Source organism: Necator americanus, chromosome II (genome assembly GCF_031761385.1).
Source record: "Necator americanus strain Aroian chromosome II, whole genome shotgun sequence".
NCBI lineage: Eukaryota > Metazoa > Nematoda > Chromadorea > Rhabditida > Ancylostomatidae > Necator > Necator americanus.
The window spans coordinates 18,679,106-18,782,686 of record NC_087372.1 but is presented as its reverse complement, the minus strand read 5'-3'; the positions used below and the strand labels follow the sequence as shown (position 1 = coordinate 18,782,686).

At 42.2% G+C, this 103,581-nt stretch overlaps 13 protein-coding genes across 26 annotated transcripts; 4 read left to right on the top strand and 9 right to left on the bottom strand.

Annotated features, from left to right (window-relative positions):
- Nucleotides 1-230: 230 nt before the first annotated feature.
- On the bottom strand, nucleotides 231-8,746 carry RB195_018380 (uncharacterized protein; the record flags this gene model as incomplete). 3 transcript variants are annotated; one of them, XM_064185809.1, is made up of 7 exons in its annotated part: nucleotides 5,806-6,033; nucleotides 6,282-6,486; nucleotides 6,922-7,048; nucleotides 7,110-7,175; nucleotides 7,250-7,379; nucleotides 8,529-8,621; nucleotides 8,699-8,746. In XM_064185809.1, the coding sequence occupies 7 exons, from the start codon at nucleotides 8,744-8,746 to the stop codon at nucleotides 5,806-5,808; spliced, it is 897 nt and encodes a 298-aa protein (XP_064041690.1). The 3 variants fall into 3 exon arrangements, with proteins under 3 accessions (XP_064041691.1, XP_064041694.1, XP_064041690.1); XM_064185811.1 differs by lacking the exons at nucleotides 5,806-6,033; nucleotides 6,282-6,486; nucleotides 6,922-7,048; nucleotides 7,110-7,175; nucleotides 7,250-7,379 and adding exons at nucleotides 231-414; nucleotides 1,772-1,920 and having other exon boundaries at nucleotides 8,699-8,722; XM_064185810.1 differs by lacking the exons at nucleotides 5,806-6,033; nucleotides 6,282-6,486; nucleotides 6,922-7,048; ... (2 more) ...; nucleotides 8,529-8,621; nucleotides 8,699-8,746 and adding exons at nucleotides 231-414; nucleotides 1,772-1,920; nucleotides 3,114-3,195; nucleotides 4,294-4,460.
- Nucleotides 4,568-5,265, bottom strand: RB195_018382 (uncharacterized protein; the record flags this gene model as incomplete). The annotated part of the gene is made up of 3 exons (XM_064185813.1): nucleotides 4,568-4,940; nucleotides 4,995-5,081; nucleotides 5,135-5,265. 3 exons carry the CDS (start codon nucleotides 5,263-5,265, stop codon nucleotides 4,568-4,570), a joined length of 591 nt encoding a protein of 196 aa, XP_064041693.1.
- Nucleotides 5,307-5,591, bottom strand: RB195_018381 (uncharacterized protein; the record flags this gene model as incomplete). Its single annotated transcript, XM_064185812.1, has 1 exon — nucleotides 5,307-5,591. The coding sequence occupies one exon, from the start codon at nucleotides 5,589-5,591 to the stop codon at nucleotides 5,307-5,309; it is 285 nt and encodes a 94-aa protein (XP_064041692.1).
- A 352-nt stretch (nucleotides 8,747-9,098) lies between the features above and the next one.
- Nucleotides 9,099-18,627, bottom strand: RB195_018379 (uncharacterized protein; the record flags this gene model as incomplete). The annotated part of the gene is made up of 5 exons (XM_064185808.1): nucleotides 9,099-9,228; nucleotides 9,318-9,470; nucleotides 12,206-12,296; nucleotides 14,494-14,593; nucleotides 18,508-18,627. The coding sequence occupies 5 exons, from the start codon at nucleotides 18,625-18,627 to the stop codon at nucleotides 9,099-9,101; spliced, it is 594 nt and encodes a 197-aa protein (XP_064041689.1).
- A 5,278-nt stretch (nucleotides 18,628-23,905) lies between these two features.
- RB195_018375 (uncharacterized protein) lies at nucleotides 23,906-46,811 on the top strand (the record flags this gene model as incomplete). 5 transcript variants are annotated; one of them, XM_064185801.1, is made up of 12 exons in its annotated part: nucleotides 23,906-24,015; nucleotides 25,212-25,332; nucleotides 25,417-25,552; nucleotides 32,830-33,136; nucleotides 34,109-34,286; nucleotides 34,368-34,457; nucleotides 40,267-40,389; nucleotides 40,447-40,556; nucleotides 40,632-40,758; nucleotides 40,837-40,969; nucleotides 43,906-43,992; nucleotides 44,057-44,532. In XM_064185801.1, the coding sequence occupies 12 exons, from the start codon at nucleotides 23,906-23,908 to the stop codon at nucleotides 44,530-44,532; spliced, it is 1,998 nt and encodes a 665-aa protein (XP_064041683.1). The 5 variants fall into 5 exon arrangements, with proteins under 5 accessions (XP_064041683.1, XP_064041687.1, XP_064041684.1 ...); XM_064185804.1 differs by lacking the exons at nucleotides 40,267-40,389; nucleotides 40,447-40,556; nucleotides 40,632-40,758; ... (1 more) ...; nucleotides 43,906-43,992; nucleotides 44,057-44,532 and adding an exon at nucleotides 36,129-36,242; XM_064185803.1 differs by lacking the exons at nucleotides 23,906-24,015; nucleotides 25,212-25,332; nucleotides 25,417-25,552; ... (4 more) ...; nucleotides 43,906-43,992; nucleotides 44,057-44,532 and having other exon boundaries at nucleotides 40,201-40,389; nucleotides 40,653-40,776.
- On the bottom strand, nucleotides 29,701-30,385 carry RB195_018378 (uncharacterized protein; the record flags this gene model as incomplete). Its single annotated transcript, XM_064185807.1, has 2 exons — nucleotides 29,701-29,978; nucleotides 30,046-30,385. 2 exons carry the CDS (start codon nucleotides 30,383-30,385, stop codon nucleotides 29,701-29,703), a joined length of 618 nt encoding a protein of 205 aa, XP_064041688.1.
- On the bottom strand, nucleotides 37,817-38,263 carry RB195_018377 (uncharacterized protein; the record flags this gene model as incomplete). Its single annotated transcript, XM_064185806.1, has 1 exon — nucleotides 37,817-38,263. One exon carries the CDS (start codon nucleotides 38,261-38,263, stop codon nucleotides 37,817-37,819), a length of 447 nt encoding a protein of 148 aa, XP_064041686.1.
- Nucleotides 38,867-39,750, bottom strand: RB195_018376 (uncharacterized protein; the record flags this gene model as incomplete). Its single annotated transcript, XM_064185805.1, has 2 exons — nucleotides 38,867-39,489; nucleotides 39,558-39,750. 2 exons carry the CDS (start codon nucleotides 39,748-39,750, stop codon nucleotides 38,867-38,869), a joined length of 816 nt encoding a protein of 271 aa, XP_064041685.1.
- Nucleotides 46,812-46,960: 149 nt separating the features above from the next.
- Nucleotides 46,961-49,820, top strand: RB195_018374 (uncharacterized protein; the record flags this gene model as incomplete). Of its 3 annotated transcripts, XM_064185799.1 has the most annotated exons (4): nucleotides 46,961-47,451; nucleotides 47,497-48,039; nucleotides 49,461-49,674; nucleotides 49,725-49,820. In XM_064185799.1, the coding sequence occupies 4 exons, from the start codon at nucleotides 46,961-46,963 to the stop codon at nucleotides 49,818-49,820; spliced, it is 1,344 nt and encodes a 447-aa protein (XP_064041678.1). The 3 variants fall into 3 exon arrangements, with proteins under 3 accessions (XP_064041678.1, XP_064041680.1, XP_064041679.1); XM_064185797.1 differs by lacking the exons at nucleotides 46,961-47,451; nucleotides 47,497-48,039 and adding an exon at nucleotides 48,179-48,228; XM_064185798.1 differs by lacking the exons at nucleotides 49,461-49,674; nucleotides 49,725-49,820 and having other exon boundaries at nucleotides 47,497-48,061.
- Nucleotides 49,821-50,363: 543 nt separating this feature from the next.
- On the bottom strand, nucleotides 50,364-80,097 carry RB195_018372 (uncharacterized protein; the record flags this gene model as incomplete). Of its 4 annotated transcripts, XM_064185793.1 has the most annotated exons (18): nucleotides 50,364-50,567; nucleotides 50,626-50,761; nucleotides 53,590-53,723; nucleotides 54,619-54,702; nucleotides 54,880-54,969; nucleotides 55,545-55,664; nucleotides 55,717-55,854; nucleotides 55,907-55,980; nucleotides 57,344-57,443; nucleotides 59,111-59,227; nucleotides 61,352-61,523; nucleotides 72,657-72,850; nucleotides 74,260-74,349; nucleotides 74,403-74,540; nucleotides 74,627-74,716; nucleotides 74,767-74,844; nucleotides 78,468-78,583; nucleotides 79,809-80,097. In XM_064185793.1, the coding sequence occupies 18 exons, from the start codon at nucleotides 80,095-80,097 to the stop codon at nucleotides 50,364-50,366; spliced, it is 2,364 nt and encodes a 787-aa protein (XP_064041672.1). The 4 variants fall into 4 exon arrangements, with proteins under 4 accessions (XP_064041672.1, XP_064041673.1, XP_064041677.1 ...); XM_064185794.1 differs by lacking the exon at nucleotides 54,880-54,969; XM_064185792.1 differs by lacking the exons at nucleotides 72,657-72,850; nucleotides 74,260-74,349; nucleotides 74,403-74,540; ... (2 more) ...; nucleotides 78,468-78,583; nucleotides 79,809-80,097 and adding an exon at nucleotides 63,669-63,742.
- Nucleotides 63,005-68,443, top strand: RB195_018373 (uncharacterized protein; the record flags this gene model as incomplete). Of its 2 annotated transcripts, XM_064185796.1 has the most annotated exons (7): nucleotides 63,005-63,068; nucleotides 63,136-63,246; nucleotides 63,701-63,792; nucleotides 63,864-64,028; nucleotides 64,085-64,200; nucleotides 68,154-68,268; nucleotides 68,324-68,443. In XM_064185796.1, 7 exons carry the CDS (start codon nucleotides 63,005-63,007, stop codon nucleotides 68,441-68,443), a joined length of 783 nt encoding a protein of 260 aa, XP_064041675.1. The 2 variants fall into 2 exon arrangements, with proteins under 2 accessions (XP_064041675.1, XP_064041676.1); XM_064185795.1 differs by lacking the exons at nucleotides 63,005-63,068; nucleotides 63,136-63,246; nucleotides 63,701-63,792 and having other exon boundaries at nucleotides 63,870-64,028.
- A 4,605-nt stretch (nucleotides 80,098-84,702) lies between the features above and the next one.
- On the top strand, nucleotides 84,703-85,077 carry RB195_018371 (uncharacterized protein; the record flags this gene model as incomplete). 2 transcript variants are annotated; one of them, XM_064185789.1, is made up of 1 exon in its annotated part: nucleotides 84,703-85,077. In XM_064185789.1, one exon carries the CDS (start codon nucleotides 84,703-84,705, stop codon nucleotides 85,075-85,077), a length of 375 nt encoding a protein of 124 aa, XP_064041670.1. The 2 variants fall into 2 exon arrangements, with proteins under 2 accessions (XP_064041670.1, XP_064041671.1); XM_064185790.1 differs by having other exon boundaries at nucleotides 84,709-85,077.
- Nucleotides 85,078-97,605: 12,528 nt separating this feature from the next.
- On the bottom strand, nucleotides 97,606-99,629 carry RB195_018370 (uncharacterized protein; the record flags this gene model as incomplete). Its single annotated transcript, XM_064185788.1, has 4 exons — nucleotides 97,606-97,705; nucleotides 97,788-97,864; nucleotides 99,404-99,511; nucleotides 99,567-99,629. 4 exons carry the CDS (start codon nucleotides 99,627-99,629, stop codon nucleotides 97,606-97,608), a joined length of 348 nt encoding a protein of 115 aa, XP_064041669.1.
- Between the last annotated feature and the right edge of the window lie 3,952 nt (nucleotides 99,630-103,581).

Sequence of the window (103,581 nt, the reverse complement as noted above, 5' to 3'; positions counted from 1 at the left end):
ACTACTAAATTCAGATTATGTTGTACAAGAAGGTCTGCTCGTCACATGGAGCGAACAGACAGCTGGCAACTGATCTAATTTCTAAGAAAAAAAAGAACTGCCATCTTCTTCCGTCTCGATAAAGAAGGTAACAGCTGATATAACTGCGTACATTTTGATAAGCTCACGTCTACGGGAAGTATGCAAACGCTGTTAGGAAACATTAGCGAGTTATTGTGGAGCTTTCCTAATCAATGTTTGTGCAGCATTGCCGTTGGTGAAGGGACGTTTTCCCTCGCTTTGACATCTTCATCTTCGTAGGTGGCTCCGAAGAAGGTAACTCCGGCAACTAGAGCGGTCACAGTAAAGAATTGCGCCATGATTCGATATTGCATGTACTTCTGCGCTCCGAGTTTGTCACCAACAAAAGAGGACCTGAAAAGAAGATCGAAAGTTCAGTATCTTAAACAAATACTGTCAAGCACACTAAAAAAAGAATCAGAAGTGGACAGATCTAAAAAGCACCAAACTTCAAAACTCCATCTATTTCGCAAGCAAGTAACCTGTTTCTTAGAACAGTGGCATTGGCGATTCAGCCTTGATGTTTTCATTGTAGACGAATCTTCAATAATTACTTACATATTGCAGGAGAACCATTATCAATCGAAAGAAATGAGCAAGAGAGCGCAATAGTGTACCAAATTATTAGAAACGAAACTATTTAGTGAGGCACCCAAAGTTATTCACTGCCCAGGACTACAAAAGTACCAGCACTTTGAACAGCAAAGAAGAATAATATTAATAAGAAGAATAAAGGTCATCTTTATACTTGTTAGCCGAGCCTCTTGGAAAGGTATTGGTAGAGGACAAAGTAACTATTCATCATTCATATTATTCATCTGCGGTGAGTAAATACAAACTTTACATAGGCAGTCATCAGCATAGAACCTTTTTCCTGTAATTTTACTGGTCTATTCAATTCCTAGCAATTACTTCGAAATAAACAATATAAAAAATATAAAAGGTGAATCAGTCTCATGCAAGTACTTTCGTCGACGCAATCTTTACATTCAAATAGTTCGCAATTTATTGCTTAGCCAAGAATTTCTTAACTAAAGAGCGAAACTAAACTACATAACTATGAAGTAAAACACACTCTCAGACAAAAACATAACAATATAATCTATGTAGTTCAGACGACCGCTCAGAACAATGATCGCTCTGCCCGAAATTATCGATTCTATCGGTATCTTTCAAAGATACCTTTATTGATTTTTCATTCACATCTTTTAAAGCTTAATGAAATCCAGTGGTCGTGGACAAAGTACTTCATATGTAGTGAGCGGTGTTTGAAGAAAATAATGTGGTAAAGACTAGTAGCCGGCTAGTTGTTAAAACATGAACCTTCTCAAAAACGGCTGAAGTTTTTGCTTCGATACTGCGAGGTCGTTCGTGGAGCATACAAAAACAAGCTAAGATTTTGCTGTATCCACCGGACACAGCATCGAATACGTAACGTCTCCGAACTGTTCAGGGAAAAGTCGACGAAAGCCTCTTCACCGCTGCCCCATCAAAGCGAAAGCTAATAGTTTCGCTGCTGACCTTGTTACCGCCACATTTGAATATGCGCTTTATGTTTCTCCATGGCTGTGACTTAGAATGAGTTTAGTTCTTCGAGAAAAAAATACAAAAGAAAAAAGATTGAGATAGATGGATATAAAACAAGCAAATGATATTATTACTTAGCGAATAGTATAGAAAAAAGGTACCATTCTACATAACAAAATCCAACCTGAACATTCCAAGCAGAGCCAGAGTAGTAAGACCCATGCCTATAATAACAACTGGATTGCTTGTTGCCTGTGACACTACTCCACTCTTCTTTTTGCCACCAGTGTCTTTTCCGCTACTGAATCCGATATCGGTAGGAATAGCTGGTATCTGAAATTAGAAAAGCAAAAAGAATACTGAATCTGCACAAAGAAAGTAGTCGACGTAAGAGCAGTTTTTCCGAATTGTTCCTGTAAAGATTACAGTCGATCAAGATTAGAAAGCAAGAGAAATTACAACAGAAATTTTTAAGCTGTGAGCTCCTTATGCAATGTGACGAATCAGGTGTAATTTTCCCCCAGCATTAAAGCAACGTAAAAAAATATGCAGATTGTTATGCTATTTCTTGCTTCTGAATTAATGATGGAAATGATATATCCATCATGAATTAGAAGCATCAGATATATCAGGTAGTATCAATAAGCGAATTTTTAAGCCAGAAATTGCTAACCCTCTCCGAATCTTATGAACTTCCATTATATAAAGCGTAAAATTCTCCGTCCGATGCGAATTGCCACCGGGGAACGGTAAAGAGGGTTCCGGCGGATTCTCCGCGAATGCCTCCGAGACATAATGTGCCCAGTGGATATGCCGGCGGATACGCGAACATATCTCGACGAGGTCACGCTCCAGTCGTTCATGAAGACGCAGACAACCGCCATAGATGTCCTTCCTACCACAGAGACGCAGAAAACTGCGCAGTTACAAGGAAATATGTAAAGAAGAGTGATGCAAGCTGTCGAAATGACCGAATAAGTCAAAGAATAATAGCGTTAGATAGAAGTACATGGGATTTTGCATGGTGTTCAAATAAAGAAAGGAAATAAAGAAATAAAGAAAGTGAGTTTGTCTTTATATCACCTTCAGAAAGTCTAGAAATCTTACCAAATTTGAACTCTTTTTCTTCCTGTAAGTTCCCGGAAGTCAGAGATACAGAAGGTCCCTCTGTCCAGAAATAAGTTAGGCTACAAAAAAGCTTGGGAGTTACAGGATAACGTTAATTCTCTTCTTTTGAGTTACTTTTGAGAGCTGGAATTAACGAAAATTTTTATGCACGTAATTTGAAGCTATTAGCTATACATCCTTATCTCAAAATTCACGTGAGGATTTCTCTTGCTTCTGGTACGATTACTAAATTGAGATCACCTCACGTTATAAAATTGCAGTGAATGTGTCTGATTCTCCAGAACAATTCAACACATAGTGAATTATATCCTAGCCGGTGACGCAGCGGTGATTAGCGGTAAGTAAGCAGAGTCAATTATTTAGGTGCCAACGAAAGTGAATCTCTTTAGGACACGCACCATCGCTAATTGCCCTGACGAGACATGACCGGGGCATGCTGGAAATTCCGCCGGGACCCTCTTTACACGCACCCATTGCCACCTACACTCAGAGATCAGAAATCGAACAGTTGCAGAAGTCTATTAAAGGCCTATTAACGTCCATAGGATTGCTCAATGTATCGCACTGGGGAAATCTCGAGCTTGAGTGATAAATGATCTCGAGTTTGCATGATAAAATTTGAGGCTACATTTGACTGAGGGGAGAGAGCCACACATTCACCTCTGTAGTGAACGGTGATGAGGAGTGAAACAGGACGAGGAAGTCGTGGTACATTTGTATCACAAAGAATTGGAAATGAAAGGAAGAATTATAAGGACGGTAAAAACAGGACAAGAACAGCTGTTTTTTTTATACACCCATTACATTCTTTACATATGCCGATTAAGTGACGTATTTTCTAAGGTAATTTATAAAGTTCTACGATAATCTCCAACTTAAGAACACTCTTTCTTGACTAGATATTTTACCACTTTTTTACCATATTTACTTTTCCTATTAGAATCTGTGTTTAAAACAACAGTGTTACCGAGTTAAGAACAGCAAAGCCGGCAGCTCGCCCTGGTATAGTATGAATGGGAAAGGTAGCAACACCACTACCATTTATCCCAAGAAGACAATGTTTGTGGCAGAACTCACAACCGTAATACCGACCCCCCCCCCCCCCCCCCCCCCCCCCCCAATAAATCTAATAAGAATTCTTGCACTAGTTAAAGCTCTTCAGAGTAGAGGAAAAGCAAAAAGGAATTGTAGTGTTACCTGCAAATAGCGTAGATTGATATAACGGCCAAATACATGCAGATATCCTTTCTTTTAACAAGTGGCTCCCATTTTGGAAAAGGAAGAAACAATTCGAGTTTATGACCTACTGATCTAAAACCCACGGTTAAACCGATAGGTCGGCTCTTCAAAGCGATTAAGGTTATACAAAGGCGAAGAATTCCTCATCATGTCTGCTGCATCCGCAGTACAAGCAATGAAGTTAACTTATTGGACCGCAAAACAAGACAACTAAACCAAATTCAAAACAAGTCACCAAACAGTGCTACGTACATTTCGCGGCTGAACAAGATGAAGAAGAACCTCTCAACACAGTAAAATTACACACAATGGTAATAGCGCAATATATACACGACTAACATGGTTAACATGTCTACGGCTCTAATACCTTCCCTTGAGATGAACAAATCGCGTATGTCTTCATCTTCGGATCGACTTGCAATCGACGGAATTGTCGAGCCGTTCGAGTCGTTGTAGGCGGGTGGTTGGTGCTCGATCCTATCGTCCTTGTCATAGCATGGTGCCATCCTCCGAGAAAGTTGCCCTAGCGTTGACGCACGTGGTGTTCGTCGATAGCGCTGCAAAAATTCTGCAAATTTCTCCTTGATCCTTCCTCCTTGATTTCTTGAATGGTTCATTTCAAGACGTTCACAAAGCGTTCTACTCGATCATTTGACTGAGGATGGAAAGGTGGCGAACGAATGTGCTCGATTCCCTGCCTGTCGTAGAATTCCAGGAACTTCTTCGCTGTAAACTGCATCCCGTTGTCTGACACGATTACCCTGGGAATGGTGCGAACAACAATTTGAGTTCTCTCAACGTTACAGTTGTAGACGACGACGACATCTCGAAGACTTCTGGGCACTTCTAACACGCATCGACAACCAGGGTATATTCTACCATTCAGTAGTTTCGCATAGTCGATATGAATTTTATCCCAAGGTTTCTTCTCAGTGATCCAAAAATTGACAACTGTATACTTTGGCGCCTTCGCAGCTTCCTGACAGCTGTAGCAGCTTCTTCGATGTCTGTTAATGTTCGTCCAGTACACATATCCTCACGCGAGCATATTCATTCTCGCCATTCCTGGATGTCCTTCATGCAGTTGTTTCAATACTACTTCTTGAAGTGAGGTTGGCACGACGATTCTGTGGCCAAAATACAGGCATTCGTTCTGCACTCACAGTGCGTGAGTCAGAACCTTCCAGTTGTTGATTTGATAGGCTTACTTGGCCATGTTTCTGTATGCAGCATCCATATGACCTGCAATACATTTTCATCCTTCCTGGACTCTTCTTCAATAGCTTTCCTGGTAACGGGCAGTGCTTTCATAGCAGCACTCTGAGCGGTAAGAATGTCCCGTTCAATTCTGACTAAACTCCGTCGCCTTCGAGATCAAAGTCATATCCGAGAAGTATCAACTTCCATCGTTGTAGTCGATTCGCCGAGAATACGGGGACCATTTTCTTTGGTCCAAATATGTGTAGCAAAGGCTTGTGATCCATGCGGAGCTTGAATCGACGCATAATGTAACGGTGCAACTTCCGAACAGCGAATATCAGAGCGAGTCCTTCTTTCTCGATTTGACCGCAGTTCTTTGCTGCAGCGGTGAGGCTTCCGCTTGCGTGACACATTGCCTTCTCGGTCCCATTCAGCATCCTGTGCAGAATCACTGCTCCAATTCTATGGCCTGATGCATCGGCCGCGACAATTATATTCAGACTGGGATCAGAAGCGGGACTGAAGTGAGCTTTTCCTTGGCGTGATAGAAGGCTGCTTCACACCACTTGAACGGAACGTTCCTCTTCAACAAAGCATCCAGCGGTGGGCACAACTGTCCCATTTCCGCGACAAACGTTCCTTAGTAGTTGATCATATCAAGGAATGAGCAACCCTCTGCCACAATCTTACTGGCATCTTGACCTCATCTTCTCTGGTCATCAAAAAGTTGCACTTCTCCAATCGGACACAGAATCCGTATTCAGGGATTCTTCCGAATAGCGCTTCCAAGTTACGGCGATGTTCCTTTTGTGTGCGGCCTATCACGTCATCCAGATACGCAGCAGCTTCCAGTGCACAGATCATCGAATCCGTAATCTGCTGGAATGTGCCAGGTGCTGACTTCACGCCAAAAGGTAGACGGTTGCGTCATCAAGTCTAGCTATTGAGGTAAGCAGTAGTCAATGTGTTGCAGTTTGTGCTTGCCTACCGTTTGGATGCTTTTTCCAGGCTTTTTGATTTTTCCATGCTCTGAGGAAGGCGAAAACGCCGAAACGTTAGCTGTTAATAAATATCAATACCAATCTTGGCCAGAGCTCAAGCAAATCAATAAAAAAGGGTAGACGAACCTCTGCCACGTTCTTCGGTACTGGTATCTGGCGGATGACCTCGATCTTCTCTGGGTCAGGATGGCGTCCGTCCTTATCTATGATGTATCCGAGATAACGGATCTGAGCCATCAAAAAGTTACACTTTTCCAATCGGACGCGGAAGCCGTATTCGTGGATCCTTCCGAATAGCGCTTCCAAGTTATGGCGATGCTCCTGTTGTGGCCTGGGACTATCACGTCATCCAGATAGGCAGCTACGCCTTCCAGTCCACTTATCATTGAATCCATGATCTGCTAGAATATGCCAGGTGCTGACTTCACGCCGAAGGATAGACGATTGTAGCGATACAGTCCTCTGTGCGTATTAATTGTCGGCATTTCCTTCGATTATTCTACAACTTCCACCTGCAGATATGAAGCTGAATGGAGCACAACTTCATATCTGCAGGTGGAAAGGATAGCTGTTCACGAAGCTGAACAGATGATTGCTTCCCGAACACGTCCTCCGCAGTTGGAAATGGGTGCTGGTGCAACTGCAGCGCATCGCTTAATCTTGTCGAGAAGACAAACGGAATTCTCAACTTTTCTTCTTGACTACAACGATAGACTTGGCCAACTCTGAATGCTCCACTGTGGAGATCACTCCTTCAGCTACCAACCGGTCAATTTCAGCATCCAAATCTGGCGCGGAGACACAGGGTACTGGTGGCTTCTTCATGAAAACAGGTACTGCGTTGTCCTTCAACAACAACTTGAAATATCTGCCAAGTCCGCACTTGAATACTTCTGTGTATTGCTACTTCAAGTCTGCGATAATTTCCGCTCGGCTTGCTTCTTCTTTAATTACCATTCGGCTGCACTTCAAAATCTTTTTCTGCACAACATGACTTCCTTCCATGTCTGTGTTGTCCATCTTCAATGAGGTGAAAATCTCACATTCAGCAACGAGGTCTTCTATCATCAACGGCGCATTTTCTGCATGCGTACCTAGTCGACGGAGCATTCTGAGACGTACTTCACGGAGCAATGGATCTTGAAGTTCTGTTACGAACTGTAGCGTCTTCGTTGCCGTGTACTTCAGTCGACATAACAGGTCCTCAACGGCGGGCAGTTTCTTCTGAGACACTCGTGCCGTCGTCAAATCAATGTCTTCTTGGACGCAAACAGCATTTCCAGATCCCGACTGTTATCTCGAAGTCGACCTCGTGCGGTTGTTTCGATAGGTGTCATTACCATACCTGCGATATGCACCCTCGTCCAGCTTCATGAGGATCAAATTGCGCTTCTGGCTGTTCGACAAGGCTCAATCTCTGATGGGAGGACCGTATCTTTTGTACCAATTGGCGCATTTATGACCTGTCTCTTCATCAGACACAAACATTTGCACGTTCTTACTCAGATGATCGTATTGATCCTTGCTGACTTCCTGTTCTCTGAGCGGGTGCAAGGGCGGTGAACAGCGTCTTCTTCATGTTGAATCTGTATCTGCTCTTTCTTAACCTCCTTAAGACTTCTTCTGAGTCCTCTTTCTTCTTGATCCTGATCACCAGTTGTACTGTTCGCAGTACGAGCAGTGAAGTTGGTTTATTGGAGCCCAAAACTCAACAACTAAATTAAAACCAAAACAAGTCAAACCAAACAGTGCTACGTACATCTGAAGGGTGAACAAGATGAACAAGAACTTCCTAACACAGTTTACAAGTTGATTAATTAGTTTAGTTTAATTACATACAATGGGAATAGCGCAATATATACACGACCAACATGGCTAACATGTCTACGGCTCCAACATTGTTAGTAGCTAATAATCAGTAATACTACTAGTAACAGTAATATTAATTTTAGTAGTTACTGTGTAAAATCGCGGAAAACTTAAGCGGAGAGGTTTAATTTGAAGCCAGAACAGTTCGATCGTCATTTACTCCACTGATGGTGGACCAAGAAGAATAGACGAGGTGCCCCAAGGATCAAACTCCTGCTGAGCACCCAAACATTGTTCCCTTTTACAGGGGAAGAAGATTTATCGTATTATCAAACTCTAACACTTTGTAGTAATGATGGACGACGGAGTCCGAAAATCAGTTGAGACGATACCAATTAGCGTTCTTCTTGTTGATCATCCACCCATAAGAAGTCCTAGTGGTAACCAAAGAGTATCGCTACCAAGACAAGCAATAAAACTACAAACTACACAATCTTTGCTAAACACCATGTATTTGCCGGAATTCCAGAACATCAGCAGAAGAGTAGCGAAAATCAAACTAACTCCACTGTATCTCCCTTCGTTATTCATAGTTCGGCTCAATTGTTCAGGTGTTAGATGTTCTTTCTTCCATTCGTAAGAACCTTTTCGGGGCTCCTAAAACACAAATAATCGCTACTGGACTACCCGGAAGATTTGCTACATAGAACATATTGAGGGACGAATCATATTACCTCACGAACTCCAGCAGCGTTCATGAATACCTTGCGGAAAATGCCCATATTCGAGCGAAAGAAAGTGATCGACTTTAAAATATAATCCTAATTGGAAGCAACAATATTTTCCCCAGGCACAGTCAAATAAGAGGCGATATACGGTAAATGAACCGTGAAAAAAGGAGAAATATTACATAGAAACTTTATTCGCAGGTCGGTTGCGAAAACAAGACAAACGAAAGTAAAAAGGAGCAATACTCGTTTCAAAGAAGAACTATGAAAAATCTCAGGCTCAGAACTTTTTCTGTGCCTAATCGTTTTTATTTATGTGGGGGATGTAAGATTAATCGGATTTTTACATGTATGGAAGAACAAAGAAGAGAATAAAACAAGATAGTAAGAAAAGAAACACAAGATTCTAGAATTTTTCGAAATAACTCATACTGTAACAACCGAATGTTGTATTGAACTGTTCGATCTGACCGAAAAATGAGCTTGAATCATCATCACCTCCACCACCATCGAAACTAGGAAACAGTGGCGAATTCCTAAGTAGAAATGATAACATTTTCAATAGTTATTCATTAGCTCTACAACAATTTGGAATCGACGAAAATAACATGAAGAAGAAGTTCACTTATGTGTCAAGGAGACACCCGCATCACGATCTCGCGCAATTTTACTGGCCGTTTGAGATTCAGCATAAAAAAAGAGTACGAAGAAACAGCAAACTCCAACAGTGATGAAAACTACTCGCATCCTGTCGTGCATACGATTCATTGTTCCACTTCTGCAAACACAACATAAAAAAGATAAAGGATAAAGTCTGGCGTATCAATCCATTTAAGAGGCTCCAACGTTTTACTGCAATTCGTAATCGTTGAGGATTTGGAATTTAGCCTATACATTGACTAGCGCGGGCCAGCCGATGATCAAGTCAGTGTTTTTATCCTTCAAGACAAGTTTAGCACCAATTTATCGACTCTGGAATAATAAAAGGCTTCGTTTGCACTAAGGTGATTTCGAACCATCGACCGTGTGGATACAACAGACCTCTAACCGATTGCGCCAAACCCGCCTCAATGTAATATATAATGATGTAATATTGTGATAAGTAGTAATATGTAATGCATAATAATCATGTTATATAATGACGAGCTTATTCTGTCACGTGTGTGTGTGTGTGTATGTGTGTGTGTCTGTAAAAATCTGTAAAATAGGATTGGATGGGTCAAACAGCGTCGTAGAGCGGTAAACTGGGTCGCGAAGGGTCCCGCGGCGTCGGATTGGTGCGCAATAACTTCATGTGCACGTAGCAAGAGGTGAACGTGAAGTTGCAACCGTTTCATAGAAGTGGCTACTATCAGTGTTGCGTTTCACCTCTACGACTGCTCCGCTCGTCTATTTCTTTGCACGCTTCCCTCAAGTTCCCTTCCTCAGAAAGTGGAAACACGCATGCATTCAGCTGCTTAAATAGTAGCGAAGAGTTTACATGACCTGACGCAGAACGTTATCTTTATCAGTAGGATAATGTCCTTCACGTCATTTTAGGCTAAAACATCATTCTTTGATAACTCTTGGGGGGGGGGGGGGGGAAGCAGGAGGAAAGCCCATATTTCGAGTAATGTTTTCAAATTGTGTCTACATTATATTGTGTATTATTGTGTACATTATATTGTGAAAGAGCGTTTGAAGCTGAAGTTTGAATATTCTCCAAAAGTAGAAATAACGCGCTTAGAAAGAGAACTATGAAATATTTCGCCTTTGTTTATAAATAATAAAAAAAAGATGAGGAAAGATTGTTAGAGGTACGCAAGTCTAATTTCACAGAAAAGGGCACTAATATTGAATTTCGTTGATCAGTGAAGGGGAGCGAAGAGAACACCACAGAAAGTCTGAAGTCCGGCTTTAGCCGAACATTCAGACTGGTATAATATAATGTATAACATAGTTACATGATTCCAAGGCGCTAGGAGCTAGGTTAGATGATGAGATAGTCGGAGGCTGTGCTCCGACCCCCCTCATTTTTGGACTGTCGCCGAAAGGACCTCATTCATTTTTGGACGGTTGGCGAAAGGGACCTCTTCTCTTCTGCGCCGTTTGCGAAGGGATCCTCATTACTTGAGATGCACCCCACGAGCTAGAGCCCCTTTAGTTGAGGTATGTCCGGCTCCTCACTATCGCACTTATGTTCACAGCTGTTTGGCATAAAATGCAGTTGCAGAGCATGCCAGAATTGGTTTACCTGATTAGGGCCAACCAAATAGAGTTTACAGGAACAAAAAATGTAACCTTGCGCTGCTGAAAAGTTTTCCGGAACAATGTTTCGAAGATTCATAATGCTTAGACCGCAATAATCTTGTTAAGGTAACGGAAAAGGCCGATAAATGTATGTTGCAGGACTTGCAGGATTTTTAGAGAAAAAAAAATCATCAACGTCAAAAATGTCAAGACTCCTTCCTGCTAACACATGGGACTTAAGGCATCAACAAGATTGAGTGCGACATCATTACTTACTTGACTTAAACGCTTTGGATGTAACGGCATAATGTGGCTTATTTTCATCCTCGAAGTAAATCATCTTTGAACATATCTGAACCCTCTTCGATCTTCCACTAGAACTCGCATTAAATCTGTCCATCCGCCGCCGTCCCATTTTCTACGAAACATTGCAGGTCGCCTGACCAATCTGTCGAGGCCATGGTTCTTCAAATATTCTTTCACCTCTTACGTCCAAAACTTTCAGTTCAGGTGGTCTTTTCCATTTTTGATCGGGAAGCAACTTCGAGCCAGCTTGGGCAAGGCATGATTAGAGGTATGCTCAGTCTACGTGAGCGTTTACCTGCAACCTGTCGTAATGATGTGACTGGTTTGAAAATCCAAGCTGCCTTCGCATGAAACAGTTTTGATTAGGAAGGAGAATAGCTCGGCATGCTACTTCCGGTGACAAACTTTTGCTACTCCGAAGGAAAAAAGTATAGCAGTGCCAAAACGACCAGAAAAACTACTGACTACAATAATATGTAATCATAAGGAAAAAGAAAACAAAATACAGAAGCACCCCTCATATGCTGTAGCAATACATTTTTATTTGGTGCGCCGTTTGAGTTGCGATTTGTTTAATTTACCACATGAAGCCAGAGTCGTGCGCCACGTTATTTTACCTGCAAAACTGCTCGGAAGAACGGTTTCCGAAAGGCAACAAGTAACAGGGTGAGAGCCCACTATATGATGAGGCTACTATATGGGTTAAAACGGTTCGGTCAGTTTTATTGGTACTCTCGCCGTTTTAGGAACGCTTTCAGACTTCATGCATGTTCAAAACGTGACGCTTTCACAGTGGAAAACACTCTAAGACACTACGCCACGATCAACAAGAGCAATCAGCTATGACGGTGGGGATTCCACATTAGATATCTATAGATGGTGAATCATAATCGAAGCGACTGTCCCACCCACAGCTTTATAATCGTCGCCCATTCCCTAATCGATTGTCATGTACAAGTAGACGGAAGAAATACATACGCGACATATTCCGGTATATCACTCTTACGTTGATACAACCTTGTTAAGACGAGACAGAACCTCTGCCACTTTGTCGGGATTTCGCCATGATCTGAAAAGAAGAACTATAAAACTGACTCAGGAAAGAAGCTAACATTTTTGTGCTTAACTAGACAAATACCCAAGAAAATACCAAGAAACCAAAAAATGAGGGCCTAGTTCAAAATGCCGTTAGCTACAATGGCAAAGATTATCGCACCGTTTGTACATTAATTTAGCACAATACGGGAATATTTCCAATACTAACAGTCTTCAAGTGTTCGTGTCGTGGAATTAGTCAGTAAAAGAGACAATCTTGCCTTAGCCACAAGAGTAGTTTTCAAAAGGATATCTTTCATAGCTGTTTCTCTGGTGTATCATTACATAGCATCAATTTCATAAATTCTTTGGAATCGAGAAACTGCCTGATTGCACTGTTTCTGACTTGCGACTTTGTATTTGCGAAGAACTCAGTGAACTGGCCACCTCTCTTTTTCCCTGTAGTTGAATTTGTTCCAAGAATAATTAGAATTGTAACTGATGTTAACACCACCTAACAAGTACAAGGTCATCCACTAATGTCATATCTTTCCAGTTTCGAAAAATCGCCATAAAAGCGAAAAGCATATTAGAAAAAGCAAATTTCTTCCTTCTTAGTGAATTTTGCTGATAACGATAGTAACTAAATCCTAACATTCTCTGCCACAGAATGTTTCACTGTAGTATCGATAAAAATGCCTAACAGAAATGTAAGAGCAAACTGCGTGGAAGTACTTATTCTGTTCATTTTTAATACTATGTTGCAAAAGGATCTAAAGAATCTGCTGTGTCATCTCTGCATTAAGGAGCTGCTCAACCGCTACCCAAGAAAATACAAATAAAGCAATAAAGCCGAAACTGGAAAGCGCTGTGCTCATCACGCATCGCTTCCAGCGCAGCCGGTTGCGCATCAGAGCAAACAAGAACAGCGGTGAAAATTTGTAGAGTTGGGCAGTTAGGAAAACTGATGCTCCTCATGCACCAATAATGCGATAAAATCAGCATGCTATGGAAAATGACTAGTATATTCGTAATAGGCATACGCGTCAAAATCATCGTTTGTAATTTTTATTGGTCATGGAAGGAAATAAAAGAAGAATAAAAAATAGGAAAGCCGACAAAAGATAAGAGATGAAATCGATATATCGACAAAATGCTCATCATTCTTCGATTATGCTTTCGCGAACAGTGCTTTGAATGGTAGCTTTGTCCGAGAAACGAGCAAATTCTGAGAGATACAACAAACAAAAATATTTAAGTCATGCGAAAAAATGAATTGATGATGCAAGATGGATACCGTCAGCATCAAAAAACAGCCTTATCTGGAAAGTCTGGAGAAATCCTAGGAAAAAGGCGATTGAGGTTGATATGATCCATTACTATTTCCCCACCAGAAACAAAAAAAAAGTGTTTCTCTTACACACCGAAAAATTAGAAACCGTTGACGAGAAACGTCATATATTTTCCGTGCAAATTAACACATCGTTTCTTAATATCTTGCTAATTGAAGCTATGTTAGCGTGGAATACAAACGAGATTGATGTCGATCAAGAGATTATGGCCGATATGGACTTGGAACGTATATTTGCCCGTACAGGAGTCGTTCGAGCAAATGAACTGCATCAATGTTATTGTTTTTTTTAATCCATCACGCACGTTTGTAAGCACAAATTGCGTCTTTCAAACCTGTCTCCTAAAAACTTCAGCGCGTTTGCCGACTCCTTGATTCTCATTTTCTAATCAGTGTTCAAAGGATCATATGACAATTCGTGGCTATGCGTATTGCACGTTTATGGTAAAAAAAAATGTAAAGGACCTCAGAGAAATGATATCATAAAGGAACATGTTGGATCATATCTCACTGCAATCGCAAATTACAAAAAAAAATACACATTTATTGCAGCAAAATTCCATTGGAAATGCAGCTGCGAGTTAACAGGTTAAAATTCCCATTCTTAACGTTAGGAAAATTAGGAAAATTACGTAAAAATTACGTAATTACGGAAAAAAATAGAGGGAGTTTTAGACGTAAACGATATATTTTTTTCGAAGACCTGTACAATTACTCCAATGTAAGCCGCCGAAGTGTTTCTCTTTTCAACAGCAACCTCAGGGTGCCTTCTTCTGGACTTTGCAAATTTTCATCAGCCAATGTTTGTAATGGCAACGACGTTCACTTTCCAAAAAAGAGATCAAGAAGCAACAGAAATAAAATCATAACAAATCTTCACCAGCGTCTGAGCTCTGGACTCTCTGTGATTTCATTTGCGCTTCAAATTTTGCCTTCGTCATGTATCCGGTAGGTGCTTCCTTTACCGCTTGCCCTTTTGTCTACAAGTGAAGAAGTTACGAAAATGCGATGCTACACAAACAGTGTTCTACAAAAATGATAGTTAAAGAATAATGTATGTAATGAAATCATAGCAAGGTATATAATACGAACAGTCGCGCTATATAACAAATTTGGCTCATTAAATCAAGAATGTATGAGTAGTCGCCACCGAGCGTGTCCAACCCTCGTAATCTCGTGTGCCGCGATGCAAGCCTTTCATCTGCTTGACACGTACTTCCTCTTATCTGTCATGTATCAATGCAAAGTAAATCATATGTATTTGTCTAAACACATTTCGCACCGACTACAGTCAGTGTCGAACACGTTGTGTTTGCATCATACGCTACGTCTTCGGGCGAAAAAAGCCTGTTTTCTAGTCCATGGGACGACTCACCGTCAAGACAACGGCGCCGAAAAACTCTTCGGAGCACTAAATCTTTCGTGAATGACCACTTTCAGTTTTTTTCCTCTCAGTAATGCACGAATAGGACTGCACTGTCTTGGCAGAATCTCCTTCCACTAGTTTCGTAGCTCGTTCTATGATAGGGTATCTATATAATTTTAGTCGGTAAAAGCTATACTTTTTCCCACTAGCGAAAAAAAGATTAAACCAAAGAAAACAAAATTCCACTGGAATTACAAATACGAAGAATGTCAACCATGTAGAACTACAAGAAAAAAAGGTAACCATCTGATTTCTGTAATCGACAATGCTGATCACGGATATACGTGATCCGCAGACGATATCTCCCAACAACAACGACCGATTTGATAATTTTCCTGCCCATTCCTTACAAAACTACCACTTTTACTTAGTGTTTGCGAAAACTGCGAGATTTTTTGTAGTATATGGATCTGCTAGAAAATGTCTTCAAGGAATCATCGATATTACTGATATTGACTTGTTTTCGTCATATTAACAATGGAAATGTCACAACTGAAGTCTTTTTTTATACACCAATCACAATTTTCACATCTGCCAAGGAACATTCGCTCTTTCGGAGGTAACTTCTAGGACTTCTAAGATAATAGGTAGGAAGATTCCTTCCCAATCGAACCGGGGCAACCGCCTTGCAAGCATTCTATCGCTGGACCACCGTTAAAAGCAGCATACCACGAAATTAGGATGAGATTAGGATCTCTCACAGGCAATATAGGGTTTGGGGTGTAGATTACCAGTACGAACGTGTTGACGCTCAATTCCAACTAATTGTTCTGAAAAACGGCGTGGAAAACTACCTTACTATACGAATTCCCTTCAGTACGAGACACCTTATAACGTCGCTTTTGTACAAGCGTCAGTTTCCGCAGAAGGGTATCCATTGATTTTACTTGAATATATGCTACTGGAAAAACCTCATTGATAATCGTGAGCTGGTTCGCGAATGAGACGAATCTACAAGGGTGCGCTTCAGAAGGGGTTTCATGGGAAAAAAGTGCCATCTAAATCCACTTAAACGGCTGCGCGAGCGGTCGCGCCGCGACGGCCTGCCAGTTCTGCCAAATCAGCGGCCCTTCACAAGCGTGACGGTCTTTAGCGTTAAAAGGCACTCTTAGCTATTCGATAGGAGGTAAACAGGTGAAAGTGATAACTTCAACCTTCGCTACATCTGCTATATCGCCTATTCTAGCTTTGTCTGTTAGCTAAGGTAAGCTATTCCCGGATATGTATTCTATGTTGTGACTTCTTTCACACTTGAGTAGTCTTTATTTCTTGACATGTGCTAGCATGGAGTTGTTTTTGGCAAGAATATTAATGATTCGTGACTTCTTCAACTCACGGTTGGCACAATCCTTTATTAACGCATTCCTTATGTAGCTAAAAATTGGGTTTCTTTTACGAGTTGTTGCCATGTGTCCACACATTTCCACTGATGTTTATCTTTCCCCTTTAGAGATTGCATTCCACTTTACTCTCCTTCGTTGCTGAAATCATTTCACTTCTTCTCTGAACTGCCCTGCATTGACATCCATATAATCGCTTTTAATTATTCAATTGCCGAAGATATGACTTTTAATTGTACGACTCCGAAATAAAGAGACACTCAATAACAATAACAATGCATTTGACAAGTTGACACCCTTATAATACCTATAATAAATTATAAGGCAAAGTAGATGGAGTGAAAAGAATTAAGGACGTAGATGGACGTTGACGAATCGTTGTAATACACAAAAATCACTGTGAATTCCACGAAATTCTTACTTCAAACGATTGCAGATCATTATCCCAGTAAAATATTGTGCTCTCCGAAAAACTTACCTTCGGCAATTCAATAATTGGAAGCGATTATATGGAAACTAGGGCTAGGATGACGACCTGTACTTATAACGCAGGTGCGCTTGCATCGGAAGCGGCGATCGAAGATCTGATGATGCATGAAGATTAAGTACGACGTCATCGGACTGACCGAGACGAGACGACGCATCTCTCTCAACGCCGTATATGAAACTGGAGAAGAACTGTTCTTAGGAACATGCGACAGTAGAAGTGTTGGTGGAGTTGGCGTCCTCGAGTATGGCAAAGAACATGGACTCTTAGGAACAACTTACGACTCGAATCGGACGTCTGCGGATGAGAAGATATGGTCAAGGAAGAAGAAGTCGAAGCTTTCTATATGGACCTGGAGAAGTTCTATCGAGAAGATCATGCCTTCTACAAGGTCATAATTGGCTACTTGAACGCCAAAGTTGGCCCAAGAAGAGCACCTGAGGAACTTTACATCGGGACCCACGGCCTACAATGGAATGAACAGGAGGATAGGCTCTCCGAGTTTATCATGACGACTAAGACCATCCATGAGAACTCGCAATTCCAGAAGCCCTCCTCTCTACGCTGGACGTGGGAATCACCCGGTGGAGGGTATCATAATGAAATTAACCACATCATCGTCAGCAAAATGTTTTGCCTGACGGATGTCGCTGCTTTACCAAAGTTTTATACGGGATCGGACCATCGTCTTCTTCGAGGAAGATTTTCGTTCACAAGGAGAGGAAAAAAAGCCGCGAAGTTCACTAAGCGAACTCCCAGAATCATCATCGACTAGGAACTCTTCGCTTCGCTTGTCGGCTTTTTGGAAGATACCGTCATGGACAACGTCGACGACGAATATGAACGGCTTGTAGAACATCTTCACGACTGTACAAGGAAAGCGAGGAGTTTCAAAACCACAAAGAGACGAAAACTTTAGAGCTGATACGTCAGCGCGGAGCTGCACGAGCTGCAGGCAACCAATAACTCACGTCCGAGCTCGCAATGGTTTGCAGAGAGGCGATAAAGGAAGACCTCAGAGAGAAAAGCAGAAGTGTTGGCTGAAGAGATGCAGATGCGGGCAGAGTATTCGCTACGCCCGTCGGAACTTCGCCAATCGTAAAACAACAATGACTGCTTTCCGGACCCTATATGGAACAACTACAGCATCGAAAAGGGCGATGGAAAAGGTCACTCACGACTTGTACTCAGACTATATCTGCGACGCAACTGTGAGCGAGAGGAAAACCAGTGGGACCTCATTTGCTGACACCTGCGGTGCTTATATCTGGGCTTGAGGAATTGAGCTTGATTGCACCCATACGCTTCATTTACATCCCCTAACTCCATTTTTTCGTGGAGAAATAACATCGCCGATTTCGTGGTTTACCGCCTTTAATATATTCAAATACGCTGCATTTGCACGCGCTGAAACCTACCACTTGTAGGGCAATGCAGAAACGAGTTAAAGTTGAAAGAAAGAAGACCAATTATGTCATGTCATGGAAGACTCTTGAATTAGACGCGGTGACTGGCAAATGTCAATGAAGTATACACTTTCGGATCTAGATGATCAAGACCGTACACTTTCATGGATATGCGAAATTAGCCAAAGTAAATCAACTGACAATGACTCGATGTCGAAACTTTCCAAAGCAAAACCTGTACAGATCGATTGTATGCGTCTGAAATCTTGTCCGCAAATGTTCTTGCCGATGCAAAAGAAGGCACGCGTCGACACAAGACTGCCCGAAGAGGTACAAATTTGAGATACAACAACATTCTGAAAATAATTGCAACATTCAAGACCAGCTCCGACTCTTACAATTACAGTATAGTTACAAGTTACAAGTATAATTAAAAAAAACAAGGAAAAAAAGCGCACTGAAAGTTAGTTTTAAATGGGGAATTTTTTAAAAGTGACAACACAGGACTGTTATCATGCGGTAGATGAAGAGTACAGTCAGCGTATTATGTAGTCGGGTCAAGACGACATGAAGCTGTGCATGAGCGGTGGAGCCTAGCGGTTAGGGTCCCACTCGATCCACCGCTTAATATCGTCTTGGACCCAACTATAACATGACGACGCAACGCGTCCTCGATGAAGTCGTTGACAGAGTTTCCTCTACGGTGTGCGAAACTCCTTTCTGTTGGCTCCTCATAGTAGGACTCTATTTTTTTTTCGTACAATAATGTATAAATAGGCTTATTTACCTCTAACAAATTCCTTTTCCATCAGTAAATCTTTTGTTTTAGTTCTCGGATGCCTCTAAGACCTTAGTTGGTGGGGATTCAATTTCTGTTCTTTCTTTTTGTTCATCTGTGCATGACCAGCGTTTCTTGTAATAAAAAAAATCATAGTAAAATTTCAAAGACAGTCCTAAAAGAAGGCTAACTATATAGTTTGGAGGAATTAGATCTTATATAAGTAATAGTCTGAACATCCGGCTAAAGCCAGACTTCAGACCTTCCATGATGTTTGCTTCGCTTCCCTTCACTGACCAATGAAAATTAATAGTAGCGTGATTTTCTGTGAAATTAGATTTGTGTTATTCAAACAACGCTTCCTTACTTTTTTTTGATGATAAATAAGGGCGAAAGATTCCATAGTTTTCCTTCTAGATGCATTTTATTTCCACATTTTGAGAATATTCAAACTCCATCGTCAGAGACTACTTTGATAAAAATACAATATAGACACAATTCGAAAGCATTACTCGAAGGATGTTCCTCCTGATTTCTCCCAACAGTTATCACAGAATGATTTTTAACATAAAATGACGTGAACAACATCAACTGATAAAGAACTGATAAAGATAAGTGTCACATCAGATACTGTAAACTGTTGGGTACTATTTAATTAATTAATTAATTTAAGCAGCCGTTTGGGGGATGTTTCCACTTTCTGAAGAAGGAGTAACACCAATTTGAAGCAAACGTGCAAGGAAACAGATACGCGGAGGGGTCATAGAGCTACAATACAATGCAAGAAATGCAGTGGCCATGGACGTGAAACGGGTGCAACGTCTAATTTACCTTCCGCGACATCCGCTCGAAGTTATTGCGCAAGAATTCGACGCGCCGATGCGGACGGACGGACACGTGCGCGCACACGCACGCACACACACACACACACACACACACACACACACACACACACACACACACACACACACACACACACACACACACACACACACACACACACACACACACACACACAATATACATATATAAGCATATATATGTATATATCCCAGGGTCTCCTTGAATCAAGAGAAACTTCTGAATCTGGTGAAAAGTGGTTTTCCTCATACTAAGAATGCGAAGGATGGAAATCGTGTGCAGTTAAAAAATGAGGTAGAGTTCAAACCTTCCTGAACAAAGATCTTAGCTGCGCCCCAGAACCAAAACAAACGATAAAACTAAAGGAAGAAGGCCGTGCAATGCTATTCATATGCTATGCACTATCATAAAAGAAAGAAAGAAAAATGAAAAGCAGAAAGGAGGCGCGACAGTTTTTTTGCCTACTGTAGAGAGAGTTGAGTGTAAACCTACTTTAGAGCACCCTTCTCTTCTGTAGAAAATGACGGTGGCTGACATTGCAGTAACTGGCGACTATCTAGTGATGTCTGCCTCGCACAACCTATCAGAAACTTGTGCGTTCCTGGTGTACGTTTGATATGTATTGATTGGTATACTGAACTACAATGGAGTCAAGAAACAGCAGCCACTATGTTGAAAATGGGATGTATTGCCATAGTTATTATCCGAACAGGATAAACTATGATCATACAATACTGCCATGATGGAGTACGTGCGACACGTGAGAGGAAAAGATGATGGAAAACGAGAGGAAAACCGCTGTAACAAGGCAATTCTCAGTAGTGTAACCTACTCGAAAATGAAAGAAAACAACAAAGAACAACACGAAGTGAACCACAGAGATGTATCGAGTCTAGACGGCTGCGATTCGCATTGATCACTCAAATAACATGGATTTGACTCCAGCCTACTGCAAAGGAATTGTGTAGATGGTCATAGGTGCGATAAAGAGCCGGGCCCTCTTCAGGTGAAGGGGATGGGGTGGAGTTCAAGGATCTCATTAGGAAGGTGAAGGGAGTCCTTTTAGCCAACTGTCTGAAAGGAGTCTCACCGCCAACCGTCCCGAAGTGAAAGGGGTCCCTTCGCCAAGCGTCTAAAAGTGAAGGGAGTCGGAGCACTACTATCCGACTATCGCATCTATGTAGATGGTAACCCCCGTATCACTTTTCGATATATGTACCATTTTGTGGCGATGCCTCACGCGGTCGTGGTGCCACTTGCTCGACCATGTAAAGTGCGAGAGCGCGCTATTGCTACACATATGGATGAGAACTATACTTCGACTCTTCAAATGGTTCTAGCACACGGATAATGAGTAAGGATTTCTATCATTACTGTTATTATTTACCAGTCTGAATGTCCGGCTAAAGCCGAACTTCAGACTTTCTGTGGTTTTAGCTTCGCTCCCCTTCACAGATCAATGAAAGTTAATAGTAATGGAATTTTCTATAAAAGTGGATGTGTTTTTTCTAAACAAAGCTTTCCTTCTCTTTTTTATTATAATTTAAGGCTAAAGATTACAAAGTTTTCCTTCTAAACGCGTCAATTCTGCATTTGGAGAAGATTCAACCGTCAGCTTCAAACACTCCTTCGATACCAAAATAATATAGATACATTGCCCATGTTCGACTGTCTTTGAATCGGCATGTTGAAACGTAGTTTTCAAAAATTCTTTGATTTTCTAGGCTCTGACGGATGCAATAACGCCGGAACGTTAGCTGTTGTTTAATAAAGACGATCAATACCAATCTTGGCTACAGCTCAAGGAAAATCAATTAAAAATATAGATACAAATTGAAAGCATTACTCGAAGTATGGGTGTTCCTTCTGATTTCCTCCAACAGTTATCACAGGATGATATTTTAACATAAAATGACGTAAACAACATCATCATACTGATAAAGATAACGTTCCACATCAAATCATGTAAATTATGGGTACTGGTTAAGCAGCCATTTGTGTCGGTGTTTCCACTTTCTGAAACTTTCTGAAGAAGGCGTGCTACCAAGTTGAGGCATAAGTGCAAGGAAATAGATACACATGGAAGATCCATAAAGATGTAATGAAACACGTTCAGTGGCCATGGATATGAAACTGTTGCAAAGACTAATTTACCTTTCGCGACATCCATACGAAGTTATTGCGCACCGATCCGACGCCGGTGGACCCGTCGCACTCCATTTTATGAATGCCTGGCGTCGGCGCACAGATCCGACGCCGATAGATCCGTTTCACCTCATCTTATAGCTATCTGGGGTCAGCGCACCAACTCGACGCCGTGGGACCCGTCGCACCCCCTTCTATAGGTATCTGGCGCCGGCGCGCCAATCCAACGCCGGTGCATCCGTCGCACCCCCATTCATTTCCAGATGGTGTCACTAAATGCTGGGGACGTTTACAAACGTAAACGCGTAAGTAACGGCTGTAAATAGACAAGTGGTAGATAAGTAAGCTTAGCTGGCAAGCTTTCGACATGTAACGATTTTTATTAATGAGACGTACAGGGCAAATGGTAGTAGGAGGGATGTAGAGCAGCTAACTCTACTCTAATCGAATTGTACTTTGACGCGCAAAAACGTTCTAGAGCACAAAGGCCATTCTTAATTGTCAGATACGGATTACGGAGAACTCATATCTCTGATCAATTTCAGTCTCGTTAAAAATACTACATGATATGACTTCGAGTAAGTTTATTTGGATAATTTGGTGAAGTCAAACCATTAGCAGTTCCAACCTTATCTTCCTTCTCTCCCTTAGTAGCTTCAGCATCCAAATCATAGATGATCTAAGACTAATACCTAGGCTTTGGGCCTGACTGATTTAGCTATTCACTTCCAGTAACCCTGTTTGGCAAGTTTGGTGATATCAGAGCATTAATAGTTCCAGTTTTATCTTCTTTTTTCTCTTAGTACCTTTAGCTCACATGTCATGAATCCTCGAAGACTACAGCTTAGGTGATCCCAAGTGGCTCAGCTACTCACTTCCAGTGATGAGCTGTCGATTGCCGAACTATTGCCTCCCAAATACATGCCAAATCCATGCGACAGTTAAGAGCGGTCCTTGTGCTCTAGGGACGTTTTTTGGTTTTGGTGCCAAAGCACAATTCGATTGGAGCACTGTTGAGTGCTCCTCCACCCACTTACTTTTGCTCAAACCACTTGACATGTATTTAAAGATGTAACTGGTTTAGGTCAATCATATGGGTCAGCAAACTATTGATGAGCTTCTTAAAGTCAAAGTCAAAGTCACTGGTGTATCAATCCACTTGGGATGCGCCAACGCGTTTTATTGGAATTCGTAATCGTTGAGGTTGTGAAGCTTTGTAATTAAATTCATTGCTATGAATAACACTCGAAATACTGCTTAACATTTTAGTTCAATACAGAATGCAATACTTAGCTATATAAAGTCAAGTCAATACTTAGCTATATAAAGTCAAGATTCTGCTACTAATATGAAATAAAATAGTTGTAATGGCTACCTAAGCAGGTTTCTTTAGGACTGAGCCACTAAACAGGATTGGTTGATTTGAAATTTAATTAAAAACTGCAGACCGCGCGGCTGTGAACTCTGCGGGCGTTTTACTTGAATAGGCTGGTGAGGAGACCTCATTACTCTTCGACCGCTCGCACGTGGATGCCGCGCGTGCACAGGGGTGTCACGTTGCAGCTGGAATCGTCATAAAAAAAACAGCAAAAGTCTTCGAAGAAGTTTTTTTTTTATTACGACGATTAGCGAGGCATGAGAGGAACCAGGCTGGATCCTGCAACTTACAATTCCATCTCTAGATTTTCCTGTGGATTCCATCACCACGTCAGATTCGTGGTATTCTTCTTTTAACCTTCCTTCTTCCTTAGGTAGAGGACACCGTCGTTTGTGGCATTCGAACACCCAGCTCGCATCTCCACTGTTCGCCTGCTTCGTGATTTTTACGGGGATTTTTACAGCTGGGACAATGCAACTCCTTCCATACCAATCCACAATCAACAAGCTCTTCGTCAAATTCGTCCTCGGAATTCGATGCAAGCTCCAGTCAGATAGTAATCAGAGTGAAATCAAGAGCCAGTAAGTTAAAGTTAAGCGCAACCTTTTTTTCCGCTATGTTAATGAATAGTTGATTCGACCTTGCATACGGCGATTTTCAAAAATATTTTACAGTCATCCTCCAAGCAAGAGGAAACCACAATGATTTCCTTAACTCTTGGGTTACCAGACAAAGGCTTAGGAAGATATTACGACGAATTTCTACAAAGAAAAATTTGACTATTGATCAATTATGATAATTATGCTAACTGATGTAACTACTATATCAACTAAACCTGCTTAGTAGCGCAGACCTAAAGAAACCTGCTTAGGTAGCCACCACAACTTTTTTTTAGTGTTGTTCGGTTTTTCTTTCCCACACATCCACACGTCAAACTCTGCCGACAGTGATTATGAAGGTGAAATAGTCACCCCATGTCAAACCTTGATTTCGATAGGAACAAAGACAACATTTGACGAACTGAGTACATGCAGCACCTCAACAATGTTAGGTGATCTTTGACCAGAACCATGATTCGTAACTACACACTCACAAACATACCTAACTTGGAACACAAACTGCCGAGTGAATATAACAATGAAACAAAATACCAACCCAAAGGCACTTAAAAGCAGGTATTTGTGGATAGGCCCCGACCCTATCACTGCCTCGCCGAGCCGCGCCGCGACCGCCTGGCCTATCGCCATATGACGGTACATATGTCGCGACTTTCCTCTTACCATCAGGAATGAGTGCATGAGATTTATTGAAAGAGAGCGGATTATCAGGAGAGAAGTTGACATCGAGAGCTCTCTCGAGAGAGAGAAAGTGTGTTTAGAATAAAAAGGAAGGACATTGCTGGACCCTATAACATGTAAACCGTGCCGTATATAGTGTAGAAAACCCTGCAATCGAGTTCTCTCAGGAAGAATTCTCGTGCAGTATCACTGAGCCTGTACACACTAAGTGAGTGAGGAGCACAACCACAACTTTTGCGGTGCCTTGCTTTCCGTGCAGTAAATAGTTCAAAAAGCAGAAAGCGTGGTTGCAATTCCTCTCAATCGAGAAGTAAAATGGTCAGAAATTGATTCAGAAATTGATACAAAGTTTTGTTTTTTGGTATTGGTTCTTTGACGAATGCTCATATACAAATATTGGTCAAATGGTGGAAGTCCACACAAATACCTGCCCCTAGTTGCACTTACGACGTGTTTTCGCGAATAGCAACGATTTTTAGGACAGAGCACACAGATCGAAGACCTAATGATCGATATTACTACCTGCCGCCGTCCGAAAGAGGTTATTCTATCTTCATAACTGATAGTATTAATCACACTTCTGGTAGTCTACTCAGCAAAGTGAGTTGTTATCGTACTACAGAGGCCCTCAAAAGTCTTTTTTTTTTTTGTTAATTTCACCAAGTCACAGCAGTATATTTCCAGATGACCGCATTGGCGGTGATAACGAAGAAAGTCTCCAACATGTCTCAAAATCGTAGTATCGCAACGAAGATTCTAAACAGTACGCTAAAGTCCCTGGAAAAAACTAACGATGCAATAGAGATTATTATGCAGAGAGGTTAGAACATTTGTAGTAAGGTAAGTAGAGCGAGAAAAATGTAACTACCTTTCTGAAGAGTGTATTTTTCTCTGAATAAGCTTCTTTTTGTCGGTTTCTTCACTTTATTCCATTTCTCGCCTGCGGTAATACTAATTAAAAGGAATAATCGAGCACTGGATCATTCCAAAACTAGTAGTGGTGTCAGCGTGTTTTGACAGTAGGAGTAATTTGTAAGGGATGAAACTGGTGTTTACTCCTCCTCCCTCTATTTTGGACTCATTTTGGAATATTGTATAATCGTAATTGAGGAATAAAGGGAGTAGAGCCTAATAGAAGTCTGCATGCGAGTTAATCATACGTTGAACATTTGAAGATCCCTGCTGGAGAGAGCTTGAAATCCTGCATCATGGTTTCGCGGATATTTAACAACTTATGCGGGATATTTGGTAGAGAAAGATCGGAAGCAGCATGTAGAATCATGTAGAATCAAATACAAATGCGGCAGTCTGAAATGAAGCACCCTAGTCGCTTTTCTGCTGGTTAAAATCGAGAAAAATCGATAGACGGGAGGGTGCGCGATCCGCAGACAAGTGCATATGACGCCACGGAGAGTGCAACTTTTTGTCTTATTGGATGGAGAAGCAATAAAGGAAGTGTGTTACTGCTGTTCAAGGGACGACCGCTGAAGCAGTATTGCTGTTCGGAGATGACTGGAGGAAATGACCTCTGGTTTCTGAACTAAGTCGAACGTAACCACCAATTCGTGCCAATGAAAGACATTTTTTTCCAAGGTTGAAACGAAAAGACGTGTTCACCGATTTGATATGGTTGACACTGTTACATCTTCTTACAGTACACTTCCATAGATCGTAACATAGTAAAAAGGCGATATGGGGCAAATGCTCCTGTATCTTTCTTATCGAACACCTTTTGCGCCCTCCTTACCAATTATCAGTTCCATCAAAGGTACAAAAATGGTTCTGTACTTAGAGGATTCTTGGTTTCGAACAAGTACGTGAGGTTTGCTTCTATGAATCCGCTTTCAATCCCACAGAGCATCCGCTGCTGAATTTCTAACATCCATACATCGATTCCATAGGATATAATATGTTAGAGGGTGGTATGAAATGTGATGGTGAATGACATTGCATATTGTGCAATGTGGTATGAATGCAAGGGGACCGTGCCCGCAAAGTATACCACTTTTCACAGAAACTGATTTTGTTGTAGAGCCTAGGTAACTGTAGATTCAAGAAGCTTCGCAAAGCTATGACATTAAAGGCAATATATCGTAGATCTGACGTGGAGTGGAAATTTACCGGGAAAGCTCAAGATGGGATTACAGATAGCAGGATCCAGCCTAGTTCCCCGATCTTTCTCTAATCGTCGTAAAAACCGGGGTGGGAAGTGACTCAATTCCTACGAAGTTCTTTAGAACGCTCACCTTTCTACATCTTCCGGTCCCCATTAGACGTCAACGGGCCGCTCGTGGATGCGGCGCGTGCGCGAAGGTGGCGCCTTGCAGTTGAAATCGTCCTAAGAAACAGAGACTTTCTTTCCATTTTTACGACGAATGAGGAGATATGGGCGGAACCACCCCGAATCCGCAATCTACGACCCCATTTTCGACTCTACCCGCGGATTCCCTTACCACGTCAGATTCGTGGTATGCTGCCTTTACTTACCCTCCTGGGAAGTTACGCAGCCGTTGCGCAGTATCTAAGGAAATTCACATGGTGTGAACTTTTGCGGTTCTTCGGTGAGTATAGTCAGGCCAAAACGACACCAGGTGTGGTGCACTTGAAGAGGTGCGGTGGAGCGTAGCGGTTCGAATCTAAGAGGGCATCATCATGCTCGTGCTTCATGTCGTTTTGACCCTACTATAGCTAAAGCAATCGCGAGCAGGTAGCAATCACTCGTATGCTGGCCATAACAACAAATAATATAGCAACTCACTCCTTTGCTCGCCTTGCGCAACCTTTGTTTTTTTTTTTTCTGTAGCCTTCAATTATATTTTCCAAATCTGAACCACCAAATGTATGAATACTATTCTTCATATTTAAAATTATTTGTTTTGTCTAGAAAGGGGTACATATTTTGAGCCCTTCTCTTTGCAATGTTTTCAAGAAGTAATAAAAAGCTTGAGAATATTTTTCTCCTTAGGTACAAGAGGCATCAAGTTACACAAAAGTATGCCCACAACCATTCGCTCCATCGTTTCTCTTGATATTATCAGGTCCAACCAATGAGGTTCCGTTTCTGGAGAAATTTTTGTGCAGAGAAACTAGTAACTGTTGGACTAAAAAATGTCTAGCGGTAATCACCCGTCGCCTGTGCTCCGGTTGTTCATCGATTTCTCGAGCGAGCACCAGAAATATAGTTGGGTCAAAACGACATGAAAGCATGGACAGTTGCATATGCGGCTGCGATCGGAGCGGCGCGGTGGAGCATGGCGGTTGATGTCGTTTAAGGATCCTCCACCTACCACTGCAGTTCGCCATGGTCCCACCTCGAGCCGCTTACGCAATTGTCCGTGCTTCATATCGTTTTGACCCGACTATACTTCCATTTGTCCCGATCGGGCGCAGAAGAGTTGCCCATTGACTTCTCTTCTCGCGAGGGATTCGTAGAGCATCGCACTTTTCTTTGAAGGACTTCGTAAAGGCGTCTGACCATTGGGTCTTTTTGCGGTTCGTTTGGTGTCGCGTGGTATCCAGTCGCTCACGGCTCTGGTCCAACGATTCTCGTTAAGACGCATCACGCATCTGCCCACCTTATTTTACTCTCCTTGGCAAACGCGGCGTCTCTAATCTTTGATCGGTGACGTAGGAGAGAACTTCTAATCCCGTCTCTCACCTGTTTGAAGCGGGATACTCCTAGCATCACTCTCTCAATTGCGCGTTCAATGACGCTCACCGCGTTTTCTTCCTGCTTGCGATACGCCCAGCTTTGTGAAGCATAGGTCAAAGCAGGAAGAACGGTGGAGTTGAATAGGTGAGCACCGAGTCAGATGTTCTTAGTCCTCTTCACGACATCTTCGATGCTCTTGAATGCTCTCCAAGCCGCTCGTTTCCTTCTGCCCAGCTCGTAAGTCAGGTCGTTCTTCATGTTGATTTCCCGACCTAGATATACATAGTTGGAACATTAGGATATGTTCGTTCCGTCGAGTGTGAGTGAAGCGTCAGAAACCCATCCGTTCCTCATAAACATCGTCTTATCTAGATTCAGCCGAAGACCGATGTTTTTACACGTTTCATTAAATTCGGCCAGCAATCGTTACGCCTGATTGATGCTCTATGTTATTAGAACGATGTCATCAGCGAAACGAAGATAGTGTAAATGCTGGCAGTCAAATTTCACTCGCATGTTATCCCATTCTAATCCTCGCATCGCGTTCTCGAGAGTAGCAGTGAATTTTTTGGGTGAGATTGTGTCACCCTAACAAACTCCTCTCTTCACATCGATTGTGATAACTTTGTAGAATGGGGAAATATTGGTCGTGAAGTTGCTGTACAACTCACGAAGTATCTGAATGGATGGAGTAGGGAGACTTGTTTTCCAAAGCCTCCGTGACCGCTTCGGTCTCAACTTTATCGAAGGCCTTCTTCAAGTCCATGAAAGTGAAAAAATGAAACTCAGCGGCATCTTGTACTCTCGCGATACTTCTATGGATTTTGAAACGATGTGTATGTGTTCAATCGTATCAATCTGAACACTTTTCGGAACCCTGCCTGTCCTTCATTTAGTGCTCTTTCTTTCCTATTTAGGATTACTCTTGCGAAGAGCCTGTAAATGAAAAACAGTAAGTAGATTGGGCAGTAAAAACAGTAAGTAGATTAGTAGATTAATGAGGGTATCCCTTCTTATCCAACAACACGGTTTTGCTGGTTTTCCATTTGATAGAAACGTTGCCTTTCGACGGATAACGAGTGGAGAGCCTCGTCAGTGCGTTAATGAGGACTGGCAGTAGGTTCTTCTGATGTTCAGACTTGACTCTGTCGAGACAAGGTGAAACCGCCGACTATTACTTTGTAAAAGGTATGATCTTCTCTGTAGAACTTCTCTAAGTGCATATAGGAAGCGTCGACTTCTTCCTCTTCATAGCTTGATGTTAGAGCGGAAACGAAGATAGTCAAAGCTGGCATCGAACAAGATCTTCTCATCCGTTAACGTCCGATTCGGATACTGTGCTGTTCGAAAGATTTGATGCCCGTTGCCATACTCGTGTTGACGAGGACACCAACTCCACCAACTTCTTTACTGACGCGTGACTTGGTTGATTTAATCGGCGGGCTGCTGCCACCGGCTGACGCAGTTACACGCATCTTCCCCAAGGTGTGCTGTCCTTGAACATAGCTCTGCCCAACCTTCTCGATCTTCTGCGAGAGCTTGCACGGAATCAATGCATTCTTCGCTATTCCATATCCATATTCCTCAGGTCCTCCTTCACCACCTCAGTCGAGAACTTCGTTTTCGGCCAGGTGGCGTCTTTGAGCTGGAATCCGACAAACTTAGCAAAACTCGTTGAACAAGACGATCTGTTCTTCTCCTTAATATATGACCAAAAAAGCGAAGACGATTTTCTGTAGCCACTTCTTTCGATGGTGATCTTTTACTTGTCATCCGCCGGTACACCACATCGACTTCCGCGTAAAGCTCTTCATTGTGGCAGGATGGTGTTGAATTTTCTTGTACACCGTTATCAACTCTCTCATCAATTTCGCCATCCTCTTCATCATTCTCTCCGCTCTTGACGTCATCGTATTTTTGGAGGTTTAGGGATGTGTGTCCCAGTTTGGTTCCCATGTTCTCACGCATGCTTTTTGTTTTGTCAAGGCGTGCTGTTAACATGAATTTAGGTCGTTTGCTTCAGCTATCGCTGATTATAGGTGTGACTCTTCTTCTATTTGCTCAATTTTAGTCATCGAATCCCTCCTTTCGGACTTGCTTTTGCTGTTTTTATACTCATCTCTAAGTGCTTTGGCCGATCGGCATCTCTGATAAGATTCCTCATTGCTGTCTATACCTCTTTTACTGAGCGTTCACCCGATCCCTGTAGTGGGATACTAAAGTCTTCAGCGTCGTTGCGCTTGGTACTATTGGTGTTCTGTGGAAATGCAGTGCCATTTCTTTCTTTATGCAGGTGTAAAAGCGATAAAATTCGCTTGACCTACTGTAACTTTAACAGAGGTCTGATCAACTATTTCTTGACAGTGAGTGTTTGTAGGAGAACGACTTTGCTCAGTTACTGGGATGAATCTGATACGATTCTCAGTCTCTGGTTTGATCGTATAATTTGCTCAATGAGCTAGTCTCGTTCTCCAAGGACCAATAATATCACTCTTTGACGCGGGATATGTGGCTTTATTTTAGCCGATGCACCAAAATGTGTAGGGTGCGGAGACTCTCGGAATCTTGGCCCGTATTGTTCCGATGAATGAACAGGTGGTTCAGTGAATCTTTACTTCCACAACCAGATGACCACTCGTGAGCAGCGAAGGAGAAGTACATGTAGCACGTAACAAGCTAGAGCTACTACAAGCGAGCCACGTCTACTAACTACTTCAGTTGCAGTGAGATCACGATATGTGACTATCATCGGTATGACGATACATGGAAGCACTTGCAAAGCTCCATTCGATGAATCCAATTTTCCACCTTGGCAAATCAGTTACGGTTAATGTTCGAGAAGAGAGGAGAGGTGACCACTGAGTGCTTCAGAAACTCGCATTATTGCTGTCGAATTTTAGTAGTCGTGTAATTTCGAAGTACAATCAGCTCAGTTCGTGTTATTCACTACCGCCGAACCTTTTAGGATCGTTTACAATAAGGTCCTATTGCGAACTGTCAAAGCAGAGGAAATTTTCATGAGTTTTAGATCGTGTCATTGATGTCATTATGGCCGGAGAGTGTCGTATAGAATTTTATTCAATGGACGAGCTTCACCGAGTGCTTCTTTGGGTGACACTTGAACGATGTCTTGTTCCATAAATAATGGCATAGATTGTGTTTTAATCCGAAGCAAATATTACAGAAATACTGCAAGCCAACGTTGTTCTATCCGAAAAATAAACTAATCCGCCCCAGCCCAAAAAACCCTGGACAAGCTACAATGAACAATATGTATCTCGTGGTTGCAGCGCTCGAGCTTATAACAAGCTCAGATTCGAAATTTTTAAATTTCATTTGATGAGAGAAATAGGGTTTCTCAATAGACAGAGAGACAATTCTTGCGTTAAGTACTGTTTATAAATTACTATCACTACTGTTACTAATTCGTGTGATTTTCTTCTCTGAAAACAAAAAATACTTATTTCTATGACCTCACATCAGTGCAGAACTTGTGGAACGTAAGAACAGTCCAAGGCTCCTTGAACAAGTTGTAAAGCAAAAGAAGGTTCGGAAAAGTGTTGTTGATGTGTCATCGGGTGTATTGTTTATAGTTCAGTTGTTTAAAGTTTAAAAGTTTCTGGCGTTAATCAATCCGCTTCTGACTTCAATTCAGAATCGTTTGAGGTTTACGAACGTGTAACTGGCCTATACAATGGCTTGCGGTGGCTAGGCGATGTGTCAAGTCAGTGTTTTATCTTCCCAGATAAGTCTGGTACCAATTTATCGACCCCGGAGGGATGAAAGGCTTGGTGAGCACTAGTGCGGATTCGAACCTCCGATGAATCGTGCAGGAAGCGGAACCTCTGACCGCTATACTACACCCACCTCCTGGTGTGTTGTAGCAGACGAAATTAAGTAATTACGAAATTCAATTAAGATGGGAAAGATGTAGAACATACAACTTCATTTTCGTACTTTAGCATCTTCCGTAAGACTCGCTTTAAGTTTCTAGGCGAAATATCGCTTTTCGTTATCTGTTAAACGTATGGTGATGCACAAGAGGTGATGAGGGTCAACGGCCAGCGTAACTTATATCATTCTTCTTCAATGTCAAGAATCACCATCTTTTCTGTAGGAATGCTCAGCTTATCCTAATTAGTATGATAAAGGAGTTGTGGCGTCACTTGAGCATCAATTAACTGAACATAATGCGTAAATTCATTCTCTAAAAGAAGATATCAGCGAAAAGACCTGTCTTGACAGCAGCTGACGCAGCGTATTTCGCGTTGAGAGCTATGCGTTTTGAAATCGGCAAGATTATGATGAAAGGAAACACGATTGATGATCCCACACAACGACCAGTCAATTGTACTATGCATATAAGAAACTGTGTGTATGATCCTTAGAGCGGGATACAGACCGTAGAAATAGTTCCGCACATTTCCCAAAGTTAGCTCTTTCAGGCAACGACAGAAAACCACTGGTGATTCCGTTAGTATGGTTAAGGGATCATTGCCGTGATGCCAAAAGTTTCAACAAAGCAACAAATCAGCGGAAGTCAAATGCGGCGAACCTGTTCAGAGAAGCAATGCTGGAAGGAATTTATATCATCGATGGAATAAAACTAGCGGTTTGGTGGAAAGACGGATTGTGCTCGGAGTTTCTTGTTGATGACCTCACTAGTAGCTCTCAAGATCAACACCCAAAGCTTGATGAATACGTTAAACCGTGGAAACACTTGTGTAAGGAAGAGCTGCCTCGGATGCAAATGTATGTTCAACGGCAACGCAAGTAGCATGTAATGTTTGCGAACCATTTCCCCCAGCAGTACAAGTGCCCTGTGAAAATTAGTTTGTAAACTAACTGGAATCTGCATCAGTTCGCATTCGAACGAGTTTGCTTCTATGAAACTAAAATTTATGTATGAGATTGTAGGATCTGATTAAAGACTAGAATTAAAGTTTAGAATCTATCGAACTGAAAAATGCTTTCTTGGAAATTCTGAAGTCATGAATCAGGAGCACCAAGAATGGTTAACTTGCGTATCATTAGTACAGGCCTGAGGTACCCAGTCTGGTTGCTCCTGACAGGTGCGATGTCTAGTGTCATGTCTGTCTCTTGTAAGTGCTGGTATTTAGCGTTTTCTTTGTGATATCTAGAAAATATAAGGCCCCATATACTATCGGCAAGAATTCAACAGAAAATTCCGTTGAGTAATAACCCTTCACGAAATACTTGTTGACCTTACATTTTTACAATGAGATCAGCGGACAGATTTTCAGCCAAAATAGTGATTACCACGTAAGCTATATCTTTAGATGCCTGACTGTCACTTTTTATTCTTTTCAAAGATAGACCGTCAAAGACTTGGGCGGTAACTACGGAAGAGATTAGAGAGAATAAAAATCTGAACAACAGTCATGTGTCACACTAGAACTACATTCATAAATTAGTGCGGATAGTTCGCACAACTATTTACAAACATCAAGGGCACCGAGCAGGCTTGCTGATATGGTATTCAAGTTTAGGGTTGTTAGGGAATGAAATCAAGAAAAACTGATTGCGTTTACGACTGTGTCTTGTCGCTTCAAGGATGTAAGGACTCAAGCAGCTTGAATGTAGATGAATTCAGTTATAGCGAAAAAAATAATAAGCCCAACTGAAATTCGGATATTGGAACGTACCTCAACTTTGTGTTGTTTTGTGGACGAAGATCTCAAAATGTCAGTTTAATTTTTGCAGATCATCCTTCAGCATGAGAACTTTCGCTGAGTTTTTTGTCAAGTATGGAATGGTGATCGTGGACGGAGTAGAAGCGACTCCACAGGCGACTGAGACACTATGTAGGAGTGTCGCTCCTATACACGATACGTTCTTTGGTGCCTTTTGGGTGTTCAGCAATAAAACACAGGAGAAAGGAGTGTGTGTTTGCGCTGCATAACAACGTGTTCTGTATTGATTTATCCTATCGTTCTACTATTTTACACTGCGCATTTTTCAGGAGGAATATCACGAGGATTCCGCATATGGAAACGAAGAAATAGGCCCGCACACAGATGGTACGTATTTCAACCGAACGCCTGGTATTCAGGTACGCCTTAGAAACTGTTGTGTGGTTTTATAAAGTACTCTCTAAGATGAAGACTTCATCGTTAAATTTCTTATTTTCTTTAATGCGCTTCTGCTCTCTCTTTGTATGGAAGTAGTAGAAGCTATATTTGAAAACGGGAATCGATGCTTAATAATGTAATGAGTTAAAGAAATTCGGAAGATAGGCAATCCAGCGATTTCAACTGTAGAGACAAGTCGTATCGGCAGGCAAAAATATGCAAGTGAGGGTATGTCTAACAACAGCTGCCCTCGAATGTTGAATTAATCTTTGAAAGCAGCGTACAATCGAAGTCGTGAAAAAGTGTTGGCCGCAGAACTCCAGAGTGTATTTCTTTCATTTTCTTAGCTAGGGAAATGGAGAATACTCTGTTTGAAATGAACTTTTACCGGGAAGTATGAAAACCATTAGCTGCAATGAAGCAAAGCTTGAAACAAGGCATTCTCCTGCATGCCACTCGTTGTAAAGCTTGGAAGTGTCTCTGTCGAAATGGAAGAAGATTGGACATAGCATTCACAATTCGATTAATGCAGTCAAAGATTGTAGGATTTCAAGCAGGTCATAGAATAGAATTTCAAACCTTGTGGCTTGACTCGATTCTCATTACAGATGTTGGATGTTGCCCTTTGCAGATGATGTAGCGCAATGGTAAGGCATTCCGCTGCACTTCCACGGTCGTTGATTCGGAACCCCATTAGAGCAAAATCTTTCATCTCTCGGAATCGATAAGCTGGCAGCAACCGTGTTTGCGATGACAAACCCACTAAATTAGTTCATCGGCTGGCCCCTTCAGATCATTGTGTAGACTACATCCACGTTCATAATTCTCAAATAATTCTGAATTGAAGTTGAACGCGTTGACACCTCCCGGAGGGGTTGATCAATGCTGAACACCTTGTTCTTCAATCTTAATCTTGCTTCTTTATAATCTGCGACATTTGCTAGCATGGAAAGTCATATCTTACAAAAAGAAGCCCAACTGAACTGACTTGTGACGATCTGTCCAGCGCTGAAGGACCCAGTCGATAGCAGCTGCTAGCTCCACTTCGCCACTTCCACCGCAGCCCTCAACTGCTGCAAATGTGAGATCATTTTGACTCAACTACATCAATCATCAGTGTTGGGACGTATCGTGGCTTCTTTGGGGAGGAGCTTCCTTGTGCAAAGTCGGCTAGGAAGTTTCCAGAATTCCCTACCACTTTACGTGATTACCTCGAAAAATGGACACCTCTAGCTGGGAACAATGCATGCCTTTCAAATTGTGAAGGAAAAATTGCTCACTTTCGTAGAGTGGGTAAATCCGCCACTTGGGTAGTTTTAAGTGGATTTGCAGAAGTTATTGCTGAGAAATCCCCAGAAATACAGCGGTGCTTTTTTTCTTCGAATTTATGACATTGATAATTGAAACGCAGTAGACATTTTTGATGATATTTTGGTACACTTTTTATAATTCCGACTTCGAAATGTACTCTCGCTTTATTTCGAAGAGTTAGTAAAAGTTTCCAGAGTCCGCCTATAGTCCGAACTACACCGTTATGCTCAATTTCTCTCAGGGTTTCAGAGAGATTTGAGCTACGCAAATATCTGAGGAAAGGTGGGGTGGGAATTCGCTAGTAGGATGCAAATATGTAGAACTATTAAGTCGCGTATTAGGTCATGAAATCAGACCAAATTTTCGACTCATTCCCAGACTACGGGTTGAGTGTAACGCAGAGGGTGAAAGGATCCGCTGCGGTTGGAACGACGTATGGTTCGAAAGTGCCCTAGTGTCAGCTTGGCCCATTTTATTCCTCCAAAGTCTATTAATTGGTTCTCGTCTTAACACTGACTTGATACATTGGCGACCCCTGCAAGTTATTGTACTACTGTAATCAAATTGGATGTTGACTTCGTTTATAACTTTTACATCCTTTATTTATTCTCTCAAGTCTATATCATCCCCTTCAAAGTAATCCCCTCCGACAAAATGCACCTATGTCAACGTTTTTTCCATTTCTCGAAACAATTGTCAGACTCGATCTCTGAAATGGCCTTCAGATCACGCAGCAATCCACGCTGAATCTCGTTTATGGATTCGAAACGGTGTCCCGGAGTGGTCTTCTTACTGAATAGCCAGAAGTCACACAGAGCTAAACCAGGCGAATACAGTGGTTGTGGATTTATATGAATAGAGCTGCTCGTCAAATGGTCACGAACAATCTACGCACTGTGAGACGGTACATTATCGTGATACAAAGCCAGGGGTTGTATCGCCACAAATCCATGCCGCAAATATGCCAGCAATAGTCAATCGACGATTTTTGAGCACCAGATGCTTGATGTTCTTGATGTGTTATTCATCAGTTGATGTTTTGACCGATTGAAAGCCAAATTTTTTTCATCACTCTGTATGCCTTCTTGGAATTATCTGTACCATTTCTAAACATTTTTTTCGGCAAAGCTATGTCACTAAAGGCTCTCTAACGAAATTTAATGCAACGTTTTTGCTCAATTAAAGGCATCATCCCACGAATCTGAGGTGGTACGGATTTTAGGTGGAGTATTATTATAAGGGATAGTAGATTATGGAGAGGGGGTGATTCCGTCCATTTCTTCCTAATTGCAGTAAAAACGGTCTGGAAGATGCGGCGCGTGCACAAGGCTGGCGTGCCCCAATCGAACTCGTTGTAGAAAATAGCGCGCCGGATCGCTCGAAATGAAAAAGAAAAGAAATGGACGGAATCACTCTTCTCACAATAGTCTACAACTCCTTATACGAATACTCCACTTGAAATCCGTACCACCTCAGATTCGTGGGGTGATGCCTTTAAATCAGAAATTGTTAAAATAAAATCTCCAAATTCGGTTTTAGCTGTCTACAAAACACAAGCGTAACTGTAAAACCAATGCAGATCACCTTCACCACCTTGACTCTCGTTGTTCTTCGAACTGATCGAGCGGGCGCCAGTAATTCTTCCATGTGTCCCGATCGCTTGCCAGAGTTGCCCAGTGGTTCCTCCTTTCGCGTGGGACACGAAAAGCGTCATAATTTTCTTTGAAGGACTTCGTGAAGAGATCTGAACATCGGGTCGGCGGTCTTCCTATAGTGCGCTTAATATCGTGGGGAACCCAGTCACTCACGGCTTTGGTCCAACGGTTGTCATCAAAGCGCATCACGTGTCTGGCACACCTTATTTTACTTTCCTTGGCAAATGCGGCGGCGTCTCTAATCTTTGATCGCTGACGTAGGAGAAAACTTTGAATCCCGTCCCTCACTTGCGTGAAACGGGATATTCCTAGCATCACTCTCTCAATTGAGCGTTCAATGACGTTCATGCGTTTTCTTCCTGCTTGCGAAATGCTCAGGTTTCCGAAGCATAGGTCAAAACAGGGAGTAGGGTGGTGTTGAAGAGGTAAACACGGAGCCGGGTGTTCCTGGTCTTCTTCACTACATCCTCGATGCTCTTATACGCTCCCCAAGCCGCTCGCCTCCTCCTGCCCAGCTCGGGAGTAAGGTCGTTCATCATGTTCAACTCCCGACCCAGATAAACGTAGCTGATGCATTCGAATATGTTCGTTCCGTTGAACGTGAATGGGGCATCCGAGACCCATCCGTTGCACATGAACATCGTATTTTGCAGATTCAGCTGAAGAGCGATGTATCCACATGTTTCGTTGAATTCGGTCAGCATTCGTTCCGCTTGGCTGATGCTAGGTGTTGTCAGTACGATGTCATCAGCAAAGCGGAAATGGTGTAGCTGCCAACCATCAACCTTCACTCCCATGTCGACCCATTCCGACTTTCGCATTGTGCTCTCGAGGGTGGCTGTGAATATTTTGGGTGAGATTGTATCACCCAAAATAACCAAAATAATAATAATAATAAGAGTGGAACCCCCTCTTCACGTCAGTGATGATATTTTTGTAGAATGGCGAAATTCCGGTCATGAAGTTGCTGTACAACTCTCGAAGTACATTTATGTACTGAGTAGGGACGCCTTGGTTGTCCAAGGCTTCCACGACCGCTTCCGTCTCAACTGAGTCGAAGACCTTCTTCAAGTTGATGAAGGTGAGATAGAACGGCTTCTTGTGATACCTCGATGAGTTTCGAAACAGTGTGAATGTGGTCAATCGTGCTGAATCCTTTTCGAAACCCTGCTTGCTCGTATTTCCGTCCTTTATCCAATATTTTTTCAATCTATTAAGGATCACTCTTGTAAAGAGCTTGTAGATGACGGAAAGTAAGCGGATTGGGCGATAGTTGCGATGTCATGTGGATCTCCCTTTTTATACAGCAACACGGTCTTGCTGGTCTTCCACTGTTTAGGAACCTTGCATTCCGACAGGTAACATGTAAAGGGCTTCGCCAGGGTGTTGATGAGTACTAGCGAAAGGTTTCAGGTGTTCTAGTCTTAATCTGTCAGGACCGAGTGCCGTGCCTGTGGGTCATATTCCTCGTCGATGTTGTCCATTGCGGAATCTTCCCAAAAGCCGGCTAGCGTAGAAACGTAGCGTAAGAGATCCCAGTTAGTGATAGTTCTGGGAGTTTGCTTAGTTAACTTCGCGGTTTTTCTCCTCTCCGTGTGAAAGAAAATCTTCCGAAGAAGGCGATGGTCCGATCCCGTGTAGAACTTTGGCACAACAGCGACGTCCGTCAGACAGAACCTCTTATTGACAATAATTTGGTCTATTTCATTACGGTGCCCTCCACCGGGTGATTCCCACGTCCAGCGTAGAGAGGAGGGCTTCTGGAATTGCGAGTTCCCATGGATGGTCTTAGTCGTCATGATAAACTCGGAGAGCCTATCCCCCTGTTCATTCCATTGTAGGCCGTGAGTCCCGATGTAGAGTTCTTCAGGCGTTCTTCTTGGGCCAACTTTGGCGTTCAAATCGCTAATTATGACCTTGTAGAAGGCATGATCTTCTCGATAGAACTTCTCCAGGTCCATATAGAAAGCTTCGACTTCTTCTTCTTCGTAGCTTGATGTTGGAGCGTAAGCGACGAAGATAGTCAAAGCTGGTGTTGGACCCTCTTCTATTATAGTACTTTGACATGCAAAAAAAAATTTAAAATGGGCAGGTTGCAAGCCTCTAGTCCCATACGTTTTTGGGAGAACTTCCGTTTTTCCGGAGTCGACATGTAGAGTTTATTTCTTGGAGACGACTCCAAACCGCCTCCCTTGCACCTTCCTGTCACTTGATTGCAGGCTTTTTGCCGGACCGACGTGCGAGATACAAGGATGTCATGAGTCAGTCCTGGCTCAGCAGAAACAGGGAGTCCATGCCCTGAATCCATCTGCGTCTCTGGGCAAGCAAAAGGTCGTTTTTTCCCCGACTAGCCCCCATCCACCACCCGGGGACGCGCCGGCCACCACGTAGTCTCGCGACTAACCGGCTGTGATCCCTATAGTGAGGGAGATCCGTGGATTAATGGAGATAACGGGATTAAATTCAACACAGATGTCAACGATAGTAGTATCAACCTATAAAAAACGTTTTTCAGAATCGATACACTCAATACGAAGTTTAAATGGGAAAGTTTTTCAATTTGATCACAGTAGTACAAGCTAGTCACGCGTTCGCAAATCTCGGTCGATTCTATGTTGATGTGAACAGCGTATTCAACGAGGAATACCGGAAGCTTTGTTTTCTTAGTCTTATTCCAAACTAAAATGACTGATGGTATCTTCACAGATATCTTCGGTTATCCCTTAACTGTTGTAATAAGAAGCACAATTTATTAGGTATGGATGAAAGAAAAAGCAGGAACAGATTTTTTCCATATCCTCATCAGTTGCTATGGACATTACAGGTGTTTCATTGCCTTCATCCTGCAGCTAAAGGCGGTGATACAGTATTGGTTGATGGCTTTCATTGTGTACAGAAATTAAAAGATCAAAATCCTGAAGCGTTTAAAATACTTTCAGAAAAAAAGGTGAGTTTTGATGTACAACAAATGTTTTCTAGTCACCTAGAAAAGAGACCCTTTCAGATCGAACATCACTATGTCGAAACTGGAAGCAACAGCGGAGCTCTTTTTTCTACGGCGCGAGAGAAACCAGTGATTGAACTCGATTCCCATGGAAATGTTGTGCAAATAAGGTGAAACATTGTTTAGTCAAAAGGTACTGAATTCTAGCGTAGGCTTGTAGCTTTTAATATATTGTAATATGGAAGACGATTGATCACACATCACAGTAATCTCGCTAGTGAGGAAGAAGAGGATTCTACGGAAATCCACGAAGTGCCGGAATGGAGGGACATGCGCCTTGCAGTGAGCAAGAGCAATAATAGTGGAGAAGTCGTCAGTTTCCTGGGATAACAGTTCTTTATCCGCAGGATATGTGTATTCGCGTAACAGAGAAAAGAATCTTTCATGTAGTGTAAAGGTTGGAATGAAGTATGGATAACTACTGGTAAATCTGCTGGTATGATGAACGATTTGCAAATAGACTCAAGCTCAACAAATCGAATTATCCTGCGTTCTATAGCCTCATTAAGAGACATAAACTCAGGTCCGACGAAATAAATTCAGTGGCAACATTCATAATTCGGCCAATAGAAAGTTGTGTAGGAAGGCTAGTGGATCGAATTCCATGGTCCTTTAACCTCTTAATTGGCATGCGCCTGTACAAAAAGTGCACTCCATGATGCACATATACGCGATAAGCATAAGCGCTGAAGTGGCCATTAAAATAGTGGCCTGAATTTTGCCTACTGTCTTATTTGTCGAATACTGTCTAATTTATTGAACACGCTCCATTTCTTTGGACAATTACTCAATGCGAGAATTGAAGGCAACTGCACGAGTCTTTTGACGTCACGGCACTCTAACAAAAAGGACGGAACGCTACAAAAACACTACAAACTCAACTTGAGATGTCAGGTTTATATAGTAACAGCTTTGAATCATATCGACTCAGTAAAGCCGGCATAATTGGGCTTGTCAAGGATTGTCTGTTTTCCAACATCTTCAGCTGGTCTTTTCGCACAAACAAAAGGACTAGCAGTGGACATGAGCTGAACTTGTGCTGGCGCGTAAACCAGTCATGTATTGCAGACACATCGATGAGTGTTGTATCATAACACCAACACAGTCCGAAATAGGGATCGTTTCCAAATGCTCAACCAACAGCTGCAATACATAAGACTTATACGAGCGACCCCGAAATATTAACAGAATAAACGAAAGACACTGCATCTGTGAAATCATCTGCTCTTATGGAAAGCTGAAATTTGCGCAAAGCGAGGGTAATCCATGATGTTCACTACTTGGGATACACTCAACATATATAAAACAAACTGGCGAAGCTGTGTGGGTGAGCATTATTGAGCACATAGCAGGAAAATGACTGTGAAGGTGATAAACTCTGCCTGTTAAACACTGATATGAGGCTCACAACACAAACGAGTACGACCCGAAATGTACTGTACTCGCTTACGAAACAGAAATATCGGCAAAAAAAAACGTTAGAGAGGTTTGGAGTCTTGGATGAAATCATTCAATAAATAGAGAAACGAATGTATACAAGCAAAAGACTTCCCGCCAGTTGTAGCGTTCTGGGAGCTAAGACTACCTACAGGTGTAAAAGTACCGTTGCTAGTAATGCTATATACCAATATCCATCTGTTCGTACATTTGGCAGTCACCGGAGCGTGCTACCATCGACCGTACATTCGGTGGAACTGTAAGTTATACCGAGTAGAATTTACGTGGTTTTCGTTCTCATTACCTTGGACAAATATCGTAATGAAAGCTTGGGGCAGTATAGGATATGGCGAAATCACTACAAGATAGTTTGAGTAAGTCTCTATTTGATCCTTTGAGAACCGTGAGAAAGTCGAAAGTCAGACTATCAGGGATTCCACTTAAAAGCCTCGGAGGCACAGCGCTAGAAGTTCATTCTTCTTCAGATTTTCTTCTGGCTTCGAGTAGAAACCCTTGAAGCATAGAATATACATCTAGAATGCTGGAAACTCTATTTTAAGTTAATTTATGCTATCCAAGAAAACGACTGCTACAGGCATGTTAAAGGCATCACCCCACGAATCTGAGGTGGTGCAGATTTCAGGTGGAGTATTCGTATACGAGATGGGAGACTATGGAGAGGAGGGTGATTCCGTCCAATTCTTCCTAATTGCCGTATAAAACGGCCGGAAGATGCTGCGCTGCACAAGGCTGGCGCGCTCCAGTCGAACTCCCTGTGCAAAATAGTGCGCCAAAACGCCTGAAGCCGTATCTTCCGGGCCGTTTTTTACGGCAATTAGGAAGAAATGGACGGAATCACTCCCCTCTCCGTAGTCTCCCGTCCCGTATACGAATACTCCACCTGAAATCCGTACCACCTCAGATTCGTGGGGTGATGCCTTTAAGCAGAAGAATCTCTTCAAAACGGTGTACACTTTTTGCCAAATAGTAAGCAAATTGTTTCTGAACGAAACGAAAGGGGAAAAAAACTCTACGAATTTGTGTTACAATATAGTAGTTGTATATCATGCAGTTGAATCGTGCAGTGGTGTGAAAGATGCTCCTGGAAATCTGGACTTGTGCAGCCTAAAAGTCGCTGAATTAATTTTGATTTTGCCGAACGTTGGCGTACGTTCAAACTCATTCAGTTTTCTCGGGAAAAGGGTGGCAAATTGCTACTGTAGTGGATTCTATCGGTGTTTCTGTGCTATATCTGAACTAGCTATCGAAAAGTGCACAAATGCATGATTCATACACAATCATTTGCTCCTTCCTAGCTGGCTGAGGCAATCGGTTATCATCGAGTGTGTTCTACAAAGAAACATAAGGCTAGGCTGTTCTATTTTCTTCAACCCATGTATTAAGAAATTGAGATTCCCTTTCATGACCTGGATATTAATCTGTCATTTCAAACCTACTAGTGACTGGTTTACTAAAATAAAATCCGTCTGAAAAAGTAACATCATCCTTTTCAGAGAAACTCAAAATGAATGGAAATTACTTATAACGCTCGAAAGGTTACTTCAACAAAGTGAGAGGTGTTTGCTAGTAGACATTTAGTCAGAGATAGTATTTATTAGGGTGTTCGGAAAATATCCGCCGAAAATTTCGCAGTAGCGCAGATTTTTTTGAGATGTTCTGGAAGTTCCCTTTTGAAATATATTATATAAGGACACTACCTCTTGTATACACATAACATATCTGTCTCCCTCTTCCTTGCCTATTTCATCCTATAATGGCCGAACATTCCACCAATATTCGACACGTGCTCCTTTACGAGTTCAAATCTGGCCGCTGCTGAAGCCCGTCGAAACGTAAGTCAAGTATTCGGCACTGAAGCCCCTTTTGAGCGGTCTGTGCGCGCCTGGTTCCAGTGCTTCAAAGCCGGAAACAAGAAACTCGAAGATAAGCCTCGCTCCGGTCGACCGACTGCAATATCGTTCGACGAACTGAAGAATCTGGCGGAGTAGCATTTATATGAAGGTGTGCGGTATTTTGCTGCCAGTTTTGGCTGTTCGCTGTCCACCGTAAGCAATGGACTGCGGGCTCTCGGAATGGTGAAGAAGCTCGGTCAGTGCATTGAACGACGGTAACCGCCAAAGACGCCGGACATCTGCACTCAGCTGCTTTCCAGAAGCCGTAGATTCGAGTGGCTGGACACCATTTGTCGCTGGAGACGAAAAGTGGGTCCTCTACGTCAACCATACCCATAAACATGCGTGGTGCGCTGGCCATGAAATGCCGGATCCTTTCGTGAAAGGTGAAATCCATGAGAAGAAGGTCATACTGAGCGTCTGGTGGGGAGTTCATGGAATCTACCGTTTCGAACTGCTGCCGGACAACACGACCGTTACTGCGGAGGCCTACTGCGCTCAACTGCAAAGACTGGCCGACAAGATCCGCAAGGAGCACCCGAAGCTCGACAACGTTCGCCTGCTGCACGATAACGCGCGCCCTCACATCGCGAAGAAGACTTCCCAGGAAAATCTGGAGCTCAGATGGGAAGTTCTATCGCAACCACCGTACAGCCCAGACCTGGCGACTACCACCTCTTCCGATCGCTTCAGCATCACCTGGAAGAGAAGCGCTACGATGGTCGTGACCACCTAAAAAATGACCTCCGGGCTTTCTTCGCCTCCAAGTCGCCGGAGTTCTGCGCCAAAGGAATCCGTTATCTTGTGAGACGTTGGCAGGACGTTGTCGATGTTGATGGAGATTATTTGTGACATGATCTTGAAATGGAGTAGGCGGCTTCTGTTGAAGAAAGCTAACATTTTTATCTGAAAGTAGAGGTGAACACTTTGTATATACAATATTCAACAAAGCACTGGAACGATCTAGCAGGTTCCTCTGCTTGATCAGTGTTGGAGCCGTAGAGATGTTAACTATGTTAGTCATGTAGTTGTATATCTTGTGTTATTGCATTGTACTTTTCCTGTTGGGGTTTTATTAACACATGTTGGTACTGTTGCCCGATTTTGGTTTTTTTTTTGGTTAATTTCCGGTCCAAAAAAACCTTTTTCACACCCCAAAAAAAAAAAACAAGTGGCTTCGGCCCGGGCGCCCCCCCGGGGTACAACCCTCTTGCAGCAATGGTTGAACAAATGCAGATTCAACATGAAGAAGTGAAAACGCTGCTCACCGTCTAGGCACCCACGCCAAGAACCACCGTAAAGGACGTCAGCAAGGATCAACACGACCAGCTGAGTAAGCAAGTGCAAATATTCGAAGAGGTGGGCCACACTTTCGCCTACTGGTACAAGAGGTGCGGACCGGTCATCAGGGATTCGGTCTTGCTGGATAGCAAGAAGCGCGATTTGATCCTCATGAAGCTGGACGAAGATGCATATCGCAAATATGCTGATGACATACTACCGAAACAACCGCACGAAATCGATTTCGAGACGACGGTCGCGAATCTGGAGAAGAATTTCGCGTCAAGGAAGACGCTGATTCGAAGACGGTACGAGTGTCTCAGGATAAACTGCCCGCCGCTGACGGCCAGTTGTGTACCATTCCGAGACTACGCTAACATGATCAAGCGGTTGGACGAAGACGCTCGACTGAAGGAGCTGGACTACACAGCACTGAAGACGCTACAGTTCGTAGCAGGACTTCAGGATCCGTCGCTTCGTGAAGTTCGTCTGAGAATGCTCCGTCGACTGGATACGCACACAGAAGATGCGCCGTTGACGATAGAAGACCTCGTTGCTGATTGTGAGAACTTCACCGCATTGAAGATGGACAACACAGACATGGAAGGAAATCATGATATCCATGTCGTGCAGAAAAAGAATGTGAAGTGCTTCAATTGTGGAGGACCGAACTACAGAAGCACATGCCCGCTTCTCTCCTCCAACACTGGGCAGAAGATGCGACAGAAACCAAGAAGACGATTCAACCGTCGCAGGAAAAGCCAGTGTAAGAACGTTGTCACCTTCGCCGCTGAGAACGCTCGAACCTACCTCGATGTCAATATCAGGGGACGTTCTCTACGCTTCCAGCTCGACACAGGCGCAGATATCACGTTGGTATCACGTCGAACGTGGAAAAAGCTCGGATCTCCACCCTTGGAACCCTGTATCATGCCAGTCAAAACGGCAGATGGATCACCGATGAAGATTGATGGAAGATTCTCCACAGACTTCTTTGTCAGAGACCGGACAACAGGGAAGAACATCCTAGGTAATGGAACTTGTTACGTCACCGAAGGCACGAATCTGATAGGACTGGAGTGGTGTATTCAACTTCCAGCGTACAAGGAGTTGAAAGACAAATACCACTGCCGAATGGTGACTAAAGAAGAAGCAAACCGAGAGAAAATCATCGCAGACTTGAAGAAGCAATACGCAAAAGTGTTCAAGTGCGGACTTGGCAGATGCGTCAAGACTAAGGCGAAGTTGTTGTTGAAGGACAACGCAGTACCTGTTTTCAAGAAAAAGCGACCAGTGCTCTATGCCTCCGTGCCGGATTTGGATGCTGAAGTTGATCGGCTGGTGGCCGAACAAGTAATATCCCCAGTAGAGCATTCAGAGTGGGTCACGCCTATCGTTGTAGTCAAGAAGAAAAATGGGCAAATCCGCTTGTGCGGAGATTTCTCGACAGGACTGAACGATGCGCTGCAGTTGTACCAACACCCGTTGCCCACCGCGGAGGACGTGTTTACGAAGTTGAATGGAGGACAACTTTTCACGCAAATCGACTTCGCAGAAGCATATCTGCAGGTGGAAGTTAAAGAAGAATCGAAGGAAATGCTGATGATTAATACGCACAGGACTGTATCGCTACAATCGTCTATCCTTTGGCGCGAAGTCAGCACCTGGCATATTCCAGCAGATCATGGATTCAATGATATGTGGACTGGAAGGCGTTGCTGCCTATCTAGATGACGTGATAGTCACAGGCCGCACACAACAGGAGCATCGCCATAACTTGGAAGCGCTATTCGGAAGGATGCCTGTATTTTGGCCACAGATTCGTCGTGCCAACCTCACTTCAAGAAGCAGTTTTGAAGCAACTGCATGAAGGACATCCAGGAATGGCAAGAATGAAGATGCTCGCCCGAGGATATGTATACTGGACGAACATCAACAGGGACATCGAAGAAGCTGTACGCCACTGCCGTAACTGTCAAAAAGCTGCGAAGATGCCAAAAAAGACAGTTCTCAATTCTTGGACCACTGAGAAGAAACCGTGGGACAGAATTCATATCGACTATGCGGGACCACTGAATGGTAGGATGTACCTTGTGGTAGTGGATGCGTATTCGAAGTGGCCAGAAGTCTTTGAGATGTCGTCGTCGTCAACCACTGCAACGTTGAGAGAACTCAGAATGCTGTTTGCACGATTCGGAAATCCCAGGGTGATCGTGTCAGACAACGGTACGCAGTTTACAGCGAAGGAGTTCCAGGAATTCTGCGACATGCAAGGAATTGAGCACGTTCGCTCGCCGCCGTTCCATCCACAGTCAAACGGTCAAGTAGAACGCTTTGTGGATACCTTGAAAAGAACACTTCAGAAGATTAAGGAGTGAGGGACGTCGGAGAAACTTGCGGAATTTTTGCAGTGCTATAGAGGAACACCATGTGCATCAACGCCAGGACGTCTTTCTCCAGCGGAGGTGTTCCTAGGGCGCCAGTTGAGGACGTCATTGACGCTGCTGAAGGAATCAGTTAAAGAAGAAGGAACGCGCAATGTGGAAATTGAAGAACAGTTCAATCGTCATCATGGAGCACAGAAGAGATCGTACCACCAGGAAGAACTCGTGTTGGTGCGTGACTACCGCCCGGGACGTGAGAAATGGATCCCTGCTAGTGTGAAGAATCGCTATGGACGAGCCGTGTACGACGTGCTAACGGAAGAGGATGATTTGTGGAAAAGACACGCTAACCAGATGCGTGGAGAAAAACATCAGCGAGTTAGCTGCGAGAGGACTGAAGCTTCCAAGATGCCGTTCAACCAGGAAGACCGACGGTACCATGGTATGGCAAGGACGATCGCCAACATCAACGACAATGTCAAGGATCGAACACCAACTATCGTGCCGCCGACAACGACTAGACCAGCTCGACAACGCCGACCGCCTCGTCGATTGCAACCTGATCCGAAGATGAAGACGTACGCGATGCATTCATCTTAGGGGGGAGGTGTTGGAGCCGTAGAGATGTTAACTATGTTAGTCATGTAGTTGTACATCTTGTGTTATTGCCATTGTATGCTATTTCCATCTGTTGAGAGGTTCTTATTAACCAGCTCAATGTACGTAGCAATGTTTGGCACAGTTGCCCGATTTTGGTTTGCTTTTGGGTAAGTACCCGGTCCGGTAAACCATCTTCGCAACTCGAGCAAGGACACAACAATCAGGAACAACAGTAACGTACTTGAATCTAATGATATGGGAGGAAACTCGTCTTTTCCGATCCATTCTTTCAACAGCTTGCTCTAGAGATCCTTGAGTGGGTGCATTGTACTCACTTGTATTTCTGCTGGCAGGGATAGAACTCGGCTCCTTCACCCTACCACTTTTTCTTGCTCCATTTTTTCATATCTACAGATCGGCGATTGTTATAAGATATTCTTAAACAGGATGATTCATTTACTACGATTTGAAATTCTTTTGAAGTTTCTCAGGAAATGGTGTTGTTGCCATTGTCTGTTTGAATCGATTAGTGCTGTCCAGGTAAAGAGAGAAGGAGAGTATCACTAAGGAAACAGAGTCGGTGACATTCTTTACGAAGTTTTTTTTCTTCGAACACTTGAACACATGTCTTCTCTTCTACGAAGGTTTGTAGATTTTTTGTTGACTAGGATTTTTGTAAAATCGAGAAAATTTCTTTTTTTGACGTTTCGCCCAATATTTAGAACCGCCTCTTAATTTATCACATATAGCGTACTCTTAATGGTAACTAATGCGACCTTTTCTTATCCACTAATTTATGCCACGTGGCCGCGACGTCACCCCTGCATAGCCATTTTACGGTAGAACTGCGAACTAAATTCAGATTAAAATGGAAGAATAATGACTTCACATCCGTTAACTGCTCGTAATGTACATCAACCTAGCAGAGTATGGTATCAAGAAGTAATGAAAGAGACAACAGTGCATTGTTTTTACAATCAGCGCTCCATACTTTGGGTAAGAAAAGCTTCAATTGTGCCAACAATCATATTTATCTTGTAAGCATGGCTGAAACAAAAAACATCTCGATTTACAAAACCCTTACAAAACCTTTAATCTCACCAATTGACAAAAAGGTTCAATAGCAAAATTAACTTGGAACATTAGTTCTCAAGCATAATCAAAAGATTGAAGCTTCAGAAGAGTACTGTTGGTCATCCCATTTATTTTAGAAATCTCTTTCTGCTAGTTGTCACTTATCTCCCGAAATATGTTCACTTTTCATACTAATGAAGAATGTTGTATTACTCGCCTGTTGAGAAACGCAACTCCACGAAGCGAGTCATTTAGATGACTTCATTATTGCCTGCACAATTGAAACACACAATGAACCTAGTTTTCATTCTAATGCGACTTTAAGGTTTAACCCATACGATCGTGCCCCCTTCCGAGCACTTCGCGAAGGGAAAGACTCAGAACACTACGCTCTGAACACCATGGCATACTACCGGGCGTATGCTGCCTTTTCCTCCATTTGCCATGTTCCTGAAAACTCTACCACGATCGCGTTACGGCCCGGCACTGTGATCTTTCTTGACAACTTTAGAGTTCTGCATTCAAGAACAAGCTTTAAGGTGATCTGATGTATTAGGACTCCTTTAGCTACGCTTAGATTTTTGTTTAGGGATGGCGGCAAATGTGCGGATGTTACCTCTCGCGAGACAACTTCATGGCTAAAGCTCGCCCACTTCTTCCTTCCGAAATTGGACGCTTCGTATGAGGAGATGGCAGTAGCGAATGTGAACAGATCCAATTCTTAGTGTTTATTCTTTTTTTAATGAATGAACACATGAAATCACAGTGAAAGCATCGGAATAACACAATGTACAATATTCAGAAGGCCACAGAAAAGGCTCCCTAAGAAGTGCATCTGAGAAATGATACCTAGAACGACCTCTGCTAGGACTCCACGCATCCTAAGTGTCCCTGTGAAGAGGCACCAACTCCCTACTCCAAAGTAATCTTTATAGATACATCTGTGAAAATATTGAGACTAGCAACAAATATATGATATGCTCCCATTACTGGATGTTTGAAATAAATTGTAAATAGGCACAACTGACTAGCAGCAGGTGAGCAAATGATCTGATGGCTTCTCAAACAGACCCGTCGGATTTCGTACCTGACATACCTGATCAAAAGTCGAAAAATAAAACTGCAAAACGAAAGAAAGATCTTTTAAATACAACGACGTTGATATCTGCGCAGGCCAACGTCACTTTCTAGGAAGGTCGTGTTGGTATTTCTAGCGTTTAGTGAATTGCTAGTTATTGTCTGCGCTTTTTCGAGGCTCTTTGCGCACCGAATTTTGGCCTCGCAGCCAGCGGTCCTTGTCTCGAAGGGACTGCCGAACTGAAGAAGGCCGCGATCCGTCCTCTTCAACAGTATCCTCCTTGTCGTATATTCGATACTCAGGATTCGTCATGTACCAATGAAGCATCACGTCATACAGATATTTGTACTCGTCCTGAATCCAGCAGATTAAATTTTAGACCTGGATAATCACACTATGTAAAAAAGTCTACTTTCATGTCTATGAGCTGAGGCCGGTTTATTCGCATCATCTTTACCGCATGGAAGACGTCCACTTCATGATCTGTATCCATTTGATCTATACATATATTTGCTCCGATATATACTCCAACACGTGAGACACCATTGCTAAAATTATTGATGACAATTGCAGTTCCCAAGAAAATCCACTAGAATGAAAAATGAAATGACTGTGAAACAGCGAGTGTTTGTCATCTTAAAAATCAGGTGTGACGAAGTTACCATAATAGAGAGTTTTCGATTAGAGTCCTCAACAAAAAACCACGTAAGGTGACGAAAAATAATGGGGTATGAGATCAAATAATCGTCCATTTCCTCAGAAGTACACAAACACAGCAAACAAGTTGCATTTGATGTGGTAATGATTCGAAATTGCTGAAAACAATGCAGTAAAAGTGGTTTTGAAGTCGCAGAAGAAGGTTGGAGTTTCGCAGATACCATTAGAGCAAACTATGCTCGTTCAATTAGAACACAAAGCACTTCCACAGAGGACGCAAACAGGCACGCGAATGTACTCTTTGGAATCGAACTAGATTAATGACTTTCATTTCTTCCAATGTATTGCAGTGTTTCTAGCTACGAAGACAGAGAGCATATAATCTGATAGGCGGGATAATGACGAAAAAAGTGGAACATTTCGAAACAAAAATTGTCTCGTTACGTTGGAGCGCAGGTCATTGTCGAGCGAGCTCCAATGGATTGCTCGGAATACTGCAATCTCTTTATGCACCATTTGCTGCACTGAAAGTAATCAGTCAGCGTCATCAACAACGTCTGTGACACAGGCAGAAAGAGAGTAAGGACTGATAACAAGAATTTGATGGAGGAATTTCGTTGAAGGTTTAGGTGTCTTGCACAGCTGCAGAACCGCGGAAGACTAAATATACGAGTCGTGGCCGCTTGTGCAGCTGCAGAAATTATGAAAAAGCGGTCGAAAATGCAGTTGCTCAGGAGGTTGTAATCTGTTTCAATACCTAATATGTTTCAGTCTAATTTCTTCCTTGCTTCAAAACATTGCTACACAGAAAAGGATAAAAAGATTGAAGGCAGCATACCACGAATCTGGGGTGGTACGGATTTCAGGTGGAGTATCCGTATACGGGGTCGTAGATTATGGAGACCGGGGTGGTTCCGCTCATTTCTCCCTGAATCACTGCAAGCAGCCGGCCCCTGAATGCTGTTTTGTACGATGCCTTCTATTGCAGCACGCCACCCTTACTGCCACCAATTGCACGCGTAGCGACCCTTACTGCCTATCGGGCAGTCCGAATTGATTTTGGACGAATCGCAGGGCGGAGGCAGCGCAAGGGGTGGAGCGTTGCAAAAGTTGGCGTCGTACAAAACAGCATTCTGGAGGCAGCTGTTTGCAGTGATGCAGGGAGAAAGTTACTAGTTCGTCGTTACTAGTTAATACTAGCGGCGCAACTCTCACAACTGGTGGTCCGCTAACATCACGATTTCGTGGCTATCAAGGTGAGCGCTGGTCTGCTTCTCTGACGTTGCTTTTAAATAATCTGTTTGCTAAATCATATCTTGTGGGATGACGGGGCGTTTGAGAGAGTAGATTACTCGTGTCTTTGATTTTTCCAGGCTCTGAAGAAGGCGACGACGCCGAAACGTTAGCCAGAATAAAGATCAATAACAATCTTGGTTCTGCTTAAGAAAGTAGTACACGATGCAGGGAGAGTTGAGCGGAACTACCCCCGTCTCCATAATCTACGACCACGTATATGGATGCTCCAGCTGAAATCCGCACTATCTCACATTCCTGGTATGCTGCCTTTAACCCCCACTGAGCATGGACGTGGCAAATCCGAAAGATGAGAGATACAGCGCGCAATTCCAGTCGTATGGGGGTTTGGATCATGAAGAAACATCACATCATTGACTCCTCTATGCGAAGACTTTTCAAAATGGTGGAAAGGAAACGCTCCATTGATGCCAAGGAACAAGTTTGCTTTTGCATTAGCAAACGGTAGATAAATGTAAGATTCTGTATGTGTTGCTTGCACGGAGGTTTCAACGAGGAAAGCCTAAAAACGAACCTTACCTCCAGAGGATACGTATTCGCGGGTCAAGGAATTTGAAGAGTGGTGGGAGTACAGGGAGAAAACGAAAGCGCTATTACGAAGATGAAAAGGTGTTCACTGGCCCACAAAACTATTAGCCTCAACGTATCACGAAATTGGTACGGAAACCACAGAGGAAACGTACAGTTCCGAATGTAGATTACAAAACGAGCGTTGCTCCGCTCCTCCTTCCGTAATCGCCTCAAAAAAACGACGTGGGAAGAACGCGCGCGTCTGTAGCTGTCTATTCAAGCAAAGCCAATGAATAATTTGCTGGGAGGACCGAAGCGTGTACAAAGGTAGGCGTGCTAAGGTACCTTTTTTGTCCATACGAGTAATGTAAAGACGCATCTGCACCGAACTTCAAGTCGTTTTGAGCCGATTATTCAAATAAATCTGTTTGTTTTTGCTACAGCACAAGAAAGCCCGTTTGCCATCGACGTTTCTCAAGTACAGAAAAAGATATCGCAATATTCAAGCGTCAACCTCAAAGACCCTGAGAAGAAAAGACTTCAAGAATGATCGGTTCAGCCTTTTGAAAAGTGTTTTCTTAAAGATACGGAATACGCTTCCATCAGATCATCAAGAAGTCCAAATATTTTAATAAAGTTGTAACTCAAAGTTCTATCTTTCAGATGTTCAGCTGCGAACAGACAATTCAACGTGTTCATGAACAAAGACTTCATTCATAGGGTACAAAACCCTTTGAAGTGGAAAAATAATTCCACTAGGAGTAAGAAGATTAACACAATGGTTGGTTTCGCATCTTTTCTAGACCTGTTCATGTTTCTATTCTGTTCATGATTGAAACCAAACGGATAAAAGAAATAAAGAAAACAAAAATAAGGGTAAACGTCAAGGACTTACTGAGACATGACTATCGTTGGTTTTGTTTCTGGGCGATCTGGTGCCCTTCTTCTCCAACTTCGAGCCATTTTAATCACATCCATCAGGCCCGTTGTTGACAGCGGTACCTTGTTTTCTATGGGCCACATCCTCACCTGAAAAGTGTTTATCCGAACGAGTACGGGAAACGGTATACCGGTACAATAAAGAATAGATGGTGAAGTGCACGGTATTGATCTGTCCCTAGTAGATGCGCCTACGCCTTGACTTCAATCTAGAATCTTTTGGAGTTTACGAATGCTTCGGAGGTTTACAAGACTAGCGGGGACGAGCCGCAAGCCAATGTGTTACGTGAGCGTTTTTATCCTCCCTGACAAGTCCGACACCAATTTGTCGGTCCTGGAGGTTTAGGGAAAACTTGGTTTGCAATAGTACGGTTTCAAACCGATCGATCGTGCAGTCACATCCTACCCTCTTACCGATTGCGCCAGATTCGTCCTGCTAAGCAGTAGAACAAAAAGATTTTAAGAGTGGTGAACAAAGGAAGATGCGTACGAAACTTCCCAATAGCGCAGCTCTAAACGAACAGCATATGGATTGAGGTTCTAAGGACTAAGGATATGTGGCCGCGAGGAAGCGAAAGTAAGAAAAACATACAACTCTAGCATTTGCAGTGGTACTGACTAGCCTTCTAGCAACTTCACTCATAAGCTGCTCTTCATTATCAACAGATTTTATACACAAGGAAGCAGATTTCCGCAGAGATAGATCAGGTTCTAAATGGATTTCACTGCAATTAAGCAACAAGCTTTGTCATTAAAGAACATTGTCTATTAAAGGGAGACTTTGATATTCTAGAATCTACTGCGCTTTTGGACATTTTCATATGGACGTAAAACAGTGCAGTTGTGAAAATGGTATCAGGAAAGCATCGATCGTGGGGAAGGATGCACATGCGACTATTACAAAACAGAAGACAGGAACATTCTAGGTCAACGCTTTTGATTTTGCAAAGTGTTTTGTATCTATAATATACCACATATTTCGCACCTGTATAACGCAGCATACCCGTACTTCCGTGTCGATTTGCTGGTTGCTGGATCCACTTGACATGATGTCGGAGATCATAAAAGTCTGAAGAAATAAGCAAGATTAGCCCCATCGAAACAATCAAAATAACCAGCAGTGGGTGGAGGAATTAGAAATGCATAAAGAAGGGAGGCGGCAGCCTTTGTGTTAGCGTAAGAAGCGTAAGGAAGGAGCGAAGAGCAGCGAACACGAATAGCATGCAGAGAGGACGCTGAGACACACCAGCTTCTGTATCTGCTTCGTAGTTTCCTTCTGCAGGTCGTTCTTTTCTCGTCGGATATTCAGAAGTCGCTTAATGTCAGCGGCTCCTTTCTGAACAATGCACACTTCACAACACCAAACATGGACTCACAGAGGTCCGTACCCTACAACCATTGCTATGAGGAAAACAGGGGGAGCATGGGGAAAGGAGGATACTGCACGCTGTGTGCGCACCTCTTTGAATGGGTCTTGGTATTGCAAGATGTCTGCAGAGCGAGACAAGCGACGTCGTCTTGGAGGAGGTAGTCGAGTAGTTCCTTGCGAGCTCGAGGATACCGGGGTAGGGGTCGATGAGCGCGAATCCACATCTGCTCCCATTCCGTGAAGACGTCCGCGATACTGCGGTTTCAACCGAAAGGACTGCCCTAGAGGCACGCCATTCCTGCTCCCACTCTCCCTTCGCAGCGTAGCATTGGATGACCAGCCCTTCGGAGAGGAATGTGGCGTAACAGCCGTCTGCATTTTAGCACTTCATTACTGAATTTTAAGCTGAACGCTAAGTTACAGAGCATTCTAAGAAGCTGTGAACGCAAGTACGAACAAAAGCAGAAATAGAAAGCAGGAATCAGTTAAGCTCTTGTCAGATATAGATCTCAAAAAATCAAAGGAACAAAGAATTAACGAACCCTCTTCATCACTTTCACCATGTGTGACGTCATTGCTGGGTATTGATGGTAATTGAGAACTTCAACAATAAAAGGACCATAGCTGGCCTTTCCTTTGTTGTGGATAAATGTTGGGTAATGCTAGAAAAAGACCACTGCTCAAGACAAAACGATCATCTGGTTTCTAGATTACCCGTGGGTTTCCTTGGTTGCTCAGATTGACTACTGTATGACACGAGTGGTCGTATATCAGTGTCCAGAATGAGTCGATCGTACTGTGTTTGGGCCATTCTGTCACTATGAACTCCGCTTTTCGGGTGAATCCATCAACCTCAACCACCACTTTTACAGTTTATTAGGACTCCAACAAAGCGATGGCGTACCTCTACTGCATTAATGTAAGTGTAGTCCTTGCTTTCACCGTGCAGTGTTTGGAGGTAAGGCCGAGCATGATCAGCTGAAATAACTCACTAAGAAAACCGTTCTCTCGCACATTTCCTTGTTAGATATTTTTTGGATCCCAACAGTAGTTAATTTTCGGTAGCCTTTTCACAGATAACTAAATAGCTGTACCCAACTTTTAATCTGGCCACATCTCCTCCCTAGTTATTACAGCATGAATCGCAAAGTTTCTGATATGATTAAACACCAAAACGAAAAGGTCACACGCAGCTCCGCTAGAACTGTGTAAATGCGCAAAGTCCATTGGTTATAGATATTGGATAAATTTCCAAAACATTTAAGTTGTCTCTGATCTGTAAGTGCGGATTGCTCGCAAAGTGAGCAGCTGTTGACGATCGTATCACGGGTCACAAAACAGCGAATTATCGAGTGCGATACGCTACAAAGCAAAGCATCAAAGTTCTGAAAAATCCGCGATTGAGGTGCTCGCTGTAGTAGAAAAAATGTACAGTAAGGACAGCGTTGGCGACCTTCGAGACGCGGAAATCGTCAACGGCTGAGTTCTTCACAACTAAAATGCACCGAGCTCTCCAGCTCATGAGATCGTTCTTAATAAAATGAAGCATGGCAGTAGTACTGCAACCTTTCGAGAGTATCAGTCCAAGTTCGTTCAGCTTGTTTTTAGTCTTGCTAAAGAACTGGAAGTTGGACCAGCAACATTTTGGGTTTGTTAAGGAAATAAAGGGGCAAGTGCCTCTGGAGAAGCCCAACCTCGCGACTACTAGAAGAGCTCTGTGCTCGCGCCAATGGAACCGATATAACGATGCTCAATTCAAACAAAAGGATAGAAATAGGATGCAAACCTTAACAAAACAAAGGACTAATTCTATTTTAGGGGCAAAGTTCTGTCATTCCCTAACATATGTACATGGATGACTACACATCTTTATTAGTTATTAGTTGCTGCGGTGGTCCAAGATGATCCCTCCTGCTCCCTCTCCCCCTTTAGAACGGCAGTGGATTATTCTTTTTTTGTTGGAGAATTTCGTTTTAAATCATTTCTAATTCTACTTCCTGTCGGTATTTTTAACTGCACATTTTTGTCATTTTCAGTCATTTTCAACTTCTCACGTTTTCTGAAAAATTAAAGAGACTTTGTTAATGTACGCCCATATTAATAACCTGTTACTGAATCTTCTGTTTTTTTCCAACCATAATTTAATCAGCTTTAATTCACCAAGATTCAACGAGAAGAAGTTACTAGTACAAAGTGCAAGGTTTATACAGCATCTTTAAGAGACTATTAAGACTACTGCAATGTTAAAAAAGTCCTTTTCTCTCTAAAATAATTCATTCAACTAAGCTAACTAAAGAGGATTTTTGTCGCTAAACGTGAAAAACTGTAACAAAAGACTCACGTGGAACCACCATTACGTCCCGATTTTTCCCTCTATTCTCCAGGCGATGACCTCCTGCACAGTCGCCGATTCGAAGAGGATGCGTTAGATTCAACAATAACTGGAAAAAGAAATTCGATCAGCTCAGATATATATGCATCATAGAGATAGCAGAGTTATTTTTCATAAAGTTCATTGCTCCTGAACTGAGTTTTCAACGTCTGTCTTTTTTAAAATCCGTCCTAAAAGTTAGAAACGAAGCGCATTCTTTTATGTTTGTAATACTCGTTGTGCAAATGAATGCTACAAAAAAACTCCTCAAATGAGTCGTATGTACTTGAGTCCTCTAATATCACTCTCTGAAGTGAAATAGGTAGTTCAAACGAAGCTTGTAGTGTAATAATGAAGCGAGAAATCTAAATGTAGTCAGAATATCTTCGCGGTAAAATAGCTGTTGTCGAAAAAGACGGCTTGAGTGTACGACGGTTCTGGTACATCGCAAAAATGACTCGGTTTTCCAACGACAATGTTTTCGCCATTGACAAGCGAATTTGGAAGAGACTCAAAACCTACCGGATAGATGGAAGAGGACTGTAGAAAACAAAGGAAAATAGATTTCAAAAATTCCATTTATTCTACTAGAAATAAAGGAAGTGTAGCATAGCGCAACATTTATGTGACGACCTAATAATGTGTGCTTTTCTTGATTTACATTTCAAAGGAGTATGAGAGGGAACCTACAACCACGAGCAGTAACCGCTACAAAAAGTTAAGTGAGAAGACATGAAGACATTTGAAGACATGAAGACATTCTTGAAGACATTTCTCACTTATTCTAAAGAAGAAAATATGGTGTGCACAACCGCAGCTGCGGGAGAAAATCAAACGAAATCAGCAATGTTCTCTTGTTTTTTGTCAGTTAAAACAGAAGAAATTGCGCCATAAGTGATCTTGATTTGTTTAAACATATGCTAAATTTACTGATAGTCTACAGCCGAGCTCTGCTTCCGACTACTAACAACCACGCTAGAATCAACTCTCGAACAAAGGCACAGCACATTCGGCTAGTTAGTCATTTTTTTTTTTAGAAAAAGTGGTAGATTATGTCATTAAGAAGATACTAATTTCTTTTTTTTAGCATTAGTTTACAACATCTATTACCGTTTTTGATAATTTCGCTGATAACTAATAAATTTCCCTTTTCCTTTTTATACTGGAGGGGCACACTTGAAAATATGCTCAAAACCTTGCATTTTGTATCTGTATACTATCACCCTGTAATCACACGAAAATTATTTCTCGTTTCTATACAAAAACGTTCTATGATTAATTCGATACGACCATATGACCCACGGGTTGGTCATATGCATTTAGACGCATGAGAAATAGGTAAATAGGTGCGTAGTCCTATTTGCAAAGTATTGTGCGAAAAATTTATGGAAAACGACCAAGATCAAGGAGAAAGAGCTGATACAAAGATCTTTCTCCTAAGGGTAATACGTCCCACTGGTGATCGTACGTTGTCATGGAAAATAACGCTCTGGTTCCACCTCGTGAAAGTAAAAGAAATTGCGTGGTTGACAAACTGTTAAAATAGAAGCTTTCTAAGATTAACCATGTGGGGAAATAATCGTGGAGATCGTCGCGATTGAAACTCCGACGGCGAATACCTATCAGTAATGGAATTGCTATCGCCAATGTTAGTGAACGTCGCCGATGGTGCTGGATGAACACAGCTGCAGCTACCGCAAATTTTATTTTGATACACTAAAGCTATCCTGAACACACCTTATTTTCATGATTGTCCTGGCTTTCCATCAGTTCTCTGTTCTTCTTTGCCTTGTACATACTACTTCTATCCTTCAGTTGGTGCATTTGAATAGGCTGTACGTTGCACATCACAGCCTGAAGATTAATATTTTATCTAGTAATCATTCCTTAAATTAATCTCTTGTCTATGCTGTCATCTGTCATATGCTCATGGACTTGGGCAACCCTCTTCCCAAAGCAAATCCTGACGTATTCCGGAAGGGAATTCAAAAGACATCGCAAGCATACGCATATCCCGAAAAATCTGCCGCCACATCGTATCGGAATTTTCTAAGACCTATGTAGGGATAAGCTCTCAGATTTATATCTGCCAGTAAACTGATATAAGTTTTATAATGTTTGGGTAGTTCATCATCATCTTAAGGATTAAGGGTGATGAAGAGGGCTACAATGTTTCCAGCCAAGTTTACCCGAACGTGTGTAGAAGTAGTATTCAGTAATGTATGTAGCAATTCTCTCTCTATTCGGCCACTGACGAATCAGCAGAGGGAGATCGTGCTATTAATGACGGTGGTGCTACTGACCGCATAGATGATCTAGTTATTGTTATTAAGTATTAATTAGATATTATTATTGACTACTCCAATATTATGCTTAGTGCACATAAAAACAGCAGTTTGAAGTAAATTGTAGTTTCCGCCTGACAAAGAACTGCTTGTCCTGTTCATTTTAAATTACCGACGCAGATCCAAAAGGATTCTCACACTTCTTTACATGAGTTTGTTTTATCAGAACCGTGATAAAAATCCGCTCTATCATGATTGTGCATGTAGTAGATGGTCAGTTCTACATAGAACCGCAAATTTTTTTACGAATGCTTACTGAGGTGGACACATCACATCATGTTCTTGCTGGCTCGCTTATTTCCTGCAGAAGTATGCAACCTCAGTGGTTCCCCGAATAGTAAGAAATGCTAAGTGGTGAAGTGGTGTCTTTTATGTTATTTATCCTTCAATGAGGGCGGGTGTAGTGCAGCGGTTAGAGGTTCTGCTGCCTGCAAGATCAATCCGCACTAGTGGTAACCAAGTCCTTCATCCCCTCAGGGTCGATTGGTCCCAAACTTCTCTGGAAGGTAGAAAGCACTGATGTGATACATCGGCATTTTATAGGCCAGTTACACGCTCGTGAACCTCAAACCATTCTGAATTGAAGTGAAAGTGATGGCGCATCCTAAGCGGATTGATTGACGCCAGACACTTTATCCTTTATCCTTTATCATATTTCTGCGCAAAAAAAAAACAATTAGATTGTTTGACATCGAACGGGGAATTCAGTACTACAGAATCATTGCTTCGTTCAAATTCTCTTTCTACTTTCAAAAACAAAAATAAGATATATTATCGCCTCACAACTAAAATCTGCTTTCGGTTCCCAATATACGAATATAAAGAACATATGCAATGGTTACATCTCTTCGTTACCGACCCAGTGAAAGCCGATATATTCTCATTTGCGACAAGATGCAGCAAACATAGCTAGCCGAGAGCGCATCCACTTTCACCTTCTGCAGCGAAAACTCTCCCCTAACATGATCCGAAGATGAGCCGAGATCTCTCAGTTGTCTCATTTTTCAGCGCTGTAAAGAAAAATGTGGTTGATAGAAACTATTCAATCCCGCAATGGATTGAGTTGGGCTACAGCAACAGATTCTACCTCGTGGAAAGAAGAGAGATCAACGTGTTCCAATAATTTCCAGATGAAACGAGCATCTAATTCTGTAATGTGGTATCATAAAAACGGACACATACTATGCTATTGTGCTAATGTGAAGAGATTATGAATGAAATTATCGGATTAACGGCACTGCTTAAGAACAGTTTTTTTTCTTCCTTGTTCAGCAACAGGTTATTGCGCAACAGCACCATTGAAATTTTAGGAAAACAGTGGCAATCAATGGAGATCTTTGCGAGAGACACCGCTACCCCATTGGTAATTTAGTTATTCTGATTCCACTACAGCAGAGATCAGCAGGCAGTAATGTATGATGCCTTCAGGCACCAAAAATCTAATGAGTAGGAAGCAGTTCTGTGTGATTGGAGAATGTGCACTAACAATAACAATAGAAAAAGAACTATGTAATAGTGTTTCAATTTGAGCCAGATTTCACCAACACAGCTGGCTGGGTAGTTGCTCTGTTGCTACCAAATCGTGGAATTTTTTTTAATAAATAAAGGGTATAAATAAACAGGAGAAGCAAACCTCAGCAAGAGCTTCATAGATGAACTGATACTGATCGACAGAGTCAATTAGGTGAGGGCGGGAGTTCACGAGCGTCTTCGCATACTCGTACACATCGAGCTGTCCGGTCTTCTTCATCAGCTCTAAATTTGCGTCCAACGCGAGAAATGCTCCACTTCTGCCAGCTCCGTTGCTGAAAAGAGAAATTCGTATTTAACTGTTCCTTTTTTTGATTCGTAGATTTATGAAAGCAAAAGCAGCACTGTTGCTTTGGTCGAACTTTCCGGTTTCTCCCGCACACTCAAGTTTTGTTTTTGTTATCACTGAGTGTCGAAAATACGCGCCCTCACATAGTCACTACTCAGTTCAGTCCAAGAAAATTAAAGCAGTAGTTCAATTTTTCTCAATATTGCTAAAGCCTCACTGGTCCACTTTGATGCTACTCACTAAAGTAGATGTCTTTTGCGAGTGAGACGAAAATAAGCAGATAATCGAATTTGGATCTCTTAGGCAACATTCTCGCGCGTGAGTTAACTATCGTTCCGAAGTCTGTCGGAGCGTCGTTAATTTAGCACATGCGTAAGAAACTTCTTGAACCGTACACCGATCCGCTGGCTTTTTGAAGGAAGCTACCTATTAGATTTACTTCGTAGGTGGTACGTGGTACTGTGGTTGTTTTTGATTGTGTTTGTTGCTTCAATGTAGGCTGTTCTCGATGCCTATCTGTGAGTAAAACTCGTTGCTTGTCTCAACAAAGTTGCAGTCTTCAACTGGTTGTTCGGCTCTCTCATTTGCCGGCTGATGTTTTTCGTTCTTTTCATGCTTACACCAACTAAAGGAAACGCAGGAGAGATTTGGTATTTCACTGAGTTCACTTCTCACTGCGCGTGTAATTCGGGTCAATTGCGCAGATACTTTAATATAATATTTCCTCATCGTCCTCAATATTTGCCTTTAAGTTTTCTATTTCGTTGCAATTGCTCCGCAGATTCAAATATTCGAAGTTTTCAGTCATAGCGCTAACTCTCAATTGTCAACATTCAGCATTCATGTGGATAACCAATCTGAATTTTTCAGAAGAATTCTCTCAGCTCACTCTGATAATTCGTCATCTTTACTTTACCCTCTCAAATCGTACCTTCTTTTTCAAAATCTATAAGAAAGTGTACGTGCCACAATTTTCTCTTTTTGGGTCACAGTAACGGCCCAAACTTCTTCAGAAACTTTTTTAGGCGTTCTAAAATCACACTGCAATTTACCTCGCACTAACTGGGCCAAAACCAAATGTTTCTAGGGATGTTGGCAACCGAGTTCTTTCTTCCTGATATTGCAACCCTTTTTCAATAGAATTACAGCGTTTTCCATCTCAATTGGTTACTTCCTTAGTTGCTACGAAATTTCTTTTCAAATTGCCGCAAGCTGAAGGTCGAATTGAATAGCACTGACGATGCTTTTGTACGTTTGACCTCGTGTGGATGACAATGTTCTTTTTGCTTCTCTTTTCTGCTCTACACGTAGCGCATGCAAGGTCATTTTTTTGTAAATTTGATTTGTTCCAAACTTTTCCTTCAATGTCTCGTAATGGTATTCGACGGTATTCCGGAACTATCTAGATGTTGCATTTTCTACCGTTCTTTTTCGCTACTGGTCGTAGTTCTGACCTTCCAGAATTCGATGCAGCTCGTCCATTACTGGATTCTCATTATAGCTAGTTCGTGTTGCGCAAAAATAATGAGAAGTGAGTTGATGCTCGCAAGAGTGTTCTGTCTATTTCTATACTCAATATGTTGCGAAAACGTTTAAAGACCGAAACATTGAAAAAAGAAGGGCGCCCTCGGCTTTCGAACTGGCTCGATTGCAGCGGGATTATGATGCAGACTCCGATTCTTATGAATCCAGCGAAAGCAAAGGAACAGGTGCGGATTTTTGTGGACGTTTCTTCTTCACAACAAAAAAGTTACGCCAAGATAACTCCAATTTCGAACCTTTTTTGCAGCAAATTTGCTCAAAAGTAAAAATCATTTCTTACAGAATAGAATAGAATCCATGGTCTTTTAAGGAACTGGGATTTCAGGAACTGTGACAATTCTTCGTTCGTTCGTTCTAGGTCAAAAATATAATTAGGGACCTTGGAGTAGACCTTGGCACGATTTTATTGTGAATTTTAAAAACATTGCTTACTATATTTGTGTGCAAAACTCACAGTTATTGCCCGAATAAAGGAATTAAGATTTGAAAAGTGCGATCGGTGGTGTTGGTGTCTGCATTCTTGCGTTAACGGTCCAACTTCTCTTATTTATAGGCTAAGATGTGTTATTGTTTGATAACTTTTCAATACCTTCCTAAAAAAACCGGCTCAACTAATTCTAGACAGCTCACTGAGACGAGACGAGGTTGTGAGCGAAAGGACATGTTTGGAACGCTGCACTAACCAACTTAATATTGGTATGGACATGGTAAACGTAAGTTATTCGCCACTGCAGCCCATTAATACGCAAAGAAGTTCAGTTAGTATACTTTGGGTAGTTTTAAGGCACACATGTCTTTTGGAAGCATAGATTTGCCGTCGGTGGTAGAACAGCGCGACCTCGAGCTGTTTTGCCTTCTTGATCGTCAACACACTCAATGTGTAGACGAATGCGGTTACGCGGTCCAATTCAACCTCAGAGAATATGTGTGCAGGAGCAAATTCGACGAGGTAATCACTTACATTGAGCAGCGAAGAGCTGCTGCCAACACGAATGATCGTTACAGATGTTGACTCACATGCCATGCTATGTGCAAGCTGCTCCAGCGCTACTGAGGCACTGTCGCCCTCGGTGTGGAACTTACACTTCGCTGCAGCACACTTTGTCCGGATACGCACAGAGGTAACCGGAGACAAACTACCACAACTTTGCCATAGTAATCCCCAGTGCTGTCTTACCCACATCGCAAAAGTTTTCTTCTCGTTTAAGTAGTCTATCATGGCGAGCAGTTTCAAACCTACTCAAAAATGAAAACTAGGTAACATGGTTTGAGTGACGTTTCTACGCTTACCTAGCAATTCTAGGGATGCGTAGAGAAGGGAAAAAGTGGAGAGTCACGAATAGAAGGAGTTCTTATCTCCTACGTCCGCCATCCCATAACATGTGAATGTTGCGGGTGTTTTTCTAGTATTCCCATCGCCTTCAGACAAGTATGAGCAAGCCATGGCAAAAATTACTCATGGGACGTGTTCCTATTCATATGAATTTCATATGACATTATACTATTAAAGAAAAAGAAACCTATACAAAGATTTACATCATAGGAGTACATAGAATACTCTTAAAATTTTGACATTGCCAACAGATCGCAGGCTCAACAAAATTACTTTCTTCAAAGAACTCCACAATGGTTGCCGCCCTCATTGCCGCACAAATATCTGCAAAGCACGACTTTTCAAAAATTGTTTCAATTTTAAGCAGTTTTTGTGTGACTCGCCAAAGCTGGACTGAGTTTAGTGGAATATTTGTGCATAACGCACCTCACAATAGAATACCATCTTTATCTCCTCACACTTTTAACGAGGCACGTACTTTATTCAAGAACCTGTTGACGATGACCTGGTAAATTATGAACTAAAGAGTAATTTGAGGGATCCTGTGCAAATGAGAAACGATTCAGAAATCCATTACTGCAATGTTTACCTATACAAATAAATGTGTCGAGATCTGGAAGTCTGGAAGCAAACATTTTGCGGGAAAATATTCCATCAAATACAATAATTCCATTTTCAATGTTTTGGTTTCGTGGCCAATGCTATTTGCTATGCTCCTTTAAACGGACTGGAAGGAACTTATTAGTAAATAGCTTTGTTTCTTGTTTTGCAAAAATGCCATTAGAATGCAGGAACACTTGAAATAGCTGTAAAGTATCAGTTGTTTCCTGCTCATAACTAGCAGTGAAGCGAGCATGATCGTGGATCTTTGGATTTCTGGTAGCGAGTTCTCGAACGAAGCATATAATTAATGCGGCACCCTAATGCTCCATAGCGAGACACCTAATTTTGATGTATTTTTAGGCATATCACAATGATGTCGTTATTTTTTAAATGAACTTTAGGTGTCTGTGTAGATTTATAAGTCGTAAGCTCATTTTTCATAACACAACTTTGAGAAAGTTTACCATCCGATGCGCTATTTCGAAGTCGTTTATTCAAAAAGGAAAGGCGTGCGAAGACATCTGAAGATGTAATGGAGTGAGTTGAGGGAGTCACGGATGGTTCCGCTCATCTCCCTCTGATCTGTTTCAATACCTAATATGTTTCAGACTAATTTCTTACTTGCTTCAAAACATTGCTACACAGAAAAGGATAAAAAGATTAAAGGCAGCATACCACGAATCTGGGGTGGTACGGATTTCAGGTGGGGTATCCGTATACGGGGTCGTAGATTATGGAGACCGGGGTGGTTCCGCTCATCTCTCCCTGAATCACTGCAAGCAGCCGCCCCCTGAATGCTGTTTTGTACGATGCCTTCTATTGCAGCGCGCCTAGCGTCCCTTAGTGCCTATCGAGACAGTTTGAATTGATTTTCGACGAATCGCAGGGCGGAGGCGGCGCAAGGGGTGGAGCGTTGCAATAGATGGCGTCGTACAAAACAGCATTCTGGAGGCGGCTGTTTGCAGTGATGCAAGGAAAGATGAGCGGAACTACCTCCGTCTCCATAATCTACGACCCTGTATACGGATACTCCACCTGAAATCCGTACCGCCCCAGATTCGTGGTATGCTGCCTTTAAAACATTTCTAATATTCTCGTTGTTCGTAATATACATTTTAGTGAGTAGCACATGATTGCAAGCCCCGAACGCTTGAAAGACTCTCGTAGTAGACTCAATGCTTTGAGAGCTTTGAGCAAGAAGGAGTTGCTTCGTCAAATGAACTAATATGTACATATTCTTTTTTGTTGTCTAATTCCTGGATTTCTGTACCTATCCAACACATATGCACTTATTTGGCAAATCCAGCATTGAAAACTTCCCTGAACGCCACCCTTAAACTATGGATACATTTCCAGAGAAAAAAGTGCAACATCAAGGAATTAGCTGTGATCACTATTTTACACATAACACATTTATTATGAGAAATGTCTCGCCAAACTATTACTGATCATGTTAATATTGTACTATTCCCATAAATTCCTGAACATTCTATATATTACTATACTGAGTGACTGCTCTAGCCTCGTATTAGGTTAGTGCGTAATTAATTTCGGAGACGGACCGCATACTTCAAATTGATAAAACTCAGCTTAAACACAACTTTATTAATCGAAATAAAAACCATCAGAATCTACACATCTTTTCCAACAAATTGTTGATAAATTTAAGCCTTTAGAACGATTGCTACATATATTTGAAAGAGCAGAAAAAACCTACAAAAAGGCATGTGTTGTTTGTTTTGAGAGGGAATAATTTAGGGTAAAAAAATTGTTTTATATACACATATCTCGAAACCGAAATGAATTTTGCACCAACCTAATATAAGCAATAGATTGTACTGCTAGAATCAGTTTTCTTAAACCATCAGAGCTCAACGAATTTGATTTCAATGTCATTCTTCTTTTGGAGGAGATACTGTGAAGCACCTCCTTCTCACGACCAAAAAAGGAAAAAGTGAAGACTAAGGCATTCCGAAAACCACTGAGGACCACATCTTCTTCCCTGTAATCTCTTTACAATTTCTTCCATGCTTGTAATTGCATTTTAGCAAGCTTGTGAAGAGAAGCGTCCACTGAGGAATTGGTTTTTTTTGCCGACCACTTCTGCAGTGTTTTTCCCGATGTTTTAACTGTTGTGCTGTGAGAATAGACCTATTGTCAAGTTCATTTTGTTATATCCACCCTTCTAGAAATGAGGCCACTGCAGTTTCCAGCACTTGGAATAAAAAAATATTTGAGTTGTTATCAATCTCATGTCTTCTTTATGACATAAATTTTGTGATGTGGTTGGTTACATTCACTGTCTTCTCTAGAACGGTACGCATAGTTTCTCCATTCATTTTTCTTTAACGGTCCAGCATTTATACTAAAATAAAAAGGAAGAATTTTTCGATTTTTTGGGGAATAAGTAATGGCAATAAATGGAAAATTATAGAAGAAATTGTATTTGGGATGAAAATAAAAGAACATAAAGGTAAGTACAAATATCAACAACCGAAAAAAAGATACTCTTCTTTCTGTAATTGTGACTTCATACTTACTTTAGTAGCACCATAATTGAGCTGAAAACTTCAAGAAATACTATAAAACAACTAAAAAGTGGTGTGATGCTGTAAAGCAGATGCTAGACTCTGATTGGGATCTTGAGCAACTCACAGGTGCAAAATTTGTGAAAATAGGAGTTCTAAACTTTATTCCTGGAAGGAAAAAAGGGCTAGTAGTGCATACATAATACACTTGATCACTACCTTCAGTAGTTTTCATACACATGTTTTTAACGTCTCCAACGAAACCGGGGTCAGGCCAAAAGCTGCTCAAATTCCAAAAGATCCGAGAAGGAAAAATTGAATGAGTGGCTCAATTAATTAACCACGCGTTAGGACATTAGAAGCATGATGTGTTCCTCAAAAAAAGGAATAGAAACAAAAAATAAATTCTATGGGATAAAGGAGAAATGTAAGCTATTTCAAAACTTAGTTAGTTTCCTCGCAATGAATCTACTCTTTGCACAATATTTAACGCAGTGCTCACTGAATATTTGTTGAATCAGTTGTTCAGATTGTCTCTGTTTCGTAGAGATCTCGCATCTTCCAGATCAAAGCAATCCACTGCTTTCAACTACTAAAAAAAGCTTTGCAGATGTCGCCAGTTGCTCTGCGACCACTCATGCGTCAATTTCATCCTAGGAAAAATCTGTCCAGGGGAGGAAGCAAGAAGAGCCGGAGCATTTCTACTGGAATTCACAAGACTGCAGGTAGGTACTGCACTACATTTGCTAGGGAAGAATTTGCTTAAACTTACGACTACAGGTGAACTACTGGATGAATGATTTGATGCGGACGCTTAACGTTTCATCCGAAGCTTCGTATCCTTCATCGTGTGCGCGATTGCAGTGCGATGACTTTCTGGGGGACTGCGATCGGCGATGAGCGCTGCGAAATTAACGGGGAGTTCTCAGAGTTTTACATAACGGGTAAACTTGACGAACGTGCGTAACTCCAGACTAGTTATCACTTTTCAGTCATGTACTTCAAGTGTTCTCAGAATAGTTCTCAGATGCAGAGCTTTTGTAGAGCTTGATATATATAATAAAAAATCGTTTCATGCTGTTACCTTTTTTTTCTTCAGCTTGTTTTTTTTGGAAGAAGTAATTCATTTTATGAATTAAAGTACATCGACTGCGCGCACGCTTACTCGTGGTGAAAAAAAGAATGACGCTCACAGCTACACCCAAGCGATGGAAGCAGCTTTTGTGATTCGATCAAAGTGAAAGGAGAACTGGTTCTAACAGCGAGTGTTAATGCAGTCTGAGAGAGGTGATTACAATGAACAAAACAACACCGAAGCCAGTAGAGGACGTGAATTGCCATCAGATCATCTACGAAACGTAATGTATTGACCTGCAGTGACTTCATTCTCAAAGATGGACTTCCTCTCTTTTATTCATTTAATTTACCTTCAAGACATAAGAAGAAGCCAAGCCCTATCCGACGAGTAAACTGAGGTGAGAAATTTGATATCTGCTTCGTCAACAATTCACCTGGAGCATGAAAAGAAGTGCAATTCTGGAGAAAGATGTTCCACCTTCCGATTCCAAGATTACTGTTTCGTCGTTTTAGTGTGCCTGATACTCCTAGTTTGGACATAGAAAAACCTTGATCATTTCTCGAAGATTTGAACTGTATGTTTTTATCCGCTATGTATTGCACAAATAAGCAGATAGAGTGCAGATGCATTATGTGAACAAGTCTGCAAACTCTTTTTTAACTAGTTATGTACATATTAAGTGCCGTTTCCTAAATCACGAAACATCTAAGAGATGGAAGTACAAACAATCCAATTTCCCTCAGGATTGCTTTGTGCAAGATGTTATAGGCTGCTACGAAAATCATTTCGACTTCTCAATTTTAAGTCGAACTTGCGCGTTGACGTCTTTTGGTACTTTAGTGATTAATACATAGTTCCATTTGTAAGCTTGACAGGCACGTGCTAACACCTTTCCAAACTATTCGCTGTGAATTTTGTAGCATTTTCAATTTTTCGTCAAGTCTGCTGCCTTTTTATTTCAAGACAAACTTCGATGAAATACAGCAGAATGTAATCGCCCCATTGATGGTATCTGAGACCGGCAGCAGAATATGCAACGGAAAACGGCGGTTTCCGATGAAACGCAAAATAATATCAACTAAATTTACTGGTTTTTCTGATGTGTACCCAATAACTGCCAAACTAATCTTGTTTCACAATGTACAACGAAAAGCGATCTACACTCTCCTCACGGTCTCAGACGAAGGCGGCAAATGCAACGAAGCGGAACAGACGTCCGTCAGTTTCTGCGGAAATGACTTCGAAGGTGATCACCTTTCAGACCAAAGTACAGGAACTTCCGATGTTATTTACTTTTCTTAAGTTGTGTGTGTTGTGCCCACGCTCTACGTCGAATATTTCCAGCTGGGCGGGGCATGCTTCGGATTGAGAAAGGGCAGAAGGGAGAGGAAGTGTGTGTGACAATCAGTGAACGAAAGTGTGGCGCTCGCGTCGTCAAAAACACTCAGCGGAGACTATAGGTTATCGTGGTGAAAATCTGAATGTTCGATGAACTTTAACATGATGGGATGATGTATTGATTTGTACAAGAAGTTTTCAACTGACTTCAATTTGGAAAGAAAAATTTCCAATATCAACGAACTAACAGGTGGCAGTGTTAACGTCGTTAGATATTTCTGGTTAGGAGAACATTAGCCCAATTTTGACTCAGATTTCCTGGTTCAACGAGTAATCCGGTGTTTCTGGACTTCTGAAGTTTCGAGGTCCCACTTCCAAAAATTCGAAACTGACCTCCGCTCGTACATCATTCTGAAGGTGGTGACTGTACTGCATAAGCTCTCACGTGAGCGGAAGCGGAAGTTACTCTCATGATAGAGTAGAGCACTGTACGGTTGTTTGGCCGCGTGAATATCAGGCACAATCAACGCAGCGGAAAAAATAATCGTGAATTCCTCGAAGGCCCATACGAAACGAGTAATAAAAAGTGTAACTCTGGAGGTATAGGAGCATGCTCACCTCTTTCCATGAGCCCAACATTAATCATCCTTCTCAAGAGAAATGACTCACTCTTTTTTGGATTAACGTATTCATCCTAACGCTGCTCTCTCCAGGCTCATAAATTGGAATAGTCAAAAGGACTAGTGCCATAGCAGCCAAGGTCACTATCGCATTCGTCAGGTAGGCAAAAGAAGAATTCACCCCTTTTGGTGATGCTGACTTGGCGGGTGGTTGATCTTTTGCATGATGAAAATAACTGGTTTGAAGAAAAGTCAATACGAGCAAAATTTGAGAAAACAAAACCATGAATTCTTGCTTGCCCTCCAAAGAATCGGAAGGAAACCTGATGATACTAATGATCTTGCACCAATTAAATGTATTGCAGTTCAACACTTTGAACTCTAGTGTTTCAAAGAGTTTATTTATGTTGGCTGGATAGCAAGTAAAAACCGCAATCCACCATAACTTTGGGAGAGAACAAAAAATACCGGCAGATGGGTGCTATGAATCGAACTCAGACAAGTAATATAGGCAGTAAGGAGTGTGATGCCATCAAAATAAAATACTGAAAAAAAAAGAAGGGACTAGTAAAGAATTGCGGAACTGAAACAAATCGTCCATGAACCCCACATCAGATTATTGGTCGAAGAATTAGCATATAAAAATCAGGGCATTTGCTTAGGATTGGTGTTTTCGAATCAATTTTACCTATCCCGAAGAATTTTGACGGTTATCGACAGATCAGCGAGGACGGATTTTGGAACACAATTTAAGAGGGATTCTGTACACTACGTTGCTGCTCATCTGTGCTGGTGCTTCGGAGGAGCGAAAATCAGAGAACGTTAAAGTTTCCAAATAATAGTTTGCATAGTTTGGGATCCATGCAACTTTTCCACCGTAAAACGACCAAAGGTAATGAACTGTCTACGGCTGTCAGGAAGTCTGGATTAGGTTTGATATGGTATGTATACTTTCATTTTCTAATTTTGTATATGAGATTTCTTCAGAATGAAGATGTATAGTCAATCCAATCTCATTCTTTTTTCTTTGTTTCCCATGACTGAAGTTGAATTTAAATCTTGCGTTCGAAGAAATCTTCGATGTTGGGATGCAAAGTGAATGGGCATGGTAGCCGCGATGAAAGCGTGAAAAACAATGCAAATTTAGGAATCAGAAGGATCACAAACCTTGGACATCCGACAAAGCAATTCTTTAAATCCATAGGACTCATTTGATGAAACTATGAAGATAGTGTAATAATCCGACAAGGCAACTCTTCACAGAAAAACTAATAAAGCCCAATTAACGAGGTCCCATGGTTTATTGCGTCAATCCCATGCGTACATAGGACTGACGCAATAAACCCCCTATTTAAACAAATCCTTTCTATCTCTCAATGTCCTCGAAACCTGAAGCAGTAGGAAGTCTGTAGGCGGTTCCCTTTCCGGTTTAACACTTGTAAACTAGTGTGTCTATCACTGAACACATCAGAAATTTCCTCGAACGCTGCGTCCAAGTTTTGGAAGTGGAATATAGCTGCATATTTACAGTGCTTATGGAAGCTAGACTGGAGAAAGAACGTAACGAAATGTAGGGAAACGGACTGCGTAGGAAAGTCGAAAACACTCGAAGAAACATCGCAGTCTCCCGGCAGCACACATTCGACGGCGACTATGTTGGTTCACTGACCGATTTTTTTATTCATTTCCTATTATTTTCCTACTTATTTCAATGATTAGTGCGCAGTTCAGTGACTAAGTGTCGAGCGCCGGTCGCATCGCTGTTTGAAGTTTGCTGAATGCTGTTGACACACTTTTAAAACAGCGAAACGTGCGAGTTCATCCCTACTAATTATGAGCGGAAATATTGGTTGCGTTGTGTTGCCTCTTTTAAGCGTGCTTGCGATTGCGATGAAGCAAACAACACCATAACCATCACCCTTATCTTTTTCACCCATTCGAAGCGTTCGCGATCTGCGTGGGCAGAGCAATGGCAGGTACTAATTGCAGTAATGTATAGGTGCAGATTAGCAGAGGTAAAATAAAAGAAGAAGAGAAAAACACTAACAAAACAGAGCAAGAGCCGCATGAGACGCACCTGCAATGGACGATAACCGGAGCGTCAACGGGGTTTTTCTCCGTAAACTGCCGCACTCTCCGACGCAGTTCGATGAAGGCAGAAATGTAAGGGAAAGAGTCCAACTCCCACTCTGTGAAGTGAAAATGCTTCACGATCCTCGACTCAGGATCGTCCTGGTTGATCTTCCGCGTTAATCGGAATGTTCGAATCACCTGAAGTACGGGAGTTGTGGAAGAATAGTCATGCTTTACGAGAGAAAATCCTCAAAACCTCTACGTAGCAATGGCACGTGTGGTCCCAACATAGACCAGTATCTTATCTGTTAATTCGAACACAACCCTGTTTTTTTAATTTTTAAATTAGCACCGATTCCAGTGAACATCTAAATAAACCAAGCCACTTTTCAAAGAATTTCTATAATCAAATTATGCAAATAGTCGAAGATAAAGGCAAAGTTTGGAGGGATTATAACTGTCTGTTGAGGAAGGAGGACACTAAGTATCCGGCATTTCCTTTCATCGAATGGTACCTGCATTAGTGTCACCTGTAGGAACTCTTAAAAAAGCGTGCTAACGAGGGATGGGAAACGAATGTTACGCTATCTAGGATGTTTACGTGGTTTGGTAGAGTCCGTCCGGTGCGTTCTGCTACAGAAGGTAAATCATTGCCTCATCACCTGAATAATGTGATGTAGTCCACTCCTATTCCTCAAAATTAAGACGAACAAAACTTCTCTGCTCTAAAATATTCCCTCCTCCATGTTCCATAATCCGCTTCAACTTTTCTAAGAGACTTCTGATGCCCTTCTTCCAAAATTCACTTGTTAGTAACGATAAAAACTCCAGTGCAATTCAAAAAATCTATTTACGGAATGACCTAATGCACAGTGAATCAAATTTCTATTTGAAGTTTAGACTATTGCATGTGGAGGTGAAGGTTTTTGAAGATTGAAGCATCGAAAATTCTCTGACGATTAGCACAGAACAGAAAAGAACAGAAAGTTCGTTTCGTTCGTCTCTTAACCACGTAACTTGCCCAAGTAATCACTGTTCTCAGTTACGCATGTCAGTTTGTGCAAAAATTTCTGAGAACACTGCTATCTAATGTAAATTAGATTCTGGGCTTTCTACTGTTCTAGTGCATGCTTTCATCAGGATACGAGTATTCAGTACACGACGTTGAATAAAGATAAAAGGGAATAGGTCGCTTTGATGATTCGAATTGAAATAAACGATGAAGTGCAGTTCGTGATATAAAATTTTTTTGGATGTCGGTTGACCGAAAATGACTACTCGCTAAGGTGAAACTTGATGTGATGATGTTGATGTAGAAACGTTGGTGGACGAGGGAGTTATTTAACATTAACAGATGTTCGTGAAAATAACATGATAACAAAAATAAGCACTTTTGAATGTGCGGAGTTTGTATAAACTTGGGAAATCCCCAGAATTTTCCATTCGTCGCGATAAAACACACTTTTTTACCCCTTTGTACTTTAGACGAAAATTGCAGAATGAATAATGGTCGACGTTTGTTTAATGAAGAAGGGAGCTCGTCCAGCAAGTGCACAACCCACTTCACAGACCAAACAAACCATTGCAAATGTACTAAGAATACCTACAAAGTGTGCGTAGGTGTGAGTGTCGATTGTCTCCACCTCGATGTCCCCAAAAAGAAACCGTGTTAACGGCCAATATTGGAGGCACATTACCTAAACGTTGAGCAAATTGACAAGCTTCACAGAAAAACAACAACCTCTCCTACCCGCATGAAATCGAACACTTTGGTGAGCATAACAATGCAATTCGAGCCCAGTTCCCACACCATCCTCCAGAACTCGACGTTCATCGGCTTGGTGCGCACCGCTTGCGTCACTACGTACGCTTTTTCACGTAACCAACTCTGCAAACGTGCATAAGAACCTTTACAACACAAACTTTGCAGTAGTGTGGACACAGAAATCCTGCAAATCAACTGTTGTTACCTACATTGACATAGCTGGCGTTCACGTAATGTGAGTTCTCGTCGCATGGCAGTCGAGGCAAGATAACACGATTGTAGTCGTAGGGCAGTGTGTCCTGTAAGTGGAGTGTTCATCCTCGGATCCACGAATCTGCTCTCTACTCACGGGATATGGATTTCTGTCGCTCAACGTGCTCCCCACATCGCTCCGACATTTGCTGGTGTTTATCGATCGATTTATCATCTGCAAGAGGGATAAATGGCAGACCTTTATGAACTGTGCCATATATGACACTAGCATTTCATAATGACAGAGTTATCTTGCTCATAGACACGTCGTTTGGGAGCCTGGCAGCAAAAGCAACAGATCCGGGCAACAGCAATGATTCCATCTCTTAGCGAACTAATAACTGTTGATGTTTATAGGATCGGATCCAGAGCCGAGATCATGGCTTCGCTATTTATTGAAATATATGCGAAACTTTCTGTCGACCCCAGATCCCTTCCGATTTTTCTACCCATGCTTGTGAGAAGGCACTAATACTCAAGCACAACTGTTGTCACGAATTACGGAAATTAATCTGGAGGGAGCTGTTTCTTTCGTATGCATTTTCTGAATGAACGACGGCAAAAATCAACAGTGTTCATTCGCAGAAGACTGCAAGGGACATTTATGTTCTGTGAAAAGTTTTGAATGGAGGATAGAATCAGGAAAAGATCCCTGTAAGCCGTTTGAACCTCAAGATAGAGCAGGTGCTGTTCCACAACACTGAATTCACGATGAGTTGGGATGCGCCGAAGCTTTCACTTCAATTCGAAATGGTTCTGGGTTCACGAACGCTTTCGAAGTCTAGCTGTCTTGCGGGAAATAGTCGGGGTATCAAATCTCGTTGCTAATCAGTGTTTTTATCTTCCCAGACTTGTGTAAGAGGATAGAAACACTGAATAGTAGCAATTTATAGACCGGAGGGAGGGGAGGGGGAAGGGGTGACAGGCTTGGTTGGATCCATTGCGGCTTCGAACCATCGACCGACCGTGCAATCGCGACAGAACTATTGCCATTTGCGCTGCACCTTTCCTGGTCTTAATAGATATTCATATTTGTATTTGTTTATTACGCGATAACTCTGTACAAAGTCACCGTAGAATCCTAAGAAAAGACTTGAACAGTTCATTATAGGGAAAAATGACGGGAAAAATGACGAAGAAGGAAAAACGCAAATGGACTCAAAACAGGTACAACAACAGAATGCTGTAAAACAGATGAGAAGAAATCGAATGGACTACTATGTTTTCACAGGGTATGGCACTCCAGAAGAACACGTTAACAAAAACCACCAAATGTTTCTATTAGCTTCCACCTAATCCTGTGGCCATATTTCATCTTTATTCTTTTTTAAAAAAAGTGATAAGATATAACGTTTTGCTTTCTCCAAGCCCCTCTTACACGCCGAATTTTACAACAACACGACATCGTCAGCTGTTCTACGAAGTTTCTCTTGGATAGTCATTATGTTGCATCAATATTTCTATGTATAAGGAACTTGGTGGATTTTTTTAAATCACGGGTGAAAGAAATGCCTGAAAGATCCGAGCAATGAATCTGTTAAGGAAGATTGCACGAATTAGCAGTTTTCAGTTCGTTTAGAGATGGTGGAAGTTTAGCAGCATGGGAAAATCCTGAGTTCACCGACCAAAAATGCAAATAGAGATGAAGGTTAGGAGCAAAGGCAAGGGAAACGTATTGAATGTGAATAAACCTCATCCTTGCTTGTTGTTTTCAGCTAGAATAAGACAATAGAAGAAGAAAGAAGTTTGCTGAGAAGGAAAAAAAGCACGTTTCGGCTCTGCATGAACAAATGAAAAATCAAAACTGAAAAACGGAACAGTTGGTTTGTTATTAAGAATGTAAGGAGCTTACGCTGTGCTATCGTTTGTGTACGTTTTTTTTTAATTTTGGTATAGGATCTGCTCATGTAAACATCAAAGATCGACTAGCTAGTATGGGATTCAAAAATAAAAAAAGAAGTGGATCTAAGAAAACTCAGTAACATGTTCCGAATAACTTCTCTTCTCTACAGAGCAAAATATTAGCACGAAATGTACACATGTAGTGTATTAAAGGGAAATTCGAGTTGTAACGTATACGAGATAGGAAAGGATTTCTTTTCTGTTCATATCATCTACTTCTTTACAGTGTCATTCTGTGTTAAGTGTTAATGCGCCTGAGAAATCCTAACAATGCAGAATTCGTGTATTTCAATCAGCGTGCAGTGTGTGGTTACGTGCCAGCTGTTTACGTAATGGATTACTTTCACACTTCGTCACACATTGATGTCCGCTTCATGCGATGGGAGAGGTATAAAAGCAAGTTAAGTCGAGGATCAGCGTTCAGAACTTCCTCATCAACTAACGGTTTTGTGTATGTGGCAGAGGTGTGGCCAGATAGAGCGCCGATAAACGAAGCCTTCTCTGAGCAATCATTCTAAAAGCAGCCTTTAGGACGAGTAAAGCGGTATGGATCGAGAAAAGAAGCGATCTTCTCACCAACAGTAGCCACAGAATTGGTTGCCTATGTCTTAGGATTGCAATAAACCTTTACATCCCTGGCTACGTGGTCATGTATGTCCGTCTGATTGCTACCTGCTCGGCCTACCTGGCCCTGGTTGCGCTGAATGCAACCAGGTGTTTGAGTGCACGCTCGGGGCACGCATGTTGTTGATCGAGCTATATAACTGGCACAGTTTTACGGGGGAAGTTATGCAGGTATTGCGAAAAGGTGCTGTGGTCCAGTACAGAAGACCAAAGCCTAACCCAGACAGGACAAATATCTAGAGGGAGCATAGACACAGCAGCTACACTTCATTTCGTTACGCTAAACTCCCGGACACTTCCAACCTGAAGTGCTCGGGTCATTCGGTGTCGACAGGCAGTTCGATATGGAAAGGTGACAAACGTGTGCAACCGCGGTAGGTAATAATGCGAGCCCGCGATTGAGTCACTTCTATGTACCTATACTACATTTCATCAAATGATGTTCCGACCCAAAAAAGTAACAGAAACTAAACAGAGAAAATAAATAGACAGAGAAGATCTTTTCTTACGAAGAATTGAAGAACGTATGGGCTGATATGATACAGTTCATCAGCAACCATTTCTCGACCAAGAAACTGGTTATACATTGATTTCAGCATATTGATTAGACGTAAGTCATGAAGTCTTCTGAACAGCTGGTTGTTACATTCAAGAAGAGCTTTTTTACCGCCCAGACACATATTTCAGAGCTTGACGAAGGGAAGCGGACGGTGAAAAACCACAGATGATTTCTTTAGTGAGGAGTGATACTGAAGCCTGTTAATACACATGAGAAAAGGATTCACTCAGATAAAGTTGTCCAGCTTTTTCGTGGATTCTTCTGTCACATGGAGCGGGATCAAATTAGAACAGATTTAACATTGTGCATTTGGAGACAGGATTACCTACCATCGATTACGACTTCAACTTCAGGCGACAGAAAAACCTTCAATCAAATTCACAGCACCGTAAATATGTACCTTCTAATATTCCAACTACCTTCAACACCATGTATGGATGAACAAACGAATAAGGACAAGATAGTGAAACTGTCGGAAAAAGTTTGAAGTTCAAATTTGTTTAAAGCAGAGAGAAAGTGGTTAGGTGGAAGATCTCTAAGCATCATTAGGTACAGAAATAAACTTGTAAGAGAAAACAGCTTAACATAGGAAGCATGTAGAAAAACATTCACAATTCAAACGTCAAAAACACATTTTGAAAGTGATGAAATAATGGGTGAAAATGTGATTCCGCAGAACATAACCTCATAAGCAGCAGAAAAGAGAAACATACCAGATACTCTCCTTTGAAAAGTATTCGCTTTTTCCTCCGTTCGGTCACGTAAGCGACGAACTTCGAAGCGTCGATGGGCGCCGTCGGCACGGCTTGCATCGCCTTCTCTTCTTGAACTAAACAAGGAAAATAATTGTGAGGAGCACAAAGTCGTTTTCTGCTGCAGATTTCAACCCACTTAGCTGCCGCCGCATGCTCGCCTAGTGTGCGAATTTCACTTCCTTTGCTGTTTATTATTTATATGGTTCAGGATAAACGAATCCTTACGAGCAACCTTTTGCACCAACCGCATCTCCCCTTCATCACTGAGCAACAGTGGAGCTGGTCTCGATTTTTGACTAAACCATGTGTCTTTTGGCAGCGACTCGAGCAACTTCGCCGAACACTTCTTCTTCACTTTCTCGGCTACCTCTGCCTCACTGCGCCTCTCTCACGTCTCTCTCCCAGCTGCTGTGCCATCTGTCCAGCTACATTGTTTTGCTATGCTTACACAAAGTCGATCGTGTCGCTCGATCGATACTTGTGAGCATCAATCATTACCGTGGATCAATTTGTTACAAGGAAACAAACTAATTTGTATCAGATCGTCGCCACTCAATAATCGCATTAGAGATGAGATACGAGCAAAAAGTGTGCTCAGCCGAGTGAGTTAAACTGGAGTAGTATTTTCCTTTTCCCTCAAGGACCGCCTCTCTGAAATTAACAGGGGTATTGACAATATTAGGGGGGGGGGGAGTTGGGTTCACTGAGGTGGAAAACATTATTTGAGCGGTAATGCTGAACGAGAACCAAATCTGTCTCGCCAACAACTTTAAATTCCTATTTCCATCCCATTTTCATGGAAATAATTCCACGGAGCTGCTCACTGGCACGATGGTGATTTTAAACTGATTCCCAGTAATTGTTTGTAGTTGAACTGCGGCAGTCAAACAGATGAGTACCACTAGGTGCTCTTTAACTGAGATATTTCCCTGCTTCCAAGAGCTGCGAAGATGTTCTCGAAAGTGAAAAAAGAAGACGGGAAATGGCCTTGACTACTTAGCACACTTTGCAGCCAAACAAAAGGGTTTAAGTGCGAGAACAGTGGCACTCTCCACAACGCTGATTCGTGCGCTCAAAGCTGTTAATAGCTGGTTCCAATAAAAAAGTAGAGCGTCATTTAGCAGATTAAACAAACAACAAAGTTAAAATAAGCGAATTATAGTTCGGCGACGGGTATAGCAATAGCGTCAATTAACCTGCCGATACCGCATGCAATCCGCCGGAAGTAAAAAAGCGTGGCGCGGCCTACAACGAATGTTCGTATGAATGGACACCAACGGGAGACATGGAATCGCTTACCAATAACATACTGTCGAGCAATGTTAGCAGCAGATAGAGCTTTCCATGTTCGCTGCATGCGCCTCCTGCGGCGTCCTTTCGGTGAAGTTGGAAGGTTGCCCGTGGACTGGCATGCTCTATCTCGTTCCGGATGAAGGCTCTGACTGGAAGACGGACTTGGGCCGCGGAACATGTCAAACACGAGGCTCAACTCGCTGATGCTCCTCTTGCGAAGTTCGTTCCACATCCGTGGCACGTCAATTTCACGTCGACGATGCTGTGGACTGTCGGGAACAGTGAGATGATTCATTTAAACAGCTCCGCCAGATGGCGACGCCGTTTGTAAGAGGCGGACCAAATCAGAATGAAACGATCATATCAGAAGCATAAATTAAGGTAGAGGTGTGAGCGTGGGATGACCGAGGGCAGCAGCGATCAGATCAATGCGGATCTAGGCTGCCTGGGGCGGAGTAAATAACTCGGCAAGCCTCCGCTGCCGCCCGGATGCACCTAACGCACACGCCTGTCGTCGTCACAGCTCTTGTCACCATCTTGTCGTCGTGCATGGTTCACTAGAGCCGAAGCTGTTCACCAATCAGACGACTTTCTGCTCAGAGCTTGACTGTACACAAATGAAAGTTTCTCTATAAATGAAATGTTTCTCCGAGACGATTTCGGATTTCTACTTCAATCCCATTCACACTGAACATGCCTAGCGCTTTATTTGTGCAGTGTTCTCGCCTGTGTGCGCCTGCGGTGTAACAGGCTGTGGAGCAACATTAGCGAAATTAACTTTCATGAAAAATCACTGCAGCGGCACCTGTTCAGGGAACGTACGCAGGCAGCATCTAGTTCAACAATAATTCAGAATCGACAGAATTCGTTTTTGCTTGTAATGGTTCGTTAGTCGACAGAGAACATGAGATTCAAAGAGCTTAGAGATTTTTCTTCTTGTGATCGATAGGATGTTCATGACGGATTGTCGTTAACAACAAAGTCAACAACATTAAAATGGGAGTGCTTTATGGGTGTGCAGTTTATGAGAACTTCATGGTGCAAAAATTGTTTTGAAGCGATGTTAGGGATTTTTCATACTCGACACATTTTCATACGTGCACAAGATCGTACCACAGTCGGGAAAGCTGATAGTCATCTCTTTATTTAAAGCGGTTAGAGGAAAGGATTGGAAGAATATGCAGAGAAAAACAAAAAACGGATGTATACTTCTTACAATGGTGGATTTTTTTCGAAATCAAAGAATTGAAGGAAGTACGCATTGTAGTATATAGTTTAAAGGATTGCAAAGATTAGAAAGTTTAACCGCTCAAGATGTGTTCAATCTAAAGATATCTCCTTTCTACGCCGAAAGAGCAACCTGTAAGGAAAATGAGTACAACAGAAAACTAGTGCGAAGAAAAGTTGTGGGGGTGGTCTGGAAAAGTGGAATGAGAGCAAGGATCAGAATGAACGAAGCAGACGCGAAAATGCTGTTTTAAGAATAAGAGTAAGTAGCACAACACTAACTCCTATAGCGAAACGGCTTGCACGAACCTGCAATCAACTCTTTGCGAGTTTGAATGCCGATGCTTGGAGTCACAACCATCCTATTTGTTCGAACGCGAAGCGACGATTCGTTTCGACTCAACGCCGAAAGTGAAAAGGAAGGATGTCATGCTTCGACCGGCATTATAGAAGAGAGAGCAACTGTTGGCGGTGTCCCATTTCAGCAGAATATAGGTCATTAAACGACGTTTACTCGGATATGACAGCATTCATTGCCGGTGTCAACGACGCCACATTCGCTTTCGAAGAGAATGGGGAGAGCAAAGCGCTTCTAGAGACTAACTGCGGCTGGGCACGCTCAAAAACTCGCCGTCGCGTGCAAAATCACCGCAATAAGCCGTAGACGCGACGAGATCCGCGCAAGAAAACGACATCTAATTTTAGCAGGTGAACGTGCGGTGGGTCGAAGTGGGTTTCATTTCGGTGCACTGTTCAACACCATGTCAGAAAAATTGTTGGAAATAACTAAGGACTAAAGAGGAGTGCTAACCGGTGGCGGTGAACATGGCCGAAAAGCAATAAGAAGATGCTTTTAGGCGAAGGACGCCTTTGTTTCTGGCACAAGAAGTGATCACGACGGAGTTGGAACTAATGAAATCTATCAAGCGACACTTCATTACACCTTCACGACTAGCTATACAAAACGTCTCCTATCCTCGTTAACGTACTAAAGCATTGAATCGAACATGAACAAGAACTGAGAACAACCTGCATAGCAGCGCATGTCGTGAGCTTAGGCGTACGACGTGTTTCTGACACCTGATTTGAGGATTCGTTTGAAACCAAATAAGATGCGTTCCGCAGCCAACCAAATGCTTTTCAACGGGAAAATGCCAAGCGAAGATCAAATTCCATCCCTCTATAGCAATATTATCGCCATGTGAACTGGGCTACATCCCCACGGGCCACCGAAAGCTTCCGAGGAAAACCGTGGATTTAGAAGAATTAATTCAAAAACCACGTTGGTATCTAGACTTGCAAGAAGAGAGAATTCTTCTGTTTCGGCTTAGCTGATGCTTTGATTACACGTTCTGAGGAAAAGGAAAGGACACATTACAGATAGGAACAAAACTTTGAGAAAAGGATTACGTCTGGATAAACTGCTCTTCTATTTACTCCACTGACCACAACTGCTTCTCTTCCAGAGCCATCTCGAGGCACTGAGAAAATTAGTAATGTACCCTTAAAAAATTTTGGTCGAAAGCGAACACATAAACTCAACACAAAGTACACGTAACTTTTTAAAACAGGATTTAAAAAGGCAGGTGATCACTTTCCTCATCAGCCCACTTTGTTTGGGTGACGTGCACTACTTACTCTCGCTTCCCTACATTGCAAGGATAAGCAAGGATAGCGTGTTTATGAGGATGTTTCCCTTTATTATTCTACCAGTCTGAACGTCCGGCTAAAGCCGGACTTCAGACTTTCTGTGGTGTTTGCTTCGCTCGCTTTCACTGATCAACGAAAATTAATATTAGTGTTATTAGTTCTATGAAATTGGACTTGTGTATCTCCAGCAATCCTTCTTCCTTTTTTATATTATAACTAAATGCAAAAGATTTCATAGTCTTCTTTCTAAACGCGTCAGTTCTACATTTGCAGAACATTCGAGCTTCAGCTTCAAACACTCCTTATCAATATATTATAGACAATATTTAAAAGAATCTTGCGAAATATTGGTTTTTCTCCTGTTTTCTACAAACGGTTATCAAAGAATGGTGTTTTGGCATAAATTAACGTGAAAGACATCGTCCTACTGATAAAGATAACGTTCCACGCCAGATCGCATAAAACATCTTGCTACTATTTAAGCAGCCGTTTTCATGCGCGTTTCCACTTTCTGAGAACGCATGCTACCAACTTGAGGCGAACAAAGAAAGAAATATATAGCGGAGGAGTCATGAAGGTGAAAAGCAACACGCCCAGTGGCCACGGCTATGAAACGACTTTCATCATTTATCTTTTGCGACATGCACGCGAAGTTATTGCGCACCATTTCAATGCCGCGGGACCCGTCTCACCCCACGTTATAGCTATTTGGCGCTAGTGCGCCAACCCAACGCCGGATGGACCTGTCATACCCCCTTTTATACCTATCTAGTGCCGGCGCACCAATCCGACGCCGTGGGACCCGTCGCACCCCACTTTATAGCTATCTGACGCCGGGTGGACCCGTCATACCCTCTTTTATACTTATCTGGCGCCGGTGCACCATTCCGATGCCATGAGACCCGTCGCACTCCATTTTCTAGTTATCTGGCGCCGCCACACCAATCCGACGCCGGTGGACCTGTCGCACCCCCCTCTACAGGTATCTGGCGCCGGTGAACCCGTCGCAGCCCCTCCTATAAGTATCTGGCGCCCGTGGACCCGTCTTTTATAGGTATCTGACGCCCGTGGACCCGTCACACCCCCTTCTATAGGTATCTGATGCCCGTGGACCCGTCACACCCCCTTTCACAGGTATCTGGTGCCGATGGACCCGTCACACCCCCTTCTATAGGTATCTGGCGCCGGTGGACCCGTCCCACCCCCTTTCACAGGTATCTGGTGCCGATGGACCCGTCGCACTCCCTTCCATAGATATCTGGTGCCGGTGGACCCCTCGCACCCCCTTCCATAGGTATCTGACGTCGGTGGACCCGTCGCACCCCCCTTTTTGAATTTCGTGACTGACACACACATACATACATACATACATACACACACACATGTAACAGAATAAGCCCGTTATTATATACATGATCATGATAATTGAGCGTCCCATAAAAATGTAATTCACTTGAGCGATTCCAACTTGACTTGAGTATCCTTTATTTCGTGCCATCTCACCGAAACAATAATCCTGTAGGAAAATTATATTTGAAGAATGGTTTGATTCCTTCTCGCAGCTTTATTTAATACAGAAGTTTTTAATAAAGAAAAGTTAGGTATTCGAAGAAGAAGAATGCCACAACTTCTTATTGTCTCGCTGCATAAACATTGTTAGCAATGCAACTAGCGGCAGTTCGTGCCAAAAAAAAAAACGCTCTACGACAAACGAATTTCGGCTATCATTTGGAAACTAATGGGAGACCCAATGGGACCTGCTAATTCTTCGCTCGTAGTTAATCACGTGGTGCTGGTGCAGACTCGAAATGTGTTGATTGGAACCCATCCCTCGTCCTGTTTCATACTATCCTGAAGAAATTTGTCTCTTGGAAGGTTAACGTTGCCAAAATAGTACTCAAGTTGTCTAACAACTTTCTCGTTCACACTTTCCCCAGCGGCAGAAGGAGCAACATTCTCAGACTCCGTCATATTCGTGGACCCTCAAACTTGGGTAATTAAACCAGTCTGAGAAATATGAAATATGAATATGACGGAGTCTGAGAATGTTGCTCCTTCTGCTGCTGGGGAAAGTGTGAACGAGAAAGTTGTTAGACAACTTGAGTACTATTTTGGCAACATTAACCTTCCAAGAGACAAATTTCTTCAGGATAGTATGAAACAGGACGAGGGATGGGTTCCAATCAACACCTTACTTACATTCAATCGCCTTGCTGCCATCACCACTGAGACTCGAAATGGTTACGTAGCATACGCGTTGCTCACGTTTCTCGCTACTATTGGTGACTTAGGTCAGGAAATCGTCGTTTTACTTTATGTTTCTATCAAAGATGCAAGTACTTCCAAGAGTACCACATCCTTGGAGCAGATATCGTCAAGTGCCACTAACAACGAATGATGCGGGACATCAATTTATTCAACGCGACAGCTCGTTGCACCAATAAAGGATCAAGGGATAAAGTGTGGGCATTGATAAATCCGCCTGGAGTGCGTCACCACGTTCACTTCCATTCACAATTGTTTCAACTTCATGAATGTGTAACTTTCCCATACAGTGGCTTGCGGGCTAGCGGATGCGTCAAGTCATTGTTTACTAGTTCTAGTTGTTACTTGCGGAAAGAGCAGCTCCATAGCAGTAAGATTAGTTGCATCAGTAATCCACTTTACAGGGTTTTATTTCTTCGATTCTAGGGATATAACAATTTGCCTCATTCTTAAATTGATGCTTCTGCTGCTCCATCCAAATTTTGCCGAGTGCTGAAATTATGAGGCGTGGCAAGACGAAGTCGGGTGCATGCCACTGATCGCAGCTCCACTATGTCAGTGTTTATATCAATCCGAAAGAGCTATAGACTCAGTGATTTTTTGCTTTCCTGGTTTAGTTCACAAGGACTGAGAAGTTATTTTTATGGTTGAAAGGTATTAAATCAAATGGTTGTACGAACAGTACTTGAAAATCGCAAACATAAAGAAATATTTCTGAAAATCTTGTGGTGCTGTACTGTGGGTGAGCGAAAGTTAACACTCGCAAAGACCTCTCAACTAATTAATGTAAGAACAGAGACCACTACATTCCTTTTCGCGGACCAGCACTGTAAGCGGTGAGGAGATTAACGATTAAAGGCATCGCCCCACGAATTTGGGGTGGTACGGGTTTCAGACGTGCAATGGTTATACGAGGTCGCAGATAGTGGGAAGAGGGTTATTCCGATCACCTCTTATTAATCACTGTAAAAAACGGCCCGGAAGATGAGGCTTCGAGCGTTCCCGGGCGCTATTGTCCACGAAGAGTTGTGTTGGAGTGCGCCAAGCTTGTGCACGCGCCGCGTCTTCCGGGCCGTTTTTACGATTAGGAGGAATAGACGAAATCAACCTCCTCCCCATAATCTACGACCCGTACACGCATTACCCGCCTGAAATCCGTACCACCCCAGATTCGTGGGGTGATGCCTTTAACTATGCACGTCTTTTTTCGTAAAGCACGCTGCGCTCTTGCTTATGGAGAAAAAAAAAATTAGAACTAAGACGTAAGAAGACGACAGCAGAGGATAGAGGATCATTCCAGCAAGCAAATGTGTCCATCTCTTTCAATTTCCTTGGGAGCATGCAGGCAGATACAATTAATCAAGGTCGTAGAAACCCAGAATTGGCGCCTAATAGTATGTTTTCTAAAATCTATGGAACGTTCGAAAAAAGAAGTCTGGGGACACATTTGAAACTCAATTAGAATCTATTTTGTTCTAACACTTTTTTGTTGAATATGTTTAAAATGCACAGTCTCTTTTTTTTTTGTACAAGCACCACCTTTTTGGAAATACGTCTGTGTCGAAAATTTATCTTTTCGCTCACTAATTGACGCTTATCCGCCGTTATAGCAGAATTTCTACGTTTTAGCAGAGATGGAGACGATAAAGAAAGTTTGCACTTGGCAACTACCTAACAGAGGAGGTGGAAATTGGATTATTGCTAGTAAATCAACAAGTAACCTATACGCCCACTTTGTGGAGTATGTTTGTCCGCGAACAAAACGTGTTTCCTTTTTGTTTTAGGATCGTTTTGTTCGAAAGGAAAGCTTTCCACCTACGCCATTGTAGCGTGGTTTTTGCCTGTTCTAATTTTGCAAAGAAAAGGATTCAATATCCAGCAAAGAAGCACCTACTGCTCCTACGGAGTCCCATTACAAAGCACTGCACCGCATATCACGGCAAAACCCGCTTACGTCAACTTCAACCGAGAAACGCAGTCTCTCGTTGAGTTATAGTTTGAAAAATGCGCCACGAATGTGAGGGTTTCCAAGAATGGCTCTAGAATGCACCAGGAATGCTCTACAAAAAAGGCTCTTCTAGACACCTGGCAGAGTTTAAGGGAGAATTCTTCAGGATTCTGCTTTATCATAACGCAAGGGGCTTCGAATTGCAGATTTTCTTGCATTCGTGCGTATATGGTGTCCAGAGTGAGTGGTGTTGATTATCCAGCAGGGTAATAATCACCTGGGTTGGTGTTACGCAGTCGGAAAGGGGTTTGGGTGTGAGTGCCAGATCGATGGTTCGAAACCACCCAGGTACCAACCAATCCTTTCATTGGCCTGGAGTCGGCAAATTGGTATCAAACTTGTTTGGAAGGATAAAAACACTGACTTGACACTGCTGCTTGCCTCCTCAAATCATTGCGTAAGCTCTACGTGCGTTCATAAACCACAAAATGATTCTGAAATGGAGTCGAACGCGTACACGCATTCTCGTAGGAGTTGATCAGCGCCGTGGACTTTATCCTCCACTCTAATATTCACATCAATTAATTCTGTTGTTCACAACAATGAGTTTTCCTTTTTCAGTTTTCATAAATATTGAATTTCCTATTACTATTTTTACTGTAATCGGCAAGTGAATGTATCCCATATCACACTCACACCATAACCTAAATCTCTCTGAGAGCATGTGAAAGAAGTACTCGAAATTCGGGAATAATCTACACCAGAGATTTTAGGAATACGTTGAAGACAAGGAATCTACGCACCGAGTATTTTCAAAATTTCAGGTCTACACTTCGTTCAAAACGATGTGAGTTGTACGTTGCGTCAGCGGTTGCGGATACAATGTTGCCGGAGCAATTACCTCAAGATCTGCACTCTTTTCGACCGCTAGTAGATCCAGGCGATCATTGCAGTACAGTCAATGGCTGTTGACCAGTCCGTAGACCCAAATTTCAGTCCACCATGGTTTTTACTGTGTGGGATGTCGGGAACGACGCCTCCCAATATCCACTGCTTCGAAGACATGATAAGAATACCTAGCTAAGCAACTGGCCAAGTACAGTGAGTATAAACAGGACGAGTTTAAAACCAAAGGCTCAGTCACGCATATAGATAGATTTATGATGGAACGTCAAACATATCCGCTTGCAGCCATGCAGGAAAAACGTCTATTTCCCGGAACATCGGCGTCATGACTTTCTGACTTAATGACTCAATGACTTTCTATGTTATAATCTAACTAGTAGAAAATTCTAGCACAATTCACTTTTTCAACTAGTGCACCAAGGTTTCCCACCAACATTTTGCAAGGTTGCTTCAAAAAGTGGAATTCTCTTACCATGAAGACTGCGGCATTGCGCGCGTTCAACTTCGCATAGAGATCGTTTAACGAGTCTAATCAGTGTACATCAGAGCAGAGGTAAATCGAAAAGAAGCAGGAAAAATGGAACCACAGTAATTGGAGACAGAATTAAACGCAAAATTCGTCAAATTTATAGAAAAAGGGGATGCGTTTTTAGCGCATTGAAAATAAACTTTGAATATTCACAATATGACTCTCAGAAGGTCAAATTTTCCATAATTCTCTAGATGACAAGAATGATTTGATGCTATCTGTTTAAAGTTAGAGAGGACAACACTGGAAGAAGAAATGCAGATCAAAACAATAAAATTTTATTTTAGGAAAAAAATGGAGATTTCTCATCACCAACCGCTACCGTTTTGCAGTTGATTCAACACAAAGAGGAGAAATTTAGTGGTCTACAAGAAAAAATGAGACCCTTCGTGAGCATTCTGACGTATGCAGAACCTAACGATAAGGAATGAAGTTAAAAGATCTTGCGAAGCGTAGTGTTTCACGAAATGGACGAAGATGGAAGTTTGCGGGATTACTCCACGCAAAGCTAGGATGGGGTGTAGCTTACGACTAGAAACAGTGCTGCTTGCAGCGGTGTTCCCTACAAAGCAACTCGTAGCGCAATAGAACGCATCGCTGTTCAGTGTTCGCAATCAAAATGATACGTAACAACTCAGTGGAATTACAGTGGTAAATGAGCCAGATTATAACCGTGTTCGTGAAGTACACCTGTCTTTTCGTGGTGAGACCCAACACCGTTAACTTAGAGCTCGAAAGTTGCGGCTTCGACCGTTCTGGGGCGCTATTTTCTACGATGAGTTCCATTGGAGCGCGCCAGCCTTGTGCACGCGCAGCATCTTCCGGGCCGTTTTTTTACGGCAATTAGGAAGAAATGAACGGAATCCCATCCACTTCTGCAATCTACAATAGGCATAATCCACCTGAACCCCACCCCCACCCCCAGATTCGTAGGTTGAAGCCTTTAAGGTCGTTGCATATCTCACAGAATGCTTCCTTTGGAAGTGGAGGTAATGACATATGACATAGTCCGCGCAAAATTTGTCCAACCGTCTTCGATTGGTGCAGGGCAGAGGGAAAAGGTAGTGCGTGTAAAACAGAGGATTGGTGTGCGTTGGAGCAGACGCTCACGCCGATGAACGCCTTCGAAGCCGTCTCTAAGTGCAATGTGTTAAAGTGAGTAGCTGCATATTAATGAACGTACACCATACAGGATGAGCGTACGCAACTGCAGCAACTTCACCTTCAATTCCACAGAATCGGGGCAGAAACTAATCTCTCTGGAACCTGCAACACAGCGAAGTACTTGAGGACTGATTTTTAGGCCGCAAAGGATCTTAGCTGCTTATATTTGCCCATTTGTTATTTGCATGAAGTCAAGAATTTATTTATTGATCTTCAAGAATTTATGGATTCCAAAGATGGCTTTGTTTTTTGACGTGAAAAGAGAAATGTGGAAGTCAATTGAATATATTTTGTGAGGTTTGAATCTAAAACCTTGGTTTTGTTCCTTGAGTTCCAGCATGCCAAAGAAAAAAAGGATTCCTTTTGGCCCCTTAAGCACCAAAAATATACCTCTGACCTCGAACTAACACCGATTGCTTGAAGTTGCTGCATCGGGGACGAGGCTCTTGGGAATTTTCGATGTTGCGTTCTTCCTGTTGGTACAAAAGCCTTGCAACACAGCCTACAGTCCCAACAATTAAATGCATCTCAAGCATTGAAGGCATCAATCAATCCAACGCGAAAATTCCTTGCACCGATTAACGTGTGATTAATAAAATAGAACCTCCTTAGGTGGATTTAATTACTCGTATGAGTGTGAGGAATTGTTCCGTAGGGTAATTTCGTCAGGAGTCCTCTTCACGCGGTTTCACTTCGTCAATCTTATTGGTATAAAGGGTTGTTTTGTTGCGCGTTGATGCTTCCGGTGCTTTGATATCTCCAATTCATGTGTTCCACATCGTAGGCGGTGTTTCAGGTTTTTGTTGTGCTACTTGCAAACATATCCAGAATCCAAATCCAAATCCAAACATATCCGGAGTCCTGGCTACCGCTCGAAAGAAACAAATATTGGAATTTCCCACAAACTTTAAGTTGAATCGTGCTTGCACAAAATTTCTTGAGTGCTACACGTGAGCCGAAAATTCAAATACGTAATAAAGTCCTAATTTTTGGGAAACGTAGAGAACTATACGGCTAGCGGTAGCGTTCATCCTCAAATAATTTGCTCATTATTTCGCCATTAAGGCAATAGCGTTCACACGCAATAAAACAAAAAAATCTATAACCCGATATCTACGCTTTGTTCAGGGTTTCAGGTATCATTATGAGCACTTAAAAATAATGTAGGTAAAAAGTTAATGCCTGCAAAGCGCTCGCGAACTATCAAAGGAGTTAATCTACGCGCACAAATTTGCTTACTCGCTTTTGAAAAGACCAAAAGAACAATACTTTAATACTTACAGCCTAACACGAAGTCACTAAAGCTCTTGCGCATGTTAGCGGTTCCATGAAGATCGACATGCGCGAAGTGCGCGGCAGCCTGAAGATGGTGCAAATTTTGGAGAGTTATGCTGCGAGTTTTCTTGAATGGACTGCTGGTGTGACTGCGTTTTTGTCGTTTCAGTGTCGTCACGGAGTTGTCGCCTGGATGCCAAATCCCTTCGATGCTACTAATTCTGGCCGAAAGGCGCGCTATCTCTCTTGACGGCCGCTCGATTGTGGTCCGATTGGCGTCAACGTTTGGGCGAACGCCATCAATTGAACTTGATTGATGTCTGATCGGATGTCGTACAGGCGACGCATTTTCTGACGCAGCAGCAGTACAACTGCAGGAGTGAAGTAAAATACGAGGCGATGGAGACGACGACATCTACAATGTGTCTTAAATAGGCAATACTGAACATGCGTTAGTTGAGTGATACAGTTAGCGAGAAGAATGTGTGAACTGCTAAGTAGAAGACATCTATTTTAGAAGAAGAGAGCAGCACCCGAGCAGATCTCGGCCATTCGCGTGAAATAAATGTGATGGAATAGCGTAAACGAAGCTGCCATAGCAGAGCCCTACAAGCCTAAGCCGTCGATCATTACTCATTCATGGATTTCGGGCAGCTAAGATCTATTACGCAAAGGATTGTTTGTGATGAGGTTCCAGGTGAACAACGGAGAAAAATGGAGGAGAATAACAAGAAAAGCGGATGTACAAAGGCTGGAGACGCGAATTCCCTCTCGCATTTTCCGGTGTTGCTTGGTGAATGCCTCCGAACGAAGGGATTACTAACGGCTAATAGACCACTGAAAGACCAAACGTCTTCGAAGGGCTGTTTTGAGGTTTCGACGTCGTTATCTCTCAGGAGAATGTGCTGTCAAGAGGACGAAGCAATTCCACTGACTGAAATTACACGTTGTGGGCTCAGAAAAATGTGATTAAAAGTGAAATGGTGATGAAATCTCATACCTGGACGCGCAGTCTTTTAAAAAGCAGAAATTGCTCGTACGCACATGCCATCTGAGGACGAGTTATTCATCATGTTGCGTGGAAAACGAAAGAGCAGCACGATTTAGTCGCTCTCTCTGCTTGCGAAAGAGGCTCAGAAGAATAGGGAGAACAAGCAGACATTTTGTGTGAGCTTCTCGAAAGAAATGTGTGGCACTACAATTCACTGCTGCTTGAATGAAATCCTCTAGTGCAGGGCTCTAAGGGGAAAAACGCTCACTTCGCATCCAAGAACCCCTTTGTTGCCGTGGAGGCTGCAACGATGCGGTGACACGAATAACGGAGTTATTCCAGAAGTCGCTCTCATGTAAAAACACAAGGGAGTACTGGTGGGAAACTGCAGACAGTTGCATGACGGATCGTGATCCCTGTTGGATCCTCAAGAACACTGTCCGACAAGAAGTCATCTTTGCGGTTAAGATCATAAAATCCATGACTTGCTGCTGAGCTGCGGCCAGAATCTTCTGATTTCCTATGAAGAACTCTGAAACTGATGGGCAACGCAGCGACTGTGACGTCATTGCACCGCTAGGAATCGACTTTTAGCGATATCAGGAAAGAAATGCGCTACGGCTCCACAGCCTCCCTGATTGTCTCAGCACACCGAAGACTTGCCCGCGACCACATCATAAAAAGGGAACCAGTCTTTTCAAGGCAACAGCTCAGAACTCCCGCGTCATTCCTACACGTGCCATTCCCCAACTATCAATTTTCAAGAAAACGCAATACATTGTAATGGAGGTTATCCAGTCACTGGTGGAGTAGTTTCCAAGAAGTGCAATACCAACGAAATTCGTTAGAAATTCACAACAAAGAAGGAATGCAGGGGATTGGAGTACGCTATGCACAAAGTGTAAAATATGGCACCATAACGTGGATGGGCCATCCCTATGGGGAATTAGAAGGAAAACTGCACTGCTCAAAAATGCAGCCATGAACTAACAATTTCCAAACCTTCGAACTCGGCGCAGAATTGCTATATTTGCCCTTTTCTAACTGACTGAACAAAAACTGCTTTTGTTGTTTTATCACCTCGCGTGGATGGAAATTTTCCACACCCAAGTGTTATATATGATTTTGAAGCCCTTCTCAAAACCCTGCAAAGAAGAAGCACCTGATTGGGCATGTGAAGTAGTTTCTGGTACATACTAAGAGTTCCAAATTAGTAGAAAAAAAAAGCTAGAAACAAAAATTTCCATCTTATGGGATTGTTTAAAGATAACAAATCGCAAAGAATAATGTCGGAGAATCCCATATGTTTCTCTAATTTCATGGGTAACTGAACCGAATACCAGCCTAAAATTACTGAACGACTCAGTGACTGCTGCAAAACATCTGCTTCGTCTTCTCGTCGCGAAACATGGATCAGCGCCGTATGGTCCTCGCACTGAACAAATCCCTTCCGTGCATCTGCTTATCCCTCTTATTGTTTCGGTCGCTTTGAGTCCTTTGTAGAATACGAGGGAGAAGAGATGCCGTGAATAATGATAAGGTCTCTTTTGGTAACGCATCTTTTTGAAGGAATAGGTTTCTTAAATGATAAAAAAGGTGATTCTTGGCATATCGCTCATCCCGGAATTTTGGATGACGCGGCGGATTTTTGCAACCCTGCGCGGACTTTCGAGTCCTCTCCAGGATGCGCCTATTCGCAATTTCTCAGCAACTTCAACCACTGGTGTCAAAAATGAGAAATTTTGTTCTCAGCGCCTTTTCTCGGTGCTTGCAATAACTCAAATTTTAGAAAGCACGAAGACTGAGTATTTTTGATATTGTTACAAAAGTAACATGCGCTCACAGTTGATGAGTCACCGTTGTTTCACTTCGCCTTGAATTGCCTGAGCAATCCATGATGTGTCTAGTGGCGAGACTTTAAAAGACGAGTTTTGGTAAGGTATATAGCACTTGTAATGAAAGTTCAATGCACGCAAAGAGAGAAGACCATTTCCTGTTCAGCTTAAAATAAAAGGGTAGTGTAATTCAAGCCTATAAGTTTTGTTTATATTATTATTCATTGTGTACTAAATTTTGTGTGAAGTGCATCGCTGGATCATGTGTCCGGGAAGATCTGAGGAAAGCAAATGTCTACATAGTGTACAGAACAATACACAGAAGCAGATTAAAGGCATCACCCCACGAATCTGAGGTGGTGCAGATTTCAGGTGGAGTATTCGTATACAGGATGGGAGACTACGGAGAGGGGGGTGATTCCGTCCATTTCTTCCTGATTGTCGTAAAAAACGGCCCGGAAGATACGGCTTCATTCGTTTTGGCGCACCATTTTGTACAAGAGGTTCGATTGGAGCGCGCCAGTCTTGTGCGGCGCCGCATCTTCCGGGCCGTTTTTTACGACAATTAGCAGGAAATGGACGGAATCACCTCCCTCTCCGTAGTCTCCTATCCCGTATACGAATACTCCACCTGAAATCTGCACCACCTCAGATTCGTGGGGTGATGCCTTTAAGAAGTGAAGGTGAGTGCTTGGATTTCTCGTGAAAACACTGCACGTGGTCGTCCCAGCGTGTGAGTACAGCACTTCAATCGTATTTGATATGATAAGACAAATTTTGAAGAAGAAGCTAACCCCTTTTTAAGGAGAGGGTCTGCAATTTCTCATTCCATTGATACGCGAAGGACAAAACACAAGAGAGCAAAGAAACTCAGAGTTTCGAAGTGACCATACATCCACAGGAATTCTAAACTCAGACACAACGCATCCAGAATGGGACTTCAGAAAAATGCTTAGGGAAAGTGGCAGTACTTGAGAAAGGGAGAGAGCTGACGTCGCTTTTGCATACTAGGTGAATCTGCTCTGCCCCTACAGAGAACGTTAACGACAAGAATTCCAGAAATCAGCTACGCCAGAATCACGTTAACATCACACTGACACCTGCCAGCCGGAACCTAACCATTCAAGTGTTTAAAGGCATCATTCCACGAATCTAGGGTGGTGCGAATTTTAGGTGGACTAGCCTATACGGGGTCGTAGATTATGGGGAGGAGGGGATTCCGTCCATTTCTTCCTAATTGCCGTAAAAAACGGATGATGTGGCGCATGCAGAAGGCGGGCGCGCTCCAATCAAACTCGCAGAAAATAGCGCCCCGGAACGTTCGAAGCCGCATCTTCCAGGCTGTTTTTTATAGCAATTGGGAAGAAATGGACGGAATCACCCTCCTCCCTATAATCTAAGACCTCCTATAGGCATAATCCACCTGGAACCCGCACCACCCCAGAATCGTGGGGTGATGCCTTTAAATGAAGCACAGCACTAAGTGGAGGAGGAATGGAATAAGCAATTTCATGTAACTTCTGGAGAGGAGCCATAAATACGCAGAACTTCAAAGAGAGCTTTGTTACGCTGTGTGTGTGCACTAAGTAGTCTACTTGAAAACGACTTTTCTTGAAGAAATTAAATAAGTGAAAAAGCGAATGTGAAATGTATTCGTTGGTTCAAATTGTTTTCCCGGCGACTGTAAGAAATAATATCTGTCATAGATTTTGTTTAATGCACTTAGACGAGTATTTCAGAAAGACAGAAAGTCAGAGAGTGACAGAACTACGTTTTTGCCTAAAAGCAATAAGTACTCAATGAGAAAATGAGTGACAATAAAAGAGTACAACAGTCATTTACTCCTCAAGTGCAAGTCACGCATAAACTACGTTAGAGCGTTTCTCTTATGAACGAAAAATAGAGTTCCAAAAAATTTCAAAAATGACTTCCATAAAAAAATAGAGTTCCCCTCATGAAAGCGCAACCCTTATGTGGGGAACTCTATTTCCATTTTCAGAGTTAGTCAGTGTATACAAAGACATAACGAAAATATCTTAATTCTTATCCTATTCTAAATAGAGGGTGAGGGAAAATTATCGGACACATTTAAAAGTGCTACAAAAAATGAAAAGCGGCTATCTAGAAAAAACTGAATATGTTTCTGAAAAACACATAGAATGCTGTTTTGTTCTAAAGGTCTAAAGGTACCGTGATCATCGATCGGCCCATACTTTTATGAGGAAGATGGTGCAACGCCAGCTGGGGTGGTGAACGAAACGCTGAAATGTTGGGACTTTTGTGGCCCCATTCGTACTCCAAGCATGTCTGGGCTCAACAAAAGGGTGCCACAGCTCACAGAGCACGATGACCCCTAGGCATGTTCAAGGAAACGTTCTCCGGGCCTTTAGTCTTCTGAGAAGAGGCGTAAGCTGACCAGCAGGGTCACGCCCATGAGACTTTTCAATTGGGAGTACCTAAAGCGAAATGTTTTCAAAAATCGTTCTCAGTCCCTCGAAGATTTGAAGAACAGAATTTGGCAGGAAACCGAGGCCATTCTGGCTGAACTGACCGGAAAAGTGAGGTCTTCTTCTGGTAGCGTCCTCAGTACTGACAATGACGGCCACTATCTGTCAGATTTTTAGATCTCAATGAAGAAAACAGAATTTCACGCACTGTTTAGAATTACAATAAATTCTTTTCTGTTTAGATTCTTTTAATTTTTATAGCGCTTTAATGGGAGATCATTATGCCTCCTGCAATAGATATGTAACATCATTAAGTCATAAGGATGGTCTTCTTACATCTTTAGTCTGGAATTTCTTCCAAAAATCCCTCACTTAGTTATGTAGATTTTTTAGAGAAGTCAATTCAGGAAGGACCGGATTCAAAAGCTATCAAGAAACGCTGCCGAAATAAATGACATATCTGTGAACTGACATAGTTGCAAGAGATGCATATTTCAGATTCATGGAAAGGTTAGAGACTGTCATTTCTCAGAAAAGAATCACTCAACATCAAAAGGGATCAGAGTGAAAGAAAAGTAGTCAGAAATTGGTGTAATATGCAGGAGTGATCAATAAATAAACCACGCCACTCATGTTTTTCCGAAATTTGAAATTTTTTTTTAGCACAAATCCAAAATAAATTACACCTTCTAGCGTTATTATGAGTGGCAACTCATTTGTATCTTTTGGAAATCTCGCACTATAGTTATAGAAATTTTCGTAGAAGGGATATAGTCCTCAAATTGATCCATGCTGACCCTCGATAAACCATTCTCTCAAAAAATCAGGAGAATAAAAATTGATGGGGTATCATGGTTAACTTCAGACCATGGAGCAATTAAGTTCTTGACTTCCAACTCCCTTCGCGACTTAAGTAAGATTCGGGACAATTTGCGTCGGAAGACTGGAAGAGGATGTCTCAAACAATACTGCCTGCAATAGTCCCCAGAGAGGTTTTTGTGCTTTCTCTGTGAGAGGAAATGTCTCAAGAAATATCTCTGGGATAGAACCGTACGTACAGCTTCGGCCCTTACAAGGTTCCATCCAGTTTTGCAATTCCCTTTGTGTCCACACGAGAAAATCATCCGTTACAACCGAAAGTGCACCTTTTTTCTGTAATGAAAAAGAGAGAAATAGCTAAACAGGAATATTCTTAAATCCACACAATTTGACATGAATCGCTCTTTACAAATGGGAGGAAAAATCCTTAGTTATTCGTTAATCACTGATCCTAAAACGACTTTCTGTTAGTTTTCGTGACTACCAATGAAACGATGGGAGGGGAGCTCGTTCAACGTGACGCACATTCAGAAAAGAGAGGGACATTCGAAAGAGCATAGAAAAAACTCCGACGAACACTCTCAAGAGGGTCTGGCTGTTCTTTCAAGAACGAACACAAAACTCCTCGTTAGAAGATGTATTCGACCGTTTACACTGTTCGTCCAACGGTTTCGTATTTCTCTGTTTACTCTCACAACTGATTTACATGCTATTCAGTGAGCGGAAGCGTTTCGTGAGAGGGAAGTTTTACGTTTTACGAGCGGGCAGCTGAGATGGGTACACGAGGAAAGGAAACATACTGTGCTGTTTCCTCTGTCGCTTTTTCATCGCCGCCTCTTCTTTCTCCCTAAACTTGAGTAATTACAAACTTGCAACCACAGCAATGAGACAGTAACGTGAAAGCGGTTCTCGTGTCGTTGTAGACTCACAGCTTTTGATGGAGACCGTAAAGCATCGAACGTAATCCAGGTTCGTGCTCTCGCGGACCATGACTCCTTCTGCTTCCCTGAAAATGACTATCTGCCACGGTTCGCCCACAAATCCCACCAAAATTGAAGAACCACAACAAAAAGCGTTGACCTGAGAGCGAAAAGCTGTAAACTAGGCAAATGCAAACTAACTCACGCACAGAGACACAAGACAACACAACACCACTAGCCCTCACGAACCAACCTTTGTGAACAGTTTTATAATGCTCTCCATGCTGCGAAGCTTCCGCACCTGCACTGTATCCGTCTTTAGAATGGGGAACATTAGAATCAACGCCACATCTTTATGTAAGCGTGGCTTCTTTTTCTGCTGTTGTTTCACTGCAGCAACTACGGTGATTTGACAGAAATCGACTGCTCAGACAAACTCGCGGACGAGAAGACCAGAAAGAGAAAGAAACAGAGAGAAACAGAGTATTTCGGCTATAATCCTGTCTATTGGCTCCTGACTCTTGTGATTGGAAGAAACAGTGACAACGAAAAGTAGAAGAGCAGGATTGGATCAGTCTACTACTTGGATGGGGGGAGGCCCCTTAAAGAATGCGAGAGCCAACCTTAAGGGCACTGCAAGCAGGGACGCAATCTTGTGAAATTTCGCATATCAACGAATGCGATAGTCAATCGCGTTATTGATACAAGAGATCTCCAGTACCAGTTGCTCCCGTCACCATTTTCTTTCCGGTTTTCTCGAAAGTTTGTCTGAGGAAGCAATGTCTTGAGCACTTATGAAATGATAAAATTCGCCCGTTCTATAGCAGAAGAGGAGTATTTTTAAGTGATTGCCGAAACCAAAAAATTCAACAAATGCTGTAAATACGCACCAGATGTACCGAACGAATATAGCGTTAGGAATTATTGTAGATTTCAAATAGAAGTTGTTTTCAAAAGCTGCCGGCAAGGGAAAGACTATGTCGAGGTAAGTGGCGGAAAACTCATCTATAGGATGGTGGGCTCTCTATACAATGTGACTGAAGGTAAGGAGGTCTCACAGAATTCTACCGAAGTGAGTTTTGCTATTGAAGAACCAGGGTAGTGACTCAAGAAGGAAGCGCTAGCCCAGTGAAACAAACAAACTAAACTGGCACTTCTCGATTAGTTTGTATCAGTGGAAAACTGAGGCATATTTTCAATATGTTCGATGGGTGCGATAGACAGCCAAACATCTGTGCAGCTAGCAGATCGACTCGATTTCCGTTGCTGGATCTGAACTTATGAAGCGCTGCTGCGGTAGCTCACTAATACCTCATTGTTCATGAAGGGCTCGGGTGCTGCTTTTTTTAGGAAGTGCGAGGAGACGGGAAAGCGCATCAACGAACAGGTTTCAGTACTTCGATAGAGTTCATACTGGAGCGTGATTTCTAAATTTCCTTCCCCCGTCGACATGATTTCTTTCCAACTTTCGTCGCAAATTAGAATATTACCGAAGAGAAAGTGGAAGAACGTAAAAGGAGTACAGATTAGATTGGGCAAACAAGTAAATACAGATTAAAGACAGAAGGCAGTCATCAAGTAGATTTTGTAAAATAAAACGAGTAAACATAAACAATGAACGGTACCCTGGATACACCGGCCGCTTCCTCATTCACAGTACTGTCGATGGCAGGGGTGGAACGCGACCGTCGGCTAGAGGCAGTACGACGAAAGGATCCATCTCGCCGTGTCAGCTTAATCACAACAAATCACCTCGAGGAGACGATAGAAGACGTGAAGCGAGCTCACATGACCATTTCCTTTTTCGTCGCTTTCCGGCTCATCCACTCGAATGGTTACATTCGATGTCATCGGAGGGGACTCGTCTCCGGTGAGAGACTCTTCAATGAACGGACATGAAAAACATTTTGAGATAAATCGACAGCATTTACAGCGAAATTTTAACGATGACAGTAGCACATCCCATCAGAGTTATACTTAAGAGAAAGCAAAATTCTCGAGAATACTTTCAATAACTCCGCTGACGACAGCAGCAACATTTGTTTGCGCGAGATAACGTAAGAAAAACGAATCTTTCCAGTTCTGTAATGAAGTCCGTTTATGTTTAGACGCAGTTTGATGCAGGCTTCTTTCGGCAACATTTCATCGTGTCAGCTGAAAGAACAACGTCTCTGCGTAGACGAATTTTTTCAGCCTCTATGACATTACCAATTCCCACAGTAATTGTATGGACAAAACGCAATAAAAGGTGTTTTTTTTCTTATGTTTTTGAAGAAGTCTCTCACGTTCAGATGTTTTCTCAATCAATAGTGATATTCTAAACATTTTCACCGTGATTTGCTTTTTTCGCTCCTTCATTGATTCTTCTGCAACTTGCAAGAAGAGGGCCCCTTTTTCAACTATAAGATGTTAAGGTGGATAAACTTCCTGTCAAGTTGCGAAGAAAAATCAAGCCCTAAACTAATATCCACACTTCTTGCAGAACAAAATAATCGATATGTCGTTGGAACTTCACCTAGAAATAGCTGGCAATGCAACGGCATGTGCCTACATTATTTGAGGTGTGAGTAAGCCACAAATCTCAACTCTGTGCATGTCCACTACTTTGTCAACCAAGATTCGAGTCGGAGATTGCGAGGGTTCACCTCGTCAGGATATTTCCAAGCAAATTAAATGCAGATCACATGGATGCGTCATAGCGAAGATGGTCGCCATGAACTGTCGACAAGACCGCAGACACATCGGATATTTTGTGAAAACTCTACAACACTAGTGCGAAATGAAGCACGTACCGTTTCACGTACGGATGGACTTCAAAAAGTGCTGTTCTTACGTAAAATTGAAAAAAAAGCATATTTTTAGTCAATTGCTCTACTTATTATTTATTTATTTGTTTATTACGCTCAAAGGCGTGCCAAGAGTAAGAGGCAGGGAATGAATACAAATTCACTAATAATACAGTATTAGTAGTGAATTGAAAACAACTACCTTTGCTATCAATGAATTTGTGATACCTAAAAGACTATGTTTCAAATCAAGCAAACTTTAACTTGATTCGATCCAGGTTCATTTCCTTTTTAATTTTCTTTTTCTCCTTCAGTTCTCTTTAATTTGATTCGACTCTCTGGTCTTTTGAAGTCTGATTTAAAAAAAAATCGAAATTAATATCCATAAAGACACTGCTTTTGGTTTCACTGATAAAACAGAAGATGGAGGCTACAGGTAAGAAAAGGTGTAGGCCATAGTTTGACGAGGGAATTTGTTCCAATCCAGATTAAGCAAGAGCGCGTAGTGCTCGCAAATAATGCGATCACGAAGATGTGATGTAACAAAAGTGACACTGATTCACGTCGTGCGGAAAAGTCGATTGGTCTTGTAAATCCTCCGAAAGTGAGAACCGTCCTAATTAGCCAAAGGTTTTAACCCCATGGTTCATCAATGTCGAGGTCCCGACAGCCTTATGGAAGGACCTTATGAAGTAGACAAATAAAAAGAATAACAGAATATTACAGTCAAGGCTTATGGTGGTGCAAACACGGACATTCGAGCGGACCACAACAAAAATTTTCGATCTAAGACTGAAGTAAAATAGGATAGTGATCCAACACCTTTTCTTGTGAAGTCACTTTTTTCCTAGTTAGCCACAGACCATAAAATGTGAGTTTAAAAAGCTGACAACAAGAGTGAAATGTGCTCAACAAGAATTCAACTATTCTCGAAATTATAGTTACAACAATGCAAAACAATGAAATGCAAAAACAGGTGATGTGAGGAAGAAATAACTATTTGTTGATATGACTTATTTATTATTAAGTAAATTCTGTTGTTGGGTTGCGGCTGAATTTAATAAAATCGGAGGACAAACAACAGAGCGAGTTCGACTGGTTCACTGATTTTTACCTTACCCGCTGCACGAGAGATAGTACCCCCGAAAATCTTTCTATATTTCGCTGAGAAAAAGCGACAGTCATTCTGGTTTAATATATCCTCCAATTTTTGAAACAGAGAGGATTATGGAAGTTCCGTCAAAGGTCAGTTTGACACAGCAAAATCGTTGTGCATCGTTCTCAGAGGCCTCTAGCTAGCCTTTCTCCTCTTGTTTGCGTTTTTCGTTACAACCTACACCTCTACTACATATAGTGACATAGTGAATGCTAATAAAAATGACTTCGGGATATTCCACAATTTTGCCGTTTGATTAGTATATCAGAAAGAAACTTATTTTTACTTCATAAATTTTAAGGGAATAAGACGACATAAGAAGTTCCTGCTACGATCACATGCTCTGGACTATCTATTTCGTGACATTATATTCCTGTTTTTGAGTAACTATGAGTAGAGGCTGCACAAATATTTTTATTTTGCGCACTTATTTTTCAAAAGTCATTCTTCAAGCCGACTGGAAAAAACCTAAAGTTTCTATCAAACAAATGATGTCTTTTGCTCGTAGGCATATCGTCGATTGAAAGATTTTTGGAACTAGAAATGATATGCTATGCAGTGTGAAGAATGCAGTCTCGTTACGAATAAAAGAATGCAGGATATCTATGAACTGTGTGGTTGCTACAGTCATTTTCAGAGTAAAAACGACGATATTTCACAGAAGAGCCATCGCGGAGGTTGCTATGACGTGAATAAACGGGAAAGGCTTGGGCGGAAGTGCAAAACAAACAGTGGAAGCAGGACATGGCCTATTCGCTCATGATAAATTCATCAGAGCAGGTCATCAGTGTGCATCAAAGGAAGTTTTGAGAAGTAGTATATGATGTGAGAAACGTCGGAAAATTGGGAAGGATGAGCGCAGCGCAGTTGATCGGTGCATCGTTGCGAAGAATCACTTACGAAGGGATCTGAGGGAAAACAACACTGAGCGAAAAACCGCAAAGGTAAAGAAAGTCCCAACTATTTCAGACTTTATGCGGATTCACTGCGTTCAAAAAGTTTGAAGAAAAAATCGTATCCACGCTCGACCGAAAAGAAGCTGACGGATGTGTCTACGCGTCGGCGGTGGGTAAGATCGCAATAGTCGAGCATGTGAAGTGGTGCCACTTGAACCATCCAATAGAAAGTCGGCGCAAAATCGATTACGACAACATTTTTTTCTCTTTCGATGGCACCCCTTCTCGTAGGCCTGAATGAGCCTTTTACGTCACCCATCCACTTCTTCACATCATTCCTCGTGGTCGAAACCGCGGTTAACTCAAGCTTGACCGACAAATGCCAGAAATAGCAAGCTAATCACCTTACGCAGCGGGTCCACACGAATTCTTAAAAATCGTATCCAAAGAGTAATCAGTTAATTCAAGTTAAAAAGAACCTTTTTTCTCCATGGAAAGGAGACGAAGTGAGTCTTTTCGAGTTTCACTGCTCGTTACAATTGCCAGTTTCACCTGAATAAAAGTGCACTTGTTGAAGCGTTTGAATCCGTGCTTCGCAGGTACCACACGTTTCCGAAATAAGATCATAACGGCATCAAGTACACTTGAGGAATAATTATATAAGCCATAGAAACGTTTTTCAAATGGTAGAAGTTGGAAACGATGGGTTTGGAGCATAACAGAGAGAAAATCCGACAATGCAAAATGAATCAATATGTGAAAATAATAAATTCGTTGGTGAGATTAGAAAACCACTGGCGAATAATATGTCTAGATTCTTGGAAGCGAAACGAACCTCAAGAAATCAAAAAAGAAAGATACTCTGGGAATGAGGAAGATGTGGGAAGAAGTGGAGTGCTTAGCAGGTGGGCTCCACCGTCGGCTTTGTTTGTGCCATGGTTGGGTCAAAACGACATGAAGCGAAT